The sequence below is a fragment of the Theropithecus gelada genome, chromosome 6, assembly GCF_003255815.1.
Source record: "Theropithecus gelada isolate Dixy chromosome 6, Tgel_1.0, whole genome shotgun sequence".
Classification (NCBI taxonomy): domain Eukaryota; kingdom Metazoa; phylum Chordata; class Mammalia; order Primates; family Cercopithecidae; genus Theropithecus; species Theropithecus gelada.
In genome coordinates, this window is record NC_037673.1 from 43,452,294 (window position 1) to 43,583,707 (window position 131,414).

At 37.6% G+C, this 131,414-nt stretch overlaps 1 protein-coding gene and 1 pseudogene across 4 annotated transcripts; one reads left to right on the plus strand and one right to left on the minus strand.

The window, feature by feature from the left end:
• Positions 1-6,505: 6,505 nt before the first annotated feature.
• On the minus strand, positions 6,506-8,009 carry LOC112626995 (annotated as a pseudogene).
• A 14,813-nt stretch (positions 8,010-22,822) lies between these two features.
• Positions 22,823-120,817, plus strand: NNT (nicotinamide nucleotide transhydrogenase). Of its 4 annotated transcripts, none has more exons than XM_025388010.1 (22): positions 22,823-23,025; positions 28,765-28,968; positions 32,729-32,958; positions 35,290-35,507; positions 38,390-38,477; positions 43,131-43,219; positions 47,120-47,307; positions 63,525-63,658; positions 63,950-64,141; positions 64,698-64,851; positions 68,596-68,757; positions 69,930-70,040; positions 71,203-71,348; positions 72,257-72,452; positions 75,083-75,316; positions 76,673-76,833; positions 79,203-79,382; positions 86,886-87,045; positions 89,081-89,162; positions 115,435-115,553; positions 117,931-118,046; positions 119,568-120,813. In XM_025388010.1, exons 2-22 carry the CDS (start codon positions 28,818-28,820, stop codon positions 119,715-119,717), a joined length of 3,261 nt encoding a protein of 1,086 aa, XP_025243795.1. In that variant the 5' UTR covers positions 22,823-23,025; positions 28,765-28,817; the 3' UTR covers positions 119,718-120,813. The 4 variants fall into 4 exon arrangements, with proteins under 4 accessions (XP_025243795.1, XP_025243794.1, XP_025243796.1 ...); XM_025388009.1 differs by having other exon boundaries at positions 22,864-23,430; positions 119,568-120,817; XM_025388011.1 differs by having other exon boundaries at positions 22,864-23,430; positions 117,931-118,051.
• Positions 120,818-131,414: the final 10,597 nt, after the last annotated feature.

A 131,414-nucleotide genomic window follows, 5' to 3' on the forward strand; every position in this document is an offset into this window, starting at 1 on the left:
CACAAGGTCAAATTCTCTAATAGGTCAAAGTAATTCCTTGAACGCCCAAAGCCAAAGAGACCAGGTAATGCAATGCAAAGGAGAGTGGAGCTTTAGACCTGACAAGAACTTGCCCGTGACTCTTCAAACTCTACAGGAAGACAGAAGACCATCTCCCCAAAGTGGGTGAGTGGCAGCTTTTTGTATGTTTCTTTCAGGGTCTTTAGACATCCCCACAAGATCCTTTTATGTGATATTCAAGACAGCAAAGAGAAAGGAGGAACAAAAAGTCAATGAAGTTTTACACTTTTCTCAACAAAAATCATACCACAAGAAATGAAGCAAACAAAAATACCAAATATATAATGAAAAGGAATTTCAGTAAACTAGAAAAATCCTCAGAAACAGGATCCCAAAGAAAAAAGGCAGGAAGGCCTTTAAATATATTTATTTATATAAATATATTTTTGCAGATTTATATACATATATTTATCTAAATATATTTTGCATATTTATATATATTTATATATTATAGTACATTATATATTATACAATATAAAAATATTTAACATATATTTTATAATATTTATATATTATGTTACATATAAGTATATAATATGTTACATTAATAGAATATATAAATAGAATGTAATATATAAATATAAAACTATATATTTATAATGTAATATAAATTAAATTAAATACAAATTAAATATATTTATATAAATATATAGGTATGTAATATATTTATATAAATATATAAATATATATTAAATATATACCTATATATTTAATGTAATTATTATATAAATATATGTATATTATATAGTTATGTATATAACTATATATTCAACATATATGTTGAATATTAGCTTTTAATTAAGCTGACTTCTGATCACAGAGCTTTTTAAAAATATATTTTCAGATCTTTTATTATCAGATTTTAGCTGGGACAAATAGCTGATACTCCTGACTTTTAAACTTTTTTACCAAAGGTAACTTTGCAAGTGACTCAACAATTTAACTAAGGACACATGAGGTGTCTCCAAAGAGGTACAAAGCAGTCTTCACAAGATAGAGATGCATTCAAAGACAGCTCAAAGAAAATAAAGTTTCAGTAGCCGCAAACGGGATTCAACCCACATCTGTCCAGCTATATTCTCTAGTGTCTCAGCTTCTCAGCTGACTGTCCACACACGAAGGCCCAAAAGCCTCATATGCCCCTACAGATGGAAGGAGGCAGAAAATCAAAAGCTGTCCATGAAAGGGAAAAGGATCAACAACAAATGGGTACCCCAAAAAGCCAAAAGTCACACAAATATCAAACCAAAAGGTATTGGTTCCCTGACTGGTAATCAAACCCAGACCACAGTAGTGAAAGCACAGAATTTTAACTACTGGACTGAAAGGTGGAGCAGCTTTATTGTGAATCCCATAGACAGTTTGAGCATATATATTATGATTTTCACTTTGTGTTAGGTTAGATTTTCACTTTGTAATTTTGCCAAGAGAATTTCTAAGGTTAGCCATGACACTATTATATGTCTTTATTTTAATTTGTTCTGTCTATAAACACAAAGAAGGCAATTGTTTAGAACCAAGCAACAAGGGTTGAGATGACAAAAGCCCACAGAGATGGGACTTTTTAAGACAAACTCCCCTGACAGCTTGACACATTCATAACAAAAAGTATGCTAGTTAAAATCTTACATGTCTCACGTCCCAGCCATTTTCAGACTGGTCACCTTATATGACCTGAAAATCATGCCTCATAGATGGTGGAGACCAAGAGAGAGTGCTCTCACTTGGTCACCAGCCACACTTTCAAGGACATAAAACAAGATGAAAGGGGAATCTCATATGGTTTTTATTTTTGGGGCCCACAACAAAGTTTATAAGCTGTTCTGGTCAGAACTATAATACTAACAAGTCCACAAGGCTGGCTGGAACAATGGGCTTATAAAGGTTTTAGGCCTATGTTCTATCTCATGCTTGGTACCCTTCTTTATGACATAACAACACAGAAAGACAAAGAAAGAAAAAGTTGATTTCTGGGACAAAAAGGATCAAATAATATGAATACTTAAACCAAAAATTACACCAGAGTCACAACACCCAAGACTAGTCACACAAATCCTTTTCTCCCATTAATCAAGATTTTGCAGAGAAAAAAGAGACAAACAGGGATTTTAACTGTCAACTTGATCAGATTCCACAGAAAGAGAGGCCAGAAGCTTGGCTGGTAAGAAATTCTTGTTCTTCTGGCAGCTAGTCAGGTCCTGGGTTCCCTTCACTGTGGCTTGTAGAAGAGCAGAACAGTTTTGGTATCCTGCTCACAGCACCAAAACCGTAGGAGCCAAGCAAAAACTTCCCCTTTGCCCTCTGAAGGTCCACTGAAAAATCAACTGATAAAAGGCAGCTTAATAGGAGAAATGGCACAGAAATTTATTAACATACCCACAAAGGAGAACCACAGAGTAATTATTCCTCATGTCATTTCTTCTTTTAATTAGCTTTTCTCAGCTGATGTTTCAACAAAATTTCAGAGGGCAAAGGGGAAGATTTTCCTTGGCCTCTACAATACGAATTCATTCATTTGCTTGTTCATTCAACAAATATTGATTTTGTGTCTACTTTGTGCCAGACACTGTTCCAGGTGCTGAGGATATGCAGGGGTGTGAGATTGGTAGGAATATGAGACATGAAGCAGGAAAACAAGTTCAGTGGCTATTGTAGAAATTCTGGTGAGAAATGATGGTGTCTAGTAATGTAGTGGTAGTGGGGTTGGAGAGAAGGGCCACATTGAAGAAATATTTAGGAAGAAGTTGACAGATTGTGTGTGAGGCATTGGTGAGAGGCCAGAGATCAGGATGACTTCCAGGATTCTGGCTTTGGTGCCTCAGCCTGTAAGATTTGGAATACCAGAAGGGAGCAGATGAGGGGACTCTCATTTCTTCCATTTTGGATATTTCATTCGGTACCTGGAGCATCCAAGTGGAGTTCTTCAGAGGAGAGTTAAATTTATGGTGTTGGCACTCAGAGCAATGTTACTTGAGTTAGAGATTTGATAGCTGAAGCCACAGGAAGAAATGAGATTATTTAGGAAAAGTGAGACAGAAAAGAAGAGAAAATTATCAAATTTAATTGCTGGATTGAAGAAGAGAAATCTGTTTTCTTCATTTACATAGGAATAAAATGACAGAAGCCAGTGGAGAATAGAAGGTTAAAGAGGAAGAGCTTACGAGTGCCCAATGTTGGTTAGGGGCCATGGGAAATCTTTCCCTTTGCCTTCTGAAGTTTTGCTGAAAATCACTGACAAAAGGTAGATTACTAGGAGAAAAGGCATACACATTTATTTGGTTAGAGTTATACCTGACACAGGAGCCTTTAGAATGCGGACTCAAAGATATAGAGGAAACTGCCCATTTTTATCGTTAGGTTTAACAAAGTATGGGCAGCTATGTAGAAGTATGATTGGACAAAAAGGGTATGATCTAATGCTAAAGACTGAGTGGGGAAACACAGAAAGGCCTGTCTGTCTAGATTCTTCTTGGCATCTCTGAGAATGGATTTCTTCATTCTGGGTATGGGGCAGGATGCTCTCTGGAATGAGGGTCTTTAGACCTACAATCAAATAAGGTAGGTCAAATAATTTTTTTTATGACTGATTTTTACACAAAAACGTTGGAGGAACGTTAGGAAAATACTTTCAGGTTTTATGGCTGGTGTTGGGGAAACGGGATTCTGGTTTCTATGACCTGCCTTGAGGAAGAAAAATTCTAGTTTCTAAGGCTAGCCTTGGGAGAATGAGGGGCCAGAGGCAGGAGGATAGAGGGTCAGAGAGATTTGCTTCTGAAGCCTTTGTATTGGAATATTGTTTTTCTGGGATCCTACAGTTGCAGAGATGTGAAATAATAGTAGGATTCTGAAGAGTCCATGAAAGTGCACCCTTTCCTGAGATTCAGCACTCTAGATGCTGCAGTGGGTGTATCCTGCCCGAGGCCATTAAACTAACGAATAAACAACCACTTCTGGGAATCCAGTGCTAAGCAATCGTCTCGTTATAATTTTATTATCCATCTAAATTTGCATATTGGGAGGAAAATAATAACAATAATAATTGCTAATATTTAGCACTTACTATGTTCCAAATAAACACTTTACATGGATTGTCTAATTTAATTATCTCATATTGAGGTAGATCAGCAGGACTTGTTTTCCAAACACTGGTCACAACCTTGCTAATCAAAACAGGAGGCATTAAAGAAATCAGCCAAATCAGCTAAAACCAAGAGGGCAATGAATGTGACCTCTAATTGCCATTGATCTTTGTTATACACTAATTATAATACATTAGCATGCTAAAATACTCACACTGGTGCCATAACAGTTTACAAATGCCATGGCAATGTCCAGAAGTTACCTTATATGGTTTAAAAGAGGAGGAACCCTTGGTTTTGAGAACTCCTCATCCTTTTCTAGAAAATTTATGAATAACCTGCCCCTTATTTAGCATATTAAGGAGTAGCTATAAATATAGTTAGTCAGCAATCCATGAGTCCTACTCTGCCTATGGGGTAGCCCTGCTCTATCTATGGAACAGCCATTTTCCTGTATTCTGTTGCACTTAATAAACTCGGTTTGCTTTCACTTTACTCTGTCGCCTCACCCTTGAATTCCTTCCTGCATGAAGCCAAGAACTCTCCTGGGCTGAGGCCCAGTTTTGGGATTCACCTGCATCATCTTTCCTGGAGGGAAAATTAATCCCATGTTGTCAATCCCATGAAGGGATTAACAAGCTGAGGGGACCTGCGAGAGACCTTCACTGGACCCCCACCCCCACCCCCACTAACATCAATCAGCACCATTTGCCCTCCATGGATAGGTGAGTGTCTTCTTCGTTCCCCTTGCTATTTGGGCAATTGTTTCTATTTTATGTAAGGTAGGACAGTTTCATTGTTTGTTTTGCATTTTTTCTTTCTTTCCTTTTTTTCTCCCAAGATATAGTCTTGCTCTGTCACCCAGGCTGGAGTGCAATGGCGCGATCTTGGCTTACTGCAAACTCCGCCTCCCAGGTTCAAGTGATTCTCCTGCCTCAGCCTCTTGAGTAGCTGGGATTACAGGCGTGCGCCACCATGCCCGGCTAATTTTTGTATTTTTAGTAGACACGGGGTTTCCCCATGTTGGCAAGCTGGTCTCAAACTTCTGACCTCATGATCCACCCGCCTCAGCCTCCCAAAGTGCTGGGATTACAGGCATGAGCCACCGTGCAGGCTGCATTTTTTCTTTTGTTATTATGAGTGATCCCCCATTGTGCTGACTTAGGGATGTTGGAGTCATGTTGTTCTGTGTCCCCAGTTGTGTTGGAATTGTCCCCATAGGATTGTGGTTGAGAATCCTACCATTGAGGACCTTGGGCTTGTACCTTTGGGGTTCATTGTTGTCTGCCTCTGGGTTGTTCTGGGATATGTAGCATTTGGTGTGGGGGACCCTCATTTGTTGATGCCTGGAGGCCCCAGGTTTTTCAACATTAACTGGTTTTGTCTCTCTAAGATTGTGGGTTAGAGTCCCACTCTAGAGGGATCTAGGTATCCCCTCTAGGATTGTGGGTTAGAGTCCCATCCTTGGGAGATCTTGGTCTCTGTCATCATTTTTTCTTGTTGTCTTTGTCATCCCACTTTTTCTCCAAACCAAAATGCTTTCTTCACTTTTTGTGGAATTCAGACTATAAGAATCCTGTTTCCTTATTTTAATCTCTCCTTCAATAATTTGCTTATTAAAACACCTCTTTTGTTGCATTCCATTTGCTAGTGGATGCAGTCATCACTCTACTGTCCACTCATATCTCATAATTCATTTTTGTCATGCCAAGCTAACTGTTCTTATGCCTTCTTTGCAGAAATTGGTGGCGATTGCCCTACTGACCTTTCTTGAGGGAAAAGGGAGGTAGGCATTTGAAAGAAAAATTAACTAGGCTCTTGCTAGATTTAGAAAAACTTCTGTGTCTAGTGGAGATCCTTGTTAGACATGGGGACATGGCAAGCATCTCAAAAGACTTGCTCCTAGGGTGTCAAAAGCAATAGGGATCAAATTCAAATTAAATGGCTTAAAGAGAAAGAGAGCCATTTTCTTTTTTTTTTTTCCTCATGGAAGAAAAACTTTAATTGCTGTTTCAAAAAACATCTGTATGAAGTAGAAATTGGTTTCAATAACATTAGTAAAGAATATGTTCTAGAAAGTGGAGGTAACTGGATGTAAAATTATGGCAGCAATTTAATAGAACGGTCCCAGACGGTTAGGCTGAGGCCAACACTTAATGAGGATGAAAGCTTTGTCTGTGGGGAATTTTGGATTATATTTGGAGAAATATTATACTGTGCATAAACCAAATTGAATTGCTCTCACAAGTGTTATAAAGTTTCATACAGTAAAAGGTTTTCTCTACATGCACTTCAATTTCACAGCAAGGGTGGCAGAGAATACCTAAACACGGAAGAGAGCATTTATGCGAGATATCTAATTCCTTGATATAATAATGCATACAATTCAAAATGATTACACTATCATTACATATAGGGTTTTCTGCAACTACTCAGTGGTGGTTATGGAAAGCACTGCCCCCAGCATCAACATCTAGAAAGCATCCACCACCTTCTTATGTGTGTTCTCTCTCTGCATTTTTTTCTTCATTTTTCTTAATCAACTATGCTGTTATTGCTGCTTCTTAGCAAAACTGGTAAAAACAAAATTGTAATCATTGAACATAGCACTCTGGCAATCAAGACGCTTTAAACCTTCAATCTTTGAGGTGAAGAAAACATGGTGTGACATTTAGAACTCTGATTAACAAAGTGGTCACAAATTTTCCTGGCTTGAAGACTTCCACAGCTTTCCTGATCAGGTCACCATAGGAGGTGACTTAAGTTTGTTTTAAAGCTAACATAAGAAGATTCTGGTTCTGGAGTGATGTGAATAGTCCAATAAGTTCCATCTGATTTCATTCCATTCATCGAATACCCATAAGGATTGAACATTGTGGCATTAATGACAGAACCTGGTATCAGGTCACGAATTCCACTCTTACAAGTAACATCCTTTGCAGTAACGCCATCTTTCATGTAGAACTGGTCCATAACTGCAGGGTCAAGCTCACTCATCAGAATTTCCAGGGTTTGATCTGGCTGACTGATTACCTTTCTGGGAAATGCAGAGTACATAAGTACCAACAGTCAGAATTCATACATCCCATACAATATGCTGCTCCATTTGGGAAAATTGCATTAAGAAACTCTATTTCTTCCTGGAAATTCTGGTGTGGGTACCCTTAGGGAGAAGGCTTTATGAAATTCTCAAAAGAATAAAAGAAGCTTTGTATTGAGTCAAACCCACTGTAGTGCCTAGCAAGCTTCCACAGGTGAACCAGTGCTTTCAGCAAGAGAGTGGTATCACTTGTCTTCAAAATGAAACGTTTCCAGGAGACAAACATGCTACTCTCACTGAGTACATAAGCTTCCTGCTTGTCGGTTTTTGTCACACTTAACGATTGAATGTTGCACATCCCTCAAAAGTATGTCCCACTTGGCTGGGCGCGGTGGCTCACGCCTGTAATCCCAGCACTTTGGGAGGCCGAGGCGGGCGGATCATGAGGTCAGGAGATCGAGACCATGCTGGGTAACACGGTGAAACCCCGTTTCTACTAAAAATACAAAAAATGAGCCGAGCTTGGTGGCGGGCGCCTGTAATGCCAGCTACTCGGGAGGTTGAGGCAGGAGAATGGCGTGAGCCTTGGAGGCGGAGCTTGCAGTGAGCCGAGATTGCGCCACTGCACTGCAGCCTGGGGGACACAGCGAGACTCCGTCTCAAAACAAAACAAAACAAAACAAAAACAAAAACAAAATTATGTCCCAATCAGATCTTGGGATAGTGCGAAAATCTCCAGATCCTTGGTTTGCGTTGGGCTGCTGCCAGGAGAACCAAACCTCCAGCAGCTTGTCGGTCCCTTCGGAAAAATGTACAGCTTCCACCACCATGAGACTGGCGAACAATCAACAACCACAGAAAATCAACTAAATTAAACCTTTTCTTCTGCCTCTGCGGCTGCCGCTGCCGCTGTGAATTGTTCCAGCTGTGTTACAAAAGTTCAGGTTCCTTTTTTTTTTTTTTTTTTTTTAAAAAAAAAAAGACTAATAAAACAGTCGAACATGGTGGCTCAAGCCTGTAATCCCATCACTTTGGGAGGCCAAGGCGGGTGAATCACGTGGTCAGGAGATCCATACCATCCTGACCAACATGGTGAAACCCCGTCTCTACTAAAAATACAAAAATTAGCTGGGCATGGTGGCAGGCGCCTGTAATCCCAGCTACTTGGGAGACTGAACCAGGAGAATCGCTTGAACCCCGGAGGCGGAGGTTGCAGTGAGCCAAGATCACGCCACTGCACTCCAGCCTGGCGACAGAGCCAGACTTTGTCTTAAAAAAAAAAAAAAAAAAAAGACTAGTAAAAGTTTCCCAGCTTTGTGTGAGTGAAAGTTGAACATGAATCTTTTGGAAACAGAGGCAGATACAGTTCAGTCTCTTGTATATCGCTGCTTCCCTGTCAGAGAGACTAGAGCGAATGCTAGTGTCCCAGCCATACTGTATAAGGCGAGACTCATTTTCTACTGCAACACAGTTTGGGTCCAATACAAATTAAGAGAACAAGAAATTTGGCCTAAAAATGGTTTGTTATATTATATTACTATTTTGCAATTCAACTTATTCTGTAAAAAGGAAGGAGAATGAAGAGAAATCCCTTATGTATAGGCTCTTATTGCTCTCTACTAGGATCCTGACTTAAGGGACACCTGTAGGATTTGCCTTGCTCATGTTACATCCAGACACTAAAAAGCCATACTAGATACCCTAGATAATCTCCTCCTAGCTACTCCCCATAGAAGGCCCATGTGCCCCCCAGCCTGAAGTCTCTTCAGTGCCCCAGTTCTGAGGAGGGTAATCTCACCAGTTCCACAGCACAGGATTCCACCTCCCCTTCCCCTTATTAAACTATTGCAAGCCTACATCTCACCCTGCCCAAGGAAGTAAGCCCAACCAGTATCATCAGGAGTGGGGTCTCATATCAGCCCCTAAAATTGAACCTGTGTTCATTGTGAGACGTAGCTGATAGAGATTAGTGGACAATCAGAATACATGTGTATGTTTTTTTTTTTTTTTTCTACATCTGATTTGGCTTTATGCATGGAGAAATTTAGCTGGTTTTTTAGAGGATGCAGGGAAGTTTGTAGAGAAGTTTGTGAAGTTGACCATGTCCTTTGACTTAACTTGGCATGATAGGCAAATATTGTCCACCTGCTCTATCATAGAGGATAAACAAATGATTCTGGGTACTGCCCATAAAAATGCAGGTAGAATGCTTATAACCAAGGCCATGCCATTTATCATATGGGGAGAGATGCAGTTCCAGATCTGGAGCCTCAAAGAGATTACCAGAGGAGTTGCCAAGATTTTGAATGAAGAAATCATATGGTAACTTGTTTAATAGAAGGCATGAAAAAGTGTGTGGTTAAGCCAGTTAATTATGACAAGGTTAGAGATGTAACTTTGAAAAGGATGGAAATCCTGCTTTATTTCAGAGCTGTTTGGTTGAGGCATTCAGGAATTATACTAATACAGACCCAGACTCCCTGGAAAGGTATGCTTTCCTGGATATGCATTTTATTACTCAGTCTTTCCTTGAGATTAGAAGGAAGCTACCTAAGGCAGAAACAAAACCTCAAACCCGCATGGGCCAACTTTTTTTTTGTTTTTGTGAGACAGAGTCTCACTCTGTTGCCCAGGCTGCAGTGCAGTGGCATGATCTTGGCTCACTGCAACCTCTGCTTCCTGGGTTCAAACGATTCTCCTGCCTCAGCCTCCTGAGTAGCTGGGACTATAGGCATACACCACCATGCCGGGCTAATTTTTTTGTATTTTTAGTAGAGATGGGGTTTCACCATATTGGCCGGGCTGGTCTCAAACTCCTGACCTCAAGTAATCCACCTGCTTCGGCCTCCCAAAGAGCTGACATTACAGGTGTAAGCCACCACACCCGGCCGGGTCAACTCTTAAACATGGCCTTTGGAGTTTACAACAGTAGGATCTGGGCAGAGGAGGCAGAGAAAACCAAAAGAAATACTCAAAACACACAGTTCCTGGTAGCTGTCTTGAGCTCCCTACTACCTCAGAGTTACACATCCTGAGTAAGTGGCATGAGATTGGCATCTGGGATGTTTAAATGAGAGCCTGACTCAGTGGCCCCCTGAGCCAAAGTCAGTGTGCCCTCTGTAAGCAAGAAGACCACTGGAAAAGGGCTGCCCCAGGCTCTAAAGGGGTCAACCAAACCCATAATAGCCAAGAGAGCAGAGGACTCATGGGGCCTGAGGTCCCCCACAGCTCCCACTGGACATCTTACTATCTCCACAGAGGAGCTTCCGGTAACCCTTGACATAGCAGGTAACAATACTGAGTCCTTGTTGGATATGAGTCAGCCTCTCAGTTCTGACCCATTTCTCAGGGGCACTATCTTCTTTTACATCTTGAGCACTTTACTGCTTAAAAATATGTCCCTTATATGGTTTAAAAGGGGGAGGAACCCTTGGTTCTAGGAACTCCCCATCCCTTTCATAGAAAATTTGTGAATAACCCACCCTTTATTTAGCATATAATTAAGGAGTAGCTATAAATATAGTTAGTCAGCAATCCATGAGTGCTACTCTGCCTATCGGGTAGCCCTGCTCTGTCTATGGAGTAGCAATTTTCCTGTTCTCTGTTGTTCTAATAAACTTGCTGTGCTTTTACTTTACTCTGTCACCACCCTTGAATTCTTTCCTTCCTACCTGAAGCCAAGAGCCCCAATTTTTGGGTTTGCCTGCATCAATTTCATCTTCAAAACAACCCTATAAACTAGGCATTATTGCTTACCTGTTTTATACATATAAAAATACTGGGGCTCAGAAAGGTAAATTAACTTGCCTAAGATCACATAAATAGTGAGCAACTCAGTTCTAAATACCTAGTCTACAAGCTTAAACAACATGCTACACTTTGTCTCCAGAATAAATGGATCATATTGATGCAAACATTCCATTCTCCTTGAATTATATTTCTCACTATAAATGAACAAATAGGCCTCCCAATCATACTTGCAATTGGAATAATACAAGTTTGTGAATGATTTGGAAACCAGCAACTGTCAGTACTAGGAAACATAGACAGTGAGTATAGATAGCTTTGTCTAAGCTTGATTGTGAAATAAATGAAAGAGATATGGAACTAGTTTGCAATGCAAGTGTATTAAAGAAGTTTCTGTTGCTCTTGGAGTTTTTTAAAAAAATTATGTAAACATAAATATGTCAGCTAAAGACAATGAGGCAAAGGACTACATCAGGGAAAAGAGGGGAAATCAAGGGAGCAAAGGACTGGAGGAGGTGGCAGCTCGCAAATTCAGAGTACAGGCAGCAGGAATAACTTTGGATGGGAGAAACCCTGTTTCACTAAGAAATGGAAACAGATGCAGATATTGCAGGAGAAGAGAATGCTGGAAAAAAGATGCTCTCCATGTTCTCAGTGAAAAAGAAGGAAATGTCTTTGCTGAGAGTGAAGGTGGGGATGTAAAAAAAGAGGACTTGAGGAAAGTGACAACAGTTGCAAAAGCTGCTCTGGGAGAGGAGTGTGATCCTAGGAAAACTATTGGGTGGTACAGAGGCCCAGTTGAGGTTGGAAAGTAGAGATCTGCAGGGGCAACACTCTGGACCATTTTGTGATTTCTCTCCAGCAACTCTCCAATTTTTTTTTTTTTTTTTTTTTTTTTTTGAGACAGAGTCTTGCTTGGTGGCCCAGGCTGGAGTGCAATGGCATGATGTCGGCTCACTGCAAACTCTGCCTGCTGGGTTCAAACAATTCTTTATCTTCCGCCTCCCAAGAGACTGCAATTATAGGCATGCACCACCATGCTTGGCTATTTTTTTTTTTTTTTTTTTTTTTTTTTTAGTAGAGAAGGGGTTTTGTCATGTTGCCCAGGCTGCTCTCAAACTCCTGGCTGCAAGCAATCCACCCGCCTCGGCCTCCCAGCGTTGGTATTACAAGCATGAGCCACCGCACCTGGCTTCTCTCTAGCAACTCTTGACAACCTGATATAGGCATTGTTCCCAATGCCTGTTAGTGGGAATATAATTGTGTTATGTAGTTTAAGGCAGAAGGATAAAGACAGAAGGGGTTGAGAGGCTGTTCATGGCTTAGACTAGGTAGAGAAAGGGTTGAAATGAAAGATTATAGATCGGAAGGAAAAAGGAATCAAGACACAGAAATAAGGGAGCTGAAAAGAAAGTCGTGGTCAGACCATGAGATGTAAGTGTTGAAAAGTTTAGAGGAAGTTGTGAATTAATAATTAGAATATGCAATATACTACTAATAGCATAATTCAACTAACTGAACTGAGTGCTTGCTGACCAGCAGCAAGGTAATGTAATATCTGGAAATGCTCATTAATCAGATGATGTATAGAGTCCAAGCAATGTACAGATTCCAAATTTGGCACTTAAAAAGACAGGAACATCAATGTTTAATGTATAAATGTCAGCAAGCAGGCTTTTGCCACTGGCACATTCTGTTTCCCTATTTCTCTCGTGCAGTCTATTAACTGCTGTTTTTGTTGGCATGTGGTCAAAACTCAGTATCTTTTTTCTATTTCAACTCCTACAGAATATTCACAATGCTTTCCTTCCATTTAACAAGTATATTCCGACTGCCTAAGAAAGCCAGACACTCTGTTAGGTGTGGATGACATGCCAATGAATAAGATAAAATATCCATCTTCAAGCAGCTTGCACTTCAGTGCAGGAATTATACAAATAGGAAATAATATGGAATGCAGTGAACCCAATGTTTATGTCCCTGCAAAATTAATATATTAAAATCCTAACCCCAAGGTGATGGTATTAGGGGGTAATACCTATACCCAATACCTTGGGTATTGGGAGGTGATCATCAGGTCGTGAGGGGAGAGTCCTCATGAATGGGATTAGTATCCTTATAAAAGGAGACTCAGAGAGATACCTTGCTTCTTCCCCATGTGAGGTTTTAGCTGTCTTTGAGGACACAGTCCCTCACCAGATAACAAATCTGCTGCTACCTTGATCTTGGATTTCCCAGCCTCGAGAACTGTGAGACATAAATTTCTGTTGTTTATAGATGACCCAGTTTATAGCATTTTGGTATAGCAGCCCAACAGACTAAGACACAGAGTGATAAACACTATAATAATGTTAAAACTTGAGTCTTATGGAAGGGCACTTAACCTTGGATGGTCTGGAAAGGCTTCTGTGAAAAGGTCTCATCTCAAATAAAATTAAGGATTAGTAGGATAATCCAGGAAAACGAATGGGGAGGGGAAAATGAGAGGGACTTGATGCTCACAGAGGACTCCCTCTTTGTCTCTATAAATGGGCTTCTGTTTTCCTTGCTTCTCTTGGTACCTTCATTCCCACAAGGAAGTCATTTTAGCATCCCCTCCCAGAGGATACTCTTTCCCACCAGAATCATTGAACTTAGAACCAAAAGACCTACAGTTAAGTCTCAGCTCTAATTCTTGTTGTTGTGACTTCAGATGTATCAGTTAACCCTAAGCCATTGTTTCTTCACCTTAAAACAGGAATAGGCCAGGTGCAGTGGCTCATGCCTGTAATCCCAGCACTTTCGGAGGCCAAGGTGGGTGGATGATGAAGTCAGGAGTTTGAGACCAGCCTGGCCAATATGATGAAACCCCATATCTACTAAAAAATACAAAAATTAGCTGGGCGTGGTGGCGTGTGCCTGTGGTCCCAGCTACTCGGGAGGCTGAGGCAGGAGAATTGCTTGAACCTGGGAGGTGGAGGTTGCAGTGAGCCGAGATACCACCAGTGCACTCCAGCCTGGGCAACAGAGTGAGACTCCATCTCATAAAACAAAACAAACAAACAAACAAAACCCCAGGAATAATAGAACCTTCTTCTGAGTTATTAAAGTGATTAAATCAGGAAATACATGTCAAAGTGGTATATAAACTGAAATATTACACAGAAAGTAACTATTCTTACTGTCCTAAGGTGGCATGATTTATGCTTTTGGACTCTTGAGCCCATTGTGGAGATGAAGAAACAAAGAATCCATAACCATCAATATGAATTTATAGTTACTTTTCAGGTCTGACAAATTTAAACCCTGAAGTTAATTGTTCCCTGAGGCTTTCTAGAATTTTTGAGTTAATGCTATAAATTCCAACGATTTGTCCTCTACTCAAAAGCCACTACAGAGGGATGTAGTGCCTAAACTGTCACCTAACAGTAGAGTGTGCCAGCAATGCAATCCTAGAGTACCATGGCCACTCTATCAGAAAAAAAGATCACTTGAAAGGGGAATTTGACAATTAGCATGCCAAATAAATGTTGAAAACACTGAAGAAAGATGAGGTGTGGGGTAGGGGAGATGAAAAACCTCTTTATCCCAAATTCAGGATGGCATCCTGAACCTTGAATGTTTGCTTCCACTAATAAAAAACTATTTCATGAAACTGCTTTCTTAATCTATGGGCAATTCACTTGACAAATTTATGCTACAGGAAAAGAGGCACTAATGAATATTTTCAGTAAGCTGAATGTACCGAATGTACCTTACTTTTATTGTTTAGATTGTGTCAGTGAGGGACTTAGTCTCAGAATAATTACAATACTTAACATTTTTTTTTTCTAATTTTACAAAGAAACATTTAAAAAAATAGCAAATTTGAAAGAATGTTATATACTTACCTGTGTATCTACCACCTTGATTCTACCATTACTATTTTACTACACCTGTCAGGCTTATTTTTTTAATTAAACATTTTATTTTGAGATAATTGGAGATTCACATGCAGTTGTATGAAATAATACAGAGAGATCCCCTGTAGACTCTACCCAGTTTCCCCCAATGGTAATATTTTGCAAAACTATATACAATATCATAACCAGGGTATTGACATTGATGTAATCAAGATACAGAACATTTCTATCACCACAAGGATTTCTCGGGTTGGCCTTTTATAGCCACAGCTACATCTCTTTTACCTCATCCCCTCCTCAAACTCTGGCAACCACCAATCTGTTCTTTATTTCGATAATTTCATTTTTTCAAGAATATTATATAGGGGGCCAGGTATGGTGGCTCATGCCTGTAGTCCCAGCACTTTGGGAGGCCGAGGCAGGTGGATCGCTTGAGGCCAGGAGTTGAAGACTACCCTGGCCAACATGGTGAAACCCTGTCTCTATTAAAAATACAAAAATTAGCTGGGCATGGTGGCATATGTCTATAGTCCCAGCTACTCGGGAGCCTGAAGTGGGAGAATTGCTTGAACCCAGGAGGTGGAGGTTGCTGTAAGCTGAGATTGAACCACTGCACTCCAGCCTGGGCGACATAGGGAGATTCGGTCTCAATATCAACAACTATATATATACACATTATAAATATATATACTAACATATATACACATTATATATTAAATATAATGTATATATAGATATATAATCTATAATTATAGATTATAGCACTTTGGGAGACTGAGGCAGGAGGATCACCAGAGGCCAGTAATTTGAGACCAGCCTGGACAACATAATGGGACCTTTATTTCTACAAATAAAAGAGAATGTTACGTAAATGGAATAGTAAGTATGTAATCTTTGAAGACTGGCTTTTCCCTCTCAGCATAATTCTCTGGGGAGAGATCCAAGTTGTTGAGTGTTTCGGTAGTTCACTCATTTTCATTGCTGAGTAGTCTTCCATGGTAAGCATGTATGACAGTCTGTTTAACCATTCACCTGTTGAAGGACATATGGGCTGTTTCCAGTTTTTGGCTCTTATGAATAAAGCTACTATGAACAATTATGTACAGGTTTTTGTGTGAACATACATTTTTATTTCTCTGTGATAAATGCCTAGGAATATAAATGGTATAACCATATGGTAGTTACAGGTTTTTTAAAGAAACCATCAAACTGTTTTCCAGTGTGACTGTATCATTTTATACTCTCAGCAGCAATGTATGAATAATACAGTTTCTCCCCACCCTTGCCAGATTTTGATATTATCGCTATTTTTCGTTTTAGGCATTTTTTTTTTTTTGGACAAGGTCTGGCTCTATCGCCCAGGCTGGAGTGTAGTGGTACAATCCTGGATCCTAGCTCACTACAACCTCTGCCTCTCAGTCTCAAGCCATCCTTCCACCTCAGCCTCCCGAGTAGCTGAAACTACATGCACATGCCACCATGCCCAGCTAATTTTTGCATTTTTTGTAGAGATGGGGTTTCGCCATGTTGCCCACGCTGGTCTTGAACTTGTGAGCTCAAGCAATCTGCCCGCCTTGGCCTCCTAAAGTGCTGGGATTACAGGCATGAGCCACTGTGCTTAGCCCTGTTTAAGCATTCTTATAGATATGTAGTGTTGTCTCATTGCAGTTTTTATTTCCCTTCCTTAATGGTGAATGATGTTGATCGTCTTTTCATGTGCTTATATTCCTCTTCTGTGAAACGTCTCTTTATACCTTTTGCCCATTTTCTATTTGAATTTTGTTTTACTGTTAGGTTTTAAGAGTTTTTAAGAAATATATATATTTATTTCTTAAAAGCATATATTTATATTTCTTAAATATGTATATTTACATATTTCTTAAATATATATATAAATTTATATATATATATATATAACTGACTCTTCTGCAGAGCTAAAATTTTTTTTGCTTTTGTTTTGTTTTGTTTCTTGTTTTGAGACAGTCTCATTCTTTCGCCCAGGCTGGAGTGCAGTGGCGCAATCTTGGTTCACGGCAACCTCTGCCTCCCGGGTTCAAGCGATTCTCCTGCCTCAGCCTCTCGAGTAGCTGAGATTATAGGCGCCTGCCACCATGCCCAGCTAATTTTTGTATTTTTAGTAGAGACGGGGTTTCACCATGTTGGCCAGGATGGTCTCAAACTCCTGACTTCAAGTGATCCCACATCTTGGCCTCCCAAAGTGCTGGGATTACAGGAGTGAGCCACAGCACCAGCCTTTTTATTTTTTCTTGACAAGGTTTAATTTTTTAGTTTTCCCTTTATAAATATTGCTTTTGTAGTCCTTCAACATAAACAAGGTAAAAAAATAACGCTTTTAGTGTTAAGACTAGTCCTAGATCCTGGAGAGTTTATCCTATTTTTTTCTGAAAGTTTTATGGTTTCACGTGTAACTGTGTACTCCATCCTGACTTTACTGTAAAAATCTGTGAGACTTAGGTTGAGGTTCATTTTTGTTTGACTACAGATGTCCAACTGCATTAGTACCATTTGTTGAAAAGGCTATCTTTCCTTCATTGAATTGCTTTTGCACCCTTGCCAAAAGTCAGACACATTTTTTAAAACCTATGATGGGCTAGACTCTGGGCTATATTCTTTACATAGATTCTCTTCTCCTCTTCACAATAGCCTGTGAAATAGTTATTGTCTCCATAATTTTTATAGTTGAATTTTCCCAAGGGTACCCAGCCAGACTCAGGATTCAATCCAATCTTCTTCCATAGTGGCTGCTTCTTATTGATCTAGCTAACTTTTATTTAGCGTTTGTTATGTGCCAACACTGTGCTAAGCTTGAGGAAATAAGAGTCGAACAAGGCTTCCTAGAATACTTCACAGAGGAAGAGACAAAAGCTACACCTTAGAGGATGAGCACAAGCTTGCAAAGAAAAGGTAGAGTAGGGAGAGCATTCTAGACTGAAGGAAAAGCATGCGAAAGTCAAGGAAGTGTGGAATTGCTCCATTCATTCAAGAAACATCAAGTGTTTTGCTATAGCTAAAAGGAGGGGAGTAGGGAATTTTCTCACGTTTGGCTGGAAATATTTGTGGATATCTCAATGGCAATGACCAGCAGGCAGTTGGCTGCAAGAGTCTGGAGCTTAGGAAAGAGGTCTGGGCTAGAGACTGAGCTTTGGGAGTGGTCCTAGCACAAGTAACATTGTACACAGAGAAAGTATTAGAGTTAATAGGACAGAGGGCCAAGGGAACATTAGAAACATGTATACAATTTAAGTGGTAAAATAATTGAGAATGAGCTGGGCATGGTGGCGCACACTTGTAATCCCAGCTACTTTGGGAGTCTGAGGTGGGCAGATCACTTGAGGCCAGGAGTTCAAGACCAGCTTGGCCACCATGGTGAAACCCCATCTATCAAAAATACAAAGTTAGCCAGGCGTGGTGGCGGTCGCCTGTAATCCCAGCTACTTGGGAGGCTGAGGTAGGAGAATCACTTGAACCCACGAGGCAGAGGTTGCAGTGAGCTGAAGTCACCCCACTGCACTGCAGCCTGGGCTACAGAGTGAGAGTGTTTCAAAAAAAAAAAAAAAAAAAAAAAAAAGAAAGAGAAAGAAAAGAATTGAAAGAATTGATAACAAATGGTAGGAGGAGAGGAGATAGGAGACTATAACAAAAACCAGTGGAGGTGAGATATTCTGGTTTTTATTTTTCTGTTATGGGTAACATGTAGCATAAAAAAAGATCTTCAAAGAGATGATGCTTTGTAAAACTTATATTAAAATTAGAATTTTTAATCAAATGCAGTATTTACAAAGTGAAATATTATAAAAATGTTAAGCGTGTTAAAACAAACTAAATATGGCCTGAGAAAGACTCCGTACTTCTATATTTGAGTCTTTGTGGAGGAACTGTAATCTAACTTAATAGGCAAAATTGAAAACCTAACTTAATAAGTATGTACTTGTAACAATAGCTGAGTGGTGGCCAATCCCAGCGGCTGTACTTCAACCACTCATAGACTACTGAATGTTCAAACTGCATTCAAATAAGGCAAACACTGAGCTGTAACCAATGTCAATGTTTCTGTACCTCATTTCCAATTCCTGTACATCACTTTACCTTTTTTGTCTATAAATTTGTTCTGACAACAAGGCAGCCCTGGAGTCTGTGAATCTGCTGTGATTCGGGGGGCTGCCCAATTCATGAATGGTTCATTGCTCAATTAAACTCTTTTAAATTTAATTTGGCTGAAGTTCTTTTATCAAACACTATTATGGAGTTTTATAATCAAGTAGTTTGATAATGGTGATAAATATATGATATATAAAAATTGCAGGAAAGTTTCAATTAGGTTGAGTGTTTATTAAACCAGTAAACCAGGTATATAACTAAGAAAAATTTTCCCCAATTATTAATATAAAATGACTTTCAACTGAATTTCCCTCAAATAATTTGGATTTTCACTTTAAATTCAAGAACTGGCAAATCCATCCCTCTTCAAAAAACAAACTCCCCCCCTCAGAAAAAACCCCAAAACCCTCTTTACAGTGTGTTACCTTAAACACACAGAATGCCCATGTAGTAGGCTGAATACTGTCCCCCATCAAACTATTTGTATCCACCTTTATTTGGAAATACAGATTTCGTAGATGTAATTAGTTAAGGATCTCAAGACAGAAACCATTCTGGATTTAGGGTGGTCCTTAAGACCACTGACTGGTATCTTTATAAGAGAGAGGAGAGGGAGGTTTGGACACAGGCACGTAGAGAAGAAGGCAATGTGAAGATGGAGGCAGAGACTGGCTGCATTTATAAGCCAAGGAACACCAAGGACTGCTGACAACCAACAGAAGCTCTGGCAGAGGCATGGGATGGTTTCTCCCTCAATACTTCCAGAAGGAATCCTCCCTGCCAACCCCTTCGTTTTGGGCTTCTGACCTCCAGAACTGTAATAGAAAAGATTTCTGTTGTTTTCAGCCATCCAGTTTGTGGTAATTTCTCACAGCAGCCCTAGGAAACTAACATAGCTTCTACTCCTCACCAGCTTCCCAGACCCCCTACACTATGATTACACAGATAATTTTCTATTTTTTCTTCTTTTTTTTTTTGAGATGGAGTTGTGCTCTTGTCACTCAGGCTAGAGTGCAATGGCGTGATCTTGGCTCACTTGCAACCTCCGCCTCCCGGATTCAAGCAATTCTCCTGCTTCAGGTTCCCAAGTAGCTGGGGTTACAGGTGCCTGCCACCATGCTCAGCTAATTTCTGTATTTGTAGTAGAGATGGGATTTCACCATATTGGCCAGGCTGGTCTTGAACTCCTGACCTCAGGCAATCTGCCTGCCTCAGCCACCCAAAGTCCTGGGATTATAGGTGTGAGCCACGGTGCCCGGCCAATTTTTTATATTGATTTAAAAATCCATAGGTTTCCTGTAATCCCAGCACTTTGGGAGGCCGAGACGGGTGGATCACGAGGTCAGGAGATTGAGACCATCCTGGCTAACACGGTGAAAACCCGTCTCTACTAAAATATACAAAAACTAGCCGGGCGAGGTGGCGGGCGCCTGTAGTCCCAGCTACTTGGGAGGCTGAGGCAGGAGAATGGCGTGAACCTGGGAGGCGGAGCTTGCAGTGAGCTGAGATCAAGCCACTGCACTCCAGCCTGGGCGACAGAGTAAGACTCCGTCTCAAAAAAAAAAAAAAAAAAAAATCCATAGGTTTTTGTAATTCGTACTTATTATATGCAAAGGACAATATTCACAGTAGTATGCTATGAGCTAGTTTTTTAGATGCTCACAAAAATTTCAAATGCAAACTGGTTTTACTTATGTAGCTTAAACAAATGCCAATTATTGAACTTTGTGCTGGCTCTTTAATATCGGTTCTCTTTTTAATTCCAGTTAATGTTGATTAACATCAGCTCATTTAGTCAGTTAACATTTGTTTCCTAAAATCAAACACTCTTGATTGGTCAGCCTGGGAGAAGAGGGCTAAGATTAAGGTTAGTGACGGTTCCTTTAAAACCTGTTGAGTGTCTGCATTGTTAAGACACACTGAAATTAAAGAGTCCTATCTCTCTGGGGTTGTTCACTTTACTAATAATTATTTATAAAAGGGAAGCTGAGACAATAAATTGTCAATAACCATTTAACATAATAACCACAACGAGAAGACATTAAAGCTACCTTTTCTTTAGCCTGATTTTACCTAGATGCTGGGTTTTGGTAACAAGCCATCACTAGAGGTCAGTTTTTGATTACATGTCTTCTCAGGTTCAGCCTATGTTTTGATTTTTGGCTATTGGGCACCTCTCTGGTTTTTAGGCTTTAAAGCAGATCCAAATGGTATATTATAGTATTGTAAATATTTCATTCTTTTGGCTTCTGGTAGATTAGAACTCTAATTATTAAAAACTATTTTTAAGCATTTGTGACTACAAAAACTCCTAAACTACAAAGGGTTTAAATTTTGATGTTAATCCTAATTTTAAAATATTTTAAAAATTATTCAATAATAGAACAATCTGTAATGAAAACTTACACATATGTGAGAGGTAATATTTTAAAATAAGAGTTTGCAGGTCAAGGTAGTCAGGGAGGAAAGAGTAGATGTCAGAGTGGGAAAGGCCCTTACAACTTAATAGGGAATATCAAATCTCTACAAAAATTTTATTCAAGACAGTGTCTAAGACTTAGAAGCAACTAACTTAAAAGCAAACTTTTGTAACTTAATCCTATTTTCACTGGGGACTCCCTTTATGAATAACATGCTATAATTACATGTAGAAGCTTAAGGACTGAAACAGAGCATTTCAAATGACAAATGTTTTCACCCGAAGGAATAGCACCCAAATTATGTTGTACAAGTAAGCAGAATAAAATAATCACATGCTTGTTATTAAAAGTATCATATGCCTACCATTCACTGTTTTCAAAAGTGAAAAAATAGTATGTTATCTTTGAGTTTGTTTTCATGTGGTATAGACTTATAAGCAAGTTAAATTAAATAATGTACTGAGCATTAATTTAAGCCAGGATTTTCCAGCCTCAGCACTATTGACATTTGGGGCTGGATAATGCTTTGTTGTGAGGGGCTGTGCAGTGAGAGGTGTTCAGTAATATCCCTGGCCCCAACCCATTAGATATGTCCCCTCTCCAGTTGTGACAACCGAAATGTCTCTAGACATTGCCAAATATCCCTTGGAAGTAAATTGTGCCCAGTTGGGAACCACGAATTATTAATCCCTAAAAGACAAAGCAGCAACTTCAGACCCCTACAAAAAGTTTTAAATCAATAGTTGAAAATCCTTATCCATTACTAATCCCACTTCATTGTACCTTTAGTATCTGGTAACCCTCCCTATGGTCACACTTAACTCGGCTCATTATTATTTTAAAACATGGGGCTGTGTCATTTCCTGTCTGTGAGTTTGGACTGCAGTGGGAATCCATTAGTTGAATGACCTTCTGTGTAGGTTAATCACAAGACAAGTTCTCAAACTAAGGGTTTCCCTGCGGCTCCTTACTTTTTAAAGATATGGAATACCTGTTCTGCTTATGCCTTTTAGAGTCATAATTATTTTACTTGTATCAAAATTTCAATTAATAGAAAGAAATGACGTTACTGACACTTCATGATGATTAAGTTTTGGGCAAGTGAACCATTTTACACTCTGTTTTTTTATTCCTCCCACTTTTAGTCAGAATACACCTGCAGAATAAGTAACAGAACTGTGTGAAAAGAACGACTAGGTCATTACGGTTAATAGTTTTACAAAAACAGCCAAGGCCTGGTCTGGAAAGCTCACAACATCCACCCGGGGTGCTTTCCAGCCTCGGGGATATTCGTACTAGCAGTGACACTAGCCAGCTTCCTCTAGGCTGGCTCTGGTGCTGGAAGACAAGCACGCAGATGTGTGTTACTTTTCAAGCCTGGACATTGTTTCTGAGGAATTTAACTCCACCTCTCCTGCCAGAATGGAAAATCAACGCCCCCATTCCCGCCCTTCACCAACCCTTCTCCGCCTGCCCCTTTCCCTTCCGTCCTCTCCTGTTACAGAAGTTCTGATTTTTCCTAGAGAGCTGGAGGAAAGGCAGGTACCCAGAGTGGAGTTATATTACCTGTTTCTTTGTTCTGATGGGACCCCAGAGAGGAATTCACGCTTTGTAACTGGTTCTTCAGGGGGAGAAGCAAATGTGTCCCTGAGAACTTCAGCTGCCGCGTTTGGTTCCAGGTTTGATTGACAAGGACTGGCGGAGGGAAAGAGCGGAGGCGGGGCGGGGGGCCGCGGGCCGAGGCAGAGACAAAGAGGTTTTGGCTGTCCCCGAGAGTGGAAGGGCCCCTGGGGGTACCTAGCCTTTGAACTCAAAGGGGGCATTTGGTGAGGTCGCCTTTTGGTCCGGAGAGCGCGCGGCGATCGGGTGGAGGGGGCCTAGCGGGAAGAAAGCCGGGACCGGGAAGGGGCGCCGGCCGAGGTGGGAGCAGAGCTGCCGTCACGTGGCCGCCGGCAGCCGCGGAGTTGGGGCTGTTCTTCCGGGTTGGAGGCTCAGCGCCGCGGGGCCCAAGCCCGGGTCTGCCAGCGCAACGTCCCCTCGCGGCCCGCAGGGCACAGCCCAAGGCTGTCAGCCTCCCGGCCCAGGTGAGCGCGGCGGCACTGGCGGGTGCGGGCAGCTGGGGCGCGCGCCTAGGGCGCAGCTGGGAAAGGGGCTCCGGCCTTCCCTGAAGACCACAGCCCTCGCCTGGAGAGAGACCTGTCAAAGAGCAAAGGGGGGGCGGGGTCGGCGGTGTCCTGGGCACAGGGTGCACTGGGGTGTCCGCAGGCCGCAGGCTTAAATGGGGAAGAAGAACCGTGCCTCTTGGGGTCCCTTTCTCGTCTCCTGCTAGGGAGATGTCGCAGGGAGTGGGCGGGTGGATTTGGGAACTGGGCCCCCGCAGAGGGGCAGGGAATGAGGCGGCAGCTGTGCAGGTGCAGATATTTGTAGCTTTGGGGGACAGCGAGAGTCGTACGGCGTCATTTCGGCCTGCAAGATGGGGGCTGGTGGAGAGGGAGGTCATAGAGGACTTTCGATGGGCAGTTCACCCAGAGAGGTGGCAGCTGGATGCACCTGAGGTATCCTTGACCCTTGAGGGAGTTCGGAGAGGGTGTCCAGCTGGGGACATAGGAGATTGCGAGCACAAATTGTGAGTGTAAGTCGGGGCGGTCTGGCGGTGGTGGTTGCAAGTTTCTGGGGCCTAGGCTGGTGAGGAGGAAGAGACAGCGGAGAGGGCGACCTGGGCAGAGCTAGTTCAAACTCAACAGCCGGAATGACTATTTGCAGCCCTGGCCAATCGGCTTCCTAGGGAGGTTATAAATAGCGGTCTCGTGCAGATGCCAGTGGGTGGCAGTTAGTTGCTGAGCAAGGGGCGGCACCGGTGGCAGTAGCCGTGACACCGGTGGCTTTGGGTAAGGTCACGGCGCCTGCTAGCCGAAGCTGGCTCAGTAGGGTATTGTGTCCTTGCTGGTATGTCTCGCTTTTAAAAGCGTGACTTGTTTATGGTTACCGGTGTCCTTTATTCACCCTGCGGTGCTGGCCAGTCCTTAGGTGGTCTGTTTGTCAGGAGTCTTGTAGGACAGACTTATTCGGAACAGCGCGTGGGGCTTAGGTGCCTACCTACTCTTCTTATTTAAAGTGTGTCCCTCATCTCCATTTTACCCCTTTTATTTGCAAACCTTGACTTTTTATTAACAGACAGTTTAGGATCACCTTCTTTCCAGCAGGTGCGCTCAGGCTGCTTACTTTTGCTGATAGAATCAGTTTTCCACAAGGCTACACAAACATTTCCTTTTCAAAGGAAATTTTCTGAAAATCCTTGGAAAATGTGCTCAATAGGTACTTAGGCTTAAGGTTACCTAGCCCTATTCATTCATTCAGTCAAAGATACTGACTTCCTCTGTGTTGTGCAAAGCACTGGGGGAGAAGTAATACCAAAGTGAATATAACAGCTCATAAGGATATTCTCAATCCTGGCAACAACCCTGAGAGGTAGGTGCTGTTATTTTATTTTTTCAAGTCTTGCTCTTTTGTCCAAGCTGGAGTACAGTGGCACAATCATGGCTCACTAGAGCCTGGAACTCCTGGGCTCAAGCGATTCTCCCACCTCAGATTCCCAAGTAGCTGGGACTTCAGGCTTGTACCACCATGCCCTGCTAATTAATTTTTTTTTTTTTCAGCAATGGGGGTCTCACTATGTTGCCCAGGCTAGTCTTGAACTCTTGGCCTCAAGCAGTCCTCCCCACTAGCCTCCCAAAGAGATGGCATTATAGGCAAGCCACCTTCCTGGCTGGGTGCTGTTATTCCCCATTTTAAAGATAAGGAAATTAAGTACAGAGAAGTTAAGTGACTTCCCAAGGTCACACAGCCAATAAGTTGTAGAGTGGGGGTTTCCAATCCACAGATCCGGAGCTGACTCTCTTAAATATCTGTAGTATCCTCCCTCTGTAGGTTGGGTGCTTGCCCTCAAGGATTTTAATATCTAATAGGGGAAATAGCCCATATAAGTTACATTAAACATACATATGAAAGCAATGCTAAAAATGTTGTGTTTTCTTTCCCCCCTAATTTTGACTTATAAAGTTTTTTTCTTATTGCTTCAAAGCCACAGGAGCACATGGATAAATGAGAGCTTTACAGTGAAGATGGAGGAAAATGTGATGATTAAGATGGAGTATTATCTTTCATATAAACCTGTACAGGCCAATGATAAGATAGCTTAAATATTCTCTATCTTTCAGGGCCATTTGTATTTGGTTTAGACTTAGTGATATGTACTGCTCTTGCCAAGAAATGACCTCCTGATCTCTGCCATGTATGTTCATAGTTGAATCAAGTGGAATTTTTCACAGAAATTGGCCTATGAAGGCTTTTCAGCCAGGGATCTGCTGAACATCAAATTACCATTTTCCAAGTCGTAGGAACAAATTTTCCAGATTTCAGGCCATGAAATAGGACTTCAGTTTTATAACATTACAAAGTCTCATCTAATCGTAAAATTTCTAGAGCCTAAAATGGCCTTTGAAACCTGTGCTCTTTTTATAGTTGAGCTAACTGAGGCACGGGGAGATTCAGGTTGAACAGTAAGTGAGTGGCAGATTCGGGCAATACAGGACTCTATAAAGCTCACTTCACTCTTTTGCTGATGAGGTCTGGGAACTCTTGGTCAGCCCTATAAAAATGGTGGTTGTTGGGGAGTTGGGATGATCCAAGAAGAGAAACTTGGGTAAGCAGGGAGGTTGGGATAGGAGTAGGTCACTCAGTAACGGTAGGGGAAAAAAATCTCACTCAAGACAAGAATAATCTTTTACACATCTTTGCATCTCCCTTAGTTCTTGGTGTAGATTCGGTAGAGGTTTTGAATATGTAGCTGAATTTTGAACGAATTTTCTCTTTATTCTCAGCCATGATAACTCTAGATGTGACCCATGAATGAATGAGTAGGGTATTTCTGGGACTTGAGAATACTTTAGGACTGAAATAAAATGACATGATGTGTGGAAACACTTTGAATATGTAAAACTGTCTGTCCAAATGCAAAGAATTATTCATACATATTTTTAATTGCATGCCAAAACACATCTTGCATTCTTTCTTCCTTAGCTATTTTTCATTTGATTCTCTTCATCTCAAATGGCTTTCCCTTCCTTTTCTGAGCTCTCAAAGAGGACACAATCTCATTCTTTGATCCTTCAAAGGACTCTGAGCTTGTGTTACTCTACTTTGTAGTATTATTATTTGTTGACTTCTTATCTCCAGGAAAATTTCAGTTTGATTCTACAAGTGCTTCTTAATGGCAAAACTCCGTCCTTGGTATATATTTGTTGAATTAAGGGGCATCTTATGAATAAATGCTCTCTGGATTAAAAATTTCCATTACCAATGATGCTTTCTGGTACTTTAAAGATGTTTCTTCAGGGAGTTGTGGCAGCAGGTTTTTTTTTTTTTTTTTTTCTTTTGAGACAGAGTCTTGCTCTGTTGCCCAGGCTGGCAGGCTGGAGTGTAGTGGCATGTTCTCGGCTCACTGTAACCTTTGCCTCGCAAGTTCAAGTGATTCTCGTGCCTCAGCCTCGTGAGTAGCTGTGCCCCACCCTATCTGATCAATTGACCTTGTGACATTCCTTCTCCTGGGCAATGAGTCTCAGGAGCTCTCCACTGAGCACCTTGTGACCCCCACCACTGCCTACAAGAGAAAACCTCCTTTAACTGTAACTTTCCACCACCTACCCAAATTCTATAAAACTGCCTCACCCCTGTCTCCCTTTGTTGACTCTCTTTTTGGACTCAGCCCACTTGCACCCAAGTGAAAATAAACAACCTTTTTGCTCACCCAAAGCCTGTTTGGTGGTCTCTTCACATGGATGGATGCGCGTCACAATGCCCGGCTAATTCTTTGTATTTTTAGTAGAGATGAGGTTTTGCCATGTTAACCAGGCTGGTCTTGAACTGCTGAGCTCAGGCAATCCACCTGCCAACACCTCTCAAAGTGCTAAGATTACAGGCATGAGCCACCATGCCTGGCCAGTGGCAGCAGTTCTGAAATTAAAAATGAGCTAAGTCTTTCTCCCTCTGGAGTCTGGAAGAAGGTTTACGGAGCCTACTAGGATCAGGTGCTCAGTCCCGTGAGGGTCCACATGATGCAGCAGAACTTACAGGCAGAGTTAGCAGTGTTAGCTGAGTTAGCTGATAAAGTTCTAAGTCCTTGGCTTCTTTCCATTCCTTTTTGTTTTTTTTTTGAGACGGAGTCTCGCTCTGTCACCCAGGCTGGAGTGCAGTGGCGCAATCTCGGCTCATTGCAACCTCTACCTCCTGGGTTCAACCGATTCTCCTGCCTCAGCCTCCCGAGTAGCCAGGATTACAGGTGCCAGCCACTAGGGCTGGCTAATTTTTGTATTTTTAGAAGAAACGGGGTTTCACCATGCTGGTCAGGCTGGTCTTGAACTCCTGACCTCGTGATCTGCCCACCTTGGCCTCTCAAAGTGCTGGGATTACAGGCATAAGCCACGGTGCCTGGCTTCTTTCCATTCTTGAAAGAAAGAAGAGAAAGGTATGGAGGACCGTTGGGAATTATGGGGACAGCGGGAGTGCCTTTCATGCATCCCTGGGGATCTACTGAGGAATGTGGTGGAGGTGGAGGTAGTTCCTGAAGCCTTAGTAACAACAAAATCCAGTGACACTTCACCCAGCCTGGTTAGAACTGGCAAAAAGTGGCCATTTATGAGAACCACTGACAAAAGTGTTCATAGTTACGGCCACATCTGCAAGCACAAGCCTATTTGATAAAGATACTATGGAATTTTTCTTTCTTTCTTCTTTTCTTAGAGTCATATGTCATGCGTGTTTAATTTTCTTGAGAGGTACACTTGGCAAACATGAATCTTGTGTTCACTCACTCAGTCAGCCTCAGTTCAGAGGTCTCAGTGGATAAGCATCCTGCTGCACTGAATAGGATGTCAGAGTATTCGGTATGACCTGGTGGCTAAATATAAGTCACCATTGTACTGTACAGTATTTTAGGTAATTTAAGGGAAATTCAAAGGTAACTGAAGTACATGCACTTTTTGCTGGACATGCTGACTTAGAAGATAACTTTCATGTAAAATATGACTTGATTCTGTAGCAATATGTGTGTGTATTTAAGCTTTCCAGCTACATTAAGGATCAAATAGATTATATGACCTAGGTTTGGAATTGAATAGTGAGTTTAGAACTCCAATTTTAGTGGGAAAATGGATTCCAAGTTTTAAATGCCTGAACTGGAAAACGAATTTTGAGCATCTTCTGTAAATAACAAACTTGGCAAATAAAATTCTTTGTACATGTCTACATACAACTGTTATATTTCAAACTCTTTAGATTAGTATTTTAAAAATGTCTTTCATGTTTAAAAGACAGATAGTTTTTTTCTTGGCATATAAACATCCTATTTTCTCTTTTCTTAGTGATTTGCCTTGAAGGAAACTGGGGAGTCAGAAAATTGGGAACTCATATCAGCATGGCAAGCCTACTGAAAACACTGGTGACTGGCTGCTCGTGTCCTTTACTTAGCAATTTGGGGTCCTGTAAGGGTCTACATGTGAAGAAGGATTTTTTACGAACATTTCATACTCACCAAGAACTGTGGTGTAAAGCGCCTGTAAAACCAGGTAAAGTCTCACTTCAGTGATTGTAAATGAAACCTTCAAGTCATAGGAACTAATAGATCTGATGATCGATAAAAGGAAAAGCCATGTAGTGTTTTTTTGTTTTTTGTTTTTTTTTCTGAGACAGAGTTTCGCTCTGTCTCCTAGGCTGGAGTGCAGTGGCGCGATCTCGGCTCACTGCAAACTCCACTTTCCAGGTTCACATCATTCTCCTGCCTCACTCTCCCAAGTGGCTGGGACTACAGGTGCCCGCCACCACACCCGGCTAATTTTTTGTATTTTTAGTAGAGATGGGGTTTCACCATGTTAGCCAAGATGGTCTCGATCTCCTGACCTCGTGATCCGCCCGTCTTGGCCTCCCAAAGTGCTGCGATTACAGGCGTGGGCCACCGCATCCAGCCAAAGCCATGTAATTTTATGGCCTGGTGCTTGTGAGTGATCATTTTAAACAAAAAATAAGTAAGTGCTATCTTGTGTTTTCCATATACTATAGACGTTCCTGATTTCCAGCGCTAACAGAGAAGAAAAGGTAATAGAAAAAACAAACGAAAAGGATAAACCAGTTGACTTGTCCCTGGAGCCTATTGCTCATAGTAACCATTTCTCCTAGAAGCCCTTTCTAATTCCTTGTTGGTATTTGAGAATTGTACCATATACAGGTCAACTTTGCTCAGGAATTAGGAATTAAGTATGTTAATTGGTCTACATTAATGCTTTCCAATTTAGTAAGTAGCAATTTGATTGCAGTTGCTCAGGTCAGAAACCCTGGAGTCATTCTACATTCTCCTAGTAGGTATGGGTCAGCTCTATCTCATATCTACAATCTGTCCTCTTCTTGCCATTGCTACTTTTATCATCTTGGTCCAAGCCATCATCATCTGTCACCTGTACTGATGCACCAGTCTTCTACATGGTCTGCTTTTTACCTCTGCCCCCTACAGTCTGTTCTGCACAGGACAGTGAGAATAATCTTTTAAAAATGTACAGTCAGGTCACTCCTTAACTCAAAATTTGCCACTTGCTTCCTAACTCTTACAGAGGAAGATCTGAAGTCTTCCAGTGGCCTACAAGGCCTTCCCTGATAGGATGTCTACTTGCTTCTGTTCTGGGGTACAGGCCAGAAGGAGGAGAGGCTAAAAGGGGCCCTTCTAAACCAAGTCAACTCTTTTTCATCAGTCTTGCCCAAAGACCATCCCAGTACTTCTGTCACTTCACTTCACTGTCCAGAACTCAGACGTGTAGCTGTTTATAGCTGTAAGGGAGACTTGGACATTTTGTCTTTTATTCTAGATGGCAGTGTACCCAGCTAAAAATGGCATTTTCTTATTAAGGTGGAGGAACAGGATGGATATTTGGGGGGCAACCTTTGTCACATAGAATAATGCCCTCTTTTGTTTTTTAAGTTTGTAGGACCGTTTGTTTATTCATTAAGGACCCCTAAACTGCTAGGTGTTTTGAGATCTTATGTCTGCCTTGAATAGATTTTATAGCCTCTTTTCTTGTTCTCAGATGACAAGTCACAATTGGCAGGGTATCTGTCCCTATAAGCCTCCAACTTTATCTTCAGATGCTTTCTTTTAAACTGCTCTGGAAAGCCAGATTATCCTGTGTGATAAAATTGTGTATAAAATAAAGGTAAATAACTGTGTTGAAGACATGAATACTGTCCTTGTGAGTAAATCCATGGACATCAAGATCTCTGTATTGATTATGTATAAGACACTTTTGTTTAATTTCTGGTTCCTCACTATTTCCCAATTATTTTTATCTCTGAAAGATAAGGAGTCTGTTTTTTCCTTAATATAACCATAAGTTCATTACCATACTGAAAAGTGTAGTAAGTAATTCCATCTATAGTCAGTATTCATATTTTTTCAATTGCTTTTTCCTTCCTTCCTTCCTTCCTTCCTTCCTTCCTTCCTTCCTTCCTACCTTCCTTCCTTCCTTCCTTCTTTCCTTCCTTCCTTCCTTCCTTCCTTCCTTCCTCTTTTTCTTTACAGTTGGCTTGTTCAAAGAGTGATCCAAACAGGGTCCACACACATTTGATATGTCTCTTTTCTCTATAAGTTCCTCTCTTCTTTTTTCCTTTTAATATACTGAAGAATTTCATTGTTGCTGTGTAGAATTTACAACATTCTAGGTTTGGCTGATTGAATTATCTTGGTATTGTTTAGTCAGTTTCTCTGTCCCTTGTATGTGCTCAAATTATCTCTTATTTGGTCAGTGGAAGCCCTTTCACATTGGCTTCTAAATCCTTTTGACATGGCTTCAGTCATCTTTGGTAGCTTCCTTGCTTTTGCCATGTAGAGCCTGACAATTTGAAGTTGTCAGATAAGTGAACTTGAGATAAGTGTATGTGATTGAGCTTTGTATGTCAATCCAAATATTTGCCAGCTTTCTATTATTTTCCTCCCTCTCCTTCAAGTAAGGAGTAGGATTCAGCATTATTTGCCTTTTGTGTACTGTAAATTATTACTGTATAGGTAGTGTGGAATCTAAGACAGTGTTCAAATTCAGGTCTAGGTTGACTTAATTTCTCTAAGGTCTTAATAAGTTACTCTGTAGGGATAATTTCAATCATTTTGAAATTGTACATATTCAGATCTTAGGTTGCAAGAATGGGTTTCCTAAGCTTTAATAAACCTTAGATAGAAACAGATACTCTTCATTAAAAAATGTTTATGCTGCATATTAAGTAAAACATCAGGAGAAATTGATATCCTATAGCTAAAGATGGTCTGAACCATATCTAAATATAAGATTGTACTACATAGGCTTTTTTGGGTTGCAAGAAACGGAATCACATCAAATTATATTTTGTGATGAGGGTTTGCTATGTGGATTCTTGGCAAGTGTGAGGGCCCAGAAACCCCCCATCTACTCCTTGGATAAGCGGAATGTTATTTGTGGAATTCATGGCTGTGACCCATCTTCTCTCTTTAAATATCTACTACTGATGTTTCTGCCACTGTTACTGCTGACCTCCCTTTGATTACCTCGTAGCTGTGCTTACAAATAACATTTGCACTGATCTACTCTCCTTGTCCCTTTCTCTGGGTCTCCCATTCAAACTCCTTGAGAGAGAACCCAGTGGGTTGAGTAGTCACTGGCCAACATATAGTGTCCTTGGACAGAGTTCCTGTCTAAGTCATCTCATAAGGTGCAGCTGCTAGTTTTCCTCATCTGCCCTGTAGATGATTGTCCTTGACACAGTTGCTGATCCCTCGTCTAAGTGGCTGAGTGTGTAAAATCTTAAAATACAACACTTAGAAATTTATGAGGCATTGTCTGTGGCCAAATTGCCTGGAAGGGAACTTTGAGTGTGGCAGGCCATCAAAATGTCTAGGATACAGTTGTTCTTCAAAATAGCTAGTTACTTCCATTTTTGTTAAAAGTAAGGACAAGGAGACCATAACCAGAGGGGCTTAGTTTGAAGAGTGGAATCAGCATGTGGAGGGATCTCTAAACCCACTTTTTTCTGCCTACAAATCAGCTAAGTTTGTTATATTCCTTGAAAAAAGCCGATTGATTAAATAAAATATTCAGAAGTTTCAGAAGACTAGGCATAAAAGTTTCTTATCCTCTATCAAAAAAGTCAAAGAATTATAAGTATGAATCAGGAACATCATTCTGAACAGCAGGTTGCATGTGTGGTGTATTTTGAAGAAAAGATTGCCCCTTTCAGTTTTCTGAAAACTGTTTTTAAACATTTTTTGTTTGTTTTTTACCAAATGTATTTTTTTTTCCCTTTGCTTGTTTGTAGGAATTCCATATAAGCAACTGACTGTTGGAGTCCCCAAAGAGATATTCCAAAATGAAAAGCGAGTGGCATTGTCTCCTGCTGGCGTTCAGACCTTGGTCAAGCAGGGTTTTAATGTTGTCGTGGAATCTGGTGCGGGCGAAGCTTCCAAGTTCTCAGATGATCACTATAGAGCGGCAGGTGCCCAAATCCAAGGGGCAAAGGAAGCGCTGGCTTCTGATTTGGTGGTCAAAGTAATTATTCCTTTTTCCTCTCCCATTTATAGCATGCTAACTTTTAAAAATCTTTTCATAGAAAAATTAAATTACTTTCTCCGGAGTTATACCTTTTCCTATTTTCAAATAGTGTATTTTTCTCAAAGAAATGATTGCATGTTGTCATATTCTTCATACTCCAGTAAAACTTTTATCAGACAATATGATCTATGTTTAACCATGAGGAAAGAAAAAGTGATCTTCGTTTTTACATTTGCTATATGAACATTTTCTTTTAATTGGCTAGGAAAAATTTGTTCTACATGGTCCATATATATCCAGAATACCCACACGTGAACATTTACTGCTAGAATGGAAAGAAAGTGTGGAACTTAGTCTGGGACTGAATGTTCAGTGATCTTCTGACACCTGAAGGCACAATGATTTACACTGACATAAGTGCTATTTCTAGAGAGGACATGACTATTTTGGAGAAAGCAGCTTTGGGCTGAGTGGCAAGTAGCTTTACCTACTTTAAAATAAGTTCTTAAGGTAATATATAACAGAAATCTATATACTAAAGGACTTGAGAATTAAAATATGAAATAAAAAATCCTTTAGAGTAAGGGGAAGAGACTGTATCAAGGGTCTAGCACAGATGATAACTAGAGTTGAGCATTAAATTAAATGCTAAGCCTCCTGCAGCCAAGGCAAACAGGAAAGTAACTCACTTTTTTTCACGAAATACAAGCTTTTTTTCTACATTAGTTTCTACGAGGTATCAATCACATAGTTTTTTTATTTCCTTAAAATCCTAACACTTGACAGGTGGTTTTTGCTAATGTTACAAAACCAATTTTTGCTATTGAAAGTTAATAGTAAAATTTGTGGTATGGGGGTTAACTGCAACTCAGCTAAAGCTTTTTAAAGGTTTAAGTTTACAAATACTTGGTAATATAACTAGATATATAGTAAAATTACTTAGAGAAAAGAGAAGTATAATTCATTCTCATATATATTCTAGAGATCATCTTTTGAGATGTCTTGAAAAAGCCCTATAAGGGTGTGTTTACATTTTGGAAATGCTATGTGTTCCTTTTAGGGATTCACAATGTATATAAGCAGTTAATGGTGTACTCAGAAATACTGTAACATAGAATACTATATGACCTTGTACAGTACTAGCGTTAATGAACTTCTTGATCTTGGGGGCCTCTCGTTTGAGCCAAGTCTGTTAATATCCTGAGGAGCACATTCAGGAAAACATTCTATTGGCTTGAGTTACTCAGATGACAACGGTCTCAGCTGAGCATTTGATAGGGGCCAGTAGAATCAATTCAGAGTTGTTTTCTAACTTTTACTAAATCTATGTTATAGATTTTCTTGGAGGAAAAGTAGACCTTGTCAGAGAGCCTTAATTAAAGTCCAGAACCTAGAAACATATGCATCACCAGATCAACAACTGAAATGGGAATAGCAGACAAAGGTGTCTCATAGGTAAATTGAGGTGAAATGCTGTGAGATAAACTTATTGACCCAATGTTTGTGTTTGTATTTAAAACATAAGTCCCAGAGGCTGTGTTTTCTGTGTTTACTTGCCTAAAAGCACTATTGCTAACTGGGAACTAATGAAATGGGATATTTTATTTGAAGGTTGATTTTAAACTTGGATATAAAACATATTTTAAAATATATTTAAAATGCAATTTAAAAAATTTGGCTTTAAAAAGTGGATATTGGAAACTTTCAAGCATATGGAGTGTGTATTCATTGACTTAGTTGATACTTCTTAACGTAACAAAATATATTGTAGCTTTTGACTTAAACCCAATTCAGCAAGGTTACTAGTGTGAGTTGTGTTCATCTATAAATAGTCACCTGGAATTTTAAAGTGACATAAGTCTATACTTAGTTTACAGTGTTCTTAATGTCTCATCACTCCAAATATTTATGCTTACCAAAATTAGCAAGGATTTAATCTTGCTTGAAGGATTGAACACACAACAAAACTTCCTGTCTGTTTATTCTAATATCTGTTAATATTACCAGGGTAATAAGTTTTGGGGACTGCAGGTTTGCTGGAGAGCTTCCATATATTTTTTCACCTCTCTGCAGTTAATTGTCAAACCAGTCTCAGTATTTTGTATTTCCCAGGTGTGTGTACCCTTTACTCAGACCAGTCCACAGGTCATTAGGGAGGGGATAGATGGTATATGTCTGTGTGTGCTTTTTTAGTCAGAAATTTATTGATGGCAGATTTATTTCTGGAGTATTATTTAAGTCATAGCATATTATCTAAGTTTTCCTGTTTAGTTAAAAATATGATTAAGGTATTTATATTTTTAATCTGTGACTTGATTTTTTTCCCAGGTGCGAGCCCCTATGGTTAATCCAACATTAGGTGTTCATGAAGCTGACCTTTTAAAGACATCGGGAACACTGATTAGTTTTATTTACCCAGCCCAAAATCCAGAGTTGCTAAATAAACTTTCCCAAAGAAAAACTACAGTTCTGGCAATGGACCAGGTTCCAAGAGTTACAATTGCTCAGGGATATGATGCACTAAGCTCCATGGCCAACATTGCAGGGTAGGTTCTTTTCCATTTCAAATGAGCAAAAGCACAATGGTGCTACAGAAACCTTCACACTGTAGCTCTTCTCTTTTACGATGATTTTACTTGTAATTATTGTTGTAGATTGCAGCCTTTTGAGAGTACATTTAAATTATTTTTGACTCTTTTTCCTGTTTTACAGTAATTAGATAGGAAATGAACTCTATTATATATTCCTTTTTAATCTTAGTGAGTAGAAGAGTAGTAATGTTTCCATCCACCAAAGCAAATAGCTGTCAGATTATTTGTATGAGGAACACACTATATTTCATATGTGTGTGTATACATGTATATATTAGGTTGAAGTTACTGTTTTTATGGGTCAAAAATGGTTGAATAGTGACAATTTCATGTGGTTAAATTAATATGCATATATTAGTGGATTTGCCATCTTAATTAGGTTTTGCTTAGGTAAATTTATAAAATATTTAAAGAATAGGAAAAAGGTCTGGACTGGAGGAAGTTTCATCTGATGTCAAAACCCATATTGATAACTGAGGGCGATGTCTTCTACCTTTAAGGTCAAGATGGTAATACGCTTCATTTGCCCAATAGCACCAATACATTCTCTGTTGATTGCCTGGAGTACTATGTTGAGAAGGATTCTAAGGCCCATTCTGCTTGGAGGAATGTGGCTATGATTGAGTAATCATGCCTGCCATGGTGAGGGACAGGAATAGCTGCATGAACGCAGTGTACTGCTGACTTTGCCTTAAAGGGTGGGAACAATCTGGAAATGGGATAATGCTTATGAAGCAACTTCTCTAAGAAACTAATTAAATAAGATTTTAAGCATGAAAACTATTAGTAGTTGACAATTTGCTAATATTAATGAGGCACAAAGAACATCTTTTTAAAAAAACAGTGCATAAAAGACACTAACATGACTAACATGAATAAAGCCTTTTACAGCCTGACACATAAGCAAAAGTTTTCTTAGGTTTTATATTTTAGCATAGGAAATATGTCATAGATTCTACTTTGTGTTTTTAGCTGCACGCTTTTAAATGTATTTAGCCTAATGTGACTTAAAATTTTATCTAGAAAATGTATAATGTTAAGTTTTAAGGGTGCTGTTGATTCTGAAATGCACATATGTGAAAGAATATCAAAACCAGTCACTCTAGATCAAGTGGTTTTAGCTGTTGAATCTTTTGAGCAAATGAAATATTATGAGACAATATAAATAAATCCAATAAGAGCTGAGTAGTTTTGGGTACACTGAGTATGGCAGGATTGTGTAGAAACATTCCTACTCTCCATCTCATCCACTATGGCCCCAGATTTGTCTGAAGTTTAAACCTGCAGGGACCCAGGGATCACAATTTGAGGAATCACTGTTTTATGTCCTGAGCTGATATGTGCAGAGAGCATAGTGTAAAAGGAATCATCTAGTATACATATCCATACAATGCATGATAAATCATTATCTGTCTCATTCATACACACAGCCATATTACAGTGAAGATGTGCTGCTTCCACTTCATTACTGTTCATTCTGAACTTTTTTGCTGTCATGAAGAAAATGTCCAATTTATTAACTTTTTTCACTGTAAATGTTTTCTTGTACATTTCCTGTGTAATCAACCTCCTTTTGTGATTTATTTTTCAGAATAGCAACTGAATCTTTTAGAGCATTAATTCTACAATTAATTTCTTACAGTGGCCTTTGAATCTTTGTCGTATTTGCCCATTAAAAAATGCTGTCACTTGAATTCAGAAGAGCAACAGATAATATAATCTCTAAAGTATTATTTTTTGCTCCAGTATGATTAAGTTAATAGTGACTTTATATGTTTTTGCATCACTTATTGTATCAAATATTATTATGTAAAAATATGATCAGGGAGAAGATTTTCTTGTCACCTAGCAGGGGAGTTTTAATAGTTGCTTTATAATATTGAGCCAGTGTATATATTACCAAGTAAGAATGCAAAAGTGCCTTTTACATATAAAATAGTATGAAAATTATTTGATTTATTAAATAGTTTGTTTCTTTGGCTGAAACACTTAATATTCACTGAGCATTTTCTATGTGACAGGCTTTATGCCAAGTGTTTCACCTGCACTATCTCATTTAGTCCTCACGACCCTAAAAGATAGATGCTGTTTGTCCTCACTTTATAGATGAGGAAACCAAGGTTTAGAAAATTTTAAAAATTTGCCCAAGATCACAAAGGTAATCAGTCAGTATGTCTGAAAATCCCATACTTTGAAACATTAGAGATCAAGGGAAGTGTTTCTTCTGTTCTCCGAGGTTGGAATCTTATTATGTACAAGCCTATGGATGACCTAATTTTTTTATTTTAAAGATTTTCCCCCCATTACCTAAGCACTACCTAGTCATCAAAGAAGATTTGGACAATATAGTAAAGTAAGTGTGAAGGATGTATAGTCCTAGCACCCAAAGAAAACCATTGTTAGTATTTTCCTATCTTTCATTCATTACATTTTCTGTTATGTTCTACAGTACTTGTTATGAAGAGGGTGGGTGCATAATGGATAAGAGAGGGCTTCTGTAGGCAGGCTACCTATGTTAGACTTCTGGCTCCACAATTTCCTAGCTGAGTGACCTTGGGCAAGTCTCTCAATCTGTATCTCAGTTTTCTCACCTATGGGATGAAGATACTAATTGTACCTATCCATAGGCTTGTTGTGAAAATTAAAGGAGCAAGTATATATACAACACTTAGAACTGTTTTTGACATATAGTACATACTATATAAATATTAGTGATTATTCTTTGACAAAACTTCATTGATTACTTATGATGATATATGAGTCTGAGATCTCTCCTTTTATGGAATTGTTTATTTATTTATTTATTTATTTATTTATTTATTTATTTATTTTTAAAGTTATAAGGCTGTTGTCCTAGCAGCAAATCATTTTGGACGTTTTTTTACTGGTCAGATCACAGCTGCTGGAAAAGTTCCTCCAGCTAAGGTAGGTACAACTTTTAATGTTTCTTTATCATATGCATTGATTAAAGGAAAGGGGATGTATAGTCTCAAAATATAGTTATTTAAAAATTTTTATATGTTAACCTCACATTGATGACTTTTTGGTGTGTATAAATATTTCATGAAGCCTCAAAGCTTAACATTTAAGATTGCTAGAAAAAAATGAACTTTGACTTTCTGAAAGTTCTAGTCTTTTCTGTTTTTTAACTTACTAATTTGAATTTTTAAAAGAATTTTGGATAACTCTGTAGCCTATATATTATTAATTTTTTAAAACAAATCTTCAAGATACCATTCTGAAGATTCTGGGTTTCTCAATTTTTGCAACATTTTGGCACATATACAAGGTATTTTTGGTTTCTTTACTTCTTGTCAATTTTTGGATCAAGAAGACAGGAAATGGGAGGTGGTGTAATCAGGGTATTTGGCAGAGAGAAAGGGTGCCAGTTTCTTTAATCCACGCTGAGAGCATAAAGGAGCAGTTAATGATGAGAGGTGACAATGGCTTGCTGAAAGAATAGGAGGTCATATTGTGATCCTTCAATCCTATGTACACTCAGTAACAATGGAAATCCTGAGGCTAGGTGTCTTAGTCCATTTTGTGTTACTAAAAGAGAATACCTGAGACTGGGTAATTTATTTTAAAAAAGAGGTTTATTTGGCTCATAATTCTGGTAGCTGGAAAGTTCAAGATTTGGCAGCTGCATCTGGTGAGGGCCTCAAGGCTGCTTCAACTCATGGTGGACAGTGTAAAGGGAGCAGCCATGTGCAGAAAAGATCACATGGTGAGAGAGGAATCAAGAGAGAGAAACCGAGGGAACTTGGCCCTTCTATCAACCCACAGAATGAGAACTCTGCCCCCCACTCCCAGGGAGGGCATTAATCTGTTCATGAGAGATCCACTCCCATGACCCAAACACCTCCCATTAGGACCCACCTCCTAATATTGCCACATTTGGGATCAAATGTCAACATGAGTTTTCACTGGAACAAAGCACATCCAAACCATAGCATTAGGTACAGGAAACTTGACTTTAAATGTGGTCATTTACCTACCTGTAGGGTACAGGTTTACCGGTGCTTCCTGCTCTTAAGTACTTTGTTATATAAGCCCAGAGTTCTCACACAAAATAAATCTGGAAAACAATTAAAACAAAAGCTGATAGCAGCTTTGAGAAATTATATTGTTTTGAAAAACAGGCCAGGTGAAAAAAATGCGGTTTAAGTGGAGGCCAGAATACTTAGCAAGAAAGTGTGAGCAAACAACGCAGATGTGAGATGTACAATGATTAAATTTTGACTTCTTTCTCAGGATCACAAAAAAAAATCTGGCACGCATAGTGGCCAGAAGTTCGATGCTGTTCTTAAATTGACTGAATGCTTTGATGCACGAGTCTACTTTGGTTATAATCTTTCTAGATATATGTGGAAGTTGAGAGAAAAGCTGTGAATAAAAGATATTAAAAAGTGAAACAAAAGACAAGACGCTTAAAGAAAAGAGAATCAGCCTTTAAAAGGTGGAAAAGTGACTATCTTTACTGAAAATTTAAATTGCAGCTTAAGGGACTTTGGCTACATGACAGAAATAATTTTCTGAAATTGAAGGAACTGGTACAGCTCATTAAGGTGGACTGCATAATACAGTCTTTTATTTGGATTTCCTTTAAACATGAAGGGTTCTTACCTGCTAAAACAAGTTTGTTCAAGCCACAGCCTGTGGGCCACATGTGGCCCAGGATGGTTTTGAGTGCGGCCCAAAACAAATTTGTAAACTTTCTTAAAACATTATGTGATTTTTGTTGCCATTTTATTTTTTTGGCTTATCAGCAATTGTTGGTGTTAGCTAGTGTATTTTATATGTGGCCCAAGACAATGATATGTGAGGCATTGTTCTAGGAGCTGGGGATATGGCGTGAACAAGACAAAATCCCTGCTGCACAAAACTTACACTCCAGTGGGGGTCACAGTGAGGAGACAAAAGATCAAATAAATACCTGAGGGAATTTTATTTTATTATTATTATTATTTTTGACTTGGTTTTTATTTTGGAGGCAGGTTCTCACTCTGTGTGGAGTTTTCACTCCAGGCTGATCTGGAACTCCTGAGCTCAAACAATCTTCCTGTCTTGGCCTCCCAAAATTTTGGGATTACAGGCATGAGCCACTGCACCTGGCCATGAGATAATTTCACACAGGAAAAAATGAACCGTATGATATGACAGTAATGGGCACAGGTCACTTTAGTAGAGGTATGGGGAAACTTCGTCTGACCTTTGAGCTGAGATTTGAAGCATGGAAGAAGGAAACAAGAGTTTAAGGATTCCAAGCATTTAGGATTCCAGTATTTAGGTTCTGGAAAAATAAAGAAGACCGTTGGTCTTGGAGTGTGGTGAACAAGATGAGTGATCTGAGATGATGTCGGAAAGGAAGGTCTAGGCTGGATCATGTGGGGCCTCTCTTCTAGGTCATGTTATAGACTTTGGGTTCTCCTGCAGATGAGGGAAATGTTTGGTTTAGTATTTAAAAAAAATCATGTGGCTGTTCTGTGGGGCAATGGATAGTAGGGTGAAGGCAAGATCTGTCAGCAATTGGTTGTACCTGGGAAGATGACAGCACCAGAAATGTAGAGAAAGGTGAAGGATTTTATCTGGATTAGGGGAGATCTTTGGGAGTTAAGACCAGTAGTACTTGTTGATGAATTGGAAATGGAAATATGTGCAAAGGGAGAAGTTGACAAATTCCCCATTTTGGCTTAAACTATTGTGCATAGTTACTGCCTTTACTCAGATGGGGAAGGCCAGAGGAGGAGCAAGTTATATGAGTGAACACAAACAGTGTTCCTAAAGTTATATCCTTTCTCCTGCCCTTTCCCATACTATTTCTTTTTTTTCTTTTTAGGTTTTTATTTCTTGTTTTTTAATAGAGACAGGATCTCACTATGTTGCTCAGGCTGGTCTTGAACTCCAAAGCTCAAGGGATCCTCCTGTCTCGGCCTCCCAAAGCGCTGGGATCACAGGGCCACCTGCCTGGCCCCGTACTATTTCTTGAGCATATGCCTACAGTGTAACAGTTAGCAGTAAGTGCTTCGGTTAGATTCCATTGTTTAATGTAACAACAGTCTGAGAAGGCACTTTGATTGCTGTATTGCAGATGATAAGCAGCTTGCCCAAGATCACCCAGAACAAGTTAGTAACAGAGTTAGGATTTTGACCTAAGCTTTCTGACTCTTATTTTCTGTGTCTTTTTCTTTACTCCATGCTTTAGAAAGAAAAAGTAAATTTCTATAGTAAGATCTGCTCTTTTTGTGTGATTCTGTTTTTTAAAGTATGGGTTTTTTTTTTTTTTTTTTTTTTTTTTTGTTATTGTTTTTTTTTTTTTTTTTTTTTTTTTGTTGTTGTTGTTGTTATGTCTTGATTCAGGATAACTTGGCCAAGTCATGTGACTTTTACTTATTTTTATTTACTCTTTCTTTCTTGCTTTCTCGCTTTCTTGCTTTCTCTCTCTCTTTCTTTCTCTTTCTCTCTCTCCTGTCTTTCTCTCTCTCTCTTTCTCTCTTCTCTCTTTCTCTCTTTCTCTCTTTCTTTCAGTGGTGATGGAGCTCCTGTGTGGAAGAGGTTGGTGCTTTGGAGCCTAGAGCCTGCTTATTCCCTCTGGTCACTCTTTGCCCCCTTTCCTATAGACTTCCCCTTGTCCCCAAACACAGCATCATTATCAAGATCAATTCATGTGACCTTTGAGACACTGCCCAGAGCTCACTGGCGCACAGTCTGACTAGCCTTGTCTTTGTCAAGGCAGAAGGACATGTGGGCATGATGGGTGGGTGTCAATTTATAAGCTTCACTGATTCTGTGGGTGGCATTTTTTCTACAGGAACAAAGTGTTGCTTTCAATTGACTGTTTATGGGATATATAACAGGACTTTACTCTGGAAGGCCCATTCCAGACTGGAGACAATATTGTTCTTACTTTGTTTCTTAGAAGGCGGGGGAGACTCTTGTTTCTGAGGAATTCTTTGGTTCTCTTGTTGCTGATCCTTCATGATTAGGGACATTAGTTTCATTGCTTCAGACTTAGGGAGAGTTGCTCAAAATGGTTCAGAATTGTGGTTGCTCATCAGCTGTTCCTTTCAGAAGCATTTTGGCTCAAAATAGAGGTTGGGGTAGATGTTTCACCAATGTTGTACCCATCTTTGAAATGTATTTTGATGTTTGATGAACAAAGAAAAACCTTATAATTTGGTAGGGTAAAGGTAGTTAGATTGCCACACTGGGACTTTTAGTAGAAGGAACTTTTAGACAGTGGAAAAGAATCTGTTAATCTTCAACATACGTAATGCTGATCATACTTAGGTCGCTTTTACATGGATATGCTGAGTATTAGGCTATTTTTAGTGAATTGTTGTTGGCCTTTGCTAGCAGTTGTTTCTTTCATAAAATTTTAAGATCAGTGGTGGTTCAGTTAAAGAATAGTCTATGTGCTCGATACAGTTACTAAGGGCTGATCATCATCATCACCATCAGCACCGCCATTTATTGATGCTAAACTTGTACTAGGCACCAATAATTGTTAGCCGATGATTTTTCATTATTAGTTGATAATGAGCCTTAATACATAACTGGGTCTATCTTCTTTTCTAGATTCTGATAGTTGGTGGTGGTGTTGCTGGGCTTGCTTCTGCAGGCGCAGCAAAGTCGATGGGTGCAATCGTTCGAGGGTTTGACACAAGGTGAGTGCTTTACTAGTGACTGATGTTAAGGTAAAAACATTTTGTTTCAGGGGCATGTTACACTTTCCTTAAAACTTATAAACTGAAGTAGCACATTGCAACTGGTCTATAAGCTCTTTCCATTTAAAAATGTTTCCACTTTTTAAAAGTTAATGCAAAGTGAAAATGTATTACTTAAATTAACAACTCACAACTCTATTTTCTTTGGTGGATTGACAGTGGGACCAGAATTCTTTCTATCCTGAGTTTCTAACATGTTGCTTTACCTATTTCTGTTCAGAATGCTTTTAGGCACTAGTTAGGGCATGAACAAAGATGTTTGTGAATCTGAAGAATGAGTAAAACAGCAGGCTGAGTGGGGGCATGCCCTACCTTGAATGGATAGAAGCAAATAAAGCTGATTGGCACTTCACTTGACTAGCACCATGTGAATTATTATTACTGCATTATTTATGCTTCCTGCGTTTTATGTTAAGATAGAGCTGCATATATTTTTCTGATAATTTTTGAGCCCCTGGGTGAAAGTACTTGATTTATAAAGAAATATACTCTATTTCTTTAATGTAGACATATACACATTTTCCTAGATTGTTTTTAAAGAGAAGTTTGATTAAAATTCTTCTTCATTTCAGAAGACACTAGACACTGGATTTTATTAAATGTCAGTTGAGTACTGTTAATATGTGTTTTAATAATTTTTGAGGTTGAAAAATGTAGTTATTTATTATCAGCTGAGGGTACTGGAGGAATAATACTACTGTTAATCCTGAATATAGAATGATCAAAAAAGAAAAGAAAGCAACCATTCAAAGTTGGAAGAATGTGACTTTTCAGAGTAAACAATGTTCCATAGAATATGGTTAATAGTCTTTATCTAGAGTTAAAGTGATATACTGATAAAAAGCTGTCCTGCTGAAATGAGAAAATAAGTCATTTCCAAAGTAACCAGGACACAAACCAAGCATAGCTAGAGTTAAACATGCCATTGATCCTGTCATTTTATTTTTACTGTTTGTTGATGTGAAGTTTTCTCAAGACCTCCAAGCCAGTAGAAAGCAGGTTAAGTTTTCATTGTAGTGGACAGTAGTATTAAAATAGAAATGTATGTATTTGACCTAAAGATGATTTGAAACTTGGTGGTGGGTGAACTACTGAGAATTTAGTATATTGATGTCATTTTTTAGATTGTGTACAGAATCAACAGCTAGAATATGGCTGTTGCTTATATTAGAAAAATACAAAAACTCAATCTTTCTTTATAATTTATTAAGTTCGTTATACAGGTATCTCAAGTATACAATGAAGAAAGATGTGACTGAACTGATTGAATACTTTTCTAAGAATTATAGCTCATTAGTTACTCTAGTCACTATTTTGAGATGGGGTTGGTTTCATATTATAAATATGAAATCCAAAGCATACTTGATTTTAAATTCTTGTTGGAAGATTGAGTGGTATGTATTTTCAGTTAAATATCCTAAAAACTTACAGACAGCTCATTGCCCGATGGTATTTAAATGGTCTGACTTTTGAATTCTTTCAAACAATAACTAGAAGATACTCCTCTTAGCAATAGTGATTATCTTGCCTAATGCCTTTATCACAAAGTTTAAATATATAAAAACCTTGCTTTCTTTCCTGTCATAAAATAGTACATGATTATTCTTCCAATTCAGAAAAATATGAAAAAGCACAAGAACAGAAAATAAAATACCCTAAAGTCTCACTGCCTAGTGGTAATTTTTTTCATGTGTTCCCTCTTCTACACATTAATTAAAAATGTAATTTTACTGTTCCATTTACCTTTTTTCAATTAACAGTAGATCATGAAGATCTTTCCTTACATATTAATGTTTTTAATGGCTGCAGAAGATTCCATTGTATAGAAGTACAGCAATTTATTTAACTAGGCCTCTATAAATGGACATTTTTTGCTATATTTACACAGTACTCTGTAGGTCAATATACACTTACATGTACATACAGTAAACCCTGTATCCATGTTCTATTATCTGTGGGTTCAACCAGATCAAAAATATTCGGAAAACATGTTTGTGTTTGTACTGAGCTAGTACCAATTTCATTTTTCTTGCCATTATTCTCTAAATAATATGATATAACAACTATTTATATAACATTTACATTTATTAGGCATTATAAATAATCTAGAGACGATTTAAGCTATTTGGGAAGATGTATGTAGGCTATGGGAAGATGTATGTAGGCTATGTGCAAATACTACACTGTCTTTTATAAGGGGCTTGATCATCCGTGGATTTTGATATCTGAGTGGGGTCATGGAACCAATTCCCCAGATAAATTCCTTAGATAAATTCTAAGGAAATATTGGAGTCAAAAGATATACACATTTTAAATGCTAATATGTTATAATATTTTTGAATGATGAGATTATTTTATGGGCAAAGGTATAACAACAAAGATTTAAAAACATATTTCTAATGATGTGAATTCATTATTGAAAAATACAGAGAAACATAAGGATGAATGTGAAAATACTTTTTATAAATCTATCAGCCAGATATAATTGCTAGTGATATTTTGGTATAATTTCTGATAGAGTTATATATATATATATATATATATATATATGACTTTTGAACAAAATTTGGATTATGTTATATACATATATATGTGTGCATATATATATATGTGTATATATGTGTGTGTGTACATACACACATATTGGCTTAAAACATAAGAAAATGTATTATTTCTTCTAACTGAGAATCCAGGGGAATGACTTCCTTTTCACATTAGAGTGAGATGCTCCTTGGTGCTATCAAGGACCAGTTTCTGTCACTCGTCTCTGCTGTCCTTGGCTTTGGCTTCCTCCTAAGGCTGATTCCACTTGTGGTTGCAACTTTACCTCCAGGGGAAAATCTGGGCTACCAGATTCCTTGCTCAAGCCAGCAGAGGGAGAACCTCTTGCTCAACCGTGGACTGTATGTCCTACCCTTTATGCATACTCTTGAACATGATGGTTGCTAGGGATTTATTGGCTCAGATCATGGTTTCCCAAACTTCCGCGATGACAAGGATGAACTGCAGCTCTTGCTAAAAATAATATAGCGTCTGGCCTGCTTGCTGGAGATTATAATTCAGTGGGTCTGGGAAGGGACCTGGGAATTTGAACTTTTAACAAGTACCCTGATTGATTATTGTCATTAGGTGGGTTTGGGATTTACCACAGCGGAATGGATATTGACGAGTTACACGCATGTCCACCACAGAGCTGAGGTCTTTGTTGGCTCTGGTTTTCCAACCAGGAGACAGTACTTGGGTAGCATTTATTTATTTATTTAAAACTGAATTTATTTTTATAAAATTTAAATGTGTTGGCTTTTCACATTTTACCCTTTACTACTATTTATAGGTTATTTTTTGCAAATACAATTTAATGAGGACAGGGTGGGGGGCAAAAAAGTCACTTTATTAGAATAATTTTACATGTAAGAGTTATTTTTGTGGGAAAAGTCTCTAATAAGAACAAATTCAGAATATTTTCAAGTGAAAAAACCTCATCTTGAATGATTTGAATGATATCAAATCCTGATATATATCAGATATCACATCATCATCCACACCGGGGTCATAAGGAACACAATTGATTACTGGAGTTGGCAATTGTGTAATTGCTTTTGCAACTTAACTAAGTAGAAGTTGGAATTCTCAGTAGTTTTTTTTCTTTCAGAAAAGAATATTCTCTTAAATATGTTACTTGCCTTTAGAAAAATATTTGAAACAAGTATGACATCAAAGGGACTGTTGATTTTTGAATATATAGTTTGTTGTTCTTAAAAAGGTAGATGTAAATGATGATCTTGACTTCTTTATTAGGGCCTGAAATAACTACTGTTTCCACTTTAACAATCACCCTAGAGCTGCAGCTTTGGAACAGTTCAAGTCTCTTGGTGCTGAGCCCTTGGAGGTGGACTTGAAGGAATCTGGTGAGGGACAAGGAGGATATGCAAAAGAGATGTCCAAAGAGTTCATTGAAGCTGAAATGAAACTCTTTGCTCAACAATGCAAGGAGGTAGACATCCTTATCAGCACAGCACTTATTCCAGGTATGCCATTAAGTAAATGGTTATTTTAAAAGCACTTTTACTTTTTTTTTTTAATAGCAAGAGTGAATGATTGCTTAACATTTGAATTTCTTTAAGGAAGGATCTAGTACTTTCTATTATAAAAGTACTAGAAAATGAGAAAACATATGACAAAATTCATAGTCATTAATAATTTTCTTCAAGTATTTTTTCTGTGAAAAAAAATTTTCTTTTTTTTTGAAATGGAGTCTCGTTCTTATTGCCCAGGCTGGAGTGCAGTGGCATGGTCTCGGCTCACTGCAACCTCCGTCTCCTGGGTTCAAGCGATTCTCTTACCTCAGCCTCCCAAGTAGCTGGGATTACAGGCATCCACCACCATGTCTGGTTAATTTTTATGTTTTTAGTAGAGTTGGGGTTTTGCCGTGTTGGCCAGGCTGGTCTCGAGCTCTTGACCTCAGGTGATCCGCCTGCCTTGGTCTTCCAAAGTGCTGTGATTACAGGCGCGAACCACCGCGCCTAGCCCTTTTGTGAGTTTTTGTGTAAGTTCATAGATTATACTGTATGTACAATTTTTTTTTCCGGAGAATAAAACACTATTTATTTAGAAAAGATTATTATTACTATTATTTTCTCTGCAACTTAAAAAACTTCAATAGCTTTTGGGGAGCAAGTGGTATTTGGTTGCATGGAAAAGTTCTTTAGTGGTGATTTCTGAGATTTTGGTGCACCCGTCACCTAAGCGGTGTACACTGTACACAATGTTTAGTCTTTTATCCCTCAACCCCCTCCCACTCTTAACTCCTGAGTCCCCAAAGCCCATTATATCATTCTTATGTCTTTGTGTCCTCATAACTTAGCTTCCACTTTTAACAGTATTTAGTTTTTAATTCCTGAGTTACTTCACTTAGAATAATGGTCTCCACCTCCATCCAAGTTGCTGTGAATGCCATTATTTTGTTCCTTTTTATGGCTGAGTGCTATTCCATGGTGTGTGTGTATATGTATATGTATGTTTATCTACTCGTTGGTTGATGGGCATTTAGGCTAGTTTCATATTTTTGCAACTGCGAATTGTGCTGCTATAAACATGAGTATGCAAGTGTCTTTTCTATATAATGACTTCTTTTCCTTTGGGTAGATACCCAGTAGTGAGACTGCTGAATCAAATGGTAGTTCTACTTTAGTTCTTTAAGGAATCTCCATGCTGCTTTCCACAGTGGTTGTACTAGTTTACATTCCCACCAGCAGTGTAAAAGTGTTCCCTTTTCACTACATCCATGCCAACATCTGTTATTTTTTGATTTTTAAATTTATGGCCATTTTTGCAGGAGTAAGGTGGTATCTTGTAGTTTTGATTTGCATTTCCATGATCATTAGTGATGTTGAGCATTTTTTTCATATGTTTGTTGGCCATTTGTATATCTTCTTTTCAGAATTGTCTATTCATGTCCTTTGTCCACTTTTTGATGGGATTATTTATTTTTTTTATTGCTGATTTGTTTGAGTTCCTTTTAGATTCGGGATATTAGTGATTTGTCAGATACATAGTTTGTGAAAATTTTCTCCCATCATGGGTTGTATGTTTATTCTGACTATTTCTTTTGCGGTGCAGAAGCTTTTTAGTTAAACTAAGTGCCATGTATTGATCTTGGTTTTTGTTACATTTGCTTTTGGGGTCTTGTTCATGAACTCTTTACCCAAGTCAGTGTCTAGAAGAGTTTTTCCGATGTTATGTTCTAGAATTTTTATGGTTTCAGGTCTTAGATTTAAGTCTTTGATCCATCTTTGAGTTGATTTTTGTATAAGATGAGGGATGAGGACCCAGCCTCATTCTTCTGCATGTGGCTTGCCAATTATCCCAGCACCATTTGTTGATGTATGTACAGTATTATATTCATAAGCAGGTTCCTCTGCTCAAACCCTTGATAAATTGATTGTTAATTTATTTACATTTTCTTTGTAAGATACTACCTTCTCCTTGTAGGAAATTCAAACAGTAGTGATAAATAAGAAAAAAAATCCAGATCATTTGAAATTCTACCAGAGAGATAACTGTTATGAATATTTTGATCTTTTTTTTCCATATATGTGTGAGAGAGAGATAGGGGACTTTGTATGTATATGTATTTATGGAATTTTCAGTGTATATTTTTACTTATGGAAATGACCCTATGTCAGTTTTAAATTATTTCATTTGACATGTTTTCAGCCAAATTGTGAGCTTTTTGAGTGAAGGAATTACTTTCTAGTCCCTTTACAAATCTCCTTCTAAAGAGTATTTTGTACTCAGTACATGACTGATGTCAAACCAATAAGTGTTTATTAATGAGTAAGCAGTAGCTTGATCTAGCAAGATTTGGGCATGAGCAAACTGTCCACATTTTATAGTCGCACCTCTTCTCTTCACCTATCCTTTCCTTTTGTTATTGAATAATGAATACCATGCTGATTCTAATTTTTTCCTTTCTGAAAGAAAGTGGACCACATAATGAGCGCTTAAAGGGTTCCTGGTTGCTTATGTTAGATCCTAGTGAAGGAGCCTCACTTTCTCTGAGGTACTGTGGATTATTAGAATTTGCTTTGTCATTAGGCTATGAAAGAGGAGAAACTCTCCTCCAGTACCTTCAAAAAACCTGGTTAATATAAACCTAAGGACAAAGAATTGATTGGCATCAGATCTGTGAGCTTGTGGGGGAAAACAAGCCTCCCAAATGTGTTTTTCTTTCTGTCCTCTGTTAACCCAGGTGATAGGTGAGCTGGTCTCTCCAGATACCCGCGTCCCCGCAGAGCGGCTAGATGAAGCAGACAGGCAGGGGGCTGATATGGGGTCTCGGCAGGGCTCAGGCAATGGGAGCATCTGTAATTGTAGAAATGAGGCCTGTGGTTGGTTCCGGGAGGTGCATGCAGATCAAACCCTGGACCCAGGGTAGTTGTGAAATCTGTCAGTGAAGACATAACTCATGCACAAGCAGTGTCAGGAGAGCACTTCAGGATTCATCCTTTTCGTGTGTGGCAGTGGCTCCTGGCTCAGCTGTTTCACAGGTGGTTCTGAGGAAGGAATGGGGTGACATGCTGCAGCCACCATCTGCCCTCTGAGAAGCAGCTGCGCATTGTGGGGGAAGTTATGAGAGGATTAGATGTAACAAGTGGCCAGTAGAGGGTGCTAAAACATTTACTCATGGAGTAAGCCGTGTGGCTAGGAAGCTAGTTTTATTTAGTCAACTCATACTTTAAAGAACTAGGGATAATTCAAATAGAGTATTTAGATTTATTATTGATTACAGAGCTAGATGTCAGTGATAGTACTCAAGATTTATTTTATAGGCCGGGCGCGGTGGCTCAAGCCTGTAATCCCAGCACTTTGGGAGGCCGAGACGGGTGGATCACGAGGTCAGGAGATCAAGACCATCCTGGCGAACACGGTGAAACCCCGTCTCTACTAAAAAATACAAAAAACTAGCCGGGTGAGATGGCGGGCGCCTGTAGTCCCAGCTACTCGGGAGGCTGAGGCAGGAGAATGGCGTGAACCCGGGAGGCGGAGCTTGCAGTGAGCTGAGATCTGGCCACTGCACTCCAGCCTGGGCGGCAGAGCGAGACTCCGTCTCAAAAAAAAAAAAAAAAAAAAAAAAAGATTTATTTTATAAACACATACTGACTTTCAGGGCCTTCCCCAGTCCCCATAATATTTTATTTTTTATAAGTAGTTTATAGTTAGTATACTTTAGTAAAAGGTCAGACTGTATGACAATCTTAAAGTCTAGTTGAAGAAGTTTTATTAATCTGTTCCACTAAGCCTTTCTTGTTTTCTGAAGCCACGATCTTCACATTAAACTTGCAGAAAGTCCTTGATCAGTACCTCAGTTCAGAGCTCACCCTCAAAAGGCCGGCTGTAAAGGGCCTTTACTTTCTTTTGAAAAAAAAAAAAGAAGAAAGAAAAAAGTGAATTGGAATATTATATGGGAAAAGGTGATTTTTCTAAAGATCTTTCCTATCTCTGGGGCACTGAAAACAGAAAACATGAGCATTTAACAAAAATGACTGAAAGAGTACATGAAGGTACAAATGCCCTTTGGAAAACAGTGTCCTTGGCATTATACCTTTACTGCTTTATGTCCTGAGCCTTTGCCTGGGTGCCCTGATGGTGTAGCTGACTCTTGAATGACCCTCAGAGCAGAAATTGTTCTGAAGTTTTCCTTGAGTGAATTCAAAGGGGATTAAGTCAAATGTCAGAAATTCTCTAAGCTAAGATTTATAGACTGAGATCCCTGGAAGGCTGGACCGAAGACCTGGCATGGATAAGAATGTTGAGAGGCAGACAGAGGTAAGTAACTAGTTTCAGGGAGCAACTTTACAGAGTTAGTACATTTTTATTGTCCTAGGTATATGTCATTTGGTGGTCTTGAAAAAACAATGAACTTGTACTTACATAGATTGTGTGTGGAATGAGATAGTTCTGTAGCTAGCTAGTTGTTATGCTGCCTGATATCTTATACCATCATCTCACCCCCCTATTGGGTTGAGTGATGGATTAAAGGTGAGAATTTCACTTAATGCAGGTAGCTTGAGGATGGGGCCAAGCTGACAGCCCCACTTTGTGGTGCTGTGCACATAAAGGAAAGCTCTCTACTTTCCTGTACAGCTCATTGACCTTTGGGGCAGCCCAAAGTAAGGCAGCCCTGCTCTCTGGTAATGTTCAGGCTGTGCTCATAATCTTTTCTGCTAAGCCTTTTGAGACACAAGATTTTTTAGCATCCCTAATGATCTGAAACCCTTTTAGAGAGACTTGTCGTAGACATAGAATAGTTAATCAGGAAGGGACTGAATCAGGTTGAAAATCCGATAAGTACGCTGGGGAGGGGAGTATGGTATGGGGTGAGAAGGAATCATGGTGATTTTGCACTAACTGTGTCTTGGGCAAATTTCACCTAAGTTCCAATGAGAATGAAGAGAACTATGGAGCACATGCTAAGTTTAACCTGACAGAAACCAACTTTTCCATTTAAAATCTTTCTGATGACCACTTAATTAAAAAATCATGAGCATCTTAAAGTCCTATAGCTTCCCAGCTATAGGTCTAGTCCTTATTAATTTAGGGGAACCATAGCTATTCTAAGGCCTGGATTTTTAGCAATGATGACAGTAGCTTGGGCGACTTGGGTTCCCAGCATCATTATATGAAGCAAACCATCTAAACTGAACAGAGTTGGATCATAGTCTCCCACTGCCCAATTATCTGTGGTATAAAGTTTGCATTCCTTGAAGGTATTTCTTGACTTTCATTATCTGGTCCTGATTTAGCTTTTGGGTCTCGTGTTAAACTAATATCTTATTCTCTGGGCCTGATTTCAGCCATATTGACTGCTATTATCTCCTCAAATGGGCCAAGATACTTTTTTGCCTTTGCACATATTGCTTCTTCTCTTTGGAATACTATCCTTGCCCTTGCCTGCTTTTTGAAATCCTACTCAACTCAATTACGACATCCTCCACAGTTTCTATTGCCTCCTGCTCAGCAGTAGTGTTGTTTTTTCTTTTTCCTGCACTCAAAGCACTTTGCTTGTTCTTCCTATTACAGCAGTGCTTAGTCCCATCATTCCTTAGTTATCTTGTCTCCCTTTGAGTGCAGCAGGAGTCTTTGATTTATGCCAGTGCTTGGCATAGTGCTTTGTACACAATGGTGGCTTAGCAAAGGTTGCTGAACTAATAATTCTGGATACCTTCTTTAGGTCTCGGTTGGTACAGTTCCTTTCATTTTTTTCAGTGGTATCTACAAATTCTGATAGAACACTCTGTTGGTTCACTTTTGGATAGGAATATTGCAGAAGCTAATTTAAGCCTGGGAACTTAACTTCCTTAAATTATTCAAAACTGGGACACATGCCCATTCTGCAGTTTGAGGTGGTTGGCTAGCTAGACCTCTCAGGAGATAGAATTAGGAAGTAGTGGAAGAGCTGTTTGGGAATTAGAAAGTGTCAGAGAGGAAGGAACATATTCATTGCTCGATTGTTGATTAAAATACTTTACGCCATATGTACTTGTGTCTCTTTTTAGGCACAATCCAGATTAGAGTGGCCATACTTTTTGTTTTTATCTATACTTGTTGGGATCTATAAAATATACCCCTTAAAGGGTGTGGACCTTTGTGGTAATTTTCCATGTCTCTGGAGAATTGGGTGGGAGGTGTTTTCCTCTAATATACAAGTTCCTTACATGTATGAACCTGAGATGTTGCAGTCTCCTGGAAAATCAACATTTGTTTTCCATCCGTCTTGTTGAATTTATCTTTCATATGGAGTGGAAATATAGTGCAAAAGAATGACTTTCCATGGTAATTGTTGAAACTTGTGCTTTCAGGCAAGAGAATCATTGATACAAGAATAACTGATACTTTCTAGTTGTGTAATTCCACAAAGAAATATTGTTTTTGATGACTAAAGTTTTTGCCAAAAGTAAGGATTTATTATTCATTCTCTTATTAAACTGTATGCATTGTGATCACAAAGGACAAAACTATAAGATCGGTGATTCCCAACTCTTTTGGAATTATATTACTTTTTTTGTTATCTGATTCATGTTCTGTAATTCCCTCCCTTCAATGTATTTTATGATTATATAGACTTTTGTAATATTGTTATATAAAGTTTCATCTGTTTTGAGGATATTGAAGACATTTTGAAGAACAGAGAGAAACTTAAGTATTGCAACATCAAGGGTTGGTAACCACAGGCTGTCTACACACCTCTTCATAGCTTTCAATGCAGATAGAGCAACTTGTCCTCAAGTGGAGGATGCCAAAACTGTGACTTTTCCATTGCTATTTATCAGTCTTGTTCTTAGGGTGTATTTGAGCACATTTTGTGAGTGACTGGGCTAGATTTAGCAAATGTTCTGTTAGGAATAATTTATGGCATAGTTATACTTTGGTTTGGTTTGTTATTTCTCCAAAAGCATGTTGCAATATTGGTATGCATTATGCTTCCTTCCTGGCTTTCCCTGGTTTGTAAAGGATTGGGAGGCTGAGGCTGTCTTTGGCAAAGCAACACAAATAGCATTACTGCTAATGTATTAGTACTTCCCTACCATGTGCGTTTCTGTATCTCCTTCCTTACATTTTCCCTATACTTTCTTGTGCTTCAGTATTAGTTAGGGTGGTCTAGCCCTAAATCTATGAGTTTTGCTGTAACAGATTAATCCAACAATGCATAATGGCGCCGATGTTACAGAAATTTACATCTTGCTTAGTAATAGGTAGGTTCACACATTGGTGGGCAGCTCTTTTTCATATGGTCATTTGGGGATTCAGGTTATGACAGTGTTATGAGTCATATCATCATTATGAGGCTATGAAGGTTGCTCTGGGACTGTCTCTATTTCAGCCAGCCAGAGGGAAAGTGGGATGGAGGAGTGTGCATGGAAGGCCAGGAAATGGCACACATCACTCCTGCTTTGCATTCTTTTGCTAAGACTTAGTTGCGTGGCCAAACCTAACTGTGAAGGAAGCTGGGAATTGTCTAGCTCTGTGCCCAGGAATAAGAGAACATTGTATTTGTGTGCTAGAGCTGCCATGACAAAATACCACAGACTTAGTGGCTTAACCAACAGAAATTTATTTTCCCAGAGTTCCGGAGGATGGATATATAAGGTCAATGTGTCAGTGGGATTAGTTTCTTCTGAGCCTGTCTCCTTGGCTTGTGGATGGCTGCCCTCTTGCTGTGTCCTCACATGGTCTTTCCTCTGTGTGTGTGCATTCCTGGTTTCTCTTTTTATGCTTCAATTTCCTCTTCTTTTAAGGACACCAGTCAGGTTGTCCTAGGGCCCACCCTAATAGACTCATTTTAATGTAATCACCTCTTTAAAAGCCCTGTCTTTAAATACAGCCATATTCTGAGGTACTGGGGGTTAGGGCGTCAACATAAGAATTTTGCAGTGGCCACAATTCAGCCCATAACAAATGTAGATTTTTGTGCACAGCTAACAGCCTCTTTCCTCTTCCCTGCTTTGTAATTTAATGTGTTAGTGTTTGATCTGTTCATTGGAAATCAGGGGAAGGGTCATAGATTTAGAGCCAGATAGAGTAGATTCAAATTCTAGTTCTACTACTTAACAGCTGATTTGTCTCTCTGAATATCAGATTCCTTATCTCTGAAATGTGAATAAAAATTTCTACCTTGCAAAGTTGTTTTGAGGAATGAAGAAAAAACCCTGTGTAGGGCCGGGCATAGAGAACATTATTGTAATTCTTTCTTCCATTGGTGATGCCTCGTCTTCTGGATGGGACTCAGGATTACAAATCTTACTGACTTTTGCAGTAAAAATCCAGACATTCTCAAGGATTATGTGGAACGTTGAAGATGGTCCCTCATGAATCCACCCATGAAGTTACATAACCAGTATTTATTAGATGGCAATGTGGCATGGGTTTCCCTGCGGAGAAACATGACTTAATTGTTTTTTATCTGAATTTGCTGAAGATATCCATTTTATTAAGGCTGTTTTCCCAGTTAACCTCATTCTGACCTAAGTTGAAAGACATGAGAAAGAAAATAAGCAGCACTGTTTCTATTTTTAAAAACACTTTTAAATTCTTTCATGTTAACAAAATAATAAAATCAGAATGTGTAATACCATTTTATTGCTTCAATTTTTAAAGGATTTTGGTAGCTAATGTACATCTATACTTATGTTGGAGGGAATTCAAAGAATGCTATAGTTTCTATGAGAATATGTATTTCCTTATTTGTGCTACCATTTAAGTTTGGAGAATTTTTGTAACCCATGAAACCATGGTAAAATCTTGACTAATTTTGCTTTTTATTTATACAAAATTTTGCAGCTCTGAGAGGTGTATTATTCAGTTAATCCTTTCAAAATTTTTATAAACATATTCTTTAATTATGAGGTAAAAGCTTGTTTTTAGGTTTCTTCTTTAAATAGATCTTTAGGGATTTTTCTAATCTGCTAAAATATGCTGTTGACTAATCATATTTCATAAGTATTACATTTAGAAATATCTCAAGGCATCCAATTTGTAAAAGCCAACTATTTGCCAGCCTGACTTTCTGTCTGGTTCTTTATACAAATAATTATGCAGGCAAAGTTTTCCTGTAGTTCCAGGGATAAAGCTCACATATAAAGTACTCTGCTTGACTATTTAAACTTGGGCCAGAATCTCTTTAGGCTCATGAACACAGCTTTCATATCTATGATAAACAGAGTAGAGGGGTTGCTCTATGTACTGTGGGGCTGGCTAAATCAGACTCATTAGAAAATGGATTAGTGAATTAGCTGTTCAGCACTTTCTTGCCATATTCTATATTTTACATAATCTATTATTTTTTATTCTCATATGCATACATATATGTATAAAAACCCTTTTGTTATCATTGGTAACATTTTAAAAGCTTAAGACTCAGTACTTTAACCCCATCAGTGATTTTGAAATGCTAAAAGAGCTTTTGGTATGGATCCGTTAGGATGCCTTTAGCTGCCAGAAACAGAAATTCTAACACAACCTGCCTTAAAGTAGGCGATTTCTTGGGTTCTGTTAACAGAACGAAGTCCAGTTATAGCTGTGGGTAAGTGTGGGCTGGGACACCCTGACTGTGCTCCTTCATGCTCTCGTCTCTGAGTTGGCTTCATCCTCAGTGCTGTGCAAAAGGCAGCAACAATTTCAGGCTCCAGTATGTACAACACAATATTTAGAGGAGGAGGTAGTCCAGTGCTGATGGCACCGTCTTGAAGAGCAAAAAGAAGGAAACTTCTTTTTCAGAAATCCTTAGCAAATTTTCCCTCATTTATATACTAACCTCGATTGGTTTATGACCATTTCTGAACCAATCCTTGTAGGTAGGGCAATGAGATGTACCTCAACTTACACCTGGATATCTGAACCAGTCACTAATAAGGTGATAAGATTACCCTTAGACCTTCCAGGCCTGCCTCTGGAGTGGTGATATGATTTGGTTGTGCCCCCACCCAAATCTCATCTTGAATTGTTGTTCCCTTAATCCCCGCATATCATGGGAAGGACCAGGTGGAGAGAATTGAACCAAGGGGGCAGTTTCCCCCATCCTGTTCTCATGATAGCGAGCTAGTTCTCATAAGAGCTGATGGTTTTGTAAGGGGCTTCCCCCTTCACTGGGCACTCATTTCTTTCTCCTTCCACCATGTGAAGAAGAACATGTTTGCTTCCTTTTCTGCCATGATTGTAAGTTTCCTGAAGTCTCCCCAGCCTTGCGGAACTGTGAGTCAATTAAACCCCTTTCATTTATAAATTACCCAGTCTTGGGCAGCGCTCTCTCTCTCTCTCTCTCTCTCTATATATATATATATATATATATATATATATATAAAAGAATATATGAGATCAGACTAATACAAGTGGTTTCTGAGGTCATGTCTCGTGGACTGGGTGGAAAAATGAAAATCAGCATAGTGACAAAAGGAGAAAATGGATACTGAGTAGATACTAGCAATACTCAGTGCAACATTGTGTTGTTATAATGAAGCTTCTTACCATGTAAATGATAAAGTTCAGCCTATCTTTCTTTACCTGCTCTATTTTACATTTAGTCAATGTAGAGACTACATTACATTAAAAATTGTCCTTGTCTGCCTAGTACTTGTTCATGAGAAATCTATTTTGGTTTGGATTAATAGATTCTATGATTCGTATTATTTATTTGCTACTGTGGAGCTAAATATCTCATGTACTTGTTAAAGCAGAAAGTTTTGTTTTTTTTTTAGACCCTCTAATTTGATGCCTTACAGACCAGGAAGTTAGGAATTTCCCCATCTGATTACATACTGTTGAATAATTCCAGTAAATAATGCTGAATGCTCCTTGGAATCATTATAAAATGTTGTGGTAAACCCATTTCATCTTCATGGCTTGTTGTTTTTAATATTTTTAGTGGTTTCTTCTTAATTAATTAATTTATTTTTTCTTTTTGGTATGATTAAAGTGTGAGGGTTTGGTTCTTTTCCTGTTAAGATAGAATCTGTGAATTTATTGATTTCAGATTATCATGTTAGGCCTGATTCATTCAAAAAGATATAATATCTTACAGAATTTTCTGGTAAATCTTTAGCCTTTGGTGTTTAGTTTAAGCTGTGCGGCTCTTTTTGAATTTAGTGCTGTAAAGAAGCTAATGATATATTCTTTTGCTACATAGCAATGAGTTGTTAAAGCTATTTTTAGAAATTAGTAATTTTTCTCAAGTCACAGATGAGAAAAAACAAAAAACAAAGCAGAAGTTAGTTTTTCTAGCAGTTTCTCATTTTACTACTTTTAAAACTGCATCTTAGTATTCATTTATTGAGAAAATACATGGTTGAGAAATGATGCTATGAATTCAATAACATTTAAAAATGATTTTATGTGAATCACAGCCATATGTGCATATATCAAGAAATAGTACACTTGTGTGAGGCAGTTTTTTAGTCTACAGTCAATTCATGGTGCACATGGAGATTCAAGGATGACTTACACTAACCTGTGGTACCTTTATTCACTCCAAATAACTACCAACCAATCGGGAAACTATAATTCAAATTTTTACATGAGTGCTTTAAATACCCAACTCTTCTAGTAATAAAATTGTTAACCAACCTTTGAATGCAGCCACTTTTAGTTGTAAAATATTAGACCCTAGAGCCTAAGTAAAATTTTTCTTCCTCCATCCACCCTGCACATGGGAGGCACTAAGTAAGTATTAGTTATGTCAATGAATGAATGAATATTTGAATGATGACTGTGAGAGCTTGACGTCCTACAGTTTTCTTGGCAAAAGTATGGAAATAAGTCCCTCTGAGAGGGAACTGAGAAACCCTTCCAGGGGAACTTAATGTCCACAAACAAGAAGGGAGCAAGAAATATTTCATAAAGTTGGATATCATGCCAAATCCTTCACCCACAGTTGGTATTGTGTCAGAAAATATTTCTTAAAATTTTCTCTCCTTGTTAATTTTATTCTGTCACAGTGATTGATTTTTTTTAAGGGGGCTGGTTTAGGAAATATAATGATCTTTTTGTGTATCTCATCTTTTGCAGATAAATGATAAAATTAATAGAAATGAACTTCAAAAGGGGGAAAAGCCCAACTGGGCTTTAAAAATGCCTCTCATCTGCCTTCTTTTATTAATTTTCCTGTTTCTTTTGCAGTTCTGTCTCAAAATACCTGATGTGTTTATTATTATTTTCTTTATTTATAGGCCTTTGTCAGAATGATGTGCTTATTTTGTCTTTTATATCTAGGTCTTTCACCAAGCTGTCTCTGGGGTGTAGAGGGCATCTCTTTATATTTGAAGAATTTGTAAACATTGGATATATTCATTTCCATGTTATACATGTAAAAAACTTGACACATCTTCCTGTTTGTATTCCATGTATAGTTATGCCCGTGTCTCCCTTTATTGTGTTTTGGTACAGTCCTTGAAAGACTGCCCTAACTGCATAGCGTCATTTGTTGTAGAAGGGAGGGAGGGCAGGTGATTTTGAGTCAGGCTTTTCAATTGGTAAGTAAGTAGGTTGGGGTTTTTCTAAGTTCTTCTAGTTCTCATAGTACCAACTCTTAAACCGCCACTTCTCCTTGACTTAAAGGAGAAACTGGTTGTGATTATCCAGGAGTACTTTATTTTATTTTTAAAATAAAAATGATATGTGGCTTTTATTGGAGATGCTGTAAAGTACAAAGTAGAAAATAAAGATCACCTGTGATCTCTCCATATCATACTAAGAGTGACCTTTTATTTGTTTTTACTGTTTTTATTGAATTTTCCATTTGTATTTATTGTTCACCTATCTATAGGATTATAGTGTTTTGTTTTTATTGAAATTTCTGTGGGCTTTTCATCAATTTTTGTCTGTTTCTTGAGAATTGTAATATATACATTTTTCATATTTAAATCTATTGATGTTTTCTTTTGTAATTTTCTTCATTGCTTTAAATTTAGGAAGTGCTTTTTTAGCCACAGACTGGAGAGATACTCACCAAGGTTTCCTTTTTCCTCTTTTCTTTCACTTCATGAATTGATTCTCTTCTTTTACAATTAATTCTTATATTTCTAGAGTTTAATGTATGGTATTAGGTTTGGGTAGATATTTTTTACCCAGATACCTAACTAATCATCATATTACTTTTGTTCTTCATTGTGTAATGCTGCATTTATTATGCATTAAACTTTATTATATTAGGCTACCAGGGTAAGATAGTATTTTGAAATTGTCTTCTCAGTGTTTCTGTCTCTGGACCTATTCTTTTGAGGTTTTGCTCATCTGGAGCTTTTATTTACTATTTTGCTTCTTTTTTGGATTTATTTTTTTCCCTTCTGTTTTCAATTTTTATTTCTGCACTTTCCAGAATTTTCAAAAAATTAGTCCACATGTGAGTGCCTGAAGGCAGCTGCACTGTTACATTCATGATTGTATTCCCTGTAGCCCTTATTAAAGATGTTTTAATTTTAAAATTAAAACATTTGGGAGATAAGGAAAAACACGGCGAAGAAAATAGCCTCACCACTCAAATATACCCTGGTTTTGTTAAATGTTATATGATATAGAATTTATTACAAACTGTATAATATGTGTAATGTATTGTATTATATAAATTAATCTATATATATATATAAAACATTCATGTATATAAATATAGATCTAAACTTACATACTATTTTGTTATGTGCTTTTTACTTATAATAATTCCATGTCTTTAAATTTTCTTGTGTGACTTAAGTAAAATTTTAAATTTGTTATAGTGATACCCTTCAGTCTGTGCACCAAATAAGTTAACCTATGTGAAATAATATGCTATTGTTTTAAAAGTGATTGAATTTCTGAGCAATAATAGGGACAAAACACCCAACTTATCATTATTAAGATGCAAACATGTACGTGTGTTTTTCAAAGTTGTGTTAGCCACTGTACAGTTGTTTTGTGGGGTTGAATGAGTAAAATCAGAGGAGATAAATGCGTTGTATATTTTGATGTTTCTAGGGAGCCTAAAATGGTTTTGGCCACTTGATGTCTCACAAAGTGGTAGCATACAGTCCAGGGACTGATCCTTAGCTATGGATGTCTCAGGAGAAAGAAGGAATCACAAATATCTAGGGCAGAGGAAATTAGTTAGATGCCAAATCAAATATGTGCAATCATTGGCCAAAGCTGGGTACAAATAAGGTGGGAGGAAAAGCTGTGGTAAACAATGGCTGGTAAATCGAGAAGAGGCTCTGGCCCCAGGGGGTGGGGATGGTGATGACAGTAAATACCTGGAAAGTACAGGTAGCCCTTTAAATGTGCCCCTCTATGTAGAGGTAGCCATATGATCCATAACTTTAAATCACTGGAGAGCCAAGCAGCATGACCTTTATTTTGGGAAGAGTCCTCAGATGGATGTGGTTTGCTTCCTCAAATTCTCATGGTCGAGTAAAGTTTAGTTAAGTATTCAAGGTGCCTTTGTTAGATTATAGTGTGGAGGGTAGAGGAAAGGAATACTTTTGGAGAATTTTGAGAAGTGGTGAAACTACCAGAACTTCAGGGTATTGTCTCTAGGCAAAATGTCTCTTGATTCTTGCTCTTTCTTGGAAACTCAAAAGAAAGGACAAGAGATCTTCTAACAAATCATGTGGTAGTGAGCCCAGTGTGGCTGGAATAGAAGAAGATCCAATGGTGCAGTTTCGAGAGGGCATGTTAGAAAAAGCACTTCACCCAGGGTGAGAGGCATTCAGTCCCAGGAGCCTTAGGATTTGTACTTTATCTCGAAACTATACAGTTTGTAGCAAAAGAAGGAAGTACTACATAAACACCTCACTTGTATCTTCACAACCTTTTATTTCCACATGTACTACAAATGTTATTTTTCCTTTTCGAATCAAATTCTGTAAATACAGAATTGAAAGCTTTCAAAAGAAGAGCTAAAGATAATCAGGCTACTAATGCTCTGCTTTCTTTTTATAAAAGATATGTATATTTTTAAGAGATGGGGTCTCACTGTGTTGTCCAGGCTGGAGTGCAGTGGTGCAAAAATAGCTCACTGCATCCTCGAGTTCCTGGGCTCAAGTGATCGATCCTCCTTTCTCAGCCTCCTGGGTGGTTAGGACTATAGGCATATGCCACCACGTCCAGCTAAGTTTTTTATTTTTGTAGAGATGGGGTCTTGCTATGTGACCCCATCTGGTTTGGAACTCCTGGGGTCAAGTGATGCTCCCCACCTCAGCCTCCCAAATTGTTACAGTCATGAGCCACTGCACCCGGCTATGCTCTACTTCCATACTACTAATCTCACAAGTTTATTTCCTTTATCTTTTGATTTAGGTATTTCTATTGTTTTATGGAAATGCGAACACGATAGTATGCTGACAGTATAAGCCCCTGTTGAACATATTGATGTATATTAGCTCGAAAAGTCCTAAGGTCTGGGTTTTCATCTTCTATTTAAGAATTAGTGAACTTCTTAAAAACACATTGCAAATTTAAAAGGTGAACTATTAAATAAGGAAAATGTACACCATGAGAACAAGGACTTTTTTTTTTTTGTTTATTTACCACTGTATTCCCAGCACCAGGCATAGATAGGGCTTGACTCACTATAGACACCAATACATAATTGTTGAGTGGGAATAAAAGTGTATGAGGGAACTCCTAAACCTTTTGGAGTTGTAGGATTCCACTGTTTTGATCTCTTGGCATTTTCCTGTCTCTCCTCAAAATTTTCTGTGTTAAATTAAGGTAGGTTAATATGATATGTCAGAAAATCTGGTGACATATGTTAAGATAATTGGCAATATTCTGTTTTGTAATTCATAAATTAGCATTAACTGTACTCTTGACATTGGTGACCTTTACCAATTGTTCAATTTGGGTGCATATAGTTTCCATAGTGGTTTATTATTATGCATTTTTAAAAAAACAGTCAAACTGTTGATCTCTTCGTGAATGCTGTGGTGTATAAACCAGGTGGGGGAGAGCAGTGCTGAGATTCTCATGCTGAGCAGATGGCAGGGCCTGCTTGCCAGTCACATGGCTCCCTCCTGCACACTGCCTTTGCAGCTCACACTCATCGTATTTTTTTCCTTAAGAGAATTCCTAGTCTCACCCATGCTATGGTCTTTAGGGGTCTCTTGGAAAGAGTTAAAATTTCAGATGTTAAATTCCTGAATGGCCAGAGACTATTGTAATAATTAGACGTTAAGGCATTAGAAAATGATAATATAACTTGTGCTGTTTTCTTTGATTTTATTAGGTAAAAAAGCTCCAGTTTTATTTAATAAAGAAATGATTGAGTCAATGAAGGAAGGTTCAGTTGTTGTGGATTTAGCTGCTGAGGCTGGTGGAAACTTTGAAACCACTAAGCCAGGAGAACTCTACATTCATAAGGTATAGCAAGATGCATTTTCTATCTGCGATCACTTCTCATATCTTAAGTGAGTTATGAGGGGGTGTTTATTTCTTTAAATATTTAGAGACATTGAGGCCTGAAATTTTAAAATTAAAAATAGGCATATTTAAAGCTCCTGTTGAAATATGTATTTATGTTTATGGGTAGGTACGTATATTTATAAAGATATATAATTTCAAAACTTAGCATTGAATATGAATGAGCATTGTTCTAGAATGAATGTGAATGTAGGGCGATAGACTTTTTTGACTGTAATTTTGTTCATTTAGGGAATTACTCACATAGGCTACACAGACCTGCCCAGCCGAATGGCCACTCAGGCCAGCACCCTATATTCCAACAACATCACCAAACTCCTGAAGGCCATCAGCCCAGACAAAGATAATTTTTATTTTGATGTGAAAGACGACTTTGACTTTGGTACGATGGGTCATGTCATCAGAGGAACTGCAGTGATGAAAGTAAGTAAAGAGGTCTATTCCTTCCTGTGCTTTTAGTGTAAATTTGTTTTAGAATTTCTGTTTATGGAAGAAATCTATTTTGGAATTGAGACATATTTTAATAAGGTATTGGTATGCCAGGTTTATGCTGATAAAAATTATTTGTAAATGCAGAATGATTTAAAGAAAAATATTTCAAAGACTTAAAAGTACATGACTTACCAAAAATATACACTGCTTTTGAAAAACAGAATGAACAAACAAATTGAATAAAGTAAAAATTAAACATTCCCCCCACTTATCTGCTTTTCAGGGTTTGATTTTCATTCTTACATATATGTCCTGTACGTGTACAAATTACATATATATGTATGTATATGTAACATGGATATTAGTATTTGTATACACATGTGACATATTTATGTAAAATGATGTTACAAATTGTATGAATTTATATATTTACATAAAATTATATTTAAAAGAACAGGGTTTTAAAAAATAGTAAAGTATATTCTTTAAGCAATTTTGAAATGCTGGATTGACTTTTTAATATGTACTATTTTCTAATATCTATTAGGATGGTAAAGTGATTTTCCCACCTCCCACACCGAAAAATATTCCTCAAGGTGCCCCAGTAAAACAGAAGACGGTGGCTGAGCTGGAAGCTGAAAAAGCGGCTACCATTACACCCTTCAGGAAGACAATGACAACGGCTTCTGCATATACAGCAGGTGAGGATACCATTTACCAGGGTTTAGTCTTGATTGTTTGATTTTGCAAGTTATATACATATGTATGTGTATATATATAAACGTGTGTGTGTATATATCTACGTGTGTGTGTATATCTATATGTGCATATATATGTGTATATATACACACACACGTAGATATACACACACACATAGATATGTATACACACGTAGATATATATACATATGTAGATATATACATATATAGATATATATACATATGTAGATATACATATGTAGATATACACATATATAGATATATATACACACATATATACACATATATCTATAGATATATAGATATATGTATTTTTTCTTTTTTTTTTTGAGATGGAGTCTCTCTCTGTCACCCAGGCTGGAGTGCAGTGGCGCGATCTTGGCTCACTGCAAGCTCTGCCTCCCAGGTTCACGCCATTCTCCCGCCTTAGCCTCCTGAGCAGCTGGGACTACAGGTGCCTACCACCACGCCCGGCTAATTTTTGTATTTTTAGTAGAGATGGGGTTTCACCATGTTAACCAGGACGATCTCAATCTCCTGACCTCGTGATCTGCCTGGCTTGGCCTCCCAAAGTGCTGAGATTACAGGCGTGAGCCGCCTCACCCGGCCTGCAAGCAATATATTAATTGTCAAAATTAGTAAATGAAATGCTGTTGTCTTTTTTGGATTCCATTAGTAATCAGGCCTGAAAGACTTGGTTTTTCAGCAACATACTACTTGTCTCACCTCTACGGAAATGGAGATTACATTTATTGATGCAATAAATAGAGTCAGTGTGCTAAATACTGGAATGAAAGCATGTGAAATAATATGCAGGCAATACACATTTTTCCTTTTACAGAAAACATTTTAAAAACAGTTATTTATATATATTAAAAATATACGTACTATATATATGTTTGAAACAGAGTCTTTTTCTGTTGCTCAGGTAGGAGTGTAGCGGTGTGATTATGGCTCACCACAGCCTCAACTTCCTGGGATTGAGGAAGGAAGCTTCCCACTTCAGCCTCCTGAGTGGCTGGGACTACAGGCACATGCCACCATGCCCAGCTAATTTTTGTGTGTTTTTTTTTTGTAGAGATGGGGCTTCACCATGTTGCCCAGGCTGGTCTTGAACTCCTGAGCTCAAGTGATCCTCCTGCCTTGGCCTGCCAGTGTGCTGAGATTACTTTTATCTACATCAAATGTATTGAGAAGTGATGTATGCCATATTGTGCTGGTGTTAAATGCATATAAATATAATTATGTTTTTTCTGTTTTTTTGTGAAATATCAGTTGTGATTATCTGCACACATGGGTAAGACAAGGGAACCAAATGTTTGCCTTAAAGAATAAGTACTACAATATAGGCTTTAGTCGTTAAACATGTGACTAACATTTTGAGTTACTCAACTTGTAAAAAAATTCAATATTTTCATTTAGAGCTCTTTCTTTATAATTTAACATAAATTCTTTGTTTTAAAATTCATTCTTCACGAAAACACTAAATAATTTATTGTAAAGTGGTGTAATATTCATTTTGGCTAAGCATTGTTAGAGGCTGAAATACGGATATTTGATTTTAAATTGGTTTCTCTTTCAAAGAATGGATTAAAAATGTTTAGATCTATTCAGAGCCAAAACAAAAACAAAACAAAAGCAAACTATAAAGAATTAAGGACCAGCACCAAGCACATAGAATTCTTGTAGACTCAGCATCCTCCAAATTCCCATGTGAGTCCAGATGTTTTAAAGCTAAACATGTAACTCTCCTTGAATAAAGAGCAAGTCTCAGCAAAATGACTGAAAAAGCCTCTAGTGGTGAACACTGTGAGTAGATGAAGCAGTGTCCCTACTTGCACTTATTTGTTAAAAAAACAAAATAAATGAGGTTATTGTGTTGTACATGGAACATATTATGAGTAGGATTGTAAATTTCCATTTCTCTTTCAGATTCATAAGGAAATGTAGCAAGGCACATATAATGATTTATTTTTCTTGGTTTCTCTTATATTTCTTGAATCAGGGCATATTGCTTCTTAATATATATGACAGTGGCATATTCCAGTGAATGAAAGGATGAACTTATATGTGTTTTTCTTTATCTTGAACTCCCTCTTTTATATTAAAAATAAGCATTTTTCTTTTATATGTATTAAAAATGTATTTGAACAGCATTCTTCAAAGAATGTGATTTGCTTTCTCTTCTTTCATCAGCCTTTCTCTTCCTCTGTTATACAGATATAGAAATATAGTCTGACATATGTTACTAAATATATGATAGAAAAGACATTAGTTTATTAAATAGTTGATAAGAAAACCTTCAGGTATATGACGTAGTTTTTGTCACAGATGGCTAACACAAAGGACCGTGGATTATGATAAGGTAGTGCTTCCTGACTAATGTGGTCATAATAATAACTAGCATTTAGTGACTGCTAGGCACTGTGCTAAATACTTCACATGCCTTAGCTCATTTATTTTTTACAAGAATTCAGCAAAGTGGGTATATTATTATTTTCTTTTCCAGATGAAGACAGAGAGGGTTGATAATTTTACATATGAAGACCTGAAGCACAGAGAGATTAAGTAACTTGCCTGAGATGACACAGCTAGGGAGCAGCAGAACCAGGATTCAAACCAGACTGACTTAAGAAAACATATTCTTATTCACAACCCTATACAACTTCTCTAATTTTTAACTGGAAAACAGTGTTGTATCTAACTCTCTAATCAGATGGTTAATGGGCTATGCACTGGAACCTTGGATACATGATATGTGGGTAGGAAAATAAATTAAAACTACAGTCATATTGAATGATTTAATGTAAAATTAATGTCAATCCCTAGATATTTCAGTGGTGCCACTTCCAAAGTAATAGTTTACATCAAGGAAAAGGGTACCTTATTCAGGAAAGTTAACTTCTAGTTCCCTGGTCACCCACTGTCATTTTCTTTTTACTGACCACTAGGTAACCCTTTCTTCTGTTGCAGAACAACTGTCCACATGTTTGCTATCAAGGAAGGCGATAATTAAAGATGTATGTTCAGAGCTGTTTGTATTCTGCACATTCTTAATTTAATTTGTATTTTTTTTCCTTTTCTTTGTAAAATCCTGTTTGCTGACTTGGTGTTGAGGCTGGAGCTGACTGCCCTGGCCAACAGTCCAGTCCAGATTCAGGAGCAATTGCAAAACTTGTGTCCCGGGTGGGTGGAAGCCATATGTTTTGGGGAGGTGCTGGAGTGAATGAAATTCTTCCTACTCTTTTAAAACCCCTATTCCTCAGCCAAATCTGAGAGTGATATAAAATTGGCCTCATAAAAGTCTTGTCTTATAAAGGTTGTGTCTTGCCCCAGTAGAAAATGCTTTGGTAGATCCTCTATAGGCCTGTAATCGGGAATAAAAATGCTTGTATAAACATATGTGGCATTGTCAATAAAAGTTAAAACAGGGAAGAGGACAAACTACACAGAGGAAAATGTGCAAATTGTTATTAAGGTAACTCGTAAATATTACTAGATCTTTATAGCTTATTTTGGGGTGGCGGTCAGAAAGTTGGGTTTTGTCCACAGTATTCCTCCATCCCCCTACTTCTTAATTGTCAAATGTCTAAAAAATCTGCTCATTACTGGCAAGGGAGTGGAATTTAAAAGCATTGACTGTTTCACATATTTATGGGTGTGCTTTTAATCTTACTGAGACAACTGGATGTCAGCTCACACACACTCTTTACTTTCTTTCTCTAGGTCTCACAGGGATACTGGGTTTGGGCATTGCAGCTCCCAATCTAGCCTTTTCTCAGATGGTGACCACTTTTGGCTTGGCCGGCATTGTGGGGTATCATACCGTCTGGGGAGTGACCCCTGCTCTCCACTCACCACTAATGTCTGTGACGAATGCAATCTCAGGTTTGTTCCTCTCTTGTTTTTCCTCATCTCAGGTTTTCATAGGCTTACTCAGCTCTAGGAGGACTATCAGTGACGTTTATAAAGTGTGTTTTCAAGTTGTTTTGCTTGGCATCTGAGGCATCTGCTTTGGTGATCTAAGGGCTCCCAGACTCCGAGAGGATGTGGAATATGGGCCTGCAAAGTAAGAGGCCGTGGAAGTGTGTCAGCTCTTTGGGCTGCTCCCATTTCAAGCAGGACAGAGCCACTGTTACTTCTTCCAAGTTTGATTCTTTTTTTTTTTTTTAAAGGAAGGATTCCACTGATAAAATTTGAAAACCAGCATTCCACAGAATCATAGTTGCAACATCCTATAGGGTTCTCCTTGAATTCAACTCAACATTCAGCCTAGCAAGGCTACAATAGGCCCTGTGTGGCATCAGGTTCACCATGAAGCTATGGGACGGGAAAACATTGCTTTCCAGTGAGGTGGCATGAGGCATTTCTCTTTGGTGCCAGTCTTTTCAGCAGTTCATGCAGCAGCAGCAGTCCACGTGGCTGCCCAGGATCTATTTTCTTTGTCCCCTAGCAATGGTTCAGATATGAGGGAATGAATCCTACATTGGACAAGCATGGGAGCCGTCCTGGCTTAAAAGCCTCAGGGCCAATAGTCATCTTTTATAACGTTGCCATAGGCATAGCTTTGAGGATCTCTGCAGGGAACATGTCTAGCTCCAAGAGGTGCTGTAGTCAGGAAAACCCAAAGCTAGGCATCCCCAGCAGACATTTACAGTTCATTAATAGTTTCTTCCAGTTTACATGCAAATTATCTACCAGGGTCACTTTTTAACCATAAGCAATGTTGTCTATAACATTGGTGGATTTATATCGGTATTAGAGGAACATAGCTAGAAAGTTAAAGGAAAGTCCAATTCCAATGCAGAAGGAGAAAAAGTTTTGTTAACCCTTTTCCCACAGTAGTAATTTCAGTGAGAATGATGTGAAGCTGTGTTGTCCACAGTCTGCATAAGGAAAATTGTTTATTTCATTTTAATGAGGGTATAAGAAAGCTGCCTTGTTTTTTGATATTGAGAACTTTACCCTCTATGAATCTATGTGTGTGAGGTACTTCAGCTATGATATTTGATTTGGTGGTGTCACTATCACTATTCACCATGTTGATGCTTTCTTTCTAGGCCTGACTGCAGTTGGTGGGTTGGCACTGATGGGAGGACATTTGTATCCTTCCACAACTTCTCAGGGCCTTGCTACTCTTGCCACATTCATATCCTCCGTCAACATTGCAGGTATGATGTCAGTGAAAGGTCTCAGAGGACTATTTTCAATGGAGACATACAAAGCAAATATAAATCAGTATAAAATAGACATAATTGTGCCTTTAAAAAAGGTTTCACTCAGACCGTAAATGCTTTTTGTGCAGGAATATTAGTTATTTTGCCCATCTGTAATTTTTAGAAACTCTTGGTGAGAGAACAACCCCCAGTTCCCCAAAACAAACAGACAAAATGATGTCTTGCTACAAGTTAACTGGAAAGTTACTACTGAATGCATAGTTTTGAAGGAAGTTGGGTTAGAGCTGTCACCATAACATCTATAAATGAGTATAATTTTAGATCAAATTTTAGTCTTTTGCCTTATCCCAGCCAGCGTTTGTTCCTGGACACTGAAAGCCTCGCACATCACTCATATGTGAGACTTGTTTGATGCTATTTTGTAGCTAAAAATTCTTTATTGTGTCCAAGAAACCTGGTGCCTGTTGATATGGTATTTTTCTCTTTTATAATTTTTTTATAGGGTTTTACAAATGTAACAACCTACTAGAAAAAGATGCCAATCTTTGATCTTTCAATTCTCAAGCTTTTTGAATGGCTTTTTTCTTTTAGTTTTGCATTCTGATAGTGTTTTCTTCCTGAATATATTTAGTGTTTTTTCCCCCACCTCTCTAATGGAACTGACTTGAGTAATAGAATGACTTTAAATTTTGGCTGGGTGTGGTGGTTAACACCTGTGATCCCAGCACTTTGGGAGGTCAAGGCGGGCAGATCACCTAAGGTCAGGAGTTCGAGACCAGCCTGGCTAACACGATGAAACCCGCTCTCTACTAAAAATACAAAAATTAGCCCAGCATAGTGGCATGAGCCTGTAATCCCAGCTACTCGGGAGGCTGAGACAGGAGAATAGCTTGAACCTGGGAGGCGGAGATTGCAGTGAGTCAAGATCGTGTCATTGCACCCTAGCCTGGGCAACAGAGTGAGACTCCATCTCAAAAAAAAAAAAAAAAAAAAAAAAAAAAAAAATTTGAGGTTGCAAAATGTTACTTTAAATTATATTTATTCCTAGGTGATAAAGATGTGCTTAAAATAGAAAAAATGTAGCACTTTAAAAAAATCATATTGCTCAGTGAGCTCAAAGAGGTACTATGTTTTTTATTTCCTTTGCTTTGCTAAGGTGGCTTTCTGGTAACTCAGAGAATGCTGGACATGTTCAAGCGTCCCACTGACCCCCCAGAATACAACTACCTGTATCTGCTCCCTGCTGGTACCTTTGTTGGTGGATATTTAGCTGCCCTCTACAGTGGTTATAACATTGAACAGGTAAGAGGCTCTTTGTAAGTTTTTATATTTACCACAATATTTTCTTCTCTATTAGATTTAACATTGCTAGTTATCCTAATTCAAATTATCAAGCAAATACAACCCTGTCAAGCAAATACAACAATGACCCTAGAAACATCTTGGTCAAACCGAGCATTCTCTTCCCCTAAGGATCAGGACCCTGGATTCTAGAGACAGATTTTTCTGGTAACTGAGTTTAAATATGGGTTTATGTCTTTGTTTTGTTACATTTTTCCACATGTAAAAGGAGTTAGGAAGGTTATCAGTATCTTCATTATGTATCTAGCTAAATTGTTGTGGATTTATAATGAAACAATTCTGAACTCCGTATTTTCTATTTCTTTTCAATGACTGTCTTTTAGTTTCTTCTGTGTTTCCAACATGCAGTATTTATTGAATGAACAATTTTTTTTTTGAGAAGAGTTGGAGCAGTGAGTCAGAAAGACCTTAGTCTGAATTCCAGATTTCCAATTTACTGATCATTTGCCTTGAAGAAAGTATGTAACTTCTTTAAGCTTTGATTCTCTCTTTTGGAAAATGAGGATAATGATTTTTCCCTCTTGTGGATCTCATGAGACTGTGACAACACAGATAAAACATATGGCACAGCCCCTGGCACTTACATCAGGGGTTGGCTCTTTTACAGCATTTGGTCAAGTTTAGTATTTTTAGATCCAATAATGACCCCATTTAAACTTAGGTACTTTCATTTGTATTTGTGCATGATAGCAAATCCAGAAGAAAGCAATTTATATAAATGGTATAAGTGCAAATACAATATGAGTATTTTGTATGTTAATATTCCTAATGGGTAGGAAATATATTGAAGTCTCTAAGTTAATAGACTAAAGGTTTTAATTTCTCTCTCTCCCTTTTCCTTTGAAAAGATCATGTACCTAGGCTCGGGTTTGTGCTGTGTTGGTGCCTTGGCTGGCCTCTCCACCCAGGGAACAGCGCGTCTTGGCAATGCATTGGGCATGATTGGGGTTGCTGGAGGGCTGGCAGCCACCCTCGGAGTCCTAAAACCGGGCCCAGAATTACTAGCTCAGATGTCTGGAGCGATGGCTTTGGGTGGTACCATTGGTAAGCACTTGTGGGCTTCTGCCTTTATGTGAACTCCAGTTTCTCAATATATATTTCTAAGGTCCATATTGATGAAATAATTAAATTGTGTTCATGGAAGTTGCTTCAGTTAATATTATTTTGGTGAAAATTCATCCCAGTTGGTGTAATTCTCATTCAAATATATTTTAAAACACTGAGTAAATGCATCAACTGAGTCAAAATATCCTATACTCAATTCTTATTTTCCTTTACTGACTGTGTCCCGTTAGCTGATAATGGAATGGGGGATTGGAATCCTTATGTATGTACTATACATAAGCTAACTTTTGTTCTGCTGGGCATACATAACAGCCAAAGATTCTGCTTCATAGACCTGTTAAAAATGAAAAAAACATGTGCCAGCAGAAAAACCACTGTTTTAATTTTATTCAGTTGTGTGCTGGATTGTTAAATTTTCAGGAATTTTTAGGCCGGGCTTGGTGGCTCACACCTGTAATCCCAGCACTTTGGGAGGCTGATGTGGGTGGATCACATGAGGCCAGGAGTTTGAAACCAGCCTGGCCAATATGGTGAACCCCCGTAGCTATTAAACATACAAAAATTAGTTGGGCATGGTGGCGTACAACTGCAATCCCAGCTTTTTGGGTGGCTGAAGCATGAGAATCGCTTGAAACTGGGATGTAGAGGTTGCAGTGAGCTGTGATCATGCTGCTGCACTCCAGCCTGGATGACAGAGCGAGATTCTGTCTCAAAAAAAAAAAAAAATTTTTTTCCAGGAATTTTTAAAGTTGATTGTTAAACACAGCCATTATTAAATACTAAATTACATAAACTTAAAATTAAATAAATCAGAAACAAAGGTAATAATATTAAAAACTCATAACTTTCTAATTAATTTACTAGGTTTTATTATCTATGCTCTTGAGGTTACTTATATCTATTGTATGTGTATAGAAGAAATGCTATGTATCAGTGGGCTGTGGTACATCTCTTTCCAATTCTACGTTCAATGACATCACATTGGTAGATTGAAATTTTACTTGGTAGGAGTATTGCAGCGTGGAAATAGGCAAATGCTACAATCTGGGCTTGATTTATTGTTTTGTTTATTGTCCAGACGTGAGAAAGTGATGGAGAAAATGTTAATGATGCAGCTTAAACTTCAAATGTTTTGACTGTAGCTGTGACATTGTGAATAGCACAAATAATTGAGCAAATACTCTTTCAGTATTTGAAAACTAGTATCACATTCAGCAATAAAGTCACTCATGGTTGATAAATGAGTGAAGTTCTCACATACATTCTGTTGTTTTATTTTCATCTTAGTTATTAAAGTAAATAAAAATAAATATCAAACAATGTTCCTGTTGGAAGTATGCTTATTCATCAGTTGCAAACACTAGGTTGGCTACAGATATAAGAGTTTAGCAAAGATCCATAAAAACATTCTATGAAAGTCAATTTGTCTACATGGAATTTTCAATAAAGAACACTGTATTTCTTATTATTTGAAAATTGTGTGCTAGCCACCTTTATATCAGTTAAAGCTCATATATTTGTATGTGCATGTATTTCTTTCCTGTGGAACTGGTTATTAAATGTTTCCCAGTGCAACACTGGCTTTAGGCCTCCTTTTATACTTCCTCAGGAAAGCTTTGACTCTTTTCTTGATAATCTCTGGAAAGGGACTTGAAGGAAAATGTTTGCGCTATAGGTTCATGGCAGGAAAACCTTTAGATGTGATCTTAGCAAATATTCTGAGCCCCACTCCTTCTGTATCACCTACCTATAGCCATGCAGTTCCTTCAGAGGCTCCCAATTTGGGTATTTACTGCCCAGATTTTTGCATTTCTTTACCTTGGGACTTTGCTCCCACCTACCCACCTGAAAACCAAGGTCTTCTTCATGTTCCAGGTGTTTCTTATGTGCTCAGGAGCAAACACTGGTTATAGAGAAGAGGGCCTGGTTGTAATGGGGAGAATATAAGGGAATTTGATTAGAGATTTAGGTAGTCTGAAGAAGTGTTGGCTAAGGGAAGGTTGGGAGTTTGTGATGGGAAGAGGCATGCATTGATGCTGCGTGTTGGGGTTCATTGGAGTTGGGTCGTGCTTAGGTGTGTGGAGAAAAACTGTTGTTTTGAAAGGGTATACAAGTTGAGCATCTTTAATCCGAAAATCCGAAATGCTTCAAAATCCAAAACTTTTTGAGTGGTGACATGACGCCACAAGTGGTGAATTCCACACATAAATACTTAACACAAACTTTGTTTCAAGCACAAAATAATTTAAAATGTTTAAAATTCCTTTCAGGCTGTATGTATATGAAACATAAATGAATTTTGTGTTTAGACCTGGGTCCCATTCCCAAGATATCTTATTATGTATATGAAAATATTCCAAAATTTAAAAAGAAATTAAAATCTGAAACACTTCTGGTCCCAAGCGTATCAGATAAGGGATAGTCAACCTGTATACAACTAGTGCTCTTACCTTCTGTACAGCCCCTGCAGAGAATATTTAGCCCGTACTAGGAACTAGATAATATTTATTTGTGACAATGGTGGAAATTCTTAAGGGTGATCTTTGTTGTGGTTACTTCTCAAAAATTTGTCAAGTTTTAATTTATTTTTGACCTTCATTTCATAACAGGATTGACAATTGCCAAACGCATCCAGATTTCTGATTTACCTCAATTAGTTGCTGCTTTTCACAGTTTAGTGGGTTTGGCAGCTGTACTTACTTGCATAGCTGAGTACATTATAGAATATCCACATTTTGCTACGGATGCAGCAGCAAATCTCACCAAGATTGTGGCCTACCTCGGCACTTACATTGGTGGCGTCACCTTTAGTGGGTCTCTCATTGCCTATGGAAAATTGCAGGGTAAGTGATTCAGCATAACATAGAAGTAAATAGCTATGTTTAGGGCATTTAGGGATCCATTTTAATTTCAGAAAATACATTAACATGGTTGGGCGCAATGGCTCATGCCTACAATCCAGCACTTTGGGTGGCTGAGGTGGGAGGCTCTCGAGCCCAAGAGTTCAAGACCAGCCTGGGCAATATAGCGAGACCCTATCTCTACTTTTTATAAAAAAATCAAATATTAATACTAATAAAAGAGAGTAAAACAAGAAAATACCTTAACGGTAAAACTGTTAGGTGAAGAGTATTCATATAGCACTCAGAAATTGTAAAAGTTTTTTTCCCCCCATCCTTCCCCTTTATTGATACTTAACAAGTCTCATAAAGCTTTGAAGCTGTTTCATTTGCAGACAGCTAATGGAGGAAATTAGTGCACAGGAATTTGCATAGAGGGACTAGTTGACTTTTGATAATACATGTGAACGAAACAGCATCCTCATAATCCTTGGTTAGAGATGACTATGTAGAATTCACAGAAATGAACTTTATACATTTTCCAAAATAGGAACTTATTAAATAAGTTTGTGTGAGTAGTAAACAGTACTTATTTTGAAAACAAATACACACTTTAGGACTCTAGCATGACAACTTTTGCTGCTGGTAAAGTCAATCATGAAAATAGAAGTGGAGAAAAAAACCCTACCGAGGCTGCTGTCAGTGTTTTTACAAAAAAGTTTCTAGATAAACTAGTTTGTGATTTAAAAACATGGTCTTGCCTCTCAGTAATAAAGTCATAAAAATTAAGTGGGGAACTTCCACGAAACTTGAAAATCATAAAAGAACTTCAAGTTTCAAACATTTTAATCTCATGCTTTGCCTTTAGGAACAAATAACAAACAAGGTTTCTTTCTTGGGCTCAGTTAATAGAATCTGAAATACTAGTGTGCAAGGATTCCATATTGAAGTTCTATTTGTTTATTTTTACTTTTTTATGCTTTATTTTTGTCAGAAGACTGGCATGCATGAAGTTTTAAATAAATAAACCCACACTTAACAACTTCCGTGTTGGTCATACGTAAGAAAATAACTTCTTAAGATTTCATGACAAAAAGGAAAGAAATTGTTTTGTGATCAAAATAGGGAAAAGAATAGTGAAGTCGAACCATAGTTTTTCTGTCTCTGTTCATGTTTATTATGTGTAATAATTCTAATTTGCTTTTGTTTCATACCTACTAATATAAAGTAATATTTTAAATACCATGTTATGCTAATGTTAAATTTTGGTAGTTTGGGATTAAAAGACACACTTGGGTGTGTGTGAGGGGGTTTCTTACAACACATTCTGAATTCTAACTACTATGTGCTTGGCTCTAGGTCTCCTGAAATCTGCCCCTCTCCTACTGCCTGGAAGGCACTTACTCAATGCAGGCTTACTGGCTGCTAGTGTGGGCGGGATAATCCCATTCATGGTAGACCCAAGCTTTACCACTGGCATCGCCTGTCTGGGTTCTGTGTCTGCTCTCTCTGCTGTCATGGTAAGAAGTCAGAGATTGAAAAGTACATCTTTGGTGAAAAACTGGTAATATTTTGTTAGATTAAAGTGTAATCAGATTTTTATCTCATCAAAAACCTTGATGGAATAAAAATGTTTTAAAATTATGTCACATGTTCATCTTTTTAGAATCTGGAAAACACAGAAGAGTGTAGGAAGAACATTATTCTTTCTTGCAACTTAATTGTTCATTTTAAAGTTGTCACATGAGATGCCTTTATTGCTCTGGAGTCTTTTCACTGGATCAATGTGTTGGTGAACAGGAGCTTAAAAAGGTCAAGGGTTTCAATGTATTAGGTGCCTACTATATGACAAGCCCTACAAAATAGTGCTTCGGGGTTTATACAATACAAGTAAGATAGTCTCTGCCCACTAGTTGCTCTCACATCATTGGAAGATATGACATGAAATCAAATAAGTATAAAATGAAATGCAGTTAAAAAACCCCGTATGCTCAGTGAGAGTGTTCAGTTAAGCCTTTTATGATAGGTTCAGCCTTCCTCTTTCTCTGTAATTTTTACATTTAGTATATTGAAACAGTAGTTTTTAGTTGTCTATATGGCAGTCTGGCATCTTATATCAATGTATGATGTTGTTTCATGCAGTGCTATTATTTGCTGTTATTCACTGTTACTCATGTTCTTTCCGTGTATAATCTGTAGATAAGGTTTATATTTAAGTTAAAAAAATTATCTACAGTGCCTAACACAAAGTTAGACACATAGCAATTGCTTATGAAATATTTACTGGCTCCTTGATTCAGAAACACCTAATTTATAGTGTAAAAATGTTACTTATTTTTGTGTGATTATGAGAGTTAAGTCATGATTTCAACACAGAAACTTGAGATCACTGAAAAGTAAATTAAAATCTCGTCTTTATATTAATGCTCATAGTCTAATTTTATTCTGGCTTGTTGCACTGATTTTTGTTTTAAACAAAAGAAAAATAATTTTGATGTTTTTAATCTAATAAGGCAGAATAGGTTAATGAAGTCTCAAAATAAAAGATATACAAATGTGACTGGGCGTGGTGGCTCATGACTGTAATCCCAGCACTTCGGGAGGCCGAGGTGGGTGGACTACCTGAAGTCAGGAGTTTGTGACTAGCCTGGCCAACATGGTGAAATCCTGTCTCTACTAAAAATACAAAAATATGCCAGGCATGGTGGTGTGCGCCTGTATTCCTAGCTACTTGGGAGGCTGAGGCAGGAGAATTGCTTGAACCTGGGAGGCAGAGGTTGCAGTGAGCCAAGATCATGCCATTGCACTCTAGCTTGGGCGACAAAGCAAGACTCTGTCTCAAAACAAAACAAAACTTTAAGAATTGTTGTTTCAGGGAAGCAGTGAATATGATATTTAAAGGATTTATTGGTTCTATGAGAATGTCTTAGACAGAGTAGTTTTTGAATTTATTTTATTGTTTTTGGCTTAAATGAGTAGTACATGAATATGCTCTCATTGTAACAAGCAAAAAAAGGTAAAAATATGTGAAATAAGCAAAAAGCTTTTTCCTTTCCTGTGTTTAGTAATTTTGAGTTGTATCACAGACATTGTTAATGATACATTATAGACATTTTGGATTATGTTATATTCCTTCAAAGGGTATTGATTATTATTTTTTATTTATGCATTTTTGTGGCCAGCTAACTTGGCTAAACTCAAATTCCAAATTTTGACTCCCTTATGGTGGGGAGGGGCAGCTGAAATCTGTTGTTATTTTATCCTTAACAGGATTGCTTGGAGTCTGTCTCACATATGTATAGTTCAAGAGTCATCCAGAGATTTGAGTAGAATTTATACACAGAAACTGGGACTCCCTCTCTCTAGCCTGCTCCTTTGTGGGATTTCCCTTATTACTTTCCAGCTGCCTTAGTCATCTCAAGTGCTATCTTCAGGATCTTCAAGCCAGTAAGACTGTGGGCTTATATTTTATAATTTCTTTAATTGGTACCAACAGGGGATTGCCCTCAGTCCAAAGCCACAAAAATTGGGAAATTCACTTGGTGTCGTTATGTTTTTCTAAATGTAGATACTTCTCCAGTTTCTGCCTGTTTTTCATCACTGAAAAGTGTTTTTTTAAAATGTAGGGATTTTTTTAAGGGGGGTGGGTGGCTCGGTGTTTATAGTTGTTATACCTGTGGAAGTGTTGGTCGGATGGGAGACACTTATTACCAGAAGTGGAACTTATATGTAAATATATTAATGGGAAAGCTAGAATAATTAAGGAGCAAAATATTAAATGCCAGAGGTTTTATTTTTATGTTATTTATTTATTTTATTTTATTTATTTATTTATTTTATGTTATTTATTTTATGTTAATTTTGAGTTGTACTTTGATTGTTGTTCTAGGGTGTGACTTTGACAGCTGCTATTGGGGGTGCCGACATGCCCGTCGTCATCACTGTGCTGAATAGCTACTCAGGCTGGGCCCTGTGTGCAGAGGGCTTCCTGCTCAACAACAATCTGCTGACCATTGTGGGTGCACTCATAGGCTCGTCTGGTGCTATCCTGTCATACATCATGTGTGTGGTAAGAAACAACACATACATGAAAGAAAAGGAAATGACTTTCTGAAAACATGGATGTGCTTGTCATTTCTTTTATTAGCCATAAAAATGAGTATTGTAGGCTGGGTACTGTAGCTCACGCCTGTAATCCCAGCACTTTAGGAGGCCAAGGCGGGTGGATCACGAGGTCAGGAGTTCAAGACCAGCCTGGCCAAGATGGTGAAACCCCGTCTCTACTAAAAATACAAAAATTACCTGGGCGTGGTGGTAGGTGCCTGTAATCCTAGCTATTTGGTAGGCTGAGGCAAAGAATTGCTTGAACCCAGGAGGCGGAGGTTGCAGTGACCAAGATCATGGCACTGCACTCCAGCCTGGGTGACATAGTGAGACTCCATCTCAAAAGAAAAAAAAAAAAAAAGAGTATGGTAGCTTTGAATTCTCTTCAGCAGAAATAGCAGAGTGTTTCATTTGCATAAATTTCCAAGACTGCCTTTAAGGTACCCAACTGTAAAGAATTAGGAAAATTAAATAGAAAGATGAAAATCTTCTAGTGCCTCTCTCCATCTGGAGATAAACAGGTAAGATTTTGGTTTATTTCCTTATGTATGGCATATCTGTGTATTTACTTGTCTGACCATGTTGTATATTGTCCTACATTTAAAAAAACTTACATACTACACTGTTGACTTTTTGTCATTAAAAATTCTATTTTAAGAGACTTTACCCTAATCCATAATATGGATATACAAAATTTATTTAATTTCCCCTTAATGCTATACATATGAAGTTGTTTGATTTTGATTTCTCTTTGTACATATCTTTGACATTTCAGATTTTTCTCTTAAGATAGAGTCCTAGAATTTATAGCCTCATTATACTTATAGCCATGTTTCTGGAAAGGTCATTCTAATTTACACTTCTGTTGGTCATCTGTGAGAGTTTCTACCTTAGAAGTTTTGCGGTCAGCATGATTTTTTTTTTTTTTTTTAATTATACTTTAAGTTCTAGGATACATGTGCACAACGTGCAGGTTTGTTACCTATGTATACATGTGCCATGTTGGTGTGCTGCACCCATTAAGTTGTCATTTACGTTAGGTATATCACCTAATGCTATCTCTCCCCCCTACCCACTCCCCACAACAGGACCCAGTGTGTGATGATGTTTTTTTAAAAAAAGAACAGAAAAATGTAACAACACTAATACTTCCTAGCTTTTCTGTTTGTTTCAAGTTCTCTTCTTGAGGGCAACAAGATGCTGTGCAAATATTATAATTAAAGGTTTGAGTAGAACATTTTTTCAAATTATAGGTGTTATTTTCTAAATAATACTTTTGAATAACTGTTACAGTACAAGTATGAAGCTAAGTGAAGCCAGAATGTGATTTTACACTGATAAATAATTTAGACAAGAAAGGGATCTGTATTAGTCCATTCTTACACTGCTGTGAAGAACTACCTCAGACTGGGTAATTTATGAAGTAAAGAGGTTTAATTGACTCACAGTTCCACAGGCTTAACAGGAAGCATGACTGGGAAGCCACAGGAAACTTACAATCATGGCGGAAGGTGAATGGGAAGCAAACACATCTTACCGTAGTGGAGCAGGAGAGAGAGTGAAGGGGGATGTGCCACACACTTTTAAACCACCAGATCTCGTGAGAACTCATTAGCATAAGAGCAGCAAGGCGGAAGTCAACCCCCATAATCCATCACCTTCCACCAGGCCCCCCCAACCCATGAAATGTGGGGATTACAATTTGACATGAGATTTGGATAGGGACTCAGCCAAACCATATCAGATACTTACTCTACCTTCGTTCGTTTATTACAGTATTTAAAAAAACTGCCTTATTTTACAACTCAGGATTTTTCTTACGATTTAATTGAAAATCTCATTGTAATTTGGAAGGCTGAAGTATCTTTTCATAGTAAAAAATATTTTTGTTTCTTAGGCTGTATTGCCAAACAAAGGGTTTGATAGCCCAAATTCAAAACAAGCTAAGGGGTTTTAAAATTAAATTACCTAAATTGCTTGGGGAATTTGGAAAGGTGAAGGTTTATGTATCCTATTTGAAAAGTGTCAGCTTTGTGACAGAAAGGAGAAACATTTGTGAAGAAAAAATGTTTATGAAGTTGTACTAGAAACAGTTTTCTGTAAAAGTGCTTTTAACCCTTAGTTTGATTTTGCTTCAGTTGATGAATTTGAATGACCAGCAGGGGGCAGCAGATTTTCATTATTACTTAAACTTGAGGTTTGTCAGTGGCTTTTAAAGTTAAAAGGGAGGATTTGAAGGATTTGAATGTTAACAAAGCCTGTGGCATATTGATATGCGGAGAGGAGGGAAGAAGACTTGTATCTAGTTCTTGAAATGTCAGCATGGTTAATTTCTTGTTTTATCCTTTTTAAAAAACGGTTTTCTTTAGGTTTTTAAATTTATGAAGAGTATTCCCCACATTTCTGTCTGTGTCTCTCTTATTACTCTCCTTTTCCTTCTTCACTTAGCGTCTTTTATTATTATTAGTTATAGCAACCATAGTAAGTCTTACAGTAACTCTTCTGCAACACTAGAATAAGGTAGCAAGAGGTACTTGTTGAAAGTACTCTCTTCTATGTGTTCTGCAATTATATCACCTTTCTCTTATTTTTCCTATTCTTTTATATTTTTTTATTTGTTTTCTCTAGGTCTTCTATTTCTTTTCTTTCCATTTCACTGCCACAGGCGTGCCATTTACCATCAGCATTCCATAGATATTTTGTATTCCTATTCTGTATATAGAGCTACCAAATTGTTCCAATAGCTGCCGCAGGCCATAAATATCACATTGGGTCAGATTGATAATTTGGATTCAAGAACAGTTGAAGTTTTAATTTAAAAAAAAATTCTGGCCGGGTACCGTGGCTCATACCTGTAATTCTAGCACTTTGGGAGGCCAAGGCAGGTGGATCAGTTGAGCCCAGGAGTTCAAGACCAGCCTGGGCAACATGACAAAACCCTGTCTCTACAAAAAATATAAAAGTGAGCTGGGCATGGTGGCACATGCCTGTAGTCCCAGTTACTTGGGGGGCTGAGGCAGGAGGATCACCTGGGGAGGTTGCGGCTGCAGGGAGCTGTGATTGTACCACTGGACTGCAGCCTAGGTGACAGAGTGATACCCTGTCTCAAAAAAAAAACAAAAAAACCCCAATTAATCAAAGATGTTTAATGTAGGAAATTTGGAAGAAACAGAAAAGGATAAATAAAAAAATAAAATTACCTAAACTTCTATTACCACTTAACAGTTAACATTCTAGTCTTTTTTATATGAATATGTTTAAATACATTCTACTGAATATATTATGTAATTGTCTAACCTTAATTTTAATGAAGGTTTAATTAATGTTTAATTTTCTAATAATTTTTAGCTCCTACTATTATAGCACACAGATATACCAGAATCTGTTTATTCAAATTCATAATAGTTGTTTTTAACTTTCTTTTTTTTTTTTTTTTGGTTGCAGTTTTCCTTCTTATACATCTTTGATTATTTCCTTAGGTCTAGTTTTTATAAGTGCAATTAACATGGTCAAAGGGAGTAAGAACATTTTGTTGGCTTTTGATATTGCTAAATTGATCTCCACAAAGCATTCACCAGTCAAAGCTCTTACTTGTGATGTTCAATGTGTTTGTCTTACTGTATGATCTGTACTCCTAGGCATTGTTACAAAACAAGTCAGAAACCAGCAAATACAAGCCTGTCATTTTTTTCGATTTTGAAGATAGAAATTATCTTTTCTTCTAAAATTTTCTGATTTCTCACTTTTTACATTAACCTTCATTGATAAACCTTCTTTATGCTTCTTTATTATAGGAAGTTATAGATTTATTCAGTCTCTTATGGCTGTGCTTAGCAGCTCTAGGTAGATCAGTATAATCATAAAAATAAAATAGCTACTCAAAATTAGGCATTAGTGCAGGATAACAGTCATTATGCTGGATGCTTTACAAAATATAGCCCATTTAATCCCCACACAAATTCTGAAGGTAGGAAATATTATTCTCATTTTACTGAGAAAGTATTGTAAGGCACCATTTATTATTCACCTTTGTGTTTGTGGAGTCTGGCCAAGTACCTGGCACATTCACACAAATTGGTTTGTTAAGTGAACATTAGATAAATATTTTGTTAGCTTATTTCATGTTTTAGAGTCTTCTCCAGATATATTATGATAGCAGATATAGTAGAGTTAACATGGTACCAGTATGTTGACCTTCACTGTTATTTATTGAAGGAAACATGCAAGTCCAAACTAGAACAGGGTGATTTTATTATGTGTGAGGGAATGGAATGCACCCCAAGTGGCTAACCAGCAATCCCCAAAATTGAATTTTTGTTCTGACAAAGAATTCTTTTGGGTGTCCTCTGAGCTCAGTGCTATGGTTGCACAATATCCAAGATTATAAAAACTGAAAAATGTTGACAGTGTCCAAACAACCAACTCAAATCAATGATACCCAAATATCATATAGACATTAATCTCTTTATGATTTTACAGTTTCTTTGTTTGTGATAGTATCCAGATTGCCTCAGAAATAGAAGTCTCACAAAAATTGAACAGCATTTTGAGATCAAATTTTCTGATTTTTGCACTTTGCTGCTTGGTTCCAAATGAAAATAGAACAGAATTAAGTGGATCAAAAGCCAAATCAAAAATATTTTTTTTCCTTTGTGATTAATTAATACCTACAAAGCATTGAAATGAGAGATGCTAGTAAATGGTATATGTTATTATTGCTTTGACTTTGTCAGTTTTATGACCTGTCCTTTGCTTTCAGATTGATTTCTTACAGTGTGTTCAGAATTATGTGAATTAGGGTTCTTTTTAATGTAGAATGCAATTTTAATTATTGGCTTAATAGCTTAAAAGGAACAGCCTTAAACAGTGTTGCAAATTCTTTGTCTTGGAAGCTGGGAACTGTTCAATCTCTGGAACAGCGATCATAGGATAGTCTCATTAATCATTTAAGCAGGCAAAAAAAAAAAAAAAAGGAGAGAGAGAGAGAAACAAAACAGAACCATAAACGCTAAACATTTGTTGAGACTATGATGTTGCAATGGTAAATTTAGAGATGAAAATAATTTCATTTTTAAGAGACCACATGGAATTATTATAGCTTAATGGTGATGTAATTGTGGATACGTGTTTAACAAGTTGACTATGATTGTTAAACTACTGTGTGGTTCCTTTTTTTTTGTCCCTAAGATGCCATCAGAAGTGGATACACATTAATTAAATGTTCTCAGAGATTCTTTCCTTCTTCTTCATTCAGTTTTATAGGAGGAAATAATGGTTCCTTTTAAGCCGAGTTAGAATAAAATGGTTTATTTATCCCTCTCCTCTGTCCCTCTACCTCTGTACAGCGGTACATCTACTACTGTGATCTTCTGCAGGACTGTATGATACAGGTGTTGGAGGCTCTTTGTTCACCGGACTTTTTTTTTAAAAAAAGTTATCTATGACAGAAATATCTTAATGTCCGAAATAGTCCTTTAAATCAATTTTTAAGGGCAACAATTTGGTAGAACATTTATTTTGATAACAGTTTCAGAATTGTATAATTCAAAACTAGAAAGGATTAATCTAGATCAATGAGTTGAATGTTTGGGAAGTCTCAGATGTGGCTATATGGATTTTCATTAAATGTTGGATTTAAATATGGGAGGAATGTGTTAGGAATTTAAAACATCATGTCAGCTTGGGATTGTGAACTTAATTAAAAGCATTACTTTAGCCGGGCATGGTGGCTCATTCCTGTAATCCCAGCACTTTGGGAGGCCACGGCAGGCAGATCACTTGTGGTCAGGAGTTTGAGACCAGCCTGGCCAACATGGTGAAACCCCATTTCTACCAAATATATAAAAAGTTAGCCAGGTGTGGTGGTGTGCACCTGTAATCCTAGCCACTCTGGAGGCTGAGGCAGGAAAATCTCTTGAACCCAGGGGGCGGATGTTACAGTGAGCCGAGATCATGCCACTACACTCTAACCTGTGTGACAGAGCGAGACTCCATCTCAAAAAAAAAAAAGGCATTACTTTAATTCTTTCACCTTCTTATCCATTAATAATACATGTAAAGACATTTCAGGTTTTATTTTGTATGTAATAACCTTAGACAAATTTGTCAGACTTTGGGCTCTGTAAAATGTCAATGTTGTATCTGATAAATAGAGTTTAGGTTGAAAGAGCAATTACAATTCTGGCAACATTTTGATTCATCATCTTTGAAATTTATGTTATTTAGGCTTTATTAAAGTATGGCTTCTTGCTCATCTTCTGTGTACCTTTTCCTCCCTGCCTTTGCCTGGGCCCTACTCAGCATAATGGAAATGTCTCCACCAAGCTAGTAGCAGGCTGAGCCATCATTGTGTGGGGCGGCTATAGTTTTCTCCATGTGGTATTTATCATTGAAGATCTTGGTGCTTTTTTACTTTTTTAATACTAAAGTGTTGTATTTTAAAAACAAGCAATAGATTGACACTTACATAGCTTTTAAGTAATATAATGAATCAATAATATATTTATTACAGCACTTAAAATAGAGTTTAATAAGTTTTTGGAAATTTTTTCTGAAGTGATAAAGTCAGTTATGATCATGTAGAATGACTGTTTTGATCACATGTAGTGACTTGAAATCTTAAAATGCATTTGATTACTCAGAACTACCCCACATCTAGAGGTCTATAAATGAACTGTTTTCAAAACCACATCAGTTATTGTCACATATTTTAGCAGTGGCATTCCTATGGTACATTCTTGAGTGATTATAAATGAGCATGAGAAGTTCATTTCTCTTATTTTTCTTTTATGATTATTTTTCTAATTAAAAGAGTGAGTATAAATTTTAAAGAGTATATAACCTTATTCCTCTACCTATTTGGAAGTGAAATATTTTAGAGTCCTAATGATGAACCCAGTTACTTCTATTAAAACTTAGGTATGGGGCTTTATGGAGCTATAATTGATTTGGAAAATTAGACAGTATCACCCCCATATTTCTATTTTCTTGATGACAGAGAGCAGCAATATTCTAGACGAAATGGATCTTTACTCTTTTGATTCTTACCAGTTGCTTCTTCACAGCTGGTATCTGTGAAGATGGAATCTGTAGCAGAATTCAGCTGAGAGATAAAATTGCCCAATCAGCATTCAGACAGTAATAAGTAGATATGATTTTTTTCATTACTTTATGAATTTTACTGATAATTTTTTATTAAGTTCTTTGTTTCTATTGACTGTTTTACTGAAAATATATCAGTTTGCAATTGATTTGATAGGGAAAAATATAATGTGGTTCTCAGATATCTTCTGTCATTTAAATTTTTGAAGTGATTTTCAGAAACCAGCTGAAATTTATCTGAGTAGAATGTTGTAAATGATCAAATAAACCTTTTAAAATGATTCCAAATATCATATAGACAACGTTTGTACCATTCTCAAAAAGTTATGTGGATTAAACTCTCACAGCTGATAATTTGGCTCTCCAGGCAATGAATCGCTCCCTGGCTAATGTGATTCTTGGAGGCTATGGTACTACTTCAACAGCTGGTGGAAAACCCATGGAAATTTCCGGCACACATACGGAAATCAACCTTGACAATGCAATTGATATGATTCGAGAAGCTAATAGCATTATTATTACACCAGGTAAAGAAAAAAAGCAAAAGCAAATAACCTATAAAGCTGTTATAATAGATGACGTTAAAATTTCTTATAATAGGAAAGTAGAATTGAAACTTCTTTAGTTTTGAAAATATGATGGAAACTTAATAGCACTTCTATGATTACTAAGTGAAAAATACTGAGAATTCCCAGTTTAAGTTAATAATCTGGAGATCGCATGGTAATTCTATAAATTCTTACGGTGGGTTCTAGCCGTGTCTTTCTGTGATTATGTGTACATGTTTACATCGTTTTCGAGTCTTTTTTTTTTTTCTCATTGGTAATTTTTGGGCCCATTGTCAAGACGGAATTAGATATAGTATATGAAAATCTTTAGCCCACTCATTAGAGTTGCTCAGTAAATGTTATTCTTTTTTCAAAAATGATTATTTAAAAAATCATCAAGAATCATGTGGTTTTCAACAAAATGAGGCAATGTGGCCTGGTAGAAAGTGCTTGGTTTGGAGTCACGATACCTCACTTTTGTTCTTAATTAAGAATTCTTAATCTACGTGACATTACCCAAGTCGTTTAATCTCTCCAGGCCTCAATTTTCTAGTTATCTGAGTTTTAGCTCTTCACTGTTATCACAGAATACTGTGGTATTACGGGTAATACATTGGTTTCAGATTAAGATTTTAACACTATCATGTTATCAAGTGAGTTTTCTGTAAAGAAAATCTACTCATTTGACATGTGAGTAGTTTACTAGTTAGTTATGTACTGAAATAAAAATAGGAGACATTAGCTGAGTGGAATGTTACAGTGTAAACTTTCTCAACTTGGGACAATATCACTTTTTAGGGGCATTTGAAATAGGTGTATTTGGGTTTCTGGTGTCCAAAGATGGGACTGCTACTGTCAGTTAGTGGATGGAAGCAGATAAACGAAATGTACTGTAATGTGTGGGGCACTGCTGCATAATGAATCATCACACCCCAAGTGTCATTGGTCTTACCTGTTGAGCAACGCTGTTCTGGAGTGTAAAGGTGTAAAGATGTAGAGGACACAATCTATTTCCTCTAGGCATTTTCCATCTAATGATGAAGTCAGATAGGTAGATCAGTAATGCAAGGTGGGTTATGATAAGGGCTAAACTGAACTATGTGCACAATTTTTTGATCACAAGAAACCTATGAAGGTTTGTAGGGAGATGAGGATTTGTTTTTAGGCCTTAGAGGATAGATGGTGTTGGGATGGGAGAAGCCAGTGGGAACAGCTTGAGCAGAGACTTGGCATTTGAAAAAATGGGGATAGAAAAGTGGGAACAGATGTGAGATTCATTGTGCAGGTAGAATGGACAGAAAAGGCGGTGAAGATGACTGAAGTTCTTCATTATACCTGTAATAACATCAGAAATATGAAACAGTTTTTGGAGTGTGGGGAGGAAATTTTGAGTTCTTTTTTTGAGATGTTAAATTTGAGGTAGAGATGGGACAAGAGGCATGTTATACTGGGGCTCAAATGACAGGTCAAGCCTGCAGACAGATTGGGAATCACCAGATGGTTGTTGAAGTCATGAGATAAGCTGAGATTTTCAAGGAGATTGTGAGGGGCAAAGTTAAAGCCCTTTGGAAGCTTTGTCATATAAGCGGAGAAAAGAAGGAGATAAACTATTGAAGGAACTAGAGGAAGAATAATAACAAAATTAGGCTGGGACAGAGGACTGCAGTGTCATCAAAGCCAAGTATGAAGAGAGTTTAAAAACACAAGAGAGAGACAGAGAGAGACAGAGAAAGAGATGAGAGGGAACACCCAAGGGGTATGTGCAGTGTCGGGGTCGGGGGTGCACAGTGGTCTTAGACACTACAGAAGATTGAGGAGCAATCATTACACTTTCAATTTCAAATATAGGGCAATATTTTTAAAAGCCAAGCTTATGAGTTTGCTTTCATTTCTAGTCCTGTTAAATGATTGCTTCTCTTGGCATAAACATGTGTTTTGATCAAGAGAGAAGTTGTACTTCATGTAATTTCAAAATAAAAAACACATTCTTCTGTGTTCTTAATGTTCCTTGCAGGCTATGGTCTCTGTGCAGCCAAAGCTCAATACCCCATTGCTGATTTGGTAAAGATGCTCACTGAGCAAGGCAAAAAAGTCAGGTAAGCGTTTGCAGTGGAGAGGCTTGCAGTGTGTGTAAAGATGTGTGTGTGGAGAAAAGGAAATAGAGTGGACCCTTGAACAATGTAGGGGTTAGGGCACTGACCCGCCCATACAATTAAAGATCCATATATAACTTTTGAATCTCCAAAAACGTGCCTACTAATGACCTACTGATGATCAGAATGCTTACTGATAACATAAACAAAATGTGTATCCATTAACAAATTTTATGTTATATGTATTAAATAGTAGAGAAAGGAAAATGTTACTAAGAAAATCATAAGGAAGAGAAAATATATTTGCTATTCCTTAAGTGGAAGTGGATCATCATAAAGGTTTTAATCCTTGTCTTTATGTTGAATGAGATGAGAAGAAGGAGGAAGAGGAGGAGTTGGTCTTGCTCTCATGAGTGGCAGCGGCAGAAGAAAATCTGTGGATAAGCGGACCCTCGCAGCTCAAACCCATGTTGTTCAAGGGTCAGCTGTAGATGGCTTCTGAAAAAGATGACTATTTCTTAAAGTGGCATTTTACATATGTAATCCTAGGTAAAGAAGTTAAGTTGTTAACGAACAAGCCATATTCTGGTCTTAGTCTTACTATTTAGATTTTGCTGTCCCTGGATTAGCATCAACTCAAATATTATTGACTCATTTTAGAAAAGGAAAATTTGTTATTCCAAATTCTTGAATATTTATTAATGGGGAAATCAGAAGTCTTGTTTCTCTGTGGTTTGATTTGAGGAAAGAGGTCAAACGAAGCATTTTAAGTACATCAAGTTGTATCTTTTTGGTTTCTGGTCACACTGAATAAAGACAAAAGGTCTTAAAAGAGAGGCCTTGAAGAGCAAGATCAAGTAATAAACCTGTGTGCTGGTTACTGTTTTGCTGAGTTAGCTCTCATATACTCAGGGCGGAAAAGGCTGCTGAAAGTGTTCTTTTCATAAAGCTATTTATGTTTTGAAATATGAATCAGAGCAGCAGCTGTTCCTGCCACTTGCCATTTGGGCATTGGTCTGCTCTTGGGAGGATATTAAGCAGAATGGCAAAGTTGAGGGACTCCGTTTTACTAGCTTATTCTCCATGATGTTGGATAAAGGGTTTGAGGAACGTACAAATAGGGCCATTGGGTGATGAATGTGGTGACCCTCAGGGTACTTTGCATCTGTCCTGCTCACCTTTGGGTCCCCATTCTGGAACTCTGATATTACTTAGGAGTCAGAGAAGAGATCCTATGGAGTTATCCCTGGTAGGACAACTGCTGCCTGTTTTGTGGGGAGGCTGGTTCACTAGCAGTTGCATTGATGTGACACTGTAAGTCAGAGAGACAAGGTAACTCATTAAATAGAATTAGTTTGTTTACCAGGATGGTAATGTTTGTGGACAAAACTGTTAACTTCTGTTCTTAAAAGTTTTAGACATCAACCTTATGCTTTTGTCTCTAGACAAACAATGTTCCTAGAGCCAGCCAGAGTACTTGTGCTGGACTGGATGCAGAATCCTAATCTCTGGCTGGAATGTCCCAGCTACTAGTAGTGGTGAAAGAAACTTAGATGATGAAATCAGGGGGCTACCTTAATTGTATTAGTGTCAGCAGTTATGTCAGCCGCACTTTTATTTCTTCCTTCCTTTCTTTCCTATGCTTCTTTACTTCTCTCACTCCTTCTCCACTCCTTCCTCCAATCTATAGTTTGTGTTTGTCAAATATATAGAATCAAAATACTATTTTGTGGTGGGACCAGCATTTCTGTGATATGATTTTCATGTTTATTGAGAATCTTAGATGAATTGAAGACGATGAGAAAAGTCATTGACTTTATTTTTAAATTTTTACATAAGAAGTCTACTTTTTAGTTACTTATTCCAATTTTTACATAGGATATTAAGCTGTGCTTTTTAAAGCCATCATTTTGCTACTGAGAACATTTGTAGGCCTGCAAGTGAAAAGGATGTGTTAAACAACATTTTATGATTTTCCTAAAAAGAAACTGCTTTCTCTATTCAGTCCACATGTGAAAAAATCTAATGTATTCGTAATGCCCTCTTTCACCACATAAATGTTTAGGAGATGAGTGGCAATCATAATAGAGAAAGAAAAATGCCTTTCATGTCTTAGTTATCCTTAGGGAAGGGAAGGATTAATTTGACATACCTCTCTTGTAACCCGTTGATCAGTCTAGGTTAAACAGACATCTTGGAAAATCAGTCCAGTGTTAAATAGGTGGATGTGGAGTGAAGAGCATCATGACTGTAGTGCATCTTGAAGGAAGACAGGACCTTAAGGGAAATGTCAAAGGAAATAAGAGAGATGGGAAAAATGATCTGAAAGGAAAAAGGATAAGACAAATGAATTTTTTGTTTCTGATCTGATTAAAATTAGAATTTTATCTATGAGGACATGATATAAACTACTGTTGTAGGATGATTTCTGTGACACTGCTTGGGAAAAGTAATTATTTGATGAAAGGTTTATGAGAAATATTTAATTATACATATATGAATACTTTTTCAGTTCTACATTTTTTATTGAAGTAATTGTGTAAATAGGACCAAAGACTTTTCATGAGAGAGCTTTTCATTGCTTCACATAATTGTTAACATAGTTCGAATACTTCTATAAATTTATTCATAATTTATTATGTAGGATCAGAATAAGATTATTAATTCAGTCTAGTTTCTCTATTTGTAAGTTATTTATAGTCATCTTTCTTTCATATTAAAGGTGAAATATATTAATATATTATAGTTTTTTTACTATAGTATGTTGAATTTTCAACATAAACTTTGTAACAAATTATGTAAATCTTCCATTTGAATTAAATGGAAAAGGACTATTCTTGCTAAAATGATGACAGTAGATCATCATATTTTTCTGTGTGAATTTTTTTTATTGAAAGAGATTTGTAGAAACTTTGTGATTTTCTTGTGTGTGTTATCTTTTCACAGGAGAAATGCAAATTTATGAAGTTAGGAATATATATATACATAGATGCTAGCTTTTTTCCTTTTTTTTTTTTAAGGGGCAAATGTCTGTTTGAACAAGAGATGGCTGTAGCAGTTACCTCGTATTTTAATGAAATAAATCTGTATTTACAGTTTGCAGTAATTTAGTCCTTTCATCACTCTGTGGAGCTCCCACGGTGTTCATTGAGTACAGCTGCTGGCCCTCTGGAGTTAGTAGGTCTTTGTGCCTCAGGACCCCAGCATGCCTAGCATCCAGATGTGGTGACATATTCACACACATCCCCTGTGGAAATGTGCCAGTGTGGACATATGATTGTCATCAATTAGTTACGCCCAAGTGGTGCCAAGAAAAATTGCATCTGTCATACAGTCTGTCTGGCTTCAAGGCCCATGATTGATTAGAGACACTCCTGTTTTCCTTTACTTTGGCCATAGTCATAACATGCTCACGAACTAAGATTATATAATGAAGCACATCACATTGCATGACAAGAACTCATTTTAGAATGTCATGAAAGTTCATTGGCTTAGACTTTCTTTAGTGGCCAAGATATCATTTGCTTCCCAGTAGCCCAGAATGCCTGTATAGCTTACCTAACTTCTACTTGATGTCTAAAAGGATTTTATGACAACAATCTTATGACGTAAGAGCCACAGATATTTTTTATTTTTCCTTCCCAATTTTTGGATTGATTATATGATAGGCTTTTCGTTGTAAGGCAGAGATAGTGTTCCCATTGAGTAATTAGAAAGGGGTAGAATATGCCTGTAATCCCAGCACTTTGGGAGGCTGAGGCAGGGGGATCAGGAGGTCAGGAGATCAAGATCATCCTGGCTAACATGGTGAAACACCGTCTCTACTGAAAACACAAAAAATTAGCCGGGTGTGGTGGTGGGCACCTGTAGTCCCAGCTACTCGGGAGACTGAGGCAGGAGAATGGCGTGAACCTGGGGACAGAGCTTGTAGTGAGCTGAGATCGTGCCACTGCACTCCAGCCTGGGTGACAGAGTGAGACTCCATCTCAAAAACAAAACAAAACAAAACAATAAGGGGTAGAATTTTTTTCTTTTTTATAATTAATTACTTCTTGATTTTCTTTCTATAAATCGTTATTGCTTGAATTATCACAGAAGTCATTTGAATTTATTAAATACCTTTCAACTTTTTTAAAAAATTATTTTTGTTTTTGAGATGGAGTTTCACTGTTGTCACCCAGGCTGGAGGGCAGTGGCATGATTTCAGCTCACTGCAGACTCTGCCTCCTGGGTTCAAAGCAATTCTCTTGCCTCAGCCTGCCAAGTAGCTGGGGCTGTAGGTGCACACCACCACACCTGGCTGATTTTTGTATTTTTGGTAGAGACGGGGTTTTGCCATGTTGGCCAGGCTGGTCTTGAACTCCTGACCTCAAGTGATCCGCCTGCCTCAGCCTCCCAAAGTGCTGGGATTACAGGCGTGAGCCACCGCATCTGGCTTCAACTTCTTTGAGTGACTAACTGATGTTATGTATTGCTTTCATGTTAATGTTCTACCACATCCTTCTATTAATAACTTACTGAGAAATTTATTGCTAGGTACTGAGCATACAAGGATGAATAAGTCCAATTCTCAAAAGTTTATAGTTATGAAGAAATCACTATTAACAGATCAATCAATGAATGAATTCTATTCAATGTGATAGCATGCTAAGACAAGTAGAGTATTAGTAAGAATACAAGGAGTAGTTAGCTGTCCAGGAGATATTTTAAACTTTTTACAAGCTGAAATATCTTGCATGTTTTTAAAAATAAATATTTTAATTTATTTTTTATGTGCTGTCTAAACACATCTAGCTGTCTGTGGTATTTGCAGTCTAATAATGTTTTACAGTCTTGTGTAATATGGCTATAGGTTTAAATACATGTTATTTTTACTTAGAAATCGATTCTTTGAAGATACTTGAAAATATAAAATATTTTGTCCATCTAACTAACTGGATTTTGTTGTTGTTGTTGTTGGAATTTCACTCTGTCACCCAGCTTGGAGTGCAGTGGCGTGATCTTGGCTCACTGCAACCTCTGCCTCCTAGGTTGAAGTGATTCTCCCACCTCAGCCACCCAAGTAGCTGGGATTACAGGCATCACGCCCGACTAATTTTTGTATTTGTAGTGGAAACGGGGTTTCATCATGTTGACCAGGCTGGTCTCAAACTCCTGACCTCAGGTGATCCACCCACCTTGGCTTCCCAGAGTGCTGGGATTACAGGCATGAGCCACCACATTAGGCCAGGATTTTCCTGATTTTCATGGGTAAATGTGATTCAGATAAACAAAGTTCAGCCTTCTTGGATTTGTTATGTTTTTGGGTGGAGGAAGAGTCAAGGCTTGCAAATTGGTAAAGCAATAAAGTTACATACTTCTGACGAGAATAGAAACTAGGCCAGTTGAAATTATCTCGTATAGTATTTGAGTAATGAGATAGACATTATTTAGCAGTTTCATGTCAGCTTTGTAATACTTTTATAAAATACAGATCCCACTATTCACATCCATAACCATTCATTGAACAAATAATTATAATATATAGCACTCTTTCCCAGGCTACTGTTGTAGGTCCAGGGGATACCGCAGTGAAGACAACAGCTGAAAATTCCTGGTCTTATGGAATTTACATTAATTAACTAATTAATTGATTAATTAATAGACTTCAAGATAATCTGAATTGGCGATTATAACCCCATTTGTCTCCAATTTCAATGCTACTTGAAAAACCAGAGAACAGCTGTAGCATAGGTTATTGTGTCAGAGTTTCAAGATTATAGCTGCCACTATTTGGCCTTGAATTAGCCAGCACTTTTGGTTTTCTCAAAGAATGTGGTGTGTTTCTTTGCACTTTGCACTGCGGCTGCCTTCTCGAAAAACATGGTGGCAGGATAGTGAGTATGAGTTATTTGTATAACTGGTCAAATGAATGAAACTTTGATGGAAGAGAGGAAAACCAAAGAAAGTATGTGCTTTCACTCACATCTATGTTCAACCTATTGTGTGGAGTTGCTAGTAATCTCCCAGAGCAAAGGTGTCTGTTATGCTCCTAGAAAGTGGCCACCTTCATCCCAGATTGGCTTTATCTTGTCCACAGCATATTGGTATGGTGGAAAGAACAGAATACTGTGTTAAAGCCTGTGCTTTAGGTGCTTTGTAAAGCCTCTTTCGGTCATACCACTCTGGGACGCATTCCTTATAAACTCTTGTCACAGGCATTCCTGTGGTCTGAGGAAAAAACTCTTAACTATTGATGAACTCATTGTCACTGACCATCAGGGTGATTTTTGGCTTCTGGTTCTGGTATTAGTTACAGGAAATTCTTTGAGCTTAGTTTTTACAATGAAGTTCATGTGAACAACTAAATAAGGATCTTGCTTATAAATAATTTTCATTTTATTGAGCTCATTAGCCATTACATTCCAAGAGCCATTCAATAGCATCATAAAAATTATTCAGACAGAAAGGTGAAATTATGTATAATTTTAACTAAATCTCTCATATTATAATATGCCAGAATGTAATATTCGAGAGTTAGTTGCAAATTGAATTCTTTCTGATATCATTTTTCATAATCTTGTTGACTATTTAAAAATCAAAACAGTGTCAGTAGTTATACAGTTTCTATTCTGGGCCTGGTATTTGGATTTGGTTAAGCGATGGAAAAACCAGATTTGGGCACAATCTATAATTACTCTCCTCAGAATGGAAAAGGTAGTTTTGGGACATGGTTTTATAGAGGACTGCATTGACGTTTGCACGAGACCATCTGAGCTGATCCTTCTTACTCACTTCTTTGGGTGGCCTCAGTGTCACAGGCCACATGTACGATGGAAAATGTGACTGTAGCCTGTCAAATATTTCCTCATTCACATTCATAAGACAAAGTCTATTATTCGGCATTAGAAAAATTGTTCCCCTGAGATGTTTTCGTAAGCTCTCTTTCATATATATATTTTTTTTTCCGAAGAAGGGAAGGCCGTGATGAACAGCAGAATTCAGAAACAGAGTAGCAGTTCAGCCCTTATTTGCCTTCAAAAAAAGAAAAGCACAAAGTGTTCTTTAATTCTGGCTTTTGGAAAGTTCTAGGAAATTAAATGAACACTTTTTTTACACTAGGAATTGTGTGAGTGAATTCATCAGAACTGCTGCTTCTAAGAAGGACTCTGATAGTTTTAGAAATCTAGGTGTTTATTCCTTTGCCTGGAAGGCCTCACCAGAGATGTTGACTCTACAACGTATCTCATTCATTAGTTTTTGTGGACAGCAAGTGCCTCATCAGGATTTTTTTTTTTTTTTTTCACTTCTTACCATATTTTCCTTCAGATGGATAGACTAGCCCCACCCAATTGGTCCAGGCCTTTTCGCCACTAAAGATTATTTATCTAACAGGAACAATTACCCTGCTGACACCATGATTTGGAAATTTTTATTCAGAACTGACTTACTAAAATGATTCCTTAATAAGAAAAACCCTTTTCCTTGTACTTTTAATAAGCGTGATTTAAAACTGTCACCAGAAGTTCTGATCAGCATGTGATAAACCAAAGAAACCTGCCTTTTCAGTGAGTCTATCGTATTTTTCACAAGTGAAATGCTTAATTAAATGTAAAAAAATACTGAATATAGTAACAAATCATTTGATTACCTCCAGAGACCCTCCTCAGAATGTAACACTGCCACATCCAAACAGAATTCCACAGGTCCTTGAGGTATAGCTCATACTAGGGACTCTTTATTGTATCCACAGTGGAATTTCCAACCTGTTTTTGGGACAGAACACTGTGCAAACATTTTTGGTATAATTTCTAAATGAAGAATTCCTGCCTTAAGAAGCAGTTGGAAGATTGGAAGATCTTTAAGTTCTGTTTAAACCATTAACGTTTTGTGGATGTTTAAATATTTATAGTTTTAAAACAGGAGAAGTTAGTAGATGTTTAACAAATGAGCCTTCTTTTTTATTTTCTGTTTATGTATTTTGCTTACTTTGTCAGCCTCCTAGAAGGTTATCATAACATATTTAGGAAAATTGTGGGATGATAGTATTGGGAAGGCAGAATTTCAAAATGCTATCAATGTACCTTGTCCTATATCCAGCTTGATTTTAAAATGTAAAACAGAGTAAAATAAGGGAAAGTAACTCTGAACATCTGGAGTATGGACATAAATTTTGCATAGTGACTCACAAAACATGTAAGCAAATTGTTGAAGGTTGTAAAGAGCTTTTTTCAAAAAAAATCTGTTAATCCTTGTCACTATTTATAATAGCAAGAAGCTGCAAAATGGAAAAAGTACCCTAAATAGTTTAGAAAGGGGCCCAGTTGTACTTATAGTTTCTTTGTGTAACTGTTGAATTGGGATGCTCAATTTAATTAAACATTCTTAATAGTTTATTGCTGAACTGGGTCTGGATATTTCCATAATACAAGAAGCAAAACATTGTTTGAACAGTTTTGGTAGGATGCATGTGGTGAATGTTTTATATTCCTTAATGGCCTCACATACCCAAGAAAACTTCTGTTAAGTACCCTGGTCAGGACATATTGTCTCCATGGTCTGTGATCATGGAAATTTCTGTTGTTGTGTCCCCTTTAAAACATGTGGTATCTGAAATCTAATGTGAAGTTGCGAAAAACTCTAAAGAATGAAGTTTATGTCATCATGTATTATAAAAGAGGCTTTTAAAAAATAGTACTTTTTGAATTGCTTCTTTTTCATATTTTACCAAGTATACTCAGTATTCATGAATAGTTCTTGTATATACTCCTATTTGTTTTTATTCTTCCTTGGTTAATTTAAACGGTTCTGAAGATCAGGTTGTTTCGTTTGAGTAGATCATTCTACTTTTTTTGAACTGTGCCTGGGTCTATTCTTAATTGATGACTGAAGCCTGAGCTTTTTTATTATCTAATGTTCCGTGAAAGGCTTTATCGTTTTCATATTTGAGAGAGGAAAACAGCAAATAATGTTGAATTTTTTTTTTTTTTTGCTTCGAGGTAGTGAAGAGATTATCCTAACTTGATCACATTTGTTGTATCTATCAACCAAAGAAACAATACATTTTTGCCTAATCATATCAGTTAAATGGTTAAAAATGATCTTTTGAAATTTGACTCTATCAAAGTATTTGAATGTTAGTTTTGACCAAGTTCCCAGGAAGCTCAACATTGATAATTATTGGCCTCAATCTAGATTGACTGTATAGTTTTTTAATACTTTTGATGTAGCTGCAAATACAAATAATTTCTGGCTTTTATTGGACTCTATTGATTTTTACTTGCATTACAAGATAAAAATTAGAAAAGCAACCCAGTAAGTGTTGACTTTAAATCAACATTTGTTTTAATGTGAAAATGTGTGCTTCTTTATATTAAGTGATTATTAAAAATATGCATTTATTTGAAAAACACAGATGAACATTTATATTATACAAAAATGTATGTGAACAGGATAATTGCTGTGTACATTTATTGAACACTTATTTCTGCCAGGTGTTGGTCTAAAGCACCTTGTATGAAAAGCTTTTTACACAAACTATATCACTTAAATCCCTCAATAGTCCTCTGAGGAGATTTTATTATCAATCCCATGGTACATGTGAGGGAATGGAGGTGCACAGAAGTAAATTGTTCAAATGCTTTCAACCTGGCAGTGGCAAGCTAGAACTCTGAACTGCTACCCTATACTGCTTTTCTAAATCCTTTCTCTAAAAAGAGACATAGAAAGTATATAAATCAGTATACTTTATTGGGCACATTGTGTTGTTTAAAACCCCTTCTCTCCTTCTCTCTCTTTAATTGAGTCCCTGCAATAGAGTGGCAGGAACTGATAAATAAGACATGGTTTGTTCCTATTCTCAAGGAACTCTTAGTTAGGAGAGCACAGTCATGTCAACCAGTTATGTTATTGTATAGTAAGAAGTAGATGCATAAAGGAAGAATTCTGAAAGCCCGCAAGATCTTTCTATGTCCTCATTTTAGTTATTTTCCTCTGTAGGATCTTATCATGGTGATGGATAGCTGATTCTTTTTTAAGCATTTGCATAATAAAAGATAATTTTCAGAGTTGAAAGAGAAGAACTAAAAGGTTGGTAGGCTTTGCATGTTGAAATTCTGGATATTCTTCATGTGATGACGGAACATTGATGAACTTTCGCCATCAGTTCCAGGAAATTGCTCATCATGGCCAACCAGTGTCTGATATAATTAATTTTAATACATACTTTGGGGATTAGCCAGTTACATGTGCCAGAATTTTTTATAAACTCGCATTGACTCATCAGCATCCATATATATCTCTATGCATTTGACTGTATTCTGTTATTTTTCTCAAAACATTGGCATTCTCTTGTAATAATCTTGGATATGTTTTTTTTCTGACTTTAGAGTCATAAAGTTTAGTGTAATAAATTACTGTGCAAGTAGATATAAAATGATCGGTCCTTTGGGATATTAGGCATAACATGATGGTTATGTTGGTAATTACTTACCCTTTACAACTAGCTCAAAATTATTTACCCTTTACAACTAGCTCAACAAAAACGTTGTCTTTATGCAGTCTGCAGCTAATCAAGGCATCACAAAAAGAACTAATATTTTTAGAGGTCCTTAATTTCTAATTTGGTCCAAGATACCTCAGTTAAATCCTCAAGATGGTAGCCAGATGGATTAATTTAAAGGTGACAAAAGCAATATTAAAAACAAATAAAATTAAACAAAATAAGCTGGAATCAAGGAGGGATATAAAATTGAAATCCAACAGTAATCACAAAGTATATATTGGGTTATGTAGCTAAAATAGACGTCCTAGTTCACTGAATTTCAGGACTGGAGAGCTTTGTGGTAGGCAGAACAGTGGTCTCCCAAAGTGTCCACATCTGAATCCCCAAAACCTACGACTATGTTACCTTACATGGCAAAAGGGACTTTGTAGATTTGATGAAGGTGAGGATTTTGAGATGGGGAGAATTTCTTGGATTATTGGGTGGGCTCAGTGTAATCACTAGGGTCATTATAAGAGGGAGGCAGGAGGATCAGAGTTAGAGAAGGAGTTGTGACAGTGGAAGCAGAAGTTGGGGTGATGTAGCCCCCCACCAAGGAAAGAGGGAAGACTGCAGAAGTTGGAAAAGGCATGGAATGGAGTTTGCCCTAGAATCTCCAGAAGGAATTTAAATTTTTTTTTTTTTAATTTCAATAGATTTTTGGGGAATAGGTGTTTGGTTGCATGGAAAAGTTCTTTAGTGGTGATTTCTGAGATTTTGGTGCACCCATCACCCAAGGAGTGTACACTATACCCAATGTGTACTCTTTTATCCCTTGCCACCCCCATCCTTTCCCCTGAGTCCCTAAAGCTCAATTACCGTTCTTATGCATTTGTGCCCTGATAGCTTAACTCCCACTTATGAGTGAAAAAATATAATTTTCCATTTGGTTTTCCATTCCTGAGTTACTTCACTTAGAATACTAGTCTCCAGTTCCATTCAGGTTGCTGTGAATGCCATTGTTTCATTCCTTTTTATGGCTGAGATACCACATTTTATTTATCTGCTTACTAATTGATGGGCATTTGGGCTGGTTCCATATTTTTGCAATCAGAAATTGTGCTGCTATAAACATGTGTGCAAGTATCTTTTTTGTATAATGACTTCTTTTCTTCTGGGTAGATACCTAGTAGTGGGATTGCTGACTCAGATGGTAGATCTACTTTCAGTTCTTTAAAGAATCTCCACACTGTTTACCATACTGTATTGTACTAGTTTACATTCCCACCAGCAGTGTAAAAATGTTTCCTTTTCACTACATCCATACTAACCTTTATTATTTTTTGATTATGGCCATTCTTGCAGGATTGAGGTGGTATTGCATTGTGGTTTGGTTTTCATTTCCTTGATAATTAGTGATGTTGAGCATTTTTCCATATGCTTGTTGGACATTTGTATGTCTTCTTTTGAGAGTTGTCTATTCATGTTCTTAGGCCACTTTTAGATGGGATCGTTTGTTTTATTCTTGCTGATTTGTTTGACTTCCTTGTAGATTCTGGACATTAGTATTTTGTCAGATGTATAGATTTTGAAGATTTTCTCCCATTCTGTGGGTTGTCTGTGAACTCTGTTGATTATTATTATTTTTGCTGTGCAGAAGCTTTTTAGCTTAATTAAGTCCCATCTATTTATCTTTGTTTTTATTGCATTTACCTTTGAGTTTTTGGTCATGAAATCTTCACCTAAGCCAATATCTAGAAGAGTTTTTCTGATGTTATCTTATAGAATCTTTATGGTTTCGGGTCTTAGATTTAAGTCTTTAATCCATCTTGAGTTGATTTTTGTATAAGGTGAGAGATGAGGATTCAGTTTCATTACTTCACATGTGGCTTACAATTGTCCCAACACCATTTGTTGAACAGGGTGACTTTTCCAGACAAAATTTCTGAATTGCCAGAAAAAGAATTCAGAAGGCCAATTATTAAGCTAATCAGGGAGGCACCACAGAAAGGTGAAGTCCAAGTTAAAGAAATAAAAAACATGATACAGGATATGAAAGGAAACATCTTTTGTGAAATAGAAAGCATAAATAAAAAGCAATCATAGAGAAATGTGCAATGCATTGAGTGTCTCAGCAATAGAATAGAACAAACAGAAGAAACAACTTCAGAGATCAAAGGTAAGGCTTTTGAATTAACCCAATCTGTCAAAGACAAAGAAAAAAGAATTAAAAAAAATGAACAAAGCCTCCAAGAAGTTTGGGACTATGTTTAACATCTAAAACTAAGAATAATTGGTGTTCCTGAGGAAGAAGAGAAATCTAGAAATTTGGAAAACGTATTTTAGGGAAAAATTGAGGAAAACCTCCCTGGCCTTGGTAGAGATCGAGACATCCAAATAACACCTGGAAAAGCTCAAAGAACACCTGGGGAATTCATCACAAAACAATCCAGAAGGAATTAAGGCCTCTCGATATCTTGATTTTTTTTTTTTTTTTGTCCAGGGAAACTGATTTTGGACTTCTGACCTTCAGAACTCTTAAGTGATAACAAATTTGATTGTTTCAAGGCACTACATTTGTGGTAGTTTGTTACAGCAGCAATATGAAACTAACACAGACTTTATTTTTTTTATTTTTTTTTAAATTTATTTATAATTATCATACTTTAAGTTGTAGGGTACATGTGCATAATGTGCAGGTTTGTTACATATGTATACTTGTGCCATGTTGGTCTGCTGCACCCATCAACTCGTCATTTACATCAGGTATAACTCCCAATGCAATCCCTCCCCCCTCCCCCCTCCCCATGATAGGCCCCGGTGTGTGATGTTCCCCTTCCTGAGTCCAAGTGATCTCATTGTTCAGTTCCCACCTATGAGTGAGAACATGCGGTGTTTGGTTTTCTGTTCTTGTGATAGTTTGCTAAGAATGATGGTTTCCAGCTGCATCCATGTCCCTACAAAGGACACAAACTCATCCTTTTTTATGGCTGCATAGTATTCCATGGTGTATATGTGCCACATTTTCTTAATCCAATCTGTCACTGATGGACATTTGGGTTGATTCCAAGTCTTTGCTATTGTGAATAGTGCTGCAATAAACATACGTGTGCATGTGTCTTTATAGCAGCATAATTTATAATCCTTTGGGTATATACCCAGTAATGGGATGGCTGGGTCATATGGTACATCTAGTTCTAGATCCTTGAGGAATCGCCATACTGTTTTCCATAATGGTTGAACTAGTTTACAATCCCACCAACAGTGTAAAAGTGTTCCTATTTCTCCACATCCTCTCCAGCACCTGTTGTTTCCTGACTTTTGAATGATCGCCATTCTAACTGGTGTGAGATGGTATCTCATTGTGGTTTTGATTTGCATTTCTCTGATGGCCAGTGATGATGAGCATTTTTTCATATGTCTGTTGGCTGTATGAATGTCTTCTTTTGAGAAATGTCTGTTCATATCCTTTGCCCACTTTTTGATGGGGTTGTTTGTTTTTTTCTTGTAAATTTGTTTGAGTTCTTTGTAGGTTCTGGATATTAGCCCTTTGTCAGATGAGTAGATTGCAAAAATTTTCTCCCATTCTGTAGGTTGCCTGTTCACATAACACAGACTTTAAATGTCATGTGGAACAGCGATTCTTAGTCTTACATTCTCATCAGTTAGGTTTTGGGAAAGCAGTGGGCCTGGTGGGCCTGGGAGAAGCAGGAGATACTTATTGGTGATCTGGATTGGGAAATTAGGAAACATTTTTGGTGTCCAAGATTACTTTTAACACCTGAAAAGAGCACAAATGATTAATTTGAGAGGCAGTTAGTACTGTAGGATTGGGCAACATCATGTAGTTACTCTGCAAATCCTGGACTCCCTCTAAGTTGCTTCTTGCTCTTACTAGTGGTAAGACCATGTATTGAAATCCCTCCCCCACCTTCAATAAATAAAATGCTGTCCCAGCTTCCATAACGGTCTTGATCATGCCCACTGCCAACCATCCTTTGAGTTATATGTAAAATACTCTTGGATTCATTTTGGATTGAACTGGGAGTTACGCATGAAGGCAGATTAATGAGTCTCTCTCCCTCTGGCCCACAAAAAAGAAGCCTGAAATTTTCCTAGATAAGGATTTGTTTTAAATTGTTAACAAAAAGCTTTTTTTAATAAAAAAAAATTTAATTCTTTCTTTTACATTTGAATATTTTCTTTTCTTCTGTGCAAATAAGAAATATTTGGTCATCTTCTGTGGTTTATTTGAAAATCACAGTTTTGCCTTTTTTTCTGGCCAGTTGATCCAGAATTTTTTTTAAGGGTGTATGTGTGTGTTGGAGTGCAGTGGCGCAAACTTGGCTCACTGCAACCTCCGCCTCCGGGTTCAAGCGATTCTCTCACCTCTGCCTCCTGAGTTAGCTGGGACTATAGGTGTGTGCCACCATGCCCAGCTAATTTTTGTATTTTTTAAAAATAGAGATGAGGTTTCACCATGTTGGCCAGGCTGGTCTTGAATTCCTGACCTCAGGTGATCCGCCCACCTTGGCCTCTCAAAGTGCTGGGATTACAGGTGTGAGCCACCGTGCCTGGCCAGAGTGTGCTATTTTTTAAGTTGTTAGGTACTTCGTGTTTCTCTTGAACCTTATCCATGTGCCCTCTGATCTTTTAGATCTGTAGTTCTATGAGCTAAATCTAGTTATTTAGCTTCATCATTGGGTTTAGTCAATGATAGAAGAGTACCTTTAATAACTGGGCGCAAAAGTCTCTGAGTTAATTTGAAATGTTGATTTGAAATTGATACAGTTGAAATACAACTTGTCATTAACTTTGAAAGAAAATCAGTTGATTAATAATGCAATGCGATACTTTAGATGTATTACTAAGAATCTCTGTTAAAGTGAAATGACTTTTTCAATCTAAAACTTTTTATTTTAGGGTACATTCTTTTGGAAATGATTTTGTTCTATTATTCAAAAATAATCAAATGCTGGGGCCCTAAAATTTAATTATAGGATCTCTGCCTTTGTTGGGGCACAATCTCTGTGCCTTTCTTTGGTTCACGAAATCGTCAGAACATTGACTTAAGATATTGTCAGTACCTGTGTCCACCAAACACTGCAGTAAAATACATATTAATAAACTACAGTTTCAATGTAAGTTCTTCTTGGCAGAGATTTGGATGTTCAACTTGGTAAAATCTATTTTGTTAGGTATTTACAAGGAATTATCTTGTTATCTGGGGAGAAAACAAAAATATGGACTCTGTCCACATAATTAAATGCCCATTCAGCAAAGTGTACAGGTGGTTAATATTTCTAACAACTACTCTCTGATTATAGATGAGTTTTCATTGACGTAGCTATCAGAGAAAGCACTAAAAGTTTTAATTTTTTTTCTTTCTCAGTTGAGGTCAGAGTAAGGGAACAGGGGCAAACTGCTTTGAGCTGTCTTTAAGACCATGCAAATATCTTGCTCTTCATCAAACATAACTCCCTAGACTGAACATGTGCTGATTTTTTTTTTTTTTTTTTCAGATGGAGTTTTGCTTTTTTGCCCAGGCTGGAATGCAGTAGCGCCATCCCAGCTCACTGCCATCTCCACTTCCTGGGTTCAAGCAATTCTCCTGTCTCAGTCTCCTGAGTAGCTGGGGTTACAGGCACCCACCACCATGCCCAGCTAATTTTTGTATTTTTAGTAGAGACGGGGTTTCTACTAAACCAGGCTGGTCTCGAACTCCTGACCTCAGGTGATCCATCCGCCTCGGCCTCCCAAAGTGCTAGGATTACAGGCGTGAGCCACCACGCCCAGCCATGCTAATGATTTTTACAGTACCAATCTTTATTATGATGATTGCAAAATGGTCATGTAAAAACCCCATCACATTTATCAGTTCATGGTCTACCACTGTAAGGGAGAGTGCTTCTTTCTTTCTGTGTTTATTTCTTACTGACTTATGAATCTGTTATCAGTATTGATTCCTGGTTTCCCACTTTCTGCACGGGGTTATAATCTATTACTATCCTTTCTATTTTGATGTTCAAATAACTTTCTTATTTTTAAACACTTTGTGTCATACGTGCCTTTAAAGCCATATATATGTGTCACTTTTGTGCATTTTGCTTTGTGTGCATCCTTCTTTCTCACATATGCAAAGATATCACAAATTCAGCCCTTTCCTCTTTTTTAAAAAATTGAATTGTTATTATACTTAAGTAAGCTTTATTTTTTTTTTTCTGGATGTGTTATCTTTTTCTTAGTGCTTCTTTTATTGTTCCTGAACTTGAGGGATTATTCAGCTATCTCCACCATAGAAGACAAGGTTAAAAGTCTGGAACTTGATGAAAACAGTGATGGTTATTTGTAAACTCAGGCACCTTGGAAACTTCCATTCATCATGTCTTTTCTCAAATTCCGGGCCATCAGTAGGCTTGGGAGTATATTTTGGTTGTTTCAATATAATGCATTTTCTTTCTAAATCTGTTTTTAATTTTCATGCTTAAACCTGCATATAAAAAGATATTTATGTTTAGATTTGAGGTTTAGAAAAATGCCTCTTATTTGATGAGCATGCACTTTGATTGCTGGAGAAAATTTTTTCCAAATATTTTCTTATTGCCACTGTAAAATATTAAATTTTTAAAGTAGAGATCTCAGCAGAAGAATCCATGTAACATTTTGGAAATGTTTTCTCTGGAGCAGTTTGAAAACAGCTGTGGTAGTACTGAATATAGCTTGTATTACTACATGAAGAATATGAACATAAATTGTCAGTATTTTGCCTCATTTCATTTGTTGTCAGGAGTGATTGAAACTCTGGTTTGGCACAGATGATGACATTAGAATAGCAATGTTTGGTTAAAAAAATAAACAATCTTGTTTCTAGAGAATTAAAAAAAAATTCACTTACGTGTTGAACTGTCTTTAACGTTGCCAAAAATTATAGAATAATTCATGATTGAAGAACCTAAAACCTGCATTAAGATGGTGAGATTGGATAACCACCTAAAACTAATGAATGTCTTTAATTTATTCTCACTTAAGTAAAACTGTCAACAACCCACTGAAGGAAAAGATGCTGGATTCCTTTTAAAATAATCTTGGAGTATTAATAGTTCATTCTGTGCAGTTCATTTTTACTTGCTATCAGTGCTAATAAAAAATACCTATTTAGTCTTTGTCTCCCATTCCTGACATAAAAAAGCCTATAAAGCCCTTGGAATTTCCTGTTGGGGACGTCTTTTGTTATTCACAACAAACCCTGTCAACTATACCTGAGTTTATGCTATTAAAGTGAATTTGGCTAGTTAGGGCTAGCCCCATAGCTTCAGGAAGGGGCTAGTTGCCAGAGGTAAAGAACATGTGACTAGAGGGTTGAATCTTTCAGCCCTACCTAGATGGAAAATTATATAAACAGGAGTTCTTTTTTTAACTTTTATTTTAGGTTCAGGGGTACATGTGCAGGTTTGTTATATAGGTAAACTCATCTCAAAGGGTTTGTTGTATAGATTATTTCATCACCCAGGTTTTAAACCTAGTACCCAATAGTTGTTTTTGTCGGATCCCTTCCCTCCTCCCTTCTTCTACCCTCAAGTAGGCCCCAGTGTGTTCTTCCCCTCTTTTGTCCATGAGTTCTCATCATTTAGCTCCCACTTATAATTGAGAACATCTGGCATTTGGTTTACTGTTCCTGTGTTAGTTTGCTAAGGATAGTGGCCTCTAGCTCTATCCATGTTCCCATAAAATACATTATCTTATTCTTTTTTGTGGCTGTATGTGTACCAACATTTTCTTTATCCAATCTCTCATTGATGGGCATTTAGGTTAATTTCATGTCTTTGCTATTGTGAATAGTGCTGCAGTGAACATTTGCATGCATGTGTTTTTTATAGTAGAATGGTTTATATTCCTTTGGGTATATACCCAGTAAAGAGATTGCTGGGTCAAATGGTTGTTCTGTGTATAGTTCTTTGAGGAATTGCTATACTGTTTTCCACAATTGTTGAACTAACCTACAATCCCACCAACAGTGTATAAGCATTCCCTTTTCTCTGCGATCTCACCAGGATCTGTTGTTTTTTGACTTTTTAGTAATAGCCGTTCTGATTGATGTGAGATGGTATCTCATTGTGGTTTTGACTTGAATTTCTCTAATGGTCAGTGATGTTGAGTTTTTTTTTCATATGATTGTTGGCCATATGTATGTCTTCTTTCGAAAAGTGTCTGTTCATGTCCTTTGCCCAGTTTTAATGTGGTTGTTTGTTTGTTTTTGTTTGTAAATTTGTTTAAGTTCCTTATAGATGCTGGATATTAGGCTTTTATTAGATGCGTAGTTTGTAAACATTTTCTCCCATTCTGTAAGCTGTCTCTTTGTTGATAGTTTCTTTTGCTGTGCAGAAACTCTTTAGTTTAATTAGATCCTATTTATCAATTTCTGCTTTTGTTGAATTGCTTTTTGTGTCTTCATTATGAAATATTTGCCTGCTCCTATCTCTAGAATGGTATTGGCTAGGTTGTCTTCCAGGATTTTTATAGTTTGGGATTTTACATTTAAGTCTTTAATCCATCTTGAGTTAATTTTTGGATATGGCACAAGGAAGGGGTCCAGCTTCAATCTTCTGTGTATGGTTAGTCAGTTATCCCAGCACCATTTATTGAATAGGGAGTCCTTTCCCCGTGGCTTGATTTTGTCAGCTTTGTTGAAGATCAGATGGTCATAGTTATGTGACCTTATTTCTGGGGTCTCTATTCTGTTTCATTGGTCTATGTGTCTGTTTTTGTACCAGTTTTTGTACCAGTACCATGCTACCTGACTTCAAACTATATTACAGGGCTGTAGTATATAGTTTTAGAATATAGTTTTACTACTACTATATAGTTTTAGAATATAGTTTTACTACTACAGCCGTGTAGTTTTACTACAGCCCTGTAATATAGTTTGAAGTCAGGTAGCATGGTACTGGTACAACTTTGCTCTTTTTGCTTAAGATTGCTTTGGCTATTGGGGCTCTTTTCTGGTTCCATATGAATTTTAAAATAGTTTTTTTCTATTAGTTTTCTAATAATTTCTAATAGTTTTCCAGTTCATTCTGTAAAGAATGTCATTGGTAGTTTGATAGGAATAGCACTGAATCTGTAAATCGCTTTGGGCAGTATGACCACTTTAGTGATATTGATTCTTCCTAACCATGAGCATGGAATGTTTTTCCTTTTTTTTGTGTCATCTCTGATTTCGTTGAACACTGTTTTGTAATTCTCATTGTAGGGATCTTTCGCTTCCCTGATTAGCTGTATTCCTAGGTATTTTATTATTTTTGTGACACTTGTGAATGGGGTTATGTTCCTGATTTGGCCAGGGTTGGCTGTTGTTTGTATATAGGAATGCTAGTGATTTTTATACATTTATTTTGTATCCTAAAAGTTTGCTAAAGTTGTTTATCAGCTGAAGGTGCTTTGGGGCCAAGACTGTGGGGTTTGCTAGGTATAAAATCATGTCATCTCCAAACAGGGATAGTTTGACTTCCTCTTTTCCTATTTGGATGCTCTTTATTTCTTTCTCTTGCCTGATTGCTCTGGCAAAGACTCTTATTACTATGTTGAATAGGAGTGGTGAGAAGAGGGCACCCTTGTCTTATGCTGGTTTTCAAAGAGAATGCTTCCTGCTTCTGCACATTCAGTATAATATTGGCCATGGGTTGGTCATAGATGGCTCTTATTATTTTGAGGTATGTTCCTTTAATACCTAGTTTAGTGAGAGTTTTTAACATGAAGGGATATTGAATTTTATTGAAAGCATTTTCTGCATCTATTGAGATAATCATGTGGTTTCTGTCTTTAGTTCTGTTTGTGTGATGAATCACACTTACTGATTTGCATATGTTGAACTGGCCTTGCATCCCTGGGATGAAGCCTACTTGATTGTGGTGTATTAGCTTTTTGATGTGCTGCTGGATTCAGTTTGCAGGTATTTTGTTGAGGATTTTTGCATCAATGTTCATCAAGGATAAAGTGTGTGTGTGTGTGTGTGTGTGTGTTTATGTGTGTGTGTGTGTGTGTGTGTGTGTCTGACAGATTTTGGTGTCAGAATGATGCTGGCTTTATAGAATGAGTTGGGGAGGGGTCTCTCCTCCTCGGTTTTTTCGAATCATTTCTGTAGGAATGGTACCAGCTCTTCTTTGTACATCTGGTAGATTTGAGCTGCCAATTCATCAGATCCTGGGCTTTATTTTGATTGGTAGACTATTTATTACTGATTCAATTTCTTTATTGGCCTGTTCAGGGAATCAGTTTCTTCCTGGTTCAGTGGGAGGGTGTGTGTGTCCAGGAATGTATTCAACTCCTTTAGATTTTCTAGTTTCTGTGTATAGAGATATTTGATAAAAAAGAATATCTGCACATGCACACGTATGTTTATTGCAGCACTATTCACAATAGCAAAGACTTGGAACCAACCCAAATGTCCATCAGTGACAGATTGGATTAAGAAAATGTGGCACATATACACCATGGAATACTATGCAGCCATAAAAAAGGATGAGTTTGTGTCCTTTGTAGGGACATGGATGCAGCTGGAAACCATCATTCTCAGCAAACTATCGCAAGAACAGAAAACCAAATACTGCATGTTCTCACTCATAGGTGGGAATTTAACAATGAGATCACTTTGACACAGGAAGGGGAATATTACACACTGGGTCCTATTGTGGGGAGCAGGGAGAGGGGAGGGATAGCATTAGGAGGAATACCTAATGTAAATGACGAGTTAATGAGTGCAGCACACCAACATGGCACATGTATAGATATGTAACAAACCTGCACATTGTGCACATGTACCCTAGAACTTAAAGTATAATAATTAAAAAAAGAATATCTGTCATTTGATATATTTTTCCTCCAATTAAAAGACCTCTAATAGTAGTTTAGGGTCTTCATTATTAGTTTTAAAGATGTAGAAAACTATTTCTCTCTTACCTGGGCAAAATAAATGGCCATCTATAGCTCTTTTCAGGTCTTCTTTTCAGGAAAGGGTCAAGTCTTGTGCTCTTTAACTTCTTCCCTGATGTGCCTATATGAAGAGTGGGGAGGCCTGGCTTGGCAGCAGTTCATGTGAAAAATAACAACGCACCTTAAATGATCATAATTTTTGTGTGAGGCAGCATTGTGTTGTGGTGGCCATAAATGCTAATACAGACTTAGGCTTTATCAATGAAAGATGTGAGAATATGGTTTTCTTACTGCACCTTATGCATCTAGATCATGTCTAGCACACTGTATTCACTTTGAGGGACTGAGACTGAAGCTGGGCATTGACAATATAGGATACAGATGACTAGGACAGCAGTAGGTCAGAAAGTCTGTCATTCATTAAATATTTGAAAGGACTGAGGGTGTTTTGCTTAGGAGGAATCCAAGGTACATTAGTCCATTTTTGTGCTGCTGATAAAGACATACATGAGATTGGGCAATTCACAAAAGAAGGAGGTTTAACGGACTTGCAGTTCCACATGGGTGGGAAGGCCTCACAATCATGGCAGAAGGCAAGGAGGAGCAAGTCACATCTTACATGGATGGTAGCAAGCCAGAACAAGAGAACTTGTGCAGGGAAACTCCTTCTAATAAAACCATCAGGTCTCGCGAGACTTATTCACTGTTATGAGAACAACACAGAAAAGACCTGCCCCCATGATTCAGTTACCTCCCACTGGGGCCCTCCCACAACACGTGGGAATTCAAGGTGAGATTTCGGTAGAGACACAGCCAAACTGTATCATTCCACCTCTGGCCCCTCCCAAATCTCATATCCTCACATTTCAAAACCAATCATGCCTTCCCTACCATCCCCCAAAGTATTAACTCATTTCAACATTAACTCAAAAGTCCACAGTCCAAAGTCTCATAGGAGACAAGGCAAGTCCCTTCTGTCTATGAGCCTGTAAAATCAAAAGCAAGTTAGTTACTTAGATACAATTGGGTAAATACACCCATTTCAAATGGGAGAAATTGGCCAAAACAAAGGGACTACAGGCCCCATGCAAATTTGAAATCCAGTGGGGCAGTCAAATCTTAAAGCTCAAAAAATGATCTCCTTTGACTCCATGCCTCACATCCAGCTTACAATGATACAAAAGATGGGTTCCCATGGTCTTGGACAGCTCTGCCCCTGTGGCTTTACAGGGTACAGCCTCCCTCCTGGCTGCTTTCATGGACTGGCATTGAGTTTCTGCAGATTTTCCAGGTGCACAGTGCAAGCTGTTGGTGGATCTACCGTTCTAGGGTCTGGAGGATGGTGACCCTCTTCTCACAGCTCCACTAGGTGGTGCCCGAGTAGGGACTTTATGTGGGTGATCCGACCCCACATTTTCCTTCTGCACTGCCCTAGCGGAGGTTCTCTATGAGGGCCCCACCCCCACAGCAAACTTCTGCCTGGGCACCCAGGTGTTTCTATGCATCTTCTGAAATCTAGGCGGAGGATACCAAACCTTGATTCTTGACTTCTGTGCACACATAGGCTCAACACCACGTGGAAGCTACCAAGGCTTGGGGCTTCCACCCTCTGAAGCAACAGCCCAAGCTATACCTTGGCCCCTTTAGGTCATGACTCAAGCGACTGGGACACAGGGCACCAAGTCCCTACACTGCACACAGCAGAGGGACCCTGGGCCTGGCACATGAAACCATTTTTTCCTCCTAAACCTCTGGGCCTTTGATGGGAGGGGCTGCTGCAAAGGTCTCTGACATGCCCTGGAGACATTTTCCCCATGGCCTTGGGGATTAACATTAGGCTCCTCATTACTTATGTAAGTTTCTATAGCTGGCTTGAATTTCTCCTCAGAAAATGGGATTTTTCTTTTCTATCACATTGTCAGGCTGCAAATTTTCCAAACTTTTATGCTCTGTTTGCTTTCTAAAACTGAATGCCTTTAACAGCACCCAAGTCAGCTCTTGAATGATATGCTGCTCAGAAATTTCTTCTGTGAGATATTCTAAATTATCTTGCTCAAGTTCAAAGTTCTGCACACCTCTAGGGCAGGGGTAAAATGCCATCATTCTCTTTGCTAAAACATAACAAGAGTCACCTTTGCCCTAGTTCCCAACAAGTTCCTCATCTCCATCTGAGACCACCTCAGCCTGGATTTCATTGTCCATAACATTATCAGCATTTTGATCAAAGCTGTTCAACAAGTGTCTGGGGAGTTCCAAACTTTCCCACATTCTCCTGCCTTCTTCTGAGCCCTCTAAACTGTTCCAACCTCTGCCTGTTACCCAGTTTCAAAGTTGCTTCCACATTTTTGGGTATCTTTTCAACAGCACCCTACTCCCGGTACCAGTTTACTGTATTAGTCCATTTTCACGCTGCTGATAAAGACATACCTGAGACTGGGCAATTTATATAAGAAGGAGGTTTAATGGACTTACAGTTTCACATGGCTGGGAAGGTCTCACATTCATGGTGGAAGGCAAGGAGGAGCAAGTCACATCTTACGTGGATGGTAGCAGGCAAAAAAAGGAGAGCTTGTGCAGGAAAACTCCTTCTTATAAAATCATCAGGTCTTGTGAAACTTATTCACTATCATGAGACCAGCATGGGAAAAGATCTGCCCCCATGATTCGATTACCTTCCAGCAGGTCCCTTCTACAACACATGGGAATCAAGATGAGATTTGAGTGGGAACACAGCCAAACCATATCACTAGGATAGCTGACAGGAATCTGCAAATGAAAGAGGTTGTAGATTCATTATGGTTCCAGATGGCACAACTACAGACCTTGGAAAACAATGAGATGGAGTTTCTCTTTGGGTATATATATACCCAAGAGATTATATATATACACACACACACATAATTTATTTATCTTTGGCTTAATATGAATACATTATATATTACATAATATATATTAAGACTGAATATATTAATATATGAATATATATATGGCAAATCCTCAAATAATGTCATTTTTTTCAGTATCATTTTGTTACCACTTTGATGAGAAAAAAAAAATCAATTCCCAGCTGGGGCTATTGTCACTGTGGGGTCTGCACATTCTCACCATGCCTGCATGGGTTTTCTCTGGATTCTGCTTTCCTCTCATATCTCAAAGACGTTCATGTTAAGTGAATTGGTGTGTCTACGTGGTCCCAGTCTGAGTGAGTGTGGGTGTCTGGGAGTGCACACTGCAATGAGATGGTGTCCTGTCCGGATCTGATTCCTGCCTTGGGTAAATAATTATCATATTTGATCTTATTAATCTTTCCTAACTGTATGTATAGCTCACATTTATTTCAATGTTTACTATTAGAAATGTTTTGGTTTTTATTTAGAAGTTTGGGGATACTTTTGTGGCCAGAAATATGCTGTAGGAACTTAACTCTTGTTTATATCAATTAGCCTAGAGTAAATTTGGTTTCATTATATCTTGTTTCACTTAAAGTTGCACTTTCTAAAAATTTGCACTTTCTAAGAACTTGTGGATAAGTGAGGACTTACTGTATATGAATGAATATATTACTATATGAATATATATGCATACATACACAATATATACATACTTGCACACACATGCACACACACATATGTGTGTGTGTCTGTGTGTATATATATATGTAGTCTAGTAATGGATTAGACCTTAGAAGGGTCACTGAAGGTATTTAAGCTGAGGCTGGATGGATCTCTTCCAAGAGATAGTATAAACTGTATTTCTTTTTGGATTCATTCATTCATTAATTCATTCACTTCTTATGGAGCCTTTTCTATGTGCCACGCACTGCTCCTAGTACTGTGGAGACAGATAAATACTGGGCAAGAAGTTGGATTAAAAAACTTTAAAGACCTCATTATATCTGTGGTCAAAAGAAGTTGCTTGATGCTTTGGTGTCCTTTACCCTAAGTGTAGAGCTCTGCTTGTGTATTACCCACTCTGTGTTTTAGTTGCTCCTGTGTGTTCCCATCACATGTCTTCTGTGATGTAGAGTAGTACTTTATATCATTCTCTGAGTGGCTGTAGGCTTTAACATCGTGTGTATGACAATATTTTACCTCCCTACCTTTTTTGTTTTGCTTGCGACAAAGTCTTGCTCTGTCACCCAGGCTGGAGTGCAGTGGCACGATCTTAGCTCATGGCAATCTCCTCCTCCTGGGTTCAAGCGATTCTCCTGCCTCAGCCTCCTGAGTAGCTGGGATTACAGGCACCTGCCATTGTGCCTGGCTAATTTTTGTATTTTTAGTAGAGATGGGGTTTTGCTATGTTGGCTAGGCTGGTCTTGAACTCCTGACCTCAAGTGATCTGCCCATCTTGGCCTTCCAAAGTGCTGGGATTACAGGCATGAGCCACCGTGCCCAGTCATCTCCCTACCTTTGAACAAAGAGGTTAAAGTTGAATGTGAAGTCAGCTTTTGATAGAATAATGTTGATTTTTCATGGGAAACATTTAATTCCAGGCTAGGTGAATAGGTTTTTAAAGATTCAATATTTACCAGAAAGTATAAGAGAACACAATGCTTTTTAAATGTAAGGTGATATTATTTATTAACATTATTGGAAGTTCACTGCACTGCAAGCGTATATGGAAGAGTCTGGCTTCAAAGTTATGCTTTTATTTTTCTGAGGAAAGTTATAGTTTCTCCACACTAAGATACCGAATCTTCAACTTCAATATTTGTAAATTGAGTATATATCTGGACTACTTCTGTTTCATTCTGTAGAGATCAGATAGTATCAGAAAAAAGCAGAGGTGCAAAGAACAAAGTGTGCAGATTTAGAGGTGATATTGGGGTCTCTGTACATTATGTCCTGTCAAGTAAAGCCAGCTGTTCATTTGTTTCATGTCTAGGTTTGGAATTCACCCAGTTGCAGGCCGCATGCCTGGTCAGCTTAATGTGCTGCTGGCTGAGGCTGGAGTGCCATATGATATTGTGTTGGAAATGGATGAGATCAACCATGATTTTCCAGGTAAGTGATGGGGGCAATGGTGAAGTTTAAATATTCTTACTATGAATAAAGCAGTGCAGATTTGGGATATAAATTGTAGATTAAGTGAAGACTGACTAGTCAGATGAAAAAGAACTTATACCTGGTAGATATTCAGTTGAAATTAAATAAGTGAAAGATAGTATTGAATAAGATACAAAAGATTCATAAACAGCACAGGTAAATTTTTTCTCCCCTGTGAAGAACTGAAGGATGGTGAAAACCGTGGGGTGTAGTGTAGAAATACTGAAGACTGGGGATCTGGGCAGACCTGGCTTTTGAATCCAGATCCTGATTCTCAGTAGCTTGTTACTCAACCTCAGGCTCTTCATTTATGAGTGCTTCTGTTGATAATTTAGTGTCTGATTCTTGCCAGTCTCTGAGATTTTACTGATTTCCGATTGTACTAATGTATGACTGGTGAAGTAGTTTTCTCTTTCTTTTCTTTTTAAAAAGTACTAGAATTTCCCTAGATAAAGTGCTGTACTTTATAGCTGTCATAGGGTAGATGTTGAATGGTAATGACATTTGGCCCAAGCCTATGCTTGTTAAAATTAAACCATTTCCCCCTGGCAAATATCCACTGTAAACTTAAAAAATGCTGTTTATTAGAAAAAGTAATGAAATTATGTGTATGTCTAGATTCACATGGCATTTTTTGGCAACATTCTAAGGTAGTTTATATTGCAGTTCTTAAAGAGAAAACTTAGGCCATTTTAATTTTATGTCCCTTTTCAGATTCCATTGTTGTTAAATTATGTGTAACACCAGCCAGTTCCAGGAATTATGGACATGACTTTAATGCAGATTTTGAGACCATTGTCTATTAGACATCAGACTGTATCTCAAGGGGTTATCTTATTTTATTTTTATGTATCTTTTTTTAACTTTTATTGTAGATTCAGGGGTACATGTGCAGGTTTGTTACATGGTTATATTGTGGGATGCTGAGGGTTAGATGTAGTGAGCATAGTACCCCACAATTTTTCAACCCTTGCCCATGTCCCTCCCACCCCATTCTGGTAGTCTCCAGGTTCTATTGTCACCATATTTATGTCCCTGAGTACCCAGTGTTTAGCTCTCACTTATAAGTGAGAATGTGTGGTATTTGGTTTTCTGTTCCTGTGTTAATTTGCTTAGGATAATAACCTCCAGCTGTTTCCATGTTGCTGGAAAGGACATGATTTCCATCTTTTTTATGGCTGTGTAGTGTTCCATGGTGTATATGTACCACATTTTCTTTATCCAGTGCACTGTTGATCGACACCTAGGTTGATTCTATGTCTTTGCTATTGTGAATAGTGCTGCAATGAACATGCTAGTGAATGTGTCTTTTGGTAGAAAGATTTGTTTTCTTTTGGATATGTACGCAGTAGTGGGATTGCTGGGTCATGTAGGAGTTCTGAGTTCTTTGAGAAATCTCCAAATTGCTTTCCACAGTGGCTGAACTAATTTACATTTCCACAAACAGTGTGTAAATGTTCCTTTTTCTCCACAGCCTTGCCAGCATCTGTTATTTTTTTTACTTTTGTTAATAGCCGTTCTTACTGGTGTGAGATAGTAATTTCACTGTGGTTTTGCTTTGCATTTCTCTTATGTTTAGTGATGTTGAACATTTCTTCATGTTTGTTGACCACTTGTATGTCTTCTTTTGAGAAATGTCTATTCATGTCTTTTGCCCATTTTTAAAATGTGTTTTTTTTGCTTGTTGAGTTAAGTTCCTTATAGATTCTGGATATTAGACCTCTGTCCAATGCATGCATAATTTGTGAATATTTTCTCTCATTCTGTAGCTTGTCTGTTTACTCTCTTGTTAGTTTCTTTTGCTAGGCAGATGCTCTTTAGTTTAATTAGGTCTCACTTGTCAATTTATTGCACTGTTGCAATTGCTTCTGAGGACTTAGTCATACATTTTTCCCAAGGCTGATGTTCAGAATGGTGTTTCCTAGGTTTTCTTCTTCGATTCTTATAGTTTGAGGTTTAAGTGGTCATTTTAAAGGTTGAAAGTGGAATGCAAATTTCATAAAATCATGTGACACTATAGCAAGATCATTTTGAGATCAAAAAAGGGTTATAAAGTCAGATTAGTTAGATTTATTGAGAGGGGAGAAGCATAATAATGCAGGCTGTAGTCAAGATAGTCAAGTTCAAATGCAAAACCTACTGCTTTTTAGCTGTGTGACATTGGCTGAGTTGCTTCACCTCTCTGATAAAGTTCCTTGTAAAGTGCCTGGCACAAGTGTGAATCCTATATTTTTGTTATTGTTATTATAAAGTAAAGATCACTATAATTTGTCTGAAAATATGTAAAAGTGACCCTTTGAGTTTTGTATTCTTTCTTTTTTCTTTTATTATATAGATACTGATTTGGTCCTTGTAATTGGAGCTAATGACACTGTTAATTCAGCAGCTCAAGAAGATCCCAACTCTATTATTGCAGGCATGCCAGTCCTTGAGGTCTGGAAATCAAAGCAGGTAAAGTTTCAGTCTTGTATTTCATTCTGATAATCAAAGGTTACTTAAAATATACATGCAGAACTTTCTTTGATCATTTGATAATAAATGATGATGCCTTCTAGGAGGTCCAGGAGTAAGAGCGTGTTTAGGGCCCAGTTTCCTATGTCCAGCTTCTGTCTGTTCTCTGGCCACCAGAGAAACTGAGTGAATGCCCTAATCACAAGTAGAACCAGATGAGATTGTGTGGGTGGATTAACAAAATCTGTAACCACAGCTGAAAAAAGAGCTGTGAGCTTTTGTAATGAGTCTGGCTAAATTCCAGATTGAGTCCTGTGAAGCAGATGGCTTCCCTCTGGGACAGTGAGTCAGTATCAATCGCCATCATATACCAAGATGAGCATATTTTTTTATTTAACTTTCTGAAAGGGAATTTATAAGTTGTTATAGAGTGTCTAGCAGGAAGGTGATTTAGAAATCCAAACAATAACGTGGCATAAGGAAGCAAGCTTCATTCATGTATATTACTTCTGAAAAAGCTAATTGCTAGATTTTAGATAACTCAAAGGCTTGTAAATTTTCCTCTACCTCAGCAGTAGGCACATTTTACCACTACTGAGGCTCCTCTGCATTTAAAAAATCATAATAATGTACATTTCCATTTAATTTTGTTTCTTTTTATTGTAAATATGGGAGTTTAAAACTTAGTATTTGTGATGAGTGAGTAGACATAAAATATACTTGTTCATGTGTGTATGAAAAATTGTATCAGTAGTCAATATTTGAGAATTTGTGAAGTGCATTACTATACTAATGCTATAAGAAAAAGAATACATTTGCACTGCTTCTATTTTTTGATAGATTGCCTGTCCTAGTAGGCCACAGAAAAGCTTTTCATTTCATTAAGAACTGACTTGATATTCAGCAGGACAGCAACATCCATAACTCATGTCATTGTAAATGTCTATAACTTGTCAATATTATACATTGACTTACATCTTCCATTTTGATTTATAAGAACATTCTGTTAGTTAGTAGCTCTGTTATTGTGAGAAGCTGGATTGCTCTTTGGGCTTTTATCCTAGAACTTTCTGATATACTTTAAAGTCATAGAAAAGAATAACATAGTTTTCCCACTCAACCTCATCTGTTTTAGAATTTGTAGTGGAAACTTATGCACTAAACTTGTTTTCTTTAGCACATTCATAGAAAAATGCTTATTTTGCTGACTAGAAAATGGTGTACATGGTCTTTATAGAGAAAAAAGCACTAAGAAGAAAATAATTGTAATCTTGTCACTCAGAGATAAATTATTAACATGACTTTTTCTCTAATGGATATAAGAATAAGGGCACACTTAAGTATTAAAGTTAAAACAATGTAAACATATGTTAAAAATACTTCTTGTGTAAAGTCCCTGCACTAAATAATTAGTAGTGGTACATGCCTTGTTCAAAGGTAGTGAAGAACAATGTTTGTGTGCCTAACATGTCCTAGACAGGTCTGTTAAATACACTATGTCATTTTATCTCTGGTTCTCAGGTGATTGTTATGAAGAGGTCTTTGGGCGTTGGCTATGCTGCAGTGGACAATCCAATCTTCTACAAACCTAACACGGCCATGCTTCTAGGTGATGCTAAGAAAACATGTGACGCGCTCCAGGCGAAAGTTAGAGAATCCTATCAGAAGTAAATATTAAGGATCAAGCTGTTGGCTAATAAAGCCACCTCTGCAGTTGTGGGAACAGGAAAATAAAGTATCAGTATACATGGTGATGTACATCTGTAGCAAAGCTCTTGGAAGAAAAGGAAGACTGAAGAAAGCAAAGCAAATACTGTATAGAAAGATTTTTCAAAAGCAGTGATCCCTCAATTTTAAAAAAGGATTGAAAATTCTAAATGTCTTTCTGTGCATATTTTTTGTGTTAGGAATCAAAAGTATTTTATAAAAGGAGAAAGAACAGCCTCATTTTAGATGTAATCCTGTTGGATTTTTTATGCCTCCTCAGTAACCAGAAATGTTTTAAGAAACTAAGTGTTTAGGATTTCAGGACTTAACATTATACATGGCTCTGAAATATCTGACACAATGTAAACATTGCAGGCACCTGCATTTTGTGTTTTTTTTTTTCCAACAAATGTGACTAATTTGAAACTTCTATGAACTTCTGAGCTGTCCCCTTGCAATTTAACCACAGTTTGAATTAACCATATCAAATCTGTTTTAATTTTTTAAACTGTACCTCAGAGTCTATATTTCAAGGGCATATTTTCTCACTACTATTTTAATACATTAAAGGACTAAATAATCTTTCAGAGATGCTGGAAACAAATCATTTGCTTTATATGTTTCATTAGAACACCAATGAAACATACAACTTGAAAATTAGTAATAGTTGTATTTTAGAAAATCCCATTTCTAATTGGAGATCTCTTTAATTTCAATCAACTTATAATGTGTAGTACTGTATTAAGTGCACTTGAGTGGAATTCAACATTTGACTAATAAAATGAGTTCATCGTGTTGGCAAGTGATGTAGCAATTATCTCTGGTGACAAAAGAGTAAAATCAAATATTTCTGCCTGTTACAAATATCAAAGGAAGACCCGCTACTATGAAATAGATGACATTAATCTGTCTTCACTGTTTATAATAGGGATGGATTTTCTTTCAAATCAGTGTATGTTTTGAGGTCTTATGTAATTGATGACATTTGAGAGAAATGGTGGCTTTTTTTTTGCTACCTCTTTGTTCATCTAAGCACCAGTAAAGATCATGTCTTTTTATACAAAGTCTAGATTTTCTTTGTGACTTTGCTACTGTGCCTAAAGCTCTAAATATAGGTGAATGTGTGATGAATACTCAGATTATTTGTCTCTCTATGTAATTAATTTGATACTAAGTTTCTCAAAAAATTATTAACACATGAAAGACAATCTCTAAACCAGAAAAAGAAGTAGTACAAATTTTGTTACTGTAATGCTCGTGTTTAGTGAGTTTAAAACACACAGTATCTTTCGGTTTTATAATCAGTTTCTATTTGGCTGTGCCTGAGATTAAGATCTGTGTGTGTGTGTGTGTGTGTGTGTGTGTGGGGTAAAGCAGAAGAGACTTTTTTTAAAGTTTTAAGTGATAAATGCAATTTGTTAATTGATCTTAGGTCACTAGTAAACTCAGGGCTTAATTATCATGAATATTCCATTAGAAGAAAGTAAACACCATCTTTATTTCTGCCCTTTTCCTTCTCTCAAAGTAGTCATAGCTATATCTAGAAAGAAGCAATTTTGATTTCTTGAAAAGGTAGTTCCTACACTCAGTTTAAACTAAAAATAATCATACTTGGATTTATTAATTTATTTTTGTCATAGTAACATTTTTAATTTATATATATTTTTACTTAGTATGATCTTACTCTTTGCTATTTGCCAATCCTTTGTCATCAATTGTGTTAAGTGAATTGAAAATTCATGCTCTGTTCATTTTATTTTACTTTATTGGTTAGGATATTTAAAGGATTTTTGTATATGTAATTTCTTAAATTAATATTCCAAAAGGTTAGTGGACTTAGATTATAAATTATGGCAAAAATCTAAAAACAACAAAAATGATTTTTTATACATTCTGTTTCATTATTCCTCTTTTTCCAATAAGTCATACAATTGGTAGATATGACTTATTTTATTTTTGTATTATTCACTATATCTTTTTGATATTTAAGTATAAATAATTTTAAAAAATTTATTGTACCTTATAGTCTGTCACCAAAAAAAAAAAAAAAAAAAAAAAAATTATCCATAGGTAGTGAAATGCTAATGTTGATTTGTCTTTTAGGGCTTACTAACTATCCTTTATTTTCTCATTTGTCTTAAATTAGGAGTTTGTTTTTAAATTACTCATCTAAGCAAAAAATGTGTATAAGTAAATGTATAATTTTTACACATTATATATGTTTATATTGCTACCCATGTATCTTTCTGGACAGTTTTCTAACATGTAGACTCTCATTTTATATTCTTTTTTTAGGAATTAGAATAGAGAGGACTAATAGAGACTAATAATGTCTTCATGCAGTAGGCTTTTAGCCCTTTACTGAGTCAGGAAATGTCAGTTAAGTATTTGGTAATGAATTTGGAAAGGGAACCATGGCCTTTCTGATTCTACCCAAGTCATGACCCTAACTTTTAGATTTTGCCATATTCTTGCATCCAATATAAATATAAAATATATTATTTATCAGTAAACTTTAAGGTTTCATACAATTTATCTGATCCCAAAGCTTTATTCTTTAAAAGTAGTAACTTGGAACTCATATGTTCATCTAACCGAGGGACAAATTTTCTAGTCCCTGAGGCATAAGTCTTGTGACTTAAAGCATTCAAGTACTGGAAAGCTCTTTTGTGTAACTAGGAAGAATAGTCCAAGTATCTAATTTATAGTTCACCAGTTTTTGAGAGCATTTGCCAACAAATATTATTCGGTGAGAATAGTAAACAACAACAACAAAAACCCAAAACCCTTCCCTTCAGTGGCAGCAACTTGCATAATCCAGCTGTTCTTTAGATTCTCAAAGGAAAGAAGAATTAGGCTAATGAACAAGGAGGAAAAGAATTTTTCTAAGTGAAACTTTTAAAGTATTGTTTAGTAAAGTAGCAGAAATGGTCACATTTGGATTTCAAAGCACTCAGAGTTCTTAAACTTTTGTCTCTTAGAAGTTACATATTAGGCTGAGGAATTGAACTTTTTTTTATTATTTAAGTGAGTTAGAGGCATTTAGCATGGCATATGTTGTAATTCTGAATGGAATCTTTTGGATATTGGCAACAAAATGATGTATATGATGAGAACAGTAATTAGAGCAACCAATATTTGAAACTCCTATATATAATGATTAAGATAGTGGTAGAAAAAAATGGACCATAGAAGATAATTTATTTGGGGAAATAGTAGGGAATCCTAACGGAATGGTAGACAAAGCTAAGAACTTTAAAAGTTGAAACCCTAAATAGTGGGGAGATATTACATCACTGTCATGTTGATTGTGAATGCATATGACTGCCTCATCATTCTATGGAAAATATTTGTACTTCATGTTTTGCCAAAGATTACTGCCTTGAGCTCTGCCTTCCAGTTCTTGCCAAAAGCATATTTATGAAGGATAACACTAGTGTAAAAATTGCCTAAAAGATATAGAGTCCAGTTTGTCCCTGGATATTTCATATTTTATCCATAGACAAAACCAGCTCTTTAGGGATCTGGACAGTTAGGCCACATTGTTTGGGTCACTGTGAAAAACAGACATAAAGACATTGGAATGAAGAGAGTCAAAGTGATCTTGCTTGCCTAAGGTGACTGTGAATTCAGAGGGGAGTCCACGTGGCAGCAATAGGATAGTGTCAAAAAGAAGTGGTTGTTATGGACTTTGAGAAGAATTGAGGAAGGGGATGTGGATTTGGGGGAATGTAGGTGACACTTAGGATGATGGTGGCTAGTTCTTTCCCCCCATGGAGACAAGTGAAAAGGAAGTGGGAGCCCAGAGCAAGGAAGTGGGGGATGCTTAAGTTTCCCCTATGTAAAGATGGAATATGAAGATCTAATAAACTTTTTGTCATCCTCCTTCCTGTTGCATTTGGGAATATGAAAAAATACAAAGTATCAGTGTGATATGATGTAGGGAATAATAAAAACCTTTGGAAAAGGACCATTTAGAAATTGAAATAACGCCATTTTTATTCTATTACTTCATTTTTGGTTTACTATGGGAAAAGCAGAACTCAGGAATGTCTACAGTCAGGGATAGAATGAGACTCCACCAGTGAAGTTTTGCACTTCATATTTTGCCGGTGATTACCACCTTGTGTTATGCTTTTCAGGGTCTTTCTGGAACTGATTTTTTAAAAGCCAGTGAGTTATTATCAGTCAGACTTGTCTTTTTTTTTTTCCCTCCCAGTTAGGGGGTGCACTTTTCACAACAATACAGTGATTAACGCTAATGGAGCAGGGTCCTGTGCCTGGCTAATTCTCTTTAGACTTTGTGATTCTAGTCCGCAGTTAGACACATGGAGGCAGCAGCATCAGTGGGTTAGAACTGAAAGGTCAGATCTAAAACTCTCCAGAGAAAAGGGAGAATGTGAGACTAAATAACCCCTTTGTGCTATGACAGGAGGGAGATAATTTCTTCCCCAGAGGGATGAAGCAGAATTTCATCCCTTATCTTTAGGATGATTTGTCACTAGTCTGAGTTTAATGGAACACTGTGCTTCAGAAATCATTTCTTCTAGAAAGAGCCTTTTAAAGCTTTACTGACTCATGGAAAATTTTGAGTCCTTAAACTATAGCTGACTCTCTGGTTTTGTCCCATTAGGATATATATGGGCATGGAAGCTTACACATAGTTCAGGTCCACATCCTTGTGTCTGATTGGGAGTAACTGCCCCATGAGCGCTGGGTACAGTTATAGTAACTAGGAAGTGTGTTTTTTTAAGGATTAGAATCACCATTGTAAATGAGACCAATAGAACATTCAAAGACTATAACACAAAAATCGTATGGGGATACTGTATGTGTAAGGATTTCAGAATATCTGTCCTGGCTTCAGTCCTCGTTGTAATGCGTCTTTCCCAGAATACTATGTTTTATACATGCTGCTCCAAAGGCTGGATTTTAGTGATGAACTCAGTATGAATATTTAGATGGTGGCATTGTTATGAAGGTTGTTACTGTTTTCTACAAAATGAATCAATTTTGGTTATGATTAGATTTCTAGAGTGTATTGCCTCTTGATAAATTAAGCACAAAAGCATATATATAAATATGTATAAACACACATATATATTATGTAAATAAATATGCATATATAACCATGCCAGGTGGAGGAAGAGGAATGTATACTATGTATGTTTCTCATTGACTTCTGTTCAAGACTCATTATCTGGAATTTTATTCTGGCTCAATTTTTTTTCTTTTTTTTAAGGTTATAGATAGAAAGACCTTGTTCCTTTATTTAAAGTGTTCATTGGGTGGATAATAGTAATAGCATCTACTAGTTAATGAGTACTCATTTTGTGCTAGGCAACATTCTATTAACATCCTATGGGTTTCAGTGCATCCTACAGTAGAAAATGGCAGAGTTGGACTTAAACTGAAATCTGGCTGATGGTGAGGTCCACTTAACCATTCAATTGACTTCTGTTAAAAATAAAGGAAAGCATGTAAGTCATAAAAGGGAAAAAAAGCAGTTAAACTTCATCACTAAGATGCCATTTATTTATAAAATGACAAGAAAAGATGTTTCCAATTTCATAGAGAAAATAAGAGCATAATTATATGCCATTTTTACATAGAATTATGGAAGTTGGTTATATAGTCATAATTTGCATTTCCACCCATTCTCTCTGTAAGCAGCTATTGCCATTTTTTTCTCATCCACAAAAGCCTGTATCTGAGAATACATCTTCCTTAGGAGCAGAAAAAAGGCAACTTTGGAGCAGATTCTCCACCTTTCTGGGTTTTGCTTTCCAGAACAGTATCGGCTCCGCCTCCTTGCTTGCTTTGATCTCTTGTACCTTCCTACTTCACAGCTGGTTAGACAAAAGCTTTTTGCTGAGGATTTTCATTTCTCAAAGGCCACAAACTCGATGTGCCAAAATATGACTTCGTTTTCCTATAACTGAAATGAATACCTCTCTTGAGCCTCTATATTCTCTGTTGATGTAAATTTCACCTTAATTCAGCATGTTTCCTTCTCGTTCTCCTACTGCTGGGGACACATCTTCATTCAAAGGCAAAGTGGGTGGGCACCAAGGTAAATGACGTAATGTCACAGTTTTGTGTACTGAGTTGTGTCCTGGTCTTCATCCATCCTGTCTGGCATCCCTTAGAAGCACATTGTCATAGCTAGTCTTGGTTACTGATAGCTTTGTACACTGACATTCTCTACTTCTTCTTTGGTCTAAATGAAATAGAAGTTACAAGATGTTTAAAGCAGCGTGGAATGGGAAGGAAGAAATGCATGAGGTAGAGGGTATGATAATCTCAACAGATTCTGGCAAATTTCTCCTATGACTATAACTTATATTTGGGGTGAAATTTTAAAAAGCCTGTGTAGGAGAATGGAATATTAGTGCTATTTTCACAAGGAAAATAGTAGGTATTCTATTTAAATAATTTATGATGGAATTGATCTAAGCAAAAAAAAAAAAAAAAAAAAAAAGTTGAGGTGCCATTTAATTCATCTCCTGAGACTAACTCAATTGCTTCACAAATCTTTACTTTGAGAAATTTAGCGAGACAGTGAATTGTTTGGGGGAAGGAATAAAAAGTACTGCCCTAGGATGAATGAAAAGTACACTGTCATCTAATTCCTTTTAGTTTTTTTTTCCAGCAATGCTTTGGTGTTAAAGGTATAGCCAAACGTTGAAAGGAACCATTCATTCATAGTTGGAACACATCTGAAACAAACACAGAAAGGTCAAAACACAGCTCTTTTGATAAGTATTCTTTTAGGAACACAAGTTAGCATTTGTAGCCCATTTTTTCGTACTGATGTATTACTCAGGAAATCTTTTCAAAAAAATGATTTCTATGTATGCTGTTAATTGTAATTTTTACTAGAGAAATTGGAGCACAAAAACATCACAACCTTCCTGTAATTACCCTGTGGCAGATAGAACTTCAAGAATTATATCTTCTGCCAATTAAGGATATTTTTCTTTAATTATAAGTACTTGGACATTTCAGTAAATGTAATGGTTCATATTTTATGCATAAGATTTTTCCTCCTGTGGAAAAATATTTTTTCCCCATAGAAATGAAGTTGGGCAAAATGGAACAAAGAAGACAAATGTGTAAAATTGCCATGATTTAATATTTTTATACCACCATCTGAGCATAAAATTAGACTATACTATAGGGAGAGCATGGAGCAATAACATCATTGGTGTTCTTGATGGACTTGAGCCTGTGGGATGAGAGGGCTTGTTGAGGTGGGACACAGATTGAGAAAGGTGAAGTGGTTACCGCTATGCATGGGGACCTTTCATTTTCCATGAGATGGAAAGGAAAAGCCCCTGGAAAGAAGAGAGACCAAACCAGCATTTGTGAGATGGGGGTGAAACCCAAACTGTGATAGTTCTTTTCAATTCAAAATAGTGGTAGGGGACATCAAAGGGGAGAAGAATTAGAGAGACAATGAGCATGAGATTTTTGGAAGGGATGAGGAGTAAGGAGTTGCAATTCAAACTAGAAGAAGCTATAAAAGGAACTAGTGGTAGCAGTAAATGACATTTTCTAGATTATAAGGAGATGTGAGAAATTGCTTGTTTTGAAATGTTTTGAATTCTGTTCCTTCTACTGCTAACTTGGTTTGGTCTCCCATCTGTAAAATATATAATCAAGTAGCAACGATGAGCCCTAACATTTGTTATGTGCCATGTGCCAGGTAACATACACACATGACATGACCCCTGCCTCAAGAAGCTTGCAGTATAGTATGGGATACATATAAGACATTAAATTAGAATTCGGCACAAAAATCAACTGATTTACAAGTTATGGCATTGGCTTATAGAAGAATGATCCTCACTGCCTGCTGTAAGAGGTAAAATCTGAGTAGGGGGTTCTGGGGAGCTTCTGCAGAGGAAGGGTTCTAGAAGATACAGAAGAGATGGTTAGAGAAGGAAGGAAGAGGAATTTTTATTTTCTTCTCCTCCCCCTCTTCCTCCTTCTCTTCTTCCTTCTTCTTCATCTTTTTTTTTTAGAGGTGGGGTCTCACTCTATTTCTCTGGCTGGACTCAAACTTCTGGGCTCAAGTGATCCTCCCACTTCAGCCTTAAGCCAGGTAGGACTACAGACATGCAGCACTGTTCCCAGTTAGGAACAGGAATTTTTAAATGTAGGAGAAAGCATGTGGAAATTCGCCAAATCAAGAAATTTCAAAGAAAATAATCATCTTCAAATATGTAATATAATTACATGATTTTTAAATTAATTGTTATTGTTTTAAATCAAATTCTTACGCTAGAGAACTGTATCATTTTTCAGGTTATTGTGAGGAGGGGGCATGGGGCCATGACTCTTGGAATAGTCATTATTTTTTTAATTGCCTTTCAAAAGTTATTTGTCGATTTTGGCATTGACCCATCTCCCTTTCCTTATGCAGTTCTCAAGCAAAACTAAAAAAAACCTGACACTCCCAGTAGTCTTCAAAATCTATTTTTTACTCCTTTGTTAGAGCATAAATGAAGAAGGCGTTCGCTGTTCTTTTTGTTAGAGAGGGCTCAACTTACCAATAAAATATCCAGTCATTTGAAACCAGGTATCAGCAATTCAGTAGTACCAGTTTCTCTATCTTTTTCTTACATATGGTGTCTTGTTTGCCCTCTAGCTTGATCTCAGATTAGTCTGTTAGACAAGAAGCAGTCCTGTTTCTGATGGATGGTGGGTATGGTTAAGGTAGTTTTGGAATATATTTGGCTAAGCTGGAAGTATGTTTCCCAGAATTTCCTTCCTCTTTGATTTGAGGTTTGCCCCAGGAGTAGCCCCAAGAGAAATTGTATGAAATTTGGAAGATGAAGTGAAGCTGCTGCCATTTTGCTCTGAAGGTTTGTTCTGGGCACCAGGCATGACTGCTGCTCTGTGCACATTGTGCCCGATCTCTAGCCTCACTTTTTGGCCTGGCATGGCAGCTGGGACCACAGCTCCTCTTGCCCCTGCAGGATCTCTTTTTCAACTTCTCTACGTCCTGGGAAAAGCTCATGTAGAACCCCATGGTGAAGGGCACCAGCTTCTGCAGGACACGTGTGTCACTGGATATGAGAGCAGTGAGAGACAGATGAGGGAGGGTTCTGGTTTTTCCTTGCTCTCCTGACTTTGTGTCCATTGGCAGCTCTGCTCACAACTATTGTCACCTGTGGCCCACCACCAGAAACAGAGCCAAGAGAATTTCATAGGCTTCTTCACCAGCATCCACAATTGTGGAAAGTCTAATTCCTAGTAAAATCTCTTCTTTTCCATCACACATAATGGTTCTGCTTCTCTGATTGAACCTTAACTAGTACAGTTCCCCTACAATACATCATGAATGCAAGCGTGGCTAATTTGTGGTTATTAATAGTGACGAACAATTGGGGCGGCATAAGTTATTAAAATTACAGGTGATTAAAACATGTTATTTAGTAATTTCAACCACTTCTTCTAACAAATATAAAAATTAGGTGACTCATACTTCACTGCCTTTTATGAATTGATTGACTGATGAATACAGTTAATGGTTCTCCCATATAAATAATTGCTTTTCCCATAGGGGACAATTTAATACCGAGGAACTTCCAACACTGGCAACATCTGTCTTCTTTGTATCAGAGAGTGGAGGTATGTGTGGAGAATGTTTACAAATGTGAGAAAAGGAAGAGGCTAAATATTTTTAGTGACACTTTTGGTGATAGTATGTGTACACATATATCATTTTCAAAAATCCAAAGAGCACTTATTCCTGCAAATGTGAATTAATCCTTTTCTGACTTTGGGCATGACCATATAACTTGCTTTGGCCCATAGGACGTTAGCAAGAGAGTTCAAACCAAGACTTCATAAGTACTTGTGCACTGGAGCTTGGCTATCTAGAAAGTTCCCTCTTGGGAGCCAGTTACTACGTTGAAAAGAAGCTTGGGCTGAATCATGAGAGGCATAGGGAATTAGGAGACCCACCAGCTGAACTGTGCCAGAATTTCTGAGAATCAGAATTCTGAGAAATAATAAACTGTTGTTTGGGGGTGGTTTGTTATATGGCAATGGAAGACTGAAACAAGCTATAACAGCCTTCACAACGAACTTTCTTCTTTCTTTCTTCAAACAAACAAACAAACAAACAAACAAACAATGCATTAACTTAGTTCTGATTATTCCTTTTTAAACTCCTTCCCTAGTTTTCTTCTTATTATCTCAACTTCCTCTTTTCTCATGGAGGTGTGGATGGCTGGTGCTGTAGGCAGTGTGAGTTGGGAGATACTGGCAAGCCCTGCTTACCAAGAATCTTTTTCTTATCAGCCTGGCCTGGCGCTTGAAACTTCAACATTATATAAATAATGAAAATTTTCTCCTAAAGAATTTTCATCTCCAAGAATAAACATGCAACTATTCCTGGACACATAGCGCTATTCTTTGTCATTTGCCATTGAGCCAGGTTTAGTTTGTTAGTTTGCTTTCCTGGGAAACAGCTAACTGAGAGGAAACAGAAAGACTTGCCCACACATTGACTTCTGACTGGTAGGCTCTTCCCCTTTTTCTCTATCCAAATGACTCCTGCTCTTCCTTCAGCAATTTTTTTTTTTTTTTTTTTTTTGGAGATGGAGTCTTGCTGTGTCACCTAGGCTACATTGCAGTGGCAGTTGTGCGATCTCAGCTTACTACAACCTCCACCGCCTGGTTTCAAGTGATTCTCCTGCCTCAGCTTCCCGAGTAGGGATACTACAGGCATGAACCACCATACCCGGCTACTTTTTGTATTTTTAGTAGAGACGGGGTTTTGCCATGTTGCCCAGGCTGATTTTGAACTCCTGGCCTCAAGTGATTCATCTGCCTCGGCCTCCCAAAGTGCTGGCATGAGTCACTGTGCCTGGCCTCTTCCTTCAGCTTTTAACTCCCTGAACCCTGTGATTAAGTTAATTCTCCCATTACAGGCTTTGATAGTACCAAATATCTCCTCTTCAAGCACTTATCACAGTGGCAATTCAACCTTTTTTATATGTAATTATATTTATATCTCTTACATATAAAAATTATATTTTTGTATGTAATTATATTTATATATTTAGAACTGTAAGCTCCAAGGGGTCAGAGACCTTGTCTGTTTCGCCCACTGTAGTATTCCCAATTCTTCCCATATACGCTGACACAGAATGTACTCAATATTTGTTAAATGAATGAGTGAATGAATGAACTGCCATTCTGAACAATTAAATTCTCTCTTTCTTTCTTTAGACATTTTTGTGCCTGGACTTGGTGTTTTATTACTATTGGGGGCAAGAAAGCAGTCACCTGGCATTCTAAAAGCTCTATGAGATGTTTCAAGAGGAGGAAATTAAAGCTAAGTGTGCTATGCTTGAAATGAAGACTTATTAGAGCAATGTAGGCTCCCTTACAATGCCTGAACCATTTCAATTGTAGCCCATGTATCCCGGCCCGCGGGATCGTCAAAGCAGGCCCTGGAGGAGGGAGTGGGAATTTGGGGGACAAGAGACACGAGAGATGGAGACAAGACAGTGCTCTGATCAAGTCTCGTTTAATGGCGGTAATGCAATGCCTTATATACACTTGGAGGGGAAGGGGTTGGGCCAGAGGCGGAGATGATCTCATCGCGGAGGGTGTGGCTAGGTAGGTATTGGTTTCTCTGGT

Coding starts and splice junctions, on each gene's coding strand:
- NNT (XM_025388010.1), top strand. CDS start 28,818: ATGGCAAGCCTACTGAAAACACTGGTGACTGGCTGCTCGTGTCCTTTA. Junction 64,142..64,697: donor GAGGAACTGCAGTGATGAAA/GTAAGTAAAGAG, acceptor AATATCTATTAG/GATGGTAAAGTGATTTTCCC. Junction 118,047..119,567: donor AGGTCTGGAAATCAAAGCAG/GTAAAGTTTCAG, acceptor TCTGGTTCTCAG/GTGATTGTTATGAAGAGGTC.